Source organism: Peromyscus eremicus, chromosome 5 (genome assembly GCF_949786415.1).
Source record: "Peromyscus eremicus chromosome 5, PerEre_H2_v1, whole genome shotgun sequence".
NCBI classification, from domain to species: Eukaryota; Metazoa; Chordata; class Mammalia; order Rodentia; family Cricetidae; genus Peromyscus; species Peromyscus eremicus.
In genome coordinates this window covers 102,723,467-102,864,160 of record NC_081420.1, presented here as the reverse complement: position 1 = coordinate 102,864,160, position 140,694 = coordinate 102,723,467, and the positions used below count along the sequence as shown (strand labels likewise).

General features: G+C 47.4%; 6 protein-coding genes across 13 annotated transcripts in view; 2 read left to right on the top strand and 4 right to left on the bottom strand.

Moving 5' to 3' along the window:
• Positions 1 to 25,865, top strand: part of Lrrc36 (leucine rich repeat containing 36) — a 64,759-nt gene extending 38,894 nt beyond the window's left edge. The window contains exons 6-14 of one of the 2 annotated variants that reach the window (XM_059264155.1): positions 3,477 to 3,604; positions 5,531 to 5,579; positions 9,069 to 9,509; positions 13,562 to 13,848; positions 17,387 to 17,552; positions 18,504 to 18,652; positions 19,399 to 19,522; positions 22,530 to 22,644; positions 25,522 to 25,865. In XM_059264155.1, coding sequence (XP_059120138.1) covers positions 3,477 to 3,604; positions 5,531 to 5,579; positions 9,069 to 9,509; positions 13,562 to 13,848; positions 17,387 to 17,552; positions 18,504 to 18,652; positions 19,399 to 19,522; positions 22,530 to 22,644; positions 25,522 to 25,747 — 1,685 coding nt within the window. In that variant the 3' untranslated portion in view covers positions 25,748 to 25,865. Of the gene's footprint in view, positions 1 to 3,476; positions 3,605 to 5,530; positions 5,580 to 9,062; positions 9,510 to 13,561; positions 13,849 to 17,386; positions 17,553 to 18,503; positions 18,653 to 19,398; positions 19,523 to 22,529; positions 22,645 to 25,521 lie in introns of both variants that reach the window. The other variant, XM_059264154.1, reaches the window with a different exon arrangement.
• A 3,471-nt stretch (positions 25,866 to 29,336) lies between these two features.
• On the bottom strand, positions 29,337 to 33,128 carry Tppp3 (tubulin polymerization promoting protein family member 3). The gene is made up of 4 exons (XM_059264146.1): positions 32,945 to 33,128; positions 30,232 to 30,428; positions 29,963 to 30,116; positions 29,337 to 29,863 (listed from the first exon to the last, which is right to left on the bottom strand). The coding sequence occupies exons 2-4, from the start codon at positions 30,417 to 30,419 to the stop codon at positions 29,675 to 29,677; spliced, it is 531 nt and encodes a 176-aa protein (XP_059120129.1). The 5' UTR covers positions 30,420 to 30,428; positions 32,945 to 33,128; the 3' UTR covers positions 29,337 to 29,674.
• A 923-nt stretch (positions 33,129 to 34,051) lies between these two features.
• Positions 34,052 to 62,086, bottom strand: Zdhhc1 (zinc finger DHHC-type containing 1). Of its 7 annotated transcripts, XM_059264141.1 has the most exons (14): positions 61,823 to 62,084; positions 49,708 to 49,786; positions 47,533 to 47,579; positions 47,056 to 47,205; positions 45,643 to 45,885; positions 40,448 to 40,623; positions 38,579 to 38,680; positions 38,130 to 38,254; positions 37,888 to 38,046; positions 37,530 to 37,642; positions 35,127 to 35,209; positions 34,844 to 34,940; positions 34,632 to 34,710; positions 34,052 to 34,519 (listed from the first exon to the last, which is right to left on the bottom strand). In XM_059264141.1, exons 5-14 carry the CDS (start codon positions 45,883 to 45,885, stop codon positions 34,236 to 34,238), a joined length of 1,461 nt encoding a protein of 486 aa, XP_059120124.1. In that variant the 5' UTR covers positions 47,056 to 47,205; positions 47,533 to 47,579; positions 49,708 to 49,786; positions 61,823 to 62,084; the 3' UTR covers positions 34,052 to 34,235. The 7 variants fall into 7 exon arrangements, with proteins under 7 accessions (XP_059120124.1, XP_059120122.1, XP_059120125.1 ...); XM_059264139.1 differs by lacking the exon at positions 47,056 to 47,205 and having other exon boundaries at positions 61,823 to 62,083; XM_059264142.1 differs by lacking the exon at positions 47,056 to 47,205 and having other exon boundaries at positions 35,127 to 35,206; positions 61,823 to 62,083.
• Positions 62,087 to 82,018: 19,932 nt separating this feature from the next.
• Positions 82,019 to 87,317, top strand: Hsd11b2 (hydroxysteroid 11-beta dehydrogenase 2). The gene is made up of 5 exons (XM_059264136.1): positions 82,019 to 82,283; positions 85,275 to 85,487; positions 85,604 to 85,789; positions 85,897 to 86,034; positions 86,192 to 87,317. Exons 1-5 carry the CDS (start codon positions 82,019 to 82,021, stop codon positions 86,548 to 86,550), a joined length of 1,161 nt encoding a protein of 386 aa, XP_059120119.1. The 3' UTR covers positions 86,551 to 87,317.
• Positions 87,318 to 87,671: 354 nt separating this feature from the next.
• Atp6v0d1 (ATPase H+ transporting V0 subunit d1) lies at positions 87,672 to 127,657 on the bottom strand. Its single transcript, XM_059264137.1, has 8 exons — positions 127,407 to 127,657; positions 101,761 to 101,932; positions 94,036 to 94,214; positions 92,700 to 92,779; positions 88,957 to 89,034; positions 88,669 to 88,845; positions 88,496 to 88,573; positions 87,672 to 88,385 (listed from the first exon to the last, which is right to left on the bottom strand). The coding sequence occupies exons 1-8, from the start codon at positions 127,534 to 127,536 to the stop codon at positions 88,224 to 88,226; spliced, it is 1,056 nt and encodes a 351-aa protein (XP_059120120.1). The 5' UTR covers positions 127,537 to 127,657; the 3' UTR covers positions 87,672 to 88,223.
• A 698-nt stretch (positions 127,658 to 128,355) lies between these two features.
• Agrp (agouti related neuropeptide) lies at positions 128,356 to 129,085 on the bottom strand. The gene is made up of 3 exons (XM_059262582.1): positions 128,956 to 129,085; positions 128,722 to 128,804; positions 128,356 to 128,538 (listed from the first exon to the last, which is right to left on the bottom strand). The coding sequence occupies exons 1-3, from the start codon at positions 129,083 to 129,085 to the stop codon at positions 128,356 to 128,358; spliced, it is 396 nt and encodes a 131-aa protein (XP_059118565.1).
• Positions 129,086 to 140,694: the final 11,609 nt, after the last annotated feature.

The window sequence follows — 140,694 nt, the reverse complement described above, 5'->3', positions numbered from 1 at the left end:
AAATCAAATAAAATGGCTCAGTTGCATTTATTTTAGGGACTAGTGGCAGACAAGTAATTTCCTTTTTAAAAGAGTTATTTATTTGCTGAGTGGTGGTGGCGGCAGCAGCGGCAGTGCACGCCTTTAATCCCAGTACTCGGGAGGCAGAGCCAGGCGGATCTCTGTGAGTTTGAAGCCAGCCTGGTTTACAGACCGAGATCCAGGACAGGCACCAAAACTGCACAGAGAAACCCTGTCTCGAAAACAAACAAACAAACAAAAAGATTTATTTATTGGTTTTTCAAGACAGGGTTTCTCTGTGTAGTCTTATACTGGAACTTGCTCTGTAGACCAGGCTGGTCTCGAACTTACAGAGATCCACCTGCGTTTGCCTCCCAAGTGCTGGGATTAAAGGAGTGCACTGCCACAGCCCAGCTATTTATTTTAATTTTGTATGTATGACTGTTTTGCCTGCATGTGTGTGTATCACATGTGTGCAGTAGTACCCACAGTGGCCAAAAGAGGGCATCAGATCCCCTGAAACTGTAGTTACAGATGGTTATGGCCTTCCTTCATTTGCATGCTAGAAACTGAATCCAGGTTCTCTACAAGAGCAGCAAGTGCTATTAATCCCTGAACCATCTCTCCGGCCCAAGTTATTTCTGCTTTTAATTTTTTTTATTTGAAATTGGACAGCCAGGGCTGTTACACAGAGGAACCCTGCCTCGAAAAACCAAAAAAAAGTATTCAACCACGGAAGGAAGGAATTGCTGAGATGTGCACAGAGCTTCATGTTATTTTCAGAAAGGTAGTTTACCAAAGTCAGCAATAGAAGAGTTATCTTGGATTTACAGACATTTCAAACCCAGAAAGCAACTCAGAAATAGGATGCCTCTCAGAGTCCCAAATGAACTGTATTTTGAAACCATTACGCTAAATGAAGGTCATATGCAGACGACCGTATTTGTATGAGTCCATTTATTTGAAATATGTAGAAAAATAAGCTTATGCAGACTGAAAGTGAATTGATGGTTTTGAGGGGATAGCAGAAAAGGGAGAATTGGCCATGACAACTATGGGATTTCTTCATAGGGTAATGAAATGTTCTGGAATGAGATCATGATGATAGTCGCTCAACTTTGTGAATATACTAAGAACCACTGAGTGGTATTCTGTAAAAGGGTGAAAGCAGTGATACAGTAATTACATCTCAATTAAAATAAAACTCTCCTCTCACTCACCCCAAGAAGAGTGAGTCTGTACAATTTGATGACTGACTGAGATTTCAGTGTGAGAATCCAAGAACAAGTTTCTGTCTTGAGGGATTGTTGAGGAGGAATACTAATGCCCAGATTGGGGAGATGCAAGCAGGAGGAGTCTTCTAAGTGAAGATAGTAAGTTTAGCTTAAAAATACTGCTTATGTATGTTTGTGCTTTTATAGGGAACTTTATTCGGGAAATTCAGGGCTGGACATAAAAGGAGATCAGACTAAGCCAAGTATCACAGTGCACATCTGCAATCCCAAAACCTGGGAGGTGGAAACATTAGGGTCAGAAGTTCAAGGTCATTCTCAGCTACATAATGAGTTAGAGGCAAACCTGGGCTACATGACATCCTATCTTTAAAAAGAGAAAGGCCAATTGAGAGTGACAAAGATTAGAGTTAAGGTATTTTGATTTTGGATCATTTAGTCTTCAGTTATACCTGGAGCCCAGGAGGTATGCTAGCACTTGGCAAAGAGCTCAGACATTGGAGGATTTGCTTAAATCAAAAATTAGGTGTAGCTAGAGTTTTCCTGCCTGGCCCACCTCAGGACAAATCTCTGTCACCCGCCAGTCCAACAGCCATTCAGACCCAACCAAGTAAACACAGAGACTTATATTGGTTACAAACTGTATGGCCGTGGCAGGCTTCTTGCTAACTGTTCTTACAGCTTAAATTAATCCATTTCTATTAATCTATACCTTGCCACATGGCTCGTGGCTTACCGGCATCTTCACATGCGGCTTGTCATGGTGGCGGCTGGCAGTGTCTCCCTCTCAGCCTTCCACTTCCCAGAATTCTTCTCTTTGTCCCGCCTATACTTCCTGCCTAGCCAATGGCCAATCAGTGATTTATTTACTGACCAATCAGCAACACACTTGACATACAGACCATCCCACAGCAATTAGGTTGAAGAAAAGAAAAAGAACCTGTGAGTTTGGAAATCAGTGTTAAGTGCTACACAGAAAAAGGCATCTTGTGCAGGGTGAGGATGAGAGGAGTCTGAACCCAAATCAGTTTACTTTTCTCCAGTGATCAGATTGCAACCACCAGTCTGCTTCACCTTGGTTTGTCCACATTGCCACAGTGAAAGCTACCCAAGAGCACGAAGTTAGAGCTTCATGTTATTTTCAGAAAGGTAGTTTACCAAAGTCAGCAATAGAAGAGTTATCTTGGATTTACAGACATTTCAAACCCAGAAAGCAACTCAGAAATAGGATGCCTCTCAGAGTCCCAAATGAACTTAGGGGCTGCTGCTTAGGAGGCTGCCCTTGCCATTCTGTGTTTTCATTTGCACTGGCTCTTGGTAGTTTCCTTCTGCCAGAAACTTTCAGAACACATTGCTTGAAGAAGGCCCAAGATTTTGAAACTATCTTGATTCTTGCACAATCCTGCTAAAAAGAATTTCCTTAAACTAATGCAAAAAAAAAAAAAAAAAAAAAAAAAAAAAAAAAAAAAACCAACAACAACAACCAACTTATTTTCAAAAGTTCCTCCAGAAGGGAGGCTGCCCTAGAATTTGTAAAGACCATACTTGGGATCCTCTTGCTTCAGCCTTTCCTGTCCTGGGATAAGCACACATTTGTGTGCCAGTTCAAATTGTAACTTCCAGAGTCCCTACCATTAGGAGTTTTATATTTTCTTTTTTTTTTTTCATTTTTAAAGTTATTTCTCTAATCATATACTGGGAGACCTAAGCATTTAGTATTCTTTATACAGCAGGTCTGATTAGATATTCTCTTCTTACAAATGAGGAAATCAAGGCAAAAAGAGCCAGGCTTGCAACGATGAATCAGTGCAGTCTGCAGATTAGAGCCCTGGATATAGAGAGCCAGGCGTCTATTCTGGACATATGCTATAGAGGGAGATTGCTGAATTAATATCAGATGGCATTATTTACTCACATGGGAAGTGTGCAAACCACTATTTGCCTTCTGAATGTCTATAGAGCACTTGAAAATTCATGAGACCACTTAATATCCATGAGCTGGTTTTTGCCTCCCTTCAACACTGAAAGATATCATTATCACTGATATCATTATCACTGGTAAACTAGCAAAGTGAGAGAATTTAGAGCTGAAGCAGTTTGCCCAGGTTCACATGGTTTCTAAGTGATGATGCCATGAATTAATATCCAGTCTTGTGACTTCCCCTCTAGTATCTTTCTACAAGACACACTTGCTGCCTTTGAACTCTGTCAGAACTTCATTGTATTCCTTTTCTTTTAATATAGACTCAAACAAAGGACTTTTTATTCCCTTCCCCAATCGGGAAATAAAGGATTCTCTAACTAGTGCTTCTGCAACCCAGGGCAATGGCACACCAGCTCAGAAATTAGATGTTTTTCCACTGGGGACACAGGTAATGTATTCACTCTCCTGCTGATCTATTAATTAGCCAATGACTAATACTAATGATACAGTGTTATGTTTATTTATATATGTACTCTTAGCACAGTGTATGCTAGGTATTGGTCCTCAAACAGGGATGCATCTGTTAAAGGTTCAGAGTTGGTTATAAAAGTCCTTCTCTTTACCAAATGCTTCCAACTCTTATTCTCTGACCTCTTACATTCTCTGCCTCTACCTTCTAATTAAAGTCTTATGTATCAAAGTGGCTTTCCCAAAAGCTGCCTCTTCTGTGGAACAGACAGAAGGAAAAAGGTAATGTGGCACAGGAGTGACAGGCAATGAGAAATTAGAGATGATGCCAAATTTAGAAAAAAAACCTAGTTTTTGGAGAAAAAATGTTAGTAGAAGTCATGCAATCATTTTATTAAAGTTATCGTGTGTGAGCAAATATGACCTCAAACAGAACTGACAGCTTCTGCATTTGCATTTTCTTTGATTATCTTGTAAGCAACAGAACTATAGAAACAGCCAGAGGGAGGATTAATGGAGATGTGGGCGATCAGGACTGTTTTAGTGAAAAGATAGTGAGGATTTTTCAGTGTATATGTGTGTGTGTTATAATAGCCTTCTAATTTTAAATACAGGTTAGCATTTGTTTCTTTGTTTTCGGAGATCGTACTTAGGTGCTAAGAAACTATCTCTGTTACCTTTTTTTTAATCTTGCTATTGATTTAAGAAAACAGAGACAGTGTCTATTCCAATTTACAGTTAAATAACACTTCTCAGTTTTAAAAAAAAAACCTCTCTAGAATTCCTGAAACGAGGAGAGAGAGAGAGAGAGAGAGAGAGAGAGAGAGAGAGAGAGAGAGAATTGAATAACTTACTATAAACCTTAAATTTATTATAAAGAAGTGCAAATTCTTTTTCTGGCTACCTAAATTGTGTATGTGGGTGCCTGTGTGTGCTGGAGTAGTACCCAAGGCTTGGGCATGCTAGACTAGCACTATGCCACTGAGATAGATATATCCCTAGCCAAGACAACGAACATATTAAGATTTTTTTTAATACATATTAGATGGATTTTTTTTTTTTGCTTCAGTTCTTGCCTAGTTATGCCTCAGATTAATTTACAGTTTCTTAAAACTTTAGTAGTTGCTTGGCATGATGAGCACATACCTGTAATTCCAGCACTTAGGAGGCAGGAGCAGGACTGTAGCAAGTTTAAGGATATCCTGGTTATACAGGGAGCTCCAGGCCAGCCAGGGATATACAACAAGACCCTGTCTCAGGAGAAAAAGAAAAACTCGTTAATGAAATAAATAGAAAAGTCCTTTAAATAGAAAAGATAAAATTGGAGAAAATGATCTGGGCTGGGGAGACCTCATGCACAAACATGAGGACCCGAATTTGGATCCCCATTGTAAAAGCCACATAAGGTTGTGATTGGAACCCCAGTGCTGGTGGGTGAGCAGGTGGATCCTAGAAGCTCACTGGCCAGCCACACTAATCAAATAGATGAGCTACACGTTTAATGAGAAGCCCTGCCTCAAAAAACAAGGTGCAGACTAAGAGGATCGCTACTCACATGTGCACCGCCACCCCCTCTGACCCCCACATGGAAAAGAAAAAGTGGCCTTATCTAATTTGTATGCAGACAAAATACAGTAGTTCAGTGTTTGGTATGTCTTTTACCTTCTAAGGATAGTTTGTGTTTTCAAGAACTCTCCTTTCCTGCTCTAAAGCAACTCTGGAACCTCCTTGTGTTGTAACTGTTTTAAAATGGGCTCAGCCTTGGACCCCTGCTGGAAGGTCTAGTTCCCTCCCTCCAGGGATGAATGACCTTGATACCAGGAAAGTACTCAACTCCCAGGCCAGTAAGCTTACATCTGAACATACACAAATGCCTTTCTTCCTAAATTTTCAAACTTTGTTTTAGATGCAGGAAGCAACAAGAAGGGAGACAAGTGACACCCACAAGGAAGATGGTAAATATTTGGTCACTGGGTATTCAGAGGAAATCTGGATGGGCTGAGATTTGCGAGATGCCCATGCTGCAGCGCTGCACGTTCTGGTCGCTGAACCTTCTGCTCTCCCTCTCCACCTCGCCTTCTCCCTCTCCCTCTCCACCTCCCCTTCCCCCTCTCCCTCTCCCCCGTCCTCCTCTCCCTTTCCCTCTTCCTCTCTCCCATTTCCCTCCTCTTTCTCTCTACCAGATTTTAAGTTATACTGTTTAAGTATTTTTAGTATTATTCCCCAAATGACAATATGTTTTTTACTTACACAATTTAAAAATTGTCAGTATCTTAATTTTTCCTTCTTTTAAGTTTTCTCTTAGGTAATTTAAAAACCTTGAAAGACCTTTATTCTTTCAGTCCCCCACTCCCAGAAGATATTCCTACAGACCTTACTTCCTGCTTTCATGAACTGAACCTAAGACTTGCTGGTGTAATCCTCCACCCCTGAGCTACATTCCCAAGTAGAGTTCCTGTGGATTTTTATTCCTCATACTTTTTTAACCCCACAAGATATTTTTATACAATTTTCATTTAAATTTATCTTTGTTTTCATTTCTTTCTTTAGCCCAGGTATCCTATCCCTTGTGAGATCATTTCCTCCAGATCATAATACATCCTTCAGTGTGGGCCTGCTGGTGATGAACTCTCTCTTTTGTTGTTTGTTAATGATTCCAGTTCACCATTGTTCCTGAAGGGGATTTTTTAATGAGTGTAAGGCTCTAAATTGGCAGATACATCTTTCAGAAGAGTGCAGTTATTCCACTGTATCATTCTTGTAGCTGGGGATCTATTACTTTTTCTTCCCTGTGGCTGTTTTCTAGGACTTTCTGATGTCTTTGGTTTTATGTAGTTTCTTTGTGATGTCCATATTTATTGTTATTTGCCCTGTTTGGTGTTTATTATGCTGTTCTTATTCTTCTGGAACTCTTTTTTTTTTTTTTTTTTAAGTCTTTCGAGACAGGGTTTCTCTGTATAGTTTTGGAGCTGTCCTGGGTCTCACTCTGTAGCCCAGGCTGGCCTCGAACTCACAGAGATCTGCCTGGCTCTGCCTCCCAAGTGCTAAGATTAAAGGTGTTTGCTACTATGCCCAGCTTTTTTTTTTTTCTTTTGGTCTCTTATTCTTTTATATTTTTCATCTTTTTGTTTATTTGTTTGATAAACTTTCTGGATAATCCTTCTGGTCCACATTTCATTTTACTAATACTCTCTTTAGTTATGACTGAACCACGATTAAGTTTGTGTGCTGAATTCTTTTTGTTGTTGTTGTTTGTTTGTTTGTTTGTTTTTAGACAGGGTTTTACTCTGTAACAGCCTTGGCTACCTAGAACTCACTCTGTAGACCAGGCTGGTTCCAACTCACAGAGATCCACCTGCCTCTGCCTCCCAAGTGCTGGGATGAAAGACTGTGCCACCACCACCCAGCTCTGTGTGCTGAACTCTTAATTCCAATTTTTTTTCTCAGTTCCATATGTTTGATTTGGTATAGGTCTCTTTTTCTAAGAAAAAATATATGCTTTATATTTCCTTAACAGAATAAACGTAGGTGCTTTATAGCTATATGGTAGATATTATTTATAATATCTAAGATCTTTGTAGGTCTATATGTTTTTTCTACTGGTTTTCATTCATGTTAATATTTTGATTTTTGTTTGTTTATTTTTTGGTGTTTGCTCACTCTTATATTTGAATAATTATTTGAACAAATAATTATTAGTCATATATGTGTTGTCTTTTCCAGAACAAATTTCCATTTGCTTCTGCCAAGTACTTCGAATACTATCATACTGTCAGTCTGGGACTGCTTTAATCACAGCACAAGTCATTATCAGAAATGGCTTATTTTACCCTCAACACTGTATCCTGCCCACATTTTCTTCTTACAGTGTGTGTGAGCTATGGGGATGCAGTTGCCATGTCTCTTACCTTGGGCAGAACCTATACTTTTGTCCCTTTTCACCCTAAAATGACTTTGAGTAAAAGTGATTTTCTGTGCCGGGCGGTGGTGGCGCACGCCTTTAATCCCAGCACTCGGGAGGCAGAGGCCGGCGGATCTCTGTGAGTTCGAGGCCAGCCTGGGCTACCAAGTGAGTTCCAGGGAAGGCGCAAAGCTACACAGAGAAACCCTGTCTCAAAAAACCAAAAAAAAAAAAAAAAAGGTGATTTTCTGTAATAATATACCTTTAAAGTTTTGTTTTTATTTTTGTTTTTGTTTTGTTTGATTCCTAAGTTGGGCCTAGAAATTCCTCACTGTCTTCTTAGCTCTTTGTTGGATTTATACCATCCCAGGAAGATAATCTGAAGTATCTAGTTTCTCATTAATTAGAAAATCAATTCTTTTGGGGGGGCGGGGTTCGAGACAGGGTTTCTCTGTGTAGTTTTGCGCCTTTCCTGGAACTCACTCTGTAGTCCAGGCTGGCCTCGAACTCACAGAGATCTGCCTGGCTCTGCCTCCCAAGTGCTGGGATTAAAGGCGTGCACCACCACCGCTCGGCATAAAACCAATTCTTTCTGCCTTTTTGTTTTGTTTTCTTTTCTTTTTGTTACCTAAATAAAGATACTGTTTTATGGCCTTTACCATGATATAAGTTGACAATGGGTAAAACATTGCTGGTCTGTAGGTCCTTGGGAACATCAGGGTTAGAATAGTTAATGTGACCAATTCAGAATGTGTACCTATTCCTAAGGTTGCCCTTGGAGCATCAGAAATTCTGAATGTACCAAGGAGCACAGAGCCTGCTCCTTTGTCTACTGTTCTACTTGCTAAACTATGATACTTATTGAATAGCAAATATAACTGTCTGAGAGAAATTCTGTAGAATTGGGATAGCACCTAGGTCAGGGATTTTCATACATTTTGCATTCCCTACTATTTAACTAGCTTAGGTATCAGTTCCCAGTGAGTGAACTGGAACCTCTGGGTGTAGTTTAAGAGAAGGCAAGGAGTCTATAAAATCATAGACCAACTATTGTCTATAAACTTGAATGCATAAAGCTACAATTATTGTCATGTGGAGGCACGCCAACTTTTTATATGAAATTACTGTCTAGAAGCCATGGTAGCACACATCTGTATTCTCAGCACTTAGGAAATGGAGGATACAAGAGGGTTGTGAATTCCAGGACAGTCTGGACTACATAGTCAGACCTTGTCTCAAAGGACAAAAGAAAGCAAAAAACACTACATAGAAAGCTCTGAAACTACCATTTCTAGAGGACATTTTTAGGTTACTCTATTATTATGAAGTTTGTCTCCAGAATGATACAGATTCGTTATTGTTTACAAAATGTCCCACGTCTTGTTGTCTTTGTCCCTGTGGAAGTCCTCTCCTCATTTTGCTAGCATTTATTGGAATTAGAAACCACCTCTTTCTAACACCCTTTCCTAGTGAACAGAGGTACCCAGCTGGGCCAAGATGAATTCTCATCATGTTTTGTTTTGTTTTCTTTGGTGAGGATTAGAATTCAGACATTACTTGCCTCATCGGTCCACAGTCCGATCTCCAGAGAAGATGAATAGAGATGGATACCGAGTATCTTTTTTAGACACCAAGACTTCAGGTTCTTCTCCAGAAAAAGACTTGATACCAAAACCTGACACATATTCATGTACCAATGATGTCTCACTGGGTAAACGCCTGGATGTGGGTGATTCTAGCCAGATCCTTCCCTATCAATTACCTTCAGATGTTGGTCTGGACTATTATGATAATCATTATTCTCAAACTCTTTCCCTGCATGGAAGTCTCGTCAAAAAGCCTCAAAAAATCAAGAACTACCGAGAATATAGCATAAAGCCTTCAAATGACATAAAAGCCACCTCATCTCATTCCTGTGGAGACCTACTAACTTCTCTGTCAAACCCCGACTCCAGCACAGGAAGGCTTTTGAAGCTTAGCTCAGGTAATAGCTACCTGTCAGTTTGCAAGTCTTTTTTAAACTCATGAATTTTGGAATTATCATTTATTGAATTGAATTTGTGTTTCTTAAATTGTATATTAGGGTCATTAGTGGTTCATGGAACTTCCAGAAATCTAGAGGGTATGAGTGCAATATGATGGATAATTTAGAGAAAAAAATATAGAAATATGTGAGTCTCACATCTACATGTTATTTTAGTTAAGTGACATCTCAAGACCTATTCCCAGCTGCATCTGGTTCTCTCTGGTCACCATCATCAAACTCTGGCCTCCACATATATATGCTCACATGTGAACATGCACATGCATGCACATGTATGGTGGGGGACGACAAAAGAACAGGAACTACCCTGGTGCTGAGTTGAGAATGGAATGGTGCAAGTATGGGAATAGAAAAATTTACTCTCAGAAGAAGATAGTTTCAGGATAAGTTATAGAGACTGGTCTTCAGCTATTAATTTATTCAATAAAACTCACTGGATACCTACCATATGCAAGACACTATTCTACTTCTGAGAACAAAATCCAATTCCATGTGTACTTGATCATAAATCTTGTCTCTACTTTTATTCGAACAAGGTAAGATAGATAATAAGTTACCATAAATATGTCAGTTTATAAGTGCTATGATGGAAAATAACAAGTATATAAAAAGTAATAAGGAAGAAATGATGTTTCATAGTGAATGGTCAGGACAAACTTCTATGATGAAGCATCATAAACATGAGGCTTGAATAAAATGAAAGTATAAGGTATACAGATAACTTGGAGGAGAACTTTCTAAATGGTGGAAGTAGAAAGTGCAGCGTTCCTAAGGCCATATTTAAAGAACAAGGAACCTAGGATGGCTATAGCAGAGTAAGAGAATGAAGTGTATAGATGAGGTCAGAGTGATGGCCAAACATTTACTCTGGGTGAGATATGTAGTTGGAAGATTTGTAGTAGCAAAGGATTCTCACTTAAGAATTACTCTGAGCCGGGCGATGGTGGCGCACACCTTTAATCCCAGCACTTGGGAGGCAGAGGCAGGAGGATCTCTGTGAGTTGGAACCAGCCTGGTCTACAGAGTGAGATCCAGGACAGCCAGGGCTACATAGAGAAACCCTGACTTGAAAACAAAAAAGAAAAAGAAAAAGAAAAAAGAATTACTCTGAGGGGTTGAGGATCTGGTTAGGTTAGTAGAGCACTTGCTGCACAAACTTGGGATCTGAGTTTGGATCCCCTGTGAAGAAGCTGGGTGTGGTGATGTGCACCGGTATCCATCCCAGTGCTGGAAAGGCAGAGGCAGCAGGAGCTGTAGGGCTTTCTGACCAGCTGTGCTACCAGTTTGGTGAGCACTAGCTTCAGTGAGAAACCCCATCTCACTCAGCATCATCCTTTGGCCTCCACACATATATGTTCACATGTAAACATGTACCTACACATGTATGAGATCTGGATGAGAGAAAGAGACAGAAAGAACAAGAATTACTCTGGATACTGAATTGAGAATGAAATGGGGCAAGGATGGGAATAGGAAAAGCCATTTAAGAGGTTAAAATCCAGATAAAAATTGGTAGCTTCAACTAGAGAGAACAGTAGAGGTAGTGAGTAAATGACAGATTCTGACTATATTTTAGGAAAATTACCCTTGGATTTGTTTATGGACTGGGAATAAAGTGTAAGAGAAAGAGAGTCAGTGTCTCCGGGGTTTCAGGCCTAGCCTACTGGGAGAATGGAGTTATCATTTACTGAGATAAAGAAGAATAGAATAGGAGAAATGAGTTTTAAGATGAATATTGAGTCTGGTTTTATATCTTAAGTTTTAGATGCTATTAGAACTTCCCAGAGATGGCATCCTAATAATTGACATAATAGTGTGGATTTCAGGAGGAAATGTAGTTGGAAATATAAATTTGAGAATTATATGGGTACAGATGGCATTACAACTGTGAGTGGATGAGAATCTCATCTAGAAAGTAAACATAGATAGGAAAGAGATCTAAGGGTCAGACCTGAGTCTTGTGAAAATTTAAAGTTGAACAGATGAAGACAAAGTACCATGAAGGGAAAGCCGATTGTTACACTGGAGTCCTAGTGAAGAACACATGTTAAGAAGGAGGCAGTGATAGTTCTGTGTCGGAGGCGGAGGGGAGAGCTGGGACTGGCAGTTATTTGGAAATACAAAGGAATTAGTGAATGGCTTCAGGGCATACATTAAAATAAAAGCTCCATTGAGGTGAGTTTAAAAAAAACAACACCTTGGAAATGAAGCAATAGAGTACTAAGTAGATACAATCCCTCAAGGAGTTTTGCAACAAGAAGGAGCAGAGAAATGGAAGAGGGGATGGAATCCTATAAGACTGATAAAAATCATCAGTAGAGGGAGAATTAGTGATGTATTAGGAAACAGAACATCTACAAGGAAAAACTCCTTGTCTAGTCCACAAGAGATGAAATTTGGTCAACTGGTAAAGAAGCTGGCCTTAAGTGAAGCACCAACAGTTACAGGAAGGAGGCAGGGGATTTATTCCGATAGCTGATAAATGATAGGTCGGTTGATAAATTCAATGGTGAGATGGGATGGACATTTTCTTTGATTTTCTGTTTTCTTGGTGAGATAAAGGAGGGAGGAGATGATAAAGTTTGAAGAGAAAAGAGATGTGAAGTAATTCTCTCGGGGAAATAAAATGAATTGACTAGAGTAATATGTAAGGACAGCTGGGCAGTAATAAGGATCCAAATAGTCTAGGAGTCATGAATTAAAGTGAGAAAGGTCAGAACAGATGTGTGTTGTTCTCTAACCACTGCTCTGGTATAGGCTCCTGCATGTAGACATTTGCATTTAATCAGAATTTACGGAATTCCCCCCAAGTGCCTGCCTTGAGGAGATTTCTATCAGGGTCCGGAACAGATGCTACAAGCGGCTAAGGATACTAATCTGAGGGATATTCAATGAATCTAAGAACACTGAGTTATTTAGTCCATTCCTTTATTGTTCTAAGTAAAATTCTACAAGTGCTGTGGGGAAAACCAGTATATGTATACACAGTCATTCTTTTACAATGTATTGCGAGATTTAAAGTTTTCAGGGTCACAGAGAGAGGTGATAAGGATCCACACATAACTCAATAATTGTCAGCTAGATTAACAACCTAAAAGGGGTGTGACTAAAGGGGAGTTCTCTGGCAGGGTCAACTAAAGGCTAAGATCAATTAGGGAATCTAGGAATAGCACCTGACTGAGGAGGAATTAAAACTTAATTTGCACAAGAAAGAAGCTTGGCACCTATCCCCTGTCTGGCCTTGATGGCAATCTCCTTGGATCAGTGGGAAGTAACTGCCTTAACTCAGTAACTAGCAAGTGGCTAAAACATCATCCCAGGAATGTGAGCAGTAAATCTCTTAAATTAGGGTCTTGTATAAATAACCTGGGGTGAAGGTAAGGAGTTGAGGATATAATTGTTATGATTCTTTTGTCTGTGGGTGAGATGAGCTAATGTTTATCTATGTACAGTTTTGTCCGTGGAAAAAGGTATCTTTGCTGAAATACTTTTGTCTGGAGAATGGCCTTGGCCAGATATATGTTAATGAAAAATAAACACAGCTAGGGACAGTTATCCAATTACCCCAGATGTATAGGGAAAGTTGTGCCCAAGATTGAGATGCAATCATGAGATTACATGTAAACATGAAAATGCACGGTAAATGGGGAGAATCATAGCTGTTATTGCACAAGAAGTTTACAACAAGAAACAGCCAGTTCGTTCAAAAGGCAGTAATCCCATAACGCCTTGCGTGACGGTTTCCTCTAATAGAACCCTTACTTCTGATAGTTTGACCTTCTGAACTCTAGCTGTCACTGCTGTATACTGTCATGGACTTTTACCACCAGCGGCTCTCAATAAGAGTTGAGGTTTGATCAGATAGAGGAAGACAAAAAAAAGGAGTTAACAGAGTATGTTAAAGAGTAGTTATTCTAAACCTAAATACCAACAGATGTAAGGTTTGAGAGAGTTGAAAGACAGGCTCATTTCCCAGGCTGTTTCCTCCACAGATCTATATGCCACAACCCATTTCAACAGCGAGCCTGCCCTGCTGACCAGTGTAGAGCAACAGTTATCCAGCAGTCTCAGTGACTGTGCACCAGCACCTGGTTCTTTCCCAAGCAACCGGGTCCTAGGAAACTCTCTGCAGACACTGCTGTTGCCTCCTGGGACTCCAGAAAACAGAGAGATTCCAACTAAGAGGTCATTAAGCGGAGGAGTCAAGTGGAAGGACAATGTTCTTGCCAACCTGAATCTGAAGTGTGGTTTCCAAGAAGCTACAGGCAGCGAGGCGCAAGTATTGACTTGTTTGTGTGTGTACAAGAGACACAAAGGCTCAAGAACAGAATGTGCTGCTCTTGGGGTTTGGGGTGGTTCCACCAATATTGCTAGAAGTTCTAGGGGATTTTCAAAGACCTGTGGCCAATATTACCAGGCTATATGGCCTGTGACTCTTTTGCCCTTAGGAAAAGTTATCCCACCTTTCTATTTTTTCAACTTTCTATCACAAAGGAACTATTTACTTTAAGAGCATAAACATGGTACATGGTAGGAAAACACTTTAATAATTAATGTCCTGCAAGAGTTTGCTAACAGGACAGAGTAGAGACATTGTCACAAGTAACTAACTTACTTGAAATAGTTTTTATAAATTCTTCCTTTTTTAAAAAAAAAAAAAAAAAAAAAAAACAGGGTCTCACTACGTAGCCCTGGCTGTTCTGGAACTCACTTTATAGATCAGAATGACCTTGAAGTTGAAATCTGCCTGCCTCAGCCTCCTTAGTGCTGGGATTAAAGATGTACATCACCAATGCCCAGCTAAAATCATTAATTTGCTTTTCTGTACAGAAACTCAAATGATTCTAATTTTTTCCCAAAGTATCCAAAAGCAAATGAATTAGATTTCCCAAGGGATTTTTAGCTGAAAATGGCTAAGAGAATCAAGAACTGTCTTTTCTGAATGTTAATTTTTCTGCTGGTCTTATTGCCACCAGGGAGCCTTCAGTTTAGTTTGAGGAACCACAGTCCTGAGAGTCCGTGATCCCTTGTCCTGTAAATCGTGTCCGATATTTATTGCCTTGTACTGAAGCAGAGTATTTGATCAAAAACTATTTCTAGATATTTTAAGATTTTAGTTGTTGGGAGTCTTTTTACACATTAGGATGATTTCACAGAAATTGTCTGTTTCTTGACTCTTTGAATCTTTCTTACTCTGTTTTTAGAACTCTGGAGGTAAGAGCTGGGGATAGTTTGCCTAGTACGTATGAGGCCCTAGGCACACTCTCAGACACCACAAGTGAAGGAAGGAGACAGGAGAGCCTCTGGAGACAGTCATAGTTTTTGTTCACTAAAGGGGGCAGTCTTGTAATATTTTCTTTAGTTTCTGGCTTGTTTTACATTCTCAGCCACAAATGCCCATTGTATCAGACAAAAACACTAACTGTGATGATATATCTAGGGTAAAGTCCCAGGAATACGTAAGATATTAGGATGCTTTATTAACAGTCTGGGAAAAAATTTTCACTTCTATTTCATGTCATATTGTCAAAATCTCAACATTTTTGATCTATCTTTAATATTACAATTTTTTCCTGTTAGATATTTTTTTTTTTTACTATGGAGAGCTTTCAAAGTGCTGACTTACTATAAGCAGAAAGGCAGATAGACTGTTTTGCACTTAGCATGATGTAAAACCCAGGGCCTCACACATACTAGGTAGGTCCTTGGCTATAAATTATGTATATGCTGTTTGATTTCTGAACTCTGTAATTCTCAAATTTCTAAAATTAAACTGGGCATGGTGGAGTCTACCACCAGCACTTGGGAGTAAGAGGTAGAGTTCAAGGCCAGCCTGGGCCCCATGAGACTCTGCCTCAACCAACAAAGAAAAGAAAAAAAAAAAATTAAAGAAAACCAGTAACAGTAAATTTTATTTTTAATAAATTTCCATAAAGTAGCCTTTTGATATGAGTAGACTTTTCTATGCTTTATCCCCAAATCACGTTAACTTCTCAAATGATCCTATCTTGTGTCCTTCATACATCCACAGTCCTTAAGCTGTACTGATCAGGGCCAGATTTTCTGAAAATATGTTTATCCTAGTTGTAATGCTGTTCTCTACCAATCATAGGCCACTCGTGACTCAACTCATGTCACTGTTTTGAGTGTTGTGTTTCATTATCTAATAATCATCCTTAGTGGGGTTTTTTGTTTGTTTGTTTGTTTTTTTAGTTTTTCGAGACAGGGTTTCTCTGTGTAGCTTTGCGCCTTTCCTGGAACTCACTCTGTAGACCAGGCTGGCCTCAAACTCACAAAGACCCGCCTGCCTCTTCATCATTAGTTTTTTATATCAAAAAAGCCAAGCAAAAGTTGAGGAATAGGGCTGGAGAGATGGCTCAGTGGTTAAGAGCACTGACTGTTCTTCCAGAGGTCCTGAGTTCAGTTCCCAGCAACCACATGGTGGCTCACAACCATCTGTAATGAGGTCTGGTGCCCTCTTCTGGCTTGCAGGCATACATGCAAGAAAGGACACTGTACACATAATAAATAAATCTTAAAAAAAAAAAAAAAAAAAAAAAAAGTTGAGGAATAATAAGACTGTCTTTATGTCATACTGTGTGTGTTCATGTGTGTCTGTATGCATGTATGTCAGTGTGCATGTCTGTCTGTATGTGCCTGTGAGTGTGCGTGTCTGTGTGTGTGTGTGTGTGTGTGTGTGCATATTGTGTGTCTATGTAAGTGTGCATGTCTGTGTATGTGAGTATGCATGTCTGTGTGTATAAGTGTGCATATCTCTGTGTGTGTGTGTGTGTGTGTGTATGTGTGTGTGTGTGTGTGTGTGTGTGTGTGTGTGTGTGTGTGTGGTGCTGGGGATAGATCCCAGGGTTTTGTACATGTAGCTAATACAGGCTATATCTCTTGCCTATATTAGTTTTTTTGAAGTCCATAAGACTCTATAGGAAAGACTGGGAAATAGAAATATATAAAACACATAATAATATGCATGTCATGTTAGGATGAATAAAAGCAACTGTGAATGTTACTATATAGATCTATCTATGATTTCTTTGAATAAAAAATATCATTAGTACTCGACCTAACAATGACATTTAACTTACAATTTTTAAAATGTTAGAGGGCGAGCTGGGCGATGGTGGCACACACCTTTAATCCCAGCACTCGGGAGACAGAGCCAGGTGGATCTCTGTGAGTTGGAACCAGCCTGGTCTACAGAGTGAGATCCAGGACAGGCACCAAAGCTACACAGAGAAACCCTGTCTTGAAACCCCCACACACAAAATGTTAGAGAGCATTTATGTTTATTTAAAATAGCTTATTATGAATTTTAATTTCTTATTAAATTACTCTTAATTTTATCTTATCATATATGGTACTTTTTAAAAAAATGTCCTGCAGTTTTATCTTCTTTTTGTATTACATAATACATTGAACCACACATGTAAGTACTAAATATCACGTTTTTATTGAAAATTCTGAAAACCTACATAGAAAAATCATGACAGAGGATCTACTACTTTTGAAATCTCCTTTGAGGGCCTAGAGATGGGGCTCAGTGGTAGAGGACTTGCCTAGTGTGTACAGGGTTCTGGGTTTAATCCCCAACACCGCCAAAGAAAAAGAAAAAGAAACATGAAATTGCCTTGAATATCTCATATGCTTGCCTCAGACATAGTGATATGAGATTCATATCTAAACCAAAAGATGGAAGCTTTACTTTAAAAATTATGAGTGCTTTAAACTTCTGGACCCTTGTTCCCTATTGTGTGAGAGTGACACAAACGGTACTGGTTTCTGCTTTTGTTTTCCTTCTTGAGCCTCTCTCTAGTGACCTGGGCAGTTTGCGTGGTTTACCGGGCAACCATAGTCCCCCGATCTCTGCCAGAACCCCCCACGTGGCCACTGTCCTCAGACAGCTCCTGGAGCTGGTCGATAAGCACTGGAGTGGCTCTGGCTCCCTCCTCCTCAACAAGAAGTTTCTTGGTAAGTGCATGGTTAGTTCTCTGTGCAGTTGGGAGGACAGGACCTTGCTTCTGCTCTGTGGTTTTTAGCCATCTAGTTCCCTTAGCATGCAAGGAAAAGTGTACATCACTTACCAAAATTTCCCAGAAACACCATGCTTAACAAATCTGCATTTTTGTTACATTTCTCTCCCCCCCCCCCCTTTTTTTTTTTTTTTTTTTTTTTTGGTTTTCCAAGACAGGGCTTCTCTGTGTAGCTTTGATCTTGCTCTATAGCCCAAGCTGGCCTCAAACTCACAGAGATCCTGGCTCTGCCTTCCGAGTGCTAGGATTAAAAGCATGCACCACCACTGCCCAGCTAGCAAATATTCTTAACTGCTGAGCCATCTCTTCAACCCCCACACCAAATTTTTTAATTAAAAAATTATACGGGGGCCAGGCAGTGGTGGTGCACACCTTTAATCCCAGCACTCAGGAGACAGAGGCAAGTGTATCTCTGTGAGTTCAAGGCCAGCCTGGTCTACAAGGCGAGTTCCAGGATAGGCTCCAAAGCTACACAGAGAAACCCTGTCTTGGAAAACCAAAAGAAAATAAAATTATATGGGGAGAGGACAAGAGAGGGTAATATATGTATGAATATAATAAAATTATGTTGTGTACATATAGGAAACTGTCATGATAAAACCTATTATTATATATAGTTAACATAGTAAATTTTAATTCTAAAGGGACATAGAGGAGAAAGAGTCAGCCTTCCTTCCCATGTTGACCCATCATTGCCATTTTGTAGGAAATCATTCCCTGGAGCAGTATCTCTAGAATAGTCAGTTGTCCAGGAAGGGTATAACACTTCTTACAGTCACTAAATTCCTGTAAAAGGCGATGGTTAGATACAGAGCTGGCAGTTATTGACTTGGAATTCTGTGCTTTAGTTTTATGATTGGCCCATGTGCCCAACCTGAATTTTTGGCAGGTCCTGCCAGAGATTTGCTTCTGTCTTTGGTTGTGCCTGCACCTCCTCAGCAGTGGCATCGCTCACAGCTTGAAGACAAGGCAGGGAAAGCCTTCCGCTGGAGGGAGAGTGAACTAAAGGAAGCAGGACTGCTGGTCCCTAATGATGTGGTATGGCTCCCTCATCTTTCTCTCCTTCCCTTTCTTTACTAGAAAAGACATAACTTCATGATTAGAACAGCCCGGGACCCCAAGGAGCATCACTACTGTGGACATTTAGACACTCTGGAGCCAGAATATGAAAAAGTCAGGCAGAACAAATCAGGAATACAAAACTTGTTAGGACGGGAACAACATGCAGGTTCTTCAGGGATGACTCCTTTGTCCTAGCAAATCCACAAGTCCTAAAGAAATACTTGAAGGGACAAGGAGGGAAGCAGACAAGACTCTAGGTGAAAGTGTGTAGGATCACACTGCTGGAGGCCTTGGTGTGGCCCCAGTGATGGAAGGCAAATGCCATCTTTCTCCCTTCTGATGGAGTAGAGAGCCTGGCACCAGCAGCCATGTTTGAGTATCTGGCTGCTGGATTGGGGAGAGAATGAAGGAACTCATATCCCTAAGTTTCTCTTTTCTTAGCCTCAGTGGATTTTCAGATCACATTCAGCCCTAGAAACTTCTGATTGATGACTCAGAATGTCAGCTTGCAAAGCTACCAGTGTTCAGCAAGAGTTGTGGATTACCCACAAGAAAGACCGAGATAAGCACGTAATCAGTTGGAATGCTGCCCTTGAACTGTGTTTACCCATGAGTTAAATTTCTAGTGAGGTCACACAGCTGCACCCCTCCATTCAGTCTGTCATGAGAGGAAATGGAATTCAGATTCTTAACATGTTGGTGTATTGTTTTCTGGTCTAAAGGAAAATTTGAAGCAAAAATTGGTCAAAGTGCTGGAGGAAAACCTTATTTTGTCAGAAAAAATTCAGCAGTTGGAGGGAGGTGCTGCCACCTCAGTTGTGAGTGGGCACCCATCTCAAACACACGGTAAGTTAGGAAAGCCATGTGTGGGATTGGATTGCCAAAATAATGGTTGGTAAATGGCCTGCTTAGTGAGCTTCATCAACCAAAGCTCTCATGGCTGCCTTTGGTTTTCCTTGGCCATTATTTGTCCTTAGGAATTAATGGAAACTGTGATCTTACCTCAGAGAGTTATTATTTTTATTTATTTTTGTAGTACTGGAAATCCAACCCAGGCTAGGTCCCTAGCTTTTGCTTCAGAGAATTGTAATGCAGGCATCTTTGACTTAGCATGTGAAGCTCTGTGTCCATGTAAAATATATGTGAATGATGTTTTTTCAATGACACTGCTTTTTGTCATTACAGCAGGAGAAAATGTATAAGGGAATACAGAAATTCAGCTTCATTACCCAGCATTGACTATCATCAGTATTTCAGAATTCTTTCTTCCAGTTAACCTCCATATGATAAACATTCAACTCAAAATTTTAAACTATACCCTGATTTTTTTTTTTTTTTTGAGATAGGGTTTCTCTGTGTAACAGTCCTGACTGTCCTGGAACTCACTTTGTAGACCAGGCTGGACTTGAATTCACTCAGAGATCCACTTGCCTTTTCCTTCCCAAGTGCTGGGATTAAAGGCATACACCACCACTGCCCGACTGTACTCTGTTTTGTTTTTTTTTTTTTAAGATAATTTACATACAACAAAATATACTCATCTTAAGTTTGACTCTAATGAAATTCATAGAAATTCCCTTACAAACCTGTGTGGTCGTTTCCCCATGTGCCCCAGGCGACCGTAGACTGTTTCTATATCCTAACTGAATGGCACAGGCACTCCCACAATGCTGCATGAGGAGCCTTTATTTTTCTACCAAACTCTACATTGTTGTTTCTAATATTTGATAACCATGAAGTTGCCTTTGCTTATAATAGTGACTGTATAAGTATAATATGGAGAGGAAGTTGGTAATTCTAAAGAGATTCTGAATATCCCAAAGAAGGACCTAAAGTGGAGGAAAGCTTAGAATGAAGTCCTTCTCTGAGACCGCCTTCCTTCCCTGGTGATGGAGAATGGGTCCTGACATGTGTGCTATTAAATAACGCTGCTGTCAAAAGCTGCGTACAGAAAATGCACAAAGACTTGTGTACATTTCAGACTATTTTCCTAAACTCGAAAGGCATAGACACTTTTTGAGGGTTTCTTAGACATTGCTAAATCTCTCTTGAGAAATGTGGTTTTGAATAATCACATCAGTTGTGTACTTGTGTGTTCAAGCTCCCTTTTCACTCCATCTTTGCAAATGCTACTTTGTTTGCTTGTTTGTTTGCTGAGACAGGGTTTCTCTGTGTAGTCCTGGATGTCCTGGAACTTGCTCTGTAGACCAGGCTGGTCTTGAACTCAGAGATCCACCTGCCTCTGCCTCCCGAGCGCTGGGATGTAGCTAGAGCTTTCCTGCCTAGCCCACGGTCAGGGCAAGTCTCTCTCACCCGCCAGTCCCTCAGCCGCTCAGACCCGACCAAGTAAACACAGAGACTTATATTGCTTACAAACTGTATGGCCGTGGCAGGCTTCTTGCTAACTGTTCTTACAGCTTAAATTAATCCATTTCCATTCATCTATACCTTGCCACATGGCTCGTGGCTTACTGGCATCATCTTATGCTGCTTGTCCTCATGGCGGCTGGCAGTGTCTTCCTCACCCAGCTTCCTGTTCTCTCAATTCTCCTCTCTGTTAGTCCCGCCTATACTTCCTGCCTGGCCACTGGCCAATCAGTGATTTATCTATTGACCAATCAGCAACACATTTGACAGACAGACCATCCCACAGCACTGGGATTAAAGGCATGTGTCACTACACCCAGCTGCAACTGCTACTTTTTTTTTTCCTTAAAGTTTTCGGTTAGGCTGCGATGACGCATGCCTTTAATGTCAGTGCTCAAGGCAGAGGCAGGTAGATCTCTGAGTTCAAGGCCAACCTGGTCTACAGAGCAAGTTCCAGGACAGCCAGGACTACACAGAGAAACCTTATCTCAAACAAACAAAAAATAAATAAAATCTACCCTCAACTTCAAGCCTCTAGCTCAGCTTTGATAAGTAAATGTAGGGACTCAGATTGTTATGAGGAAACGATGTGGAAGCATTGAGCCTCCACTGTTAAAACTCAGCACAATCTGATATTCACAAAACCCAGATGAAATGGTCATCGGTCTCCTACCTATGAAAAGAATCCTTTCATTCAGTCATGGGGGCTGGTTCTGTGTGGTGGTTTACCGGCCGTTAGTGCACCTTTAGCAGTCGTTTTCCACCTTCCAGACCTTGCCACTCAAGACATGATCCATGGTAGCATCACCCGGGAGCTTGTTAGACAAGGGAGTAGTGGCCCTCTCCACGGGCCTACTGAATCAGAATCTATTTTTAAGAAGATCCCAGGGGATTGGGAAGCATATTAGCGTTTACAACGTGTTATTCTAGAAAACTGGCTCTTAAGGACCAGAGTTCCTATACTTTTATCTCCCTCAGGACTGCAGACAGTGGTAGGAATATTTGGAGAGGCAGGTGTAACTGTCTTGGCTATCATTGAGATATTACCGTTTATCAAATACCGTTTATTTTATAGATTGACACAGTTCTAGATATTCTCACAAACTAGGTAGGGAGAGAAGGACACAAGTTTCGAAACCAAAATGTAGACTGCAGGAGACTGAATACTTGTTTATGGGGTACAGCAGTGAGGGCAGTGTGTCACTGGTGTGTCACTGGTACTGTGGGCCGTGGTCATGAGCTCTAGTAAAACTCGAAAGTTGGTCCTGATATGTGCAGTTGTACATGGCTGAATTGTAATTCAGAGCAGTCACCAAATGCCATATTCTTGTCAAATAACTCCTGTCTCTAAGGGAGGGAATGGTGAATGGCATGTGGAGGTAAGTACTGGGAAGGGCGGGGGCTGGTTGACATGTCCCAAGCACTTAAGCGCTACTTAAAGGTGAGCCTCGAGTCCTGCTCAGTCCTGGCGGTTGTACCTTTGTAGATGATCTTCTGCGCAGAAACCAGCAGCTGACCCTACAGGTGGCCTGCCTGAGCCAGGAGCTGACTCAGCTGAAAAGGCTGGAGGAGACGGTTGCCCTTCTCCACGAAAGTCAGAGGTAGGAGCAGTCTGGCTGGCTCCGGAGCATGTGCTCACTTCTCTTTATCTTCTCTGCTTTTCTTGGAAACTAGACTCTACACCTGTGTAAATTAGTGTATGTAAATCTCCTACTAGGCCATGTTAGCTCAGGGATCAAAGGACAGCTTTTAGTACTGCTTTTATACACCAGGGACAATCCTTTGCTGGCATTGGTGGATTGCAACTACTCAGTAATTAGTATTTCAATGGCTATAATGGAACTCAGCCAATTGTTTTGGTCATTACATACCCCTCAGATCAGCCATCTGGCTCCTCTGGAAAGTGCCTGTTTGCTATCGGGCACAGAAGACTCACCAAGAGCACTCAGTAGGGAGTAATAGGGAAAGAATCCAAAGTAGCCACAGCATCAGCCTCTACAAAGAAAGCATCTCTGATGCAGACTGGAGATGTGTTGGGGGAGGGGGGCTGAAGGCAGCTGGCAGTTCCAGGGAAGCTCTTGAAACGTTGATTTGCCAATCTCCCTCTGCTTGAACTTTCACTGATGCTTAAATACAAAAATCAAACCCAGACCTCACCACTGATTTTCAGTACAGTAGCATTAAAACCAGAGGGTCAGATCCAGACCCTTTCTGGATAGCTTAAAACAAACAAACAACAATAACAACAAACCACCCCACAACTTTTCACCTGAGTATGTATGGTGGCACATGCCTATAATCCCAGTGCTTGTGGTAGGAGGAAGGTCAGCACTTCAAGGCCAGCCTCAGCTACATAGTGAGTTTAAGGCTAACCTGTACTACCTGAGACTCTATTTAAAACAAAAAACTCTTTATAGTTATTTCAAACTTTACAGAGTAAAGAGAAGTCATAAAGTCATGGTTCTGCATTGGAACTACAGGAAGGGTTTATTGAAATGCAGATTTCTGGGCTCCAGCCTAGAATTCTGATTGGCACTGTAGGCTGGGAGCTTGAGAATTTGTGTTTCTGCTATTTCCTGGCTGTGCTGTGGCTGCTGGTCTCAGACCCACATTAGAGCATCTCTCTTAAGGGATGAACACTCAAAATACCTACCTCAAATTAATTTGAAATGACTGTGTTTTCCTAAACCACTCACCTCATTTGTTTCATTTTTACTTTGATTCTTAGGAAATTTTTTTTTTGGTTTATCTTGTTTGTATAGTTTTTATAAAAACATTTTTATCATCCTAAAGTCAAATCCATACTAAATTCAGAAGTGTCTAGCTATTTCCTTTCCTCTCGGTAGCCTTCTACAATGGATGCTGCTGGTGCTGTTATCTATTATCTGTTCATCTTTTATGAGGAGTACAGGTGTTACTTTTTTATATTCTTTTTATTTTTAATTTTAAAAAAATGTCGTATTCTGTGTCTATGGGTGCTTTGCCTGCATTTATGTCTGTGTACCATGTACCCATGGGAGCAAAAAGAAGGTTCCAGGACCCTCTGGAACTGGAGTTAGGTGCTGGGAACTGAACTGCAATCCTCCGGAAAAGCAGCCAGTACTCTGTGAGCCACCTCTCCAGCCTGCTTTACTATTTAAATTATTTATTTATTTATTTATTTATTTATTTATTTATTTATTTATTTATTTATTTATTGGGTAAGGGAGGAAGAATTAAATATGCTAGACCATGTGTGGAAGTCAGTGTATAGGGTTGCTTCTTTTCTTCCACAATGAAGGTCCCAGGGATCAAATTCAGGTTGTCGAACATAACTACAAGCGTCTTTATCCACTAAGCCAGCTCACTGGCCCAACATTTTTACCTTAAAAAATCAGTTCACGCCGGGCGGTGGTGGCGCACGCCTTTAATCCCAGCACTCGGGAGGCAGAGCCAGGCGGATCTCTGTGAGTTCGAGGCCAGCCTGGTCTCCAAAGCGAGTTCCAGGAAAGGCACAAAACTACACAGAGAAACCCTGTCTCGAAAAACCAAAAAAAAAAAAAAAAAAAAAAAAAAAAAAATCAGTTCACAGTGGTCTGAGTTAGTTCTCAATCCTTTTTATACCTGCCTAGTACTCACTGTTTGTTTATACTTTTTTAAAATTTAGTCCTCTAATAATACCAGTTTAGATGAACAGTATTAGACTGCCCAAAATAGTATGAGCTGGGGTGTGTGTGTACCTAGCAAGTGTGAGGTACTCAGTTCAATTCCCACCTCCAACCCCCTCAAAACAAACAAAATAGTGCTGTAATTAATACTCTGTGTGTGTGTGTGTGTGTGTGTGTGTGTGTGTGTGTGTGTGTGTATATATATATATATATATGTATATACTTTTTTTTTTTTTTTTTTTTTTTTTTGAGACAGGGTCTCTCTACATAGCCCTGGCTGTCCTGAAACTTACTATGTAGACCAAACTGCACTCAAACTCACAGAGATCCACCTGCCTCTGCCTCCTGAGCTGGGATTAAAGGTGTGAGCCACCACGCCTGGCTGCATATGTCATGTTTTGTGCTGGTGTGTAGATGGCTTTTAGTGTTGTGTGGTAACCAGAGTTCAAGAGCGCAGTAGTGGCTTGTACCATTAATTAGTCACAGAGGCAGGCTGATAGAGAAGCAAGGCTTTGGGAGTGGGAACTGCAGGGCCTGATCAGAAGCCAATACCCTAGTGCTTCTACTTCCCTCATCAAGAAAGTGCTTTGGAAAGGAGAACCACTCCATAAAATGTGAAATAGATGATTGCTTCAGTCAGTCTGGAACACAATCAAATGAACTGTAACACAGGAACTGTAGGTCTGCTTTAAAATAGCCCACTCATAAATTGGACAGTTGTCTTGAAAGATGTTACTTCAGTGTATATTTGTCTTTAGTAGCCATTTCAGACCTGACTGGCATCTGCTTTGCTGTTGTGATTTCATGACTGCCTTTTCCCCTGGGCCTCAGATCCCTGGTGGTAACTAATGAGTATCTGCTGCAGCAGCTGAATAAAGAGCACAAAGGCTATTCTGGGAAATCGCTCCTGCCTCCCGAGAAAAGTCATCCTTTGGGGAGATCGTCACCCTTTGGGAAAGGCACGCTGTCTTCCTCCTCACCAATGGCACACGACACGGGTCAGTATCTAATACAGAGTGTCTCAGAAGCTGTCCCCGAGCCTAGTTTGTGGAACTAGCCCTGAAACCTTCACCACCAGCTCCCTTCCACCACCCATGGAGGGCTCTCGGTGCCATTGTCACGGTGTTGGGTAGTGGTGTTTACCCCAAAGATTAAGAAAAAAACTTTGATGATTATATTGTCCCTCTTTTATTTTTCTATTTGTTCCTCCCATTTGGTCATTCTTTCCTTCTGCCCACACAAATTGTTGGCACTTAGTCTTAGGCACCATTTCACACCGAAACATTTGATTGAAAATGTCAGGAAGGAAAAAATAGTGGACACTTTTCAGTGTCATTTGAGGCTGTGGCAGAAAGTTACAGAAGGACATCTATCAATGTCTTTTGTGTTAGATGAATTTCCAGAGACTCTGAAACATTTGGAGTCTCCTCCTTCATAGTGCAAAGGTGTCCACTCTGGAGGAGCCTATATCCTGAGAAGACTCCCATGATGGACCTCAGAAGTTGATCTAAAGAGAGCTTGGAAGAAGAGGGTGTGGGTGGATCTTGCAGATTAGGGTGGTCACAGGGAGCTAGTGCAGAGCCTCCTAGACTAGCAGTGCACAGTCTGGTGACCTCTGAGGGATCAGGACTGAGGGTCAGGGGCAGAGGCGGGATGTGGCACCATGAGTGTATGTGACTGGACATCAGTCCTAGCCTGGAGAATGCGATGTCAGGAAAATGTCCCCAGAGGACAGTCAACCAAGACCTGAGAACAAGCAGGTTACTAGGCGATGCACAGGAGCAAGGGCAAGAACAACAGGAAAGTAGCAGCTGTGCTGTGTCACAGAGAGAGTGCTGGTGGGGGGTGGGGTGGAGGAACTAGCTCCATACCTCCTTGCAGACTTTCCACCAAGGGGCAGAACAGTAGGGCTTGCGTTTCAAAGGCTTCCTGTGTAAGGAGAATGGGTTCCAGTGGAATAGAACAGGCCCAAGCACAAAGAAGCCGGACAGCAGGAGCAACAGGGGCAGGCCCACCTCACACAGCTTGTGAGCGTGCCCGGGTTCAGTGTCATTTCACACGGGAGGAGTATACAGTCTTTGATCCTGACTGATCAGGTGTCTCAAACCTCGGTGGGTCTACTTTATGTCAGCTTTCTCCAGAGCAGCTAATGTTGCCAGAAAACAGAAGTCCTCACATCTCTTCACCTGTAAGTCCATGTCAGGAAGGGAGGTGGGATAAGACGTTGATTCCTGTCCCTACTCAGATGCCATGCAGGGAAGGAATCCTGCTGCCACACTGTGGGCTGTGAATTAGAAATAAGTCCACAGACATCTGGGTTTACCTGGCTTTTCAAGAGAAGCCAAAGGTTTTTTGATCTGCATGCTCCACAAGAGCTACCTTCTCTATCTCCTTGTCCCGTGAAGAAATCTCCATAGAGCTTAAGCCTTGCATAGAAAGGGGAATGTCTGAGTTGTCATATTTCAGAAACGCAATTCAGGGTGCAAACCAACCTACTGTGCAGACTATCATGGGCAAACACCATAGTTCTTTGTACCTCACCCTCTCTGCCTCTAGTGTGAGCATCTAGTGGTGGCAGCCTGGTATCTGGTATCTCAGAGCGCCTCTGAAGAGGAGCAAAGGGCCTCCCAGACTAAGCCACCTTCACTGCCATTCCCCTTTGTCACAGAAAGTGGCTGGGCCTGCCTCAGGCCAGCAATTCTTTGGGCTGCTGGGCACTCCTGGGTAAGTTATCTCAGATTCTGATTTTTCCTAATGTGTCATGTAGTCCTGGGGACAAAAAGTAGGTATTTATAATGTCAAGGGAAAGGCCATAGTTGTCACCATGCAGGGCTAACTGGACCCATCTTGGAGGGCAGAAAACCTCTGAAGCAAAGGAAAGAGTAGAGAGGCTGTCACTGTAGGCCTGTGACACCGGGAAGAGAAGACAGCAAGCCTGGTGTGCAGGCAGTCCTCAGGGAGGTAGCTCCCTGCCCAGAGAGGGGCCTCGACTTCCCCACTGTAGACAGGTGTTTAACGGGGTGTCCTTGTCAGCCTAGCCTTGCTAGAGAAGGTCCCCACAGTTTTCAACCACAGGGGTCTCCCTGGCCCTAAGTGGACCTTGAGCTGCTTCTGGCTCTATGCGGCTTTTCAAGGAAAACAAGGGATTTTACTCCTACCAGGGAGAGTGTGGGGCCAAGCATCTCTCTCTCTCTCAGCATCTCTCTCTCTCTCTCTCTCTCTCTCTCTCTCTCTCTCTCTCTCTCTCTCTCTCTCTCTGTTCCTCCAAGCCATCCTACCAGTCACAGGAATGAACAGGTTGCCACTCCCTCCCCCTGCAGCTCTAGCTGAGAGTGAGGCTGGGTGTGGACACAGGTGGACCCATTTGCCATGAGGGTCTTTCAGTAAGTGGGAGCTAGAAGGATTTAGGTTTCCCATAATGCTCACTGAGGTTTTGAAAGCTTGCAATCCTGGGAAAACAGGGGAGGAGAAGACTGAAACCCCACCCAGGTAGCTTGAGAGGACAGGGACAGCCCAGTGAGGAGCCACCCTCTGGCACTAGGAGGCAGGGGCCAGCCTGTGCTCTCTGCTTTCCAGCCGACCTTTGTCCCTGTCCATCCCATACCATTTGTCTGCATCTCTCATCCCTACATGGTTGGCTTAAGCCCAGTTTGAGCAGCACATCCTGGGACAGCCTGTGGGATGAGGGGATACACAGTTACATTTCCTCACTTGTGCTCAGGTGAGAAAAGAAGTTACTGTTGAACAGGAGCTTCTGAAACTCTCTAGAACACCTCAGAAGCTGCCCTCTCACAGACAGGCCCTAAGTCTACCAGTCTCCTTGTTACCACGGCAAGGAAGGAGAGTTGGCAAGGAAGTCTGTGCTTGGGAACAGCTCTGACCAGACACCAGGGACTCAGGACTGATGATCTGGAAGGGCAGAGTGGCCCCACCTTCCCCCATCAGAGTGGTGAACAGACAGAAGGGAGTCAGTCAGAGTCCCTCACTGTGGGGCACCAGGCTCATCACTGGCTATGAGGAGCAGTGTTGGGGTTGCTGTACCAGAAGCAGGCTGGCGTGAAGACAAGACGTTTATCGTCCAGGACTCATCTGTAGAAGTCTTTTCTTCCCTAGGCCTCAGTTTCCTCACCTATAAAATCAGGGAATCAACTGTTTATTCTCTCAGGCTCCTTCTAGTCCTGAGTATTCTGAGATTCTGGGCTAGAGCCCAAAATGGCTTACCCCAATACCCCCCTGCTGGCAGCCATAGTACTAAGGCCTGGCGCTAAGCCTCTGCCAAGGCTTGGTTCAGGCCAAGTGTGCTGTTTCATCCTTCCTTCTGCTGTGAAAATGCTGAGTGCAGACTGAGGCCCTTATCGATAGGACAGCAGGCTGTGATGTCTACACTCGAGGGTCAGGGCCCAGTAAAATGCTTTGCATCTCCCTACAGTCATCTTGGACAGTCTGGCTCTGCTCTGCACTAATGGGAAGGACTCCCTAATGGAAGAGGATCTCATCCATTCTTCTGGGCAGGGCTGCCAGTGGGAAGGAAGAGCCCAGCGGGGTGTATATACAGGAGGGTGGGATACTGAGGGGGAACTGCAATGTGGATGCCGTGGCCCCATCGCTGTGACCCCATCACTGTATACCCAGCCAGTCCATATTGGTACAAAAGGTATCTTTATTGAGGTCTGGGTAAGAATTAGGCACTTGGCCAGAGCAGCAGCTTAAATATGAGGCAAGCAGGCAAGAGTCAGCCATGCCTGGGACCAGGCTGGGCGGTGAAGGTTTAGGTGCTGTCTCCCAGACAGAAGTCAGGGAGACAAGAAGAAGGAAGGGACATGGCAGTCTGGGTCAGAGGCCTGATGAGATGGCCCCTGGGGCTGGGCAGGAAGCTCTTGGTGGCAGATCCAGCAGGGAGGGAACCAAGCTTTCTTGCTCCATGTGACCCTTGACCCAGGCCTGAGCCTCCAGTGGAGCAGCCTCACTGGGGCCTTCCCAGGTCTCACTTCTTCACCTTGGCATCATAGGTGCCGGCATTCTTGTAGGCGCTCACATACCCGCTGTCGTCCAGGATGTCCTGCCGTCCAGCAATGCCCTTGCCCTTGCCGCTCTCGTCGAAGCGTTCTTTGTGGGAACCTGTATACTTACTGGTGTCAGTCAGCCGGTCCACAGCACCACCTGTTTTCGCTTTCTGTTTGGACAGAGTTCCCACAGGGTCACCTGAGAGGGAACCTGGCCCGTCTTACCCACCCCCACATCCTCTCAGCAGCAGGGCTAGCAAGGCACTTACAGTGACACCCAGATTGGCTGGTTCCTTGCCTGCTACTAGCTGGCAGATGGCGTCAAAGGCCTCTTCCTTGCTCTTCCCCTTGAACCGCTTGGTTGCCAGCTCTTCCAGGGCTTTCTTGAACTCCTCATAGTTGATTACTCTAGCCGACTTCGCCCTGCCGGACACCATGTGCACCGTAAGGATTCCCTCTTCTTGATACCCTCCCTGATTCCAGCCCCCAACTCCCTACTTTCTGGGAACAGGAGAAACGGGGGTTTCCCGGCACTCACTTGACTTTGGAGAAGACAATGTCAACATCTGTACCCGTTACAGCCTTTCCGTCAGCTACCTTACAGTCCTTGCACAGCTTGGCCCAGTTCTTGCCATTCATCTCTTGCCCACTGGCCTTGGGGTCGCCATGGATGGCAAACTTCCGGAAACTCTCCTCCAGCCCAGCTACATCAGTGCTCGCCGCCATGCCGCCACCCTGTGGGAACCCACGTCAGTTACCTCCCATCAAACTCTCCTCCCTCCTCTACCCAAAACATCCTACTGCTGTCTCAGAGCCTACAAGGTCTGATCCAGTCCCTCAGTCAGGCCTAGGTTGCCTGGGGAGAGGGGTTAGCACTTATGTCTTCTTGTGCCCCAGAGCTGAGGAAGAGCCATGGGCAGAAAGGTCCTGTCACACTCTGTACCAGTCCTGGTTCTCAGTGCGGCTCAGAAGATGAAGTCATGATGCCCACACAGCACTGAGAACAGAGTGGCACTGTCCAGAAGACTCTGAGGGTAGCAGCTAGGGCATGGCTTTGTCTGTCCCTGGCACAAAGCCTGCTTGGGTGGAACTGAGAGGGGGGCAGAAAAGCCCTCCCTCCCTGAAAGCTCCATGTTGAGTTGGGTCAGTGCCAGGCCAGGCTGGTGTATGGGCAGGTATTTAGTGAGGATGGTGTCTCCCTAATGGTCATGAAGACCTCGAGAGGCCCAGCCTAAGCCTGTCAAGGGAGCGGGAGCAAGGGCAGGGGTGCATGCCCTAGGCAGGGGTGCAGCTGGCCCAGCCCTGGCCTTGTTACTATTTGCTGTTAAACAAAAACATGAGGGGAGCAGGAACTCGGGTCTGGCCTGGCCACAGTTTGTGAAGCCTAGAGACAGTTGCTAAGGGAGGGTGGTGCTGCTTGGAGAGTGTTGCTAAGGGTAGGATGGTGTCAGGGCGGCTTCAGGGAGAAGCTCCCAGTGCTGCTGGGCTGGGCTGGGCTGGGGATCAGGGGCCCACGGGTGGGGCATGCCAGCACTCCCTAAGCCTAGGGCACAACCGTGGCTTCCTGGCCCCTTGCCACTGATTGAAGTTGTAGCTCCCAGTCTGTGGAGCTTAGGAGTGGGAAATTGGAAGCAACCTAAGTGGAGGCTTGTAAAGTAGCCCCTAAACTCCTCCATGCTGCTAGTGGGACTATGATCTTGGTGCTTCAATCCTTCACTGAAGCACACATCCCCTTGTCTACACTTCAGCCCTCCACTAAGGTCTTCTTACCACACCCTGAGCATGACCACACCAGTCCACCTTCCCACAGCTCATATGCACTGAACCCTGGCTCTCCACACCCTCAGCCATGTATCCCCTGACCATACCCAGGCCCTGCACTGAGGCCGCCTCCATCCACACCCAAAGCCCAGAATTTGACCCTTTTTCCCACTTCTATCCCCACACAGACACTAAGAGGCCTACATCGAACCCCCTCCCCAGCATACCCTCACTCCTGCACTAAAGCGCCTATTCATAGCCCGCTACTGCAGCCCCCTGACCACACCCTCACTCAGCTCTCTACTGCTGTCCTCTGACCACACCCTCAGCCCCACAGCGAAACTCCCTGTACAGCTCAAACCCTGTGCCCCACTTGCATCCCCATTTTGCATCCTTTTCATTCACATCCTGAAGACCCTAACCACACTCACTAACCTGACTCTGCACCCACGGCCCTTACAAAGGGCCCCCCACCATACCCTAGAGCATCCCCTTTCATTCATATACCTACAGCTTCTGACACAGCCCTGCCTTGAACCCCCACTGTGTCCAATTTATGCAATAACATTTCCATACTCTCATGCAAAATGTTAAACACCCACCATCACACTTTCATCCTGCAGCTTCCCGACCACACCCTTAGCTCTCCCATTTTATCCATCCATATACCTAGAGCTGTTGACACAGACTGGCCCGAAGCCCCTCAGAGTCTAACCAGCATTGGCATTTCCACACTCCTGCATCATGTTAGAACATACCACCATCACCACACCCACTGCAGCATCCTGACCACACCCTCATTCTCAGCCACCATCTTTACCTCTGCCTCTTAGAAAAAAAGTCACCAATGACCACAATCCCCCAACACACACACACACCCCTTCCTCTTCTTCCATTACTAGTCAGTAGACACTGGAAGCCTCCACCTGCTCATCCATAAGTTGCAGTTTTTAAGAAGGGGAAACCTTAAGATCCCACATTGTGGGAACCTCTGTGGGACTGTAACCCAGGTGGTACTGTGCTCCCTTTGCCTCTCCCAAGGTGCAAACCCCACCGGGAACCCAAAGCCCTGCACTTGGTTACCAAGGGTAAATATGTCCAGGGGAGCTTGGGTGCTACATGATGCTTGTCTTAAAGAAATGGGAGGATCCTGAGCCTATTGCTCATTTCTGTCTATGGGAAAATGGATTTGGGGGCTGTTCAGGTGGAACAAAATCACAGAGAGCTGCTCTGGGGTCTGTAGACCTTGGATGGGGTGACCACGCCTCTGAACTAAATCCGCCCGTCAGCTCCTGCTGGGACAGCTGCAGTCATCAATCAGCCTAGCAAGGAGGTGGGGGCAGGGGTGTGTGTGGAACGCTTGGGGCCAGGGCTGGGGTGCTCAGCTGGTGTCCTCAGGTCAGTACCATGCAAGGTTGGTACAGGCTGCTCCCACCCACCCTTCCTTGTGGAGGATATTAATTAGGGTGGTCGATGTTCAGTTCTCCTACCGGCTTCTGTCTCGTGGCTGCTCCTGAGTGTGCCTTCGGATAGACAAGACCCAGGAACTAATCGACAGATGCTGGAGACCAGGAGGCTCCACAGCTCCGCTCCCTGCCGGCTCCCGGACGGGACTGCAGCCCGGGCGGCTCCCTGGTATTATCCCTTGTTTCTCGGTCACCATAGAGACAGTGAGTCCCACCCCCTAGGCAGTCTCGGCGGGAGAGTGACCAAGGTCATGCTGGCTCCTCCCACCAGACCCCGCCCTGCGTGCTCTTTAGGCACTGGGCCCTTGAAGTTGCGGCGACAACCTTATCCTGCCCCTCCCCTTCAGCCGCGGTCCTCAAGCAGCCAGAGCTGCCCTCTGCAGTCCTGGATGTCCTAAGATAGGAACTTCCATAGCCAATGGGGAAACAGCCCCCCCCCCCCCAAGATCAAGCGGGGTCCCCAGCCCTCAAGGGATTTCTGAAAGAGTCAACCTGAGACTGTTTAAGATCTGAATTGAAGAAAAGAACGGGATCCCGTCCCTCAGTGACAAGGGTCTACAGCTAGCTCAAACACCACAGTTACTGCTAAATGTGACATTTGCCAGCTAACTCCCAGGTTCTGAGTGGGGTCCAGATTCTGGAGCATTGGGGGAAGACCGGGACAATCAGTGGATCACACGTGCCTAGCCCCAGAATGCTGGGTACTTTGATGGCGACCACTGTCAGGAAGCAATTCCCGGACCTCGAGAACGGCTGCCTCCTTCCATGCCACCTCTCCTCTCTCTCCTTGGTCTCACCGCCTCTGCTCCCGCTGCTGCCTCCCGAGCCTGCTTCCTCTTCAGTCTTCAGCTGCAAATACTACTTAACTAAATAACCTTGCGGGGCGTGGTGGCACACGCCAGCAATCTGGGTATTTAGGACACTGAAGCAGTACGTTCAAAATGCCGAGGCAAGCCTGGGCTACAAAGGAAATAGGAGGAGGAACGGAGGGGAGGGAACATGAACAAGATCCCATGTTTGATCCCCAACATTAAAAACAAAAATCCTTTCCTCGGAGCCTTCCACAACCTTTCCTAACCCACCCCAGAAGACCCACGGCTCTTTCCATAATGAAAGTAAGCACTAAGCCCGCAAAAGCATAAAAAAGTTTATTGGAGCATCAGGGCTGGTGGAGCGGATATTGCTGAGTCTTGGGCAAGGGAGGCCGATCCCGCCGGCCTTGAGGCCCCTAAAATGCACTCGGTGCGGCGAAGATGGGGTGTTGCATAGAGTCGGGCCGGCCGTTCCTACACGGCCCTCCTGCCTCTAGTTCGCACTAAGGCAGGCCATCTTCACCGCCGCCAGGTGTCCCGGGCTCGCCGCTGCTCGGGCTCACAAAAACGGCCGGCGAGCGTGCCTGTACTGCCAGCCCGGACTCTCGGCCCCTGGCTCCTGGGGCGCCCAGCGCAGCACTGCCCAGGCGTGTCTGGGCCACTGGAATCTCTTCCATGGACTCGGCTGATGCTGAGTAGTAAGCGCCTGCAGAGCCAGCCGCATGCACCGGACTGGCATTGGTGGAATCCGATGAAGAGCTGGAGTGGCGGCCAGGGGTCCCAGTCTCTGCACAATGAGAGGAATTTTGGTTGAGACAAGGGCTGCAGCCATGGCTTTAAAACTTTTCCCTCCCTCGAACTAACCCAATAGGATCCAAGCAGAGGTGTTTGGTGCTCACCCCGTAACCTGGGCAGCGGGAGCTCCTGGTCCAAGATCCCAGACCTCGGCAATCTATACACACGCCGCTTCCTCTTTTTCTGCAAAGACAGAGGGAATGTGGGCCACCTCCCCAGACCCACTTTGCCAAAAGCAGCAGAGGTACTCATCAGAGTGGAGGCTTCTTTTCCATCTCCCTCTTCTTGGGCGAGGTCCAAACCCAGTCCCTCCTACCTGGGGTTGGATCCGTGGAGGCAGAGCCAGTGTGTCTGAGGAGGAGGAGGGCAGTGGTGGTTCCACTTGGCCTTGGGTGGCAAGAAACTGGGAAGGACTGAGGTAAAAGCCAGAGAGCAAGCTCTAGATGCTGCCCCCAGAGTGCCTCCCTGCTAGAGGTTCCCTTCCTAGCAGGACAGAGAGACACTGACCCATCCAAGACTTTGCTGAGCTAGACCCAGACCCATGTTTTGACCTACCTCCCTTCTCCCACCTCCCATGGGGATAGCCAGGTGGCACTTACTTGGCATTTAATGCTGCTGGCCTGGCCTGGCCAGAGGGCTCTGGACGCACATGGCTGAAGGTCCTCATGTAAAACTCCATCTCCTCGGGAAAGAGGGGGTCAGGAATGCTGAGAGGCTATGTCTGAATCCACAGCCTCTTAAGCCCTGGACACACCTTGTCACTGACCTCTCTAGAAGCTTGGTGGCCTCATGTTCTAAGGGGTCTAGGGCTGTCTTCCTGGTTCTCAGATGTGCTGGGAAAGCCCTTCTGCAGGGCAAGGTTTCAAACACTCATTTCTAGATCTTACCTCACCACAAAGACTCACTTCATCTAGTCAGACTCCAGCTACTCTACTTGAGGAAGGCTGAAGGCCTTTAGGTCCAGTAGGCCCAGACTGGGGGAGCACAGCCAAGAGGTTCTTAGGGACACAACACTCAAGAATGGCCCTCACCTGCTCCCGGCTCCTTCTTAGGGCTGGCTCCAGCCACTAGCTAACTTGTTCAGTGGCCAGGAGACCACAAAGCTCTTCCCAGGCCAGCAGTTTGTGTGCTCCAGGCTGTGAACACTAAGGGGTCATTCTGGCTGCTGGGAAGGAGGATGTGGGTGCAATTCTTGTTGTCTCAATTCCCCAAAGGGAAGGGCACAGGTGAAGAAATAGTACTACAGCCCTGAATCTTGGTCCATATAAAGAGACATGTACATGGCAGTACAAGTAACCTTGAATCAAAGGGCTGGGAGTGGCTAGGCCGGCACCACGGCATGCCAGATGCCTCCCTCCGGCTTTGCAGAGAGAACTGCAGGTGAAGAAATAAAAGACCGGGAAAAGCTAGCTCAGGAAGGGCGTGGGGCAGAGGGCAAAGGGCGGGGCCAGTGAGCTGGAGGGAGCACCCAGACAGCTGTCGCCTACTAGGCAGTCGTTTCCATGGCGACAGAGGCGTCCTGACTAAGGCAAAGACGACACTGTAACAGAAAGCCGTCTCTAAAACAAGCCTATGTTTTGGGGGCAACGGCTCTAGAGAGGGGCCCCTCCCAAATTCCTGCTGGGTGGGGGTGGGGAGGCTGCCTGCTGGGTCCCTGAGAGTTTTAGGGACTAGCCACCACTGGCTGACTGCACAGCTGCAAAGGCTGAGGCTGCAGATGAGCCCCAGGCTCAAACTTTGCCCAGGATGACCCGTTGGGGAGGATATGGGGATACCTGCCCACACAGAGCACACAGGGGTCAGAAGCTAGTCCCAGGTACCAGAGCCTTAAGGTCATTTTCCTCACACCTTTCTCCTCCTTTAGTAGGAACTCAACACCCCACAGCACCCAGCAGAGGGGGACAAAGGCTGCTTTGGATCCCCTAGTCTCCAGGATAGGCTAGAAGTCAGGCCCCAACCAGCTAAAAGAAAGTCTGTGAATATCACCAGGAGGAGCCCACTCAGACCTCCCTCCTCTCCTCAGAACTGATCCTCAGGTTCCTTCCTCAGAAACCTTCAAACATTTGCACATTCCTGAACGGTACTTTGGAACCTCTCAGCCATAGTGTTCTCCCTTCTGTAAAAGGGAACAAGCACCTGGCTCCTACAGAGTAGGTTTGCCCTCAAGTTAGCTGTAGACAAACAGAATTGGATTAAACGTCTTTGCTGTTGCCACAACTGGACCCAAAAGGTACAGGCTCTGGAGTCTGGGCACCCCAGAGTAAGTCTTGCCCACTTACTCTACTGATACTCTAGGATGGCTGCCACTGTCTGCACAGTTCAGAGCCCAGCACCAGGGCAGGTAGGTGATAGATAGTGTGATGGGGTTCTCTACCAGTTGCCAGCACTCCTCAGCCTGGCCCACAGGCAGGGTTCAAGCCCTGGAGATGAGAAAAGGAGAGGCAGGGTCCTTTTCCAACCCGCCCACTAGCCTGTGTTTGTATCCAGTTGCCATGAGGATTTGGGATCCAGGGCTCAGCCTTCCCAGCAAAGCCTGCCTGGGCCCCCTGCCTTTACAGTCCCTAGGGGCTTTGAGGACTGGACCACCTCCATCCCCAGCTGCTGACCTCAGGAAACCAGGGGGCGTGGGAATGGAGATAGGCTGGTCAGCAGCTGGGCTGGCCAGGCCAGGCCAGAGCCTAGATTGCAGGGTTCCTGCTTTGTTCTCGGTGTGTGGAGACCTTAACTCTTCCCAGACCAGGCTTCTGTTTAACCTTTCTGGACTTTCATGTGCCCATCTCTAACACAGACTGTTAACAGTTGCCCCTGTTCTAAAACTAAAATAGGGTAGATCTAAGAAGTCAAGAGTATAGATGAAGGGAGATGATGATTACAGCCTAACTGCCGGTTAACCACCAGTGGTCGGCTTCCTCTACAGCCCACTCCCCACCACACACACACACACACACACACACACACACACACACACACACTCAGTCCAGGCCTCTGGACCACCTCTATACCTGTATGGGCCGCATCTTGCGGGGGCATGATTCAAGCTCCTTGTGGGTCTCCTTTGCTTCCTGAGCTGGACGGTGCTGTACGATGTACTCATAGGTGGTAAGCTTGTGCCACACTGGTGGGTGTGGGAAGAGAGGAGTCAGTAGTGGACAAATGACCCTGGAACTCAGGAAGGAGGGCTGCCAGCACTAGGTTCAAATCCCTATCCGCATATATACTAAGCAGTGGAGCAAAACCAGGCCTACCACAAAGAACCAACACTGGTAAGGTTCATGACTTCAAGGCTCTACAGCCCCAAAAGGCACCTCCCTGCAGTCAAGACTCTATCCCCTTCAATGCAAGCTCGGAGGAGGCACTTACTTAAATAAATGTGGAAGCAGAGCAGGTGGCCAAGCAGGGCTGTAGAAAGCAGGCCTAGAAGGATGAGTAGGGCAGCCAGGGCCAGGATGGCAGGAGCCTGGGTCTCCACAGGGGCAGCAGGCAAGAACACAAACCACACATCTGTGTGATTCTTCAAGACTGCAAGGCATAGGCAGTCTGTGCTTAGCCAGGGGTCGGGGTGCATTGATTAAAAGATGTCTGTGTCAAGAACCCACACCGACCTTCAAAGTGTTGGTTGGTACGAAGCCGCATGGGGTTGACAAAGAACTCCACGAAGACATATGTGGCCACCAGCACCAGGAGCAGAACACCCAATAAAGCAGATGCCACACTGTGTAGAAAGAGCCTGGCCCAGCCATGGGCACTGGTCAGCACTCAGGAGCTCCAGCCTGGTAAGGGCCAGAAGCCCAGAAGCCAGGCTCCTGACCTCAAAGCCCCAACTACTCAGAAGTCAAAGTCATAGAGCCTGAAGACAGGCAACCAGTTATCAGGCTCCCCATCTTTGTCTGGACCAATAGGATGGAAGACTCCAACCCACCCTCATCCAACCCAAATATCGCCTTCCCAGCATGCACACATCCCTACCCACAATGTGTACTGCGTTACAAGCAGTCTTCAGTAGAGCCCAGACTCTGACGACCTGAATCCCCAGACCCCAGATGACTCTCACCGGTAGTTCCTCTCGCCCACGCAGTTGTTGAGCCATTTGCAATGATGGTCGAAGCCGCATACGCACTTGTTACAGGCGCTGCAGTGTTTGGATCGCGCACTCCTGCGGAGGGTTAGGGGAGGCACCTCGCGGTCGGCCAGCCCATCCCACCTTGGCAGGTGTAGCGACCTGAGTCAGGCCTGGTTCCTAATTACCCACAAGCACCTCCGCCCCTCCGGGATCACTGAGTGAGGAGCACACGCGCCCTCTGGCGGAAACACGGGGTAGGACCCCTGGAGAAGGTTCTGAGAAGCAGACAGTACAGGGAAGGGGATGCTTTGTGGGGTCCTACTCTTAAACTACACACCTACGTAAAGTTCACATGAGAAGGAAAAAGAGGCGTTCTTTCCAAGCAAGGACCTCTGTGCCAGACCACACACAAGATGCAGGTGTGGGACCTGAGGCAGAATGCATAGCTGCCCAACTGGTGCCTTAATTGCACTTCTAACAGCTCCATTTTGGGGTCACTTTCCTTGCCATCCTACGGGAATTTTTCTGGCACTCTTCCAGAAGGCCTGTGTGGGCTAACTGTAAAGGAGCCAAAAGGAGAGGTGTTCACGGTCAACGAGGGGCACTAAGGAAGCTCATGGGCAAGGAACACGTGAGAGATGGCCACATTAGGCTACAAGTGGGGTCTCCCCCGAGGCATCACGGAAGACCCAAATGAGTATGGGAGAGGAGCACATGATCTCCCTCCATCACTCATGGAAATCAACTGCCAGAGCCACTCAGAACATGTGCTAGCTGCTGCTTAGGGAATGACATCAGGCCTCTGGTTCCTGCAGACAGACACTTCCACAACAGGCTACTGTAGGCCTCCAGATTCCAAGTGTGGAGCCACACTCTATCAGTCAAACCATGCCTGAGTCTGGAGATTTCGAAGCTCCAGTAATGTAGGGAAGAGTCCTAGAGAGGTACTGTGATTTGCCAAAGGAGGAGAATGGGTGTTCCACATTGTCTACTCTCCTCAACAGCAGTAGGACATGAAGCAAGCCACTTGGCCTCTCTGGCCTCAGACCCCTCATGGGTAACTGAGTAAAGGTGCTGGGGGTGGGGGTTAGGGGGGTGGGAGGGTTACACAGCTAATGTGGCCTTGACTCTGCTGCTCAGTATCTTAGTGACTTCAGGACACCTCCCAGCTTTCTGAGCAGAAGGTCCTGGCTCTTTTGTTAAAGAACATAGTACTTAGCACAGAACATAAAAGCCTTAACTCCCCTCTTGCCCCTATCTGGGTGCTTTTAAGAGACAAAGACGTCACTGGTAGAGTTAGTCGTTTAGAAATGATTGTGGTGCTGCCAAAGGCCTCCTGGTCTTGCTCTAGGAAATGCTCTTCCCCATCCTTTTTTCTAATCACGCGCAGATCACTCTGCCAAGACTTTCTGTTGTGTTTGTTTGTTTGTTTGTTTGTTTGAATCTATGACTTACTATGTAGTCCTGGCTACTCTCAAGCTCACTGAAATCCTCCTGCCTCAGCCTCCCAATTGCTGGGATTACAGGTATGCACCACCATGCCCAGCTCTACTAAGACTCTTTTTGTTTTGTTTTTTGAGACAGGGTCTCACTGTATAGCCCTGACTGTCCTGGAACTCACTATGTAGATCAGGCTGGCCTGAACTTACAGAGATCTGCCTGCCTCTTGCCTCCTTCTAAGTGCTGGGATTAAAAGTGTGCGCCATCATACCCACCCTCCACCACAACTCTTAACTATGGAAAGAACAAGTGTTCAGAGGCATAACCGTGAAGCCTAGCATGACCCTATTTACCCTGAAGGTAACTGGTGATCCTCCAGGCACAGGCATGGCCCACATTCACTCACACTCATGCACTCACACATCCACGTCGCACAGGTTGCAGTGCAGGTCTTCAATGACATGTGCATGCTGGCTGCGGTTGAAGATAGGCAGGGGCCCAGAATAGCTCTTGTCCCGCACATTGGCATCTGCTGGATCGATGGAGACAGCAGTCAGGTGCACCACAAGGTGGCCAGCAAAGATGGCACCCATGCACTAGCCCAGCAGGTTAAAGACTCAGTCCGTACTCTGCAAACCAAGAGCCCCACCCACTTTCTTGGACAGAGGACTCACCCTGTCCATGCAGGTTTCCTTTATACCGAGACTCTGCCTGTACTATGTTCTCCTGCCCCTTACCAAATTTCTTCATCAGACCCCTAAACCCTCAACCTAATAGGGTCATATGACAATGGAGCCCAAGGCCAGTACTACTTGCTACTGTCTCCAAGGGGTCTAGCCACAGGGCCTAGGCTTACCATTTCAGGCCTGGTACAAGCCAGTTTCAGAGGGTGAAAGAGACATCATCCCCTAAGGTCAGAGACCTAAGCTGAAATTCTGAGCTTGTTTTCCTTGCTTTCACAGGAAGCAACTTCCGAGATGGAAGCAGCTACCCCCTCTCAATAGCTAGGGCCAGATGGAGAACCACTTTCAGACAGGACTAATCTAATTGCTGCCTCCCCCACCTCAAGTCCTGGTACTTGGCACCCTAAGCTGAGTGTCTGGGATAGCTTTACGTGTTCAGTGCCAACCAGGACAGTGTAGCTAACTCCTGGAACTAAAATGAGGCTTTCCCATGACTTTGCTGAGCCAAATACAGGAAATGAGTATGCTGCCGACTGGCTGCGACGTCTACACACAAGCTCACCAATAGGTTCCGCCCAGGCAGATAGTTCTTTTCTTCCCTCTACCTACTCAACCATGAGCATTCTTTGTCCTCCTACTAGCCAGGCAGGTACCATCCCTCCATCACTCAGGATCTAACCATTATTCATCCTTTATGCAGCTGTCCAACAGCCCTCTTACTCTCACTCAGAATGTGCTATACCACAGCTGAAAGAGCCGAATCTGTGCTTAACACTGAGCTCTCTATCCTTATGGTCAATGCTATGAGTTAACTCTTCACCTCTTGCCTGGGTTACTGGAGAACCTCACACTCTTCTCCAGAACCTGCCTACCCTTCCTGTGTTCCAGGAGTGAGCTTTCAAAAGCCTACACCTAAGCTCTTCCCTGCATTAAGGCCTACAGTGGCTCCAAATGGCTCTCTAGTTGAATTTCATGCCTTAGCCCAGGGCCAAAGCTCGCCTTGATCTGGTTCCTCCCAACTCTAGAGGCTCACTGTGGGCAAACATTTAGCGTCCTGCCTTCTTCGAGCTTTCTCTACCATTTCATTCACTCAACATTTACACAGTTCTTCCCTTTGCCCCGGGCACGAAGGAATATGGGAAGAGTTGGTCCTGAGCCCTAAGAAGCTTCATGATGGAAAGCACAGATACTGATCAAATAACAGGTCAGTTCCATCAGTTTATAACTGACGACTTTATCTAGTCGGACAGATAGGGAGACTTCTCGGAAGAAGTGTCCTCGTAGCTGAGATGTGGAAAAGAATGTGTAACAGGGCCTTGGAAGGCAAGACAGAGGGGAAAAAAAGGACTAGGCTGATACCCGAACCATGCATGAGTGTCAACCATACAAGGGTGGCTGAAGTATTGTCCCAGCTCATGATTGCCATATAAGAATGGGGTTTAAATTCCTCCATGCTGCCAAATTCTGAGCTTTCAAAGGAATTAAAAAAAAAAAAAAAAAAAAAAAAAAAAACTAGGCTTGCCAGATGGTGGTGCACACCTTTGATCCCAGCACTCAGGAGGCAGAGGCAGACGGATCTCTGTGAGTTCAAGGCCAGCCTGGGCTACAGAGCGAGTTCCAAGACAGCCAGTGCTACACAGAGAAATCTGTCTCAGGGGAAAAATAAAATAAAAACAAAACTAATAATAATCTAGGCTTCCTGTGTTCCAGGGTGAGATCTCTCAGTGTTTAAACATTAAAAGAAATAAATAATTTTCAAAACATGTAGAAGACCTGTGCATTTTTGATATTCATCATCCTACAATTTTACACAGTTTGCCAACCAGACTTGCTCATTGGGCTGCCAGCTCTTGACCTCTGACTCAGTTGGTGAGGCAAGGGCTTCTAGGAAGAGATTACTGTTGTCAAAATAGGGAAAATAAAAGGAAGCTGAACAGGCAGACCTCACATTCAGAAAGCCATAGAAGACTAATGAGAATCTTGAGCCTCGTTTTTTTGGTTTTTGTTTTCAAGATTTATTTATTATGTATACAGTGTCCTGCCTGCATGTATCCCTGCAGGCCAGAAGAGGGCACCAGATCTCATTACAGATGGTGGTGAGTCACCATGTGGTTGCTGAGAATTGAACCCAGGACCTCTGGAAGAGGTCTGTGCTCTTAACCTCTGAGCCATCTCTCCAGCCCCCAAGCCTCATTTCTTAAAGGAGGAAGAAGCTGCTAGATTTTGAGCTGGTGAAACATTATCAGATAGTGTGTGTGTGTGTGTGTGTGTGTGTGTGTGTGTGTGTGTGTGTGTGTGTGTTTGTGTGTGTATGAGTGTGTGTGTGACATTATCAGATAGTGTGTGTGTGTGTGTGTGTGTGAGTGTGTGTGTGTGTGTGTGTGTGTGTGTGTGTGTGTGTGTGTGTGTAAGAGTACCCTGGCTGAAGGATAAAGATGGCCAGGAGAAAGGGAGGGAGGGAGGGAGGGAGGGAGGGAGGGAGGGAGGGAGGGAGGGAGGGAGAAGCAGAGGCAGTGTATGTATGTGTGAGAGAGTTCAGAGCACTCAGGCTGCAGCTGCAGGTAGCCAGGAGTAGGAATGCACAGGGAGACTGACTTGAACTTAAACAGCCATCTAGGTTAGAGAGGCAGGGAGCAGTGGGAAGGAAGGGTGGGAAAGAGGAAAGAGGTAAACTCCCCAGTCCTGATGACTAACTGCCTATCAGCAGTGGAGGAAAGGGGAGCCAGCTGAACGAGCGAGCAAGCATGTGAATGAGGCAGGGAGGAGTGGCTGAGCAGCAGATGTGCTGCTAGGTGTGGCCAGGCTGCTCTAGATGATGGCATTTTCTGCTCCCAGTCTGCCATCCGAGCCACTTCCCAACATTTACCTGGAGTGTGACCACTGTGTCCGACCTACCAATCTCCCCTCCCCCTGGCCCCTAAGCACCCAAAGCTCACCTCTGTATCCCTGGAGCTCAGGCCCATCGTGGGCCCACAGTGGGGACCTGGTACCCACTTCATTCCTCAGAGGCCCTGAGAGCTTGCGTTAATGGAAGCAGATTTTGATGACCATATAGCCTTGGTCAGGCTGCCAGACTAGGTGGCTCTGGGAGCTTCCATGTGGCTCAAAGAACATAGAGAGAATATGAAGTAATTCAAAGCCTCAAATCATTCCAGTTGCTGAGTCTGAGTAGCCTCACTGGGTACTAGCTGTGTGATCTGAAAAAGTCACTATCCTGTCCGAGCCTCTTCTTTAATATAATGGTCTTGAATGAGACATGTCCCCCATACATTCATGTATTTAAACACTTGGTCACCAACTGGTGGCACTGTTGCAGAGGTTATAGAACCTTTATGAGGTGCAGCCTTGCTGGAGAAGCACAACATTGGGGGGCAGGGTTTGAGAGTTCACAGCCTGGATCTGCTTCCTGCTCACTCTCTCTTCCTGTGTGCACTTGAGATGTGCTCAGCTAGCTTCCTGCCTCCTGCCACGCCTTTCCCACATTATGAACATTGTCAACCCTCTGGAACCGTAAGCTAGAACAGACTCTTTCTTCTATCACTTGCTTTTGGTCATAGTATTTCATCGCAGCAACAGAAACGTAACCAACACACTTCATTAGTGGGGAAATACCTTCCTTACAGGATCATCGTAAGGACCAGAGAAGAACATCCCTGCCAAGTGTGCAGCACATGTAAGTGCTTAATAAACGCCACTTTTGTTTACTGTTACTTGCTCTGATCCTCCTCACTCCGAGCCAGGTGCCTATAGGGTGCCTGGGTAACCCCGAGTCAGGGATGGAGCTATTTCAGACCGCAGGAGAATGTCCCATGAAGTACTCCACCTAACCACACCAAGGCCCATGGTCATCTTAAGAACGTCATTTCCTATTCACTCACCCAGCTGTTGATCTGGCCTTGGGCTCCTGTGAACCAGGAAGCCCCAGTGACACTGAGGATGTCAGTCTTCTCCAGACGTCCTCTACTCCACTGCCTTTGGCACTCAGCAGCCCAGGGCTCCAGGGTCCCCCAGGAAAGCACACTTCCATTAGTAGCCAGCGCCTTTATGTTCACACACTTCCTAGTAAGTCCTCACTCTCAAGCTAGCCCTCAGAAGCAAACAGAACCCCTCCTGTGGACCAGAGATCTGGAGCAGCTGCTCTGATGAGCACAGCCCAGAGGGGGCTGAGCTGAGACCAAGTCCTGCTGGCATGTGCTCTCCAGCTTATCCCTACCCCCCTCTCTCAGAAATCCTCTTCAGGAGGCTGGTGCCAGCAGACAGGAAGAGGAACTCTCTGAAGAGGGGCACACAGAGGCCTATGCACCCTACACCCAGCCCTGAAGCCATGTCTGCTGTCCTTGGGGGCTGTGACCAGGGCTAGGACAGCCAGACCATAAGGCTCAACCAAGTTAGTGTTTGTCACTGTTCCCAGGAGTTTGCAGGGCATTTCTATGTCACCTTTTGGCATAAACATCATCCTAATATCAGTAAGTCTGCAAATATTCCTAGGCATAGCAAAATAATGTCTATAAATAAAACCACATTTTAAATGTACCAAGCAACTTACTATGTGGGAAAACTATACCGTGACAAATTCCTTCACAAGGGAAATAATCGCTCCCTAACTTGCTGTTCCAAATGAAGATCGAACCCAGGACTTTGCACATGCCGGGCAAGCACCCTACCTACCGAGCTATATCCCCATCCCGATTTGCCCTTTCTTTAGCTCAGGCACAATCAGTCTGAAGATGCTTTAGGAATCTTTGTCAGATCTTCTCTGGCATTTATGGGTTCTGAAGAACTTTAGGGCTGTCCACTCACTTTTATCAGAGGAAGGGTCAACCCTACTCTACACCACCATGTGCTCCCTAAGACCCTGAGCCCAGCTTCAGGCTTCTGCCTTCTCTCTATCCATCTCCCAAACTTTTCCAGTCCCATATAGTCCAAGGATACAGCATAGCCAGCAGGCACCCAGGGGTGAGGCAGGAGGGGAACCAGAACCCCAAAGCCAATCACTGCGAAGAAGAGGTAGAGCAGCCAGGCCACGATCTGGAGTGGGTGAGGGGGCCAGCTCCATCCATTCCGTCGAGACCGCTGGCCCTGCAGTTCTGGGGAAGGGCCACTGTCCTGGGAAGGCGCTGTCCACACACTCTTCTCAGGGGCCGTCTTGTTGGAGGGTTTGTTACAGATGTTCATCTCCAGAGGGAAGAGTAGAGAGCATTAAGCCCAGAAAGGCCCAGTGGGAACACAGGGCCCTGGCTGGAGCCAGGATTGAGCAGGAGGGTAGGGACCAGCAGGGGCTGTACATTCTGCAGGGAACCCGGGGTCCTAGCCTAATAGACATATGCAGTTGGGGGTGGAGTGGTAATAAAGTACTGTCCTAAAACTCAAGAACAGACTCTGACCCCAGCCTGGCCAGGACAAGGGAGGAGGGTCCAGAGTTATTCGGGACACAGTGTGGCTGCCCATTACTCAAAGTGCTCTGTCTCCACAGCCATAAGAGTGAAACTCAATAAGACATGTTCTCATCTGGTAACAATATCAGGCTGGGGCCAGAACAATGAGAACACATGCTGATTCTGTTAGGATTAGTCACCTCCGTCCTGAGATCCAAATCAAGTGTCAGAGAGAGCCCCCCCCCCCCCGTCCTTTGCTGAGGGAAACAGGCAGTGGGGGTGTTCAGAAAGGAGATCTGGCCTCAGCTGCTTAGCAGACACATAATCTCTTTAGGATCAGGGACCAAGAACTTCTCCTCTGTGCTTCAGAGGGGTTCTCTATGGTTTCTTGGCTGAGGATGAACTCGCACACAAGAGAAGGGAGGATTCTTCTTTGATTCCTTCTAGCAGAATAAATGACCATGTTTCTCCCAGTCAACCTGGGCCTGGTGTATAGATTTCCCAGAAGGGTAAAGGTTACTGAGAGAACTCCAAGAAAGGTCAAGCCTTGGCCAGAGCCAGACCACCAGATGGCAGCAACCCCCTACACTGGCCTACTTGCTACAGCCCAGTTGCTGACCAGGGCAGTAAGGACAGTAGGACCAGCTTGTGCTTACAGAAGGAAGAGCCCTGCCCATCAGTATCTGCTGGGCTGACAACCCAAGCAGACAACGTCACACCTGGGGAAACAGGCCAGTTCTGAGCTCTTGGTGGGAAGGCCAGGAGCTAGCACAGAACCCAGGCACACACCTTTCAGGAGCCCATACCACAGGGCAGCAATCTCCAATGTGGTTTGAATCTGCAGTTTCCCTCACATTGACTCCTAGCTAGAGGTGCTGTTTTGGGGAAGCTTCTGGAAACTCTGGGAGGTAGGACCTAATTAAGGGAAATGGGTCACTGGGGATGGGTTTAGGGATGTACCCCTGCCTACCTCCTTCCTTGCTCTCTACTGCCTGGTCTGCTATGATGTAAACAGCTTCCATGAAAAGAACTACTCTACCACGGTGGGCTGGAACCCTCGGAAACAATGAGACAGAAGTCTGCTTCCTTGGGTACTTTCTGTCAGGTACTGTCATTGCAGCTGTGCACAAGTAGAGAATAAACTGACTGAGCCAAAGAAGGCACCTCAGCACCTCAGCACATCTACCTGGAGCAACTGACTTCATGGACCACCAATGTAACTGGATCATCCCCGCCCACCACAAGCATCCCGATACAGCAAGATTTCCATGGGGTCCAAGCAGAGTCAGAGGCCCTGTGCTGAGTCCTGACTGGGACTAGGACCGCAATTTGGAGTACTCTGCCATCCCCACTTTGCTACACTAGCACCCCTCAAAAACAGTGAACATGCTGTAATTCATTCACCTCTGGTCCCCATGTCCCCTCCCGCAAGGACCAGGCGTTATACCTTGTATATAGGAGATGCTCAGTGACTGCTCGAGGACTTGAAAACATCTGAAATCAAAGCAAATATGTGTAAGGTAAATGATGTATGATCCTGGCCAACCAAGGCTGCAGTGACTACGGTAACACCATTTTGTCTGACTCCATTTTGTGGCTGCTTAGACAGTTCTCAGCCGTCTACCCCCAACAGTCACATCTGCCTTGGCAATACACTTGGGGTTTCCATGACCCTGGCCACAGTCCAGATGTATTAACCAAAATAACTAATGTTTATACAAACTTAAACTAAAATAATCAAAAGTATAAGTCAAATTAATTGTTGTGTTGTGTCTGAAGAAACCACTGTGTTCTGCCTAAACAAATGTTGCAAGGTTACTCTGACCCCTACCTAACATTGTGGGTTTTGCCTTTAAAATCACTGCACCCTGAGCTTCAGCACCAAGAGACTTTGAAGCGTGAACCACTCTTGGTTGCTGGCCAAAGGAAAGGGCTCTTCCACTCTTAATCGACTCAATCAGCGTGGTTTTCTGTGACTTTCTCGAACTGAACTATTACAAGGCCAGGTGGCCCACTCTACTCTGCCTTCAGTCCTCTCTCACCCCTTCCGCATGGCCATGGCGTGACTCAGTGACAGATCCTCTACCCCACGTCCTCTGACGACTAGCTGTCACCCTGACTACTGGACATTCACTCAAAGCCATTTTCTCTCAGCCCTCCTAAGGCCAAGCTTGGCGGTGTGTGAAGTCATCTCTGGATGTTCTCATCTCAAAGCTAAATGGAGTGACCTCAGTTTTCTTCAGACTTGGGTCAAATCTTTGGTAAGAAGTACATGGGATAGGAGATCCCTGGCTTTGGAAGAAACAGGCCTAGGTTTGGCTTTTGGCTTTGCACTTACTAGCTGAGAGGACTAGATTTCCTCCTCTGAAAAGTGGGGATGCCCACTAAGATACATAGCTCAGTGATACTATAGGCAAATCCTACAAGTAAACGCTCACTACATGGCAAATGTAATTACCTCAAATAGATCTCTGGTTTGTTCCTATCTCCTATCCCTAGCTGCAGCTACTGTGTCTGATCCTACAAGGTCTATGTCCAAATTGACAGGACTGGTTGAGGTTGCCACAGGAACAAGAAAACAGACATAATAAAACACAGACTTGCAGGCTGCAGGTGTAGTTCAGTGATAAAGGACTTGTCTAGCATATGTGAAGCCCTAGATTTAGTCCCCAGATGCACACATGCATGCACATGCACACACACAGACACAATGCACACACACACACACACACACACACACACACACAGGAAAACTCAGAAAAGTACAGTGATTGTAATCCACCATATGATAAAAATGATAGGAAAACCATTTAGTTGCCCTCAGAAAAAAAATCTGTATTTTTAATTCTAAACACTATTACCCAGAATTTAGTAGGTTTATCCATAATTGTTATAAAGCTGAACTGCCAAAATGTGTTAACCAGAATATTTTGACTTGCATTAATACTTTATATCTTTGTATATTCAATATACATATACATGAGAGGTGTGGTGCACACCTTTAATCCCAGCACTGGGGAGGCAGAGGCAGATGGACCTCTGTGAGTTCAAGGCCAGTCTGGCCTACCTGGTGAGTTCCAGGGTAGCCAGGGATATACAGTGAGACCATGTCTCACAAAAAGAAATTCACACATGCAATGGAGAAATGGCCAATATCTGATTTCTCACTCTTAATTATTTACTTATTTTTTTACTCACAATCATACCTTTATTTAATTTTTTATAAGACAAGGTCTCTCTATGTAGTTCTGGCTGTTCTGAAACTTGCTGTGTAGATTAGGCTGGCTTTGAAGCTTTGAACTCACAAAGATTTGCCTACTTCTGCCCCTCCCAAACCCTGAGATTTAAGGTGTGTGCCACTATGCCTGGCCAACAGTTTCTCTGTAGCTTTGGAGCCTGTCCTAGAACTCACTCTGTAGCCCAGGCTGGCCTTGAACTCACAGAGATCCACCTGCCTCTGCCTCCCGAGTGCTGGGATTAAAGGTGTGTGCCACCACTGCCTGGCCATAGACATATATTTTGATACCTTTTGATCCTTTAAGGGAGAAAAAAAATCCAACATTCAGAACTATCAATAATAAGAAAAGAGAAAAACGTTGTTTTGAGGCAAGCTCTTACTTACTATGTAGCCATAGCTGGTCTCGACTACCTGCCTCTTCCTTCTGAGTATTGGGATTACAGGCATGTGCCACCACACCCAGCTGCAAAGGAAAAACTGAGCATGAAATACTCCACATCATAATAGACTCTTCTGTATGTATACATATCCATATGTATTACGTGTTCGTGTCTATGTGAGTGCACATGTGAGTGGGTGTGCCTGGGTATGAGTGTGGAGGCAGGAGGATAGCCTTGGTATCACTGCTTAGTCATCCTCCCTTGGATGCTTACTTGCTTGTTTATTTACAGCATGTGTGTGTGTGCACATGCACAGGAGTACAGGTTCCCAGAGTCCAGGAGAGGTCATCAGATCCCCTGGAACTGGAGTTGCAGGCAGTTAGGAGACATTTGGTGTGGGTGCTGGGAACCAAAGCACCCAAGTGCTCTTCGCCACTGAACCATCTCTCCTGCCACAGTCCACCCTTTCAAACGGGGGAACTAGAGCCATACGAGTCACCCTGTGCAAATGGGGGAACTAGAGCCATACGAGTCACCTTGTGGATGCTGCCAACTGAGCCTGGATCCTCTAGAAGAGCAGCTAGTGAGCCATATCGCCACTTCCAGGGGATCTGACACCCTCTTCTGGACTCCAGGGGCACCAGGCATGCACATGGTACACAGACATGCATGTAAGCAAAACACCTATACACAGAAAAAGCAAAATAATAATTTAAAAAGCATTTATTGGGCTGGAGAGATGGCTCAGAGGTTAAGAGCACCGACTGCTCTTCCAGAGGTCCTGAGTTCAATTCCCAGCACCCACACGGTGACTCACATCCATCTGTAATGAGATTTGGCACCCTCTTCTGTATACATAATAAATAAATCTTTTTTAAAAAAAGCATTTATTTTATATTTATGAGCATTCTGCCTACATATATGTCCATGGAGGCCAAACGAAGACATGGGTTATCTGGAATTAAGTTACAGGTGTAAGCCACCATGTAGGTGCTGGGAATTGAACTCAGGTCCTTTGGAAGAGTAGCCAATGCTCTTAACCACTGAGCCATCTCTCCAGCCACAGTCTATCTTCCCCGCCCTGCTTGAGATAGGATCTCTCATTGGCCCGGAGTTCAACAAGTAGATGAAGCTGGCTAGCCAGTGAGTCCTGGCTCTCCCTTCCCAGTGCTGGGATTATAATCACAAGCCACCATGCCTGGGGTTCTGGGGATCCAACTCAGGCCTCATGCTCACAAGACAAGCATTTTACCAACTCCAGTCCCATATGGATTCTTAAGCATGTTCTCCACATATACTTAAATGTTTGCATGGGTAGCATACAGCCAGTATCTTCAAAATCCCAACTAGATAACCCTCCCCTGCCTCCTGTAAAGCTGCACTCTGAAAGCACAGATCTGTTTTGAAGTCTTTTTTCTTTTAAACGTTTTCGTGCGTGCGTGCGTGCGTGCGTGCGTGTGTACTACTTGGAGGAGTGAAAAGGCCAATTCTGTGATTACACACCTCTTAGACATTACGGCCATCATTGGAATACCTGTACAAATTAAGACTGACAATGCTCCAGCATATGTCTCAAATAAAATGAGGCAGTTTTTGCTTATTACAATATAAAGCATGTTACAGGTATACCACACAATCCCACAGGCCAAGCAGTCATAGAAAGATCTAATCAAACTTTAAAGGATATGCTAAATAAGCACCTAGATGTCTACCACATAAAGGAAGGACATATTGGTACCAATATACTTTACAAGGTAATTTCTCACTGCCTAACATCAATATCTCTTCAACTCTAGAATAGTTGTGGTCCTGATTCATTATAAATCAAGCTGGCTTTGGAGCTGGAATGTGGCTCTCTCCTTCTCTAAACCCAAGCATATTGCTAAAAGAAAAATTAGAAGATTCTGTCTCATATCGCAAGAGCCAACTGGTGTGAGACAGAGGAAAACCAATAATCTATGAACCATTGTTGTCAAGATTCTATTTCTTTCCACGCTTGTCCTTGTTTTCTGGGAATCCCTTCTCCATCCAACGTAAATCCATTTTGATATTAATAATGTTCAAGTTTTCCACAGCGAAAATAAGTCTTTCCAATAGCAATCTCTGAAGTCTCTAGAAGGAAGATGGGGCCCCACAACAATGACTCTACTCATCCAGAAAGATGTCATTGTACCTAACAACATTACTCAATGGTCAACTTTGGACTGAAAACTCTTCACAACAGTTGTAAGATGAGATGGTCCATCATACTACACTTCTAGCCAGAATCTCAGACAATCTTATCCACTACTCTGAGACTGGCTGCAGACTCTAGAGCTAACCCTATTGAGATCTAACTATTTAAGCTTTCTTACAGGACCCCACAGAGATATCGTCACCCCTAAACAGCAGGAAGCAGTTCTAAGAAAACGTCGCCCCTCTCCTAAAGGTTTCATTCTTCTCAGGGTTATGGATGGATGGTTACAGGGTTGGGGTGGAACAATAAAATTTAGACTCATTATTCTCCTTTAGAAAAAGAAAAATGGAAATGGATAGGTATAGTATATTAAGGTAGATTATTGTATCTACTAGCAAACTGATTTAGCAAACTATCAGTCTTGGATAATTTACACTGATATTGATTCTTGTATATTGATACAAATGTAAACTATTCTTATATTCCTATTTAAGATAATTTGTATATTGATATAAATACAAAACTATATTTGTTGTATTGTACACATATTTCTACTCCTGTTTGAAATATTTTGTATATTGATACAAATGTAATATTATACTTGTCATACTGTATGTATGTTCTACCTCTGTTTAGGATATTTTGTATATTGATACATATTAAGGACATTGTTGTCATATTGCACTGACATTTCTACCTCTGTTTAAGATATTTTGTGTACTAGCCAGGCGGTGGTGGCGCACGCCTTTAGTCCCAGCACTCAGGAGGCAGAGGCAGGCGGATCTTTGTGAGTTCGGCCAGCCTGGTCTACAAAGCGAGATCCAGGAAAGGCGCAAAGCTACACAGAGAAACCCTGTCTCGAAAAAACAAAAAACAAAAAAACAAACAAAAAAAAAAGATATTTTGTGTACTGCCACAATTTTGAGGTCATTGTCCTTATACAGTACATCTGCTTACAGACTGTTTATCTTGTTCATGTGAAGTCTTAGTCCTTAGGTTATTTAGGTAGAGAAGACCTACAGAGCTATAGTCACCCATGCTTGTCATTTCTATAGTTATGTTAGTTAAGTTGTCCAGATTTACAGAAACATATGTCAGATGGATAGGTAATCTTCAAACACTTCATAGACCTAGAGAATATGGCATTTAAAAGTTTTGATAACTTAGAATTCTGTTGACGTGAGACACAATTGCTCCTGGCAGCACCTAACTGATCCTGAGAGAATGTTGGGCCTCTAGACATTTCTGTTTGGAAGTTTGTCTTCTTCTTGGCCCATAATGGCCTGCTGGGCAAAGAACTGCCCTTGCCTCAACTGCTGACAGTATGAACTCTGTCCTTTCTGGACAAGCAGGACACAGGGAAAAGTGACTACTGAACTCTGCCAAGACAGGGTAAGATGGTCTTTCAGAATTCCTGCTTCTGAAAATGGTCTGTCAGATATTCTAGGTCTGTAGCCAAATTGGATGCCCCAGCGATGCTGGGAAACTTTAGGTGACTGTCCAGGCTGCCAGCTGTTTTTGTCTGTTCTCGAAAGAATTTCAGAAATTGCTTGCTTGCATTTTCCATTTTCTCAGGTATTATTATTTTCCTTCTCAGGTCTTTGATGGAGTTGAAGACTAGATAGTTACAGTTACAATCTTCTCGTATCTTAGCTAGAACACATTAGTACTAGAGTCAGAATTTTCAGGATAGGACAGCTATTGGAGTAATCTCGGTAATATGCCATTTACCTCTGATCTGGACATTTCTGGATATTTAGCATGTCTTTCTTGTTTGATGTTGTTCTTGTTGGTTGTAGTTCTATTTTTGTTTATGTTATTACTCTTTGTTTTTCCTTGACAATACTTGATAATCATTCTTACTGTATATAGTTTGTATTAAGTTTAGAACCTTCTTATTTAGACAAAAAGGGGAAATGTAGTGGTATTTGCTCTGCCCATGACTTTGAGCTGTAGGGTCCAAAGGAGGTGGTGCTTCCTGCCATTGTACATGACCTCTTAAAAGGAGAGGGAGAAGGGTCACATGCCCCTTCTCCCTGCTCCTGCCTGTGAGGTAGATTCGCTCATGGTCAGATCAGGACAAGTTCAACTGTCTACTCCGTTCTGTATTTGTGAATGTATTTCCTCAATTTATATCTTAATAAATCCCTATTACCTATTAAATAGACTCATGTGAATTGATCTTAATAGAGGAGTATGTTCTCTCCTTTCACCATGTGGGTCTTGGAGTTCAAACTCAGATTGTCAGGCTTGGCAGCAAGTGCCTTTACCCACTGAGCAGTCTTTCTGGCCCATTTTAAAGTCTTTAGCAATTTCTCATAACAGATGCTGGAAGGGGACTCTGAAAAAAAATAAGTGAATAATTCAGTGACAGCATCGAACTTCACTAACTACTCCAGTGACAGGCCTGTGACACTAACTACTCCAGTGACAGACCTGTGACACTAACTACTCCAGTGACAGACCTGTGACACTAACTACTCAGTGACAGACCCATGACAATGAGTTTTCTTTACCCCCCAAGTAGAGGTTGCATTCTCCCAAGTGGCTTTTGTAGCCAAAGTTTCCTGGGTGCTTTGCTTCCAAAGGCTTTTGATTTGCACGCAGTCTGCCTAGCTCAGGTCATGGCATAGACTGTATGTGCTTCTCCTTCAGTTGGACACTGGAGAGCTAGGCACTGGAGAGTAGCTACAGCCTGACTGTGGACACAGTTATGAAATTGTTTTCCTAAGTGGGTGGCCCCAAGGAAAAAACATACTGCCATTCAAAAAAATAAATAGCTGGGCGGTGGTGGCGCACGCCTTTAATCGCAGCACTCGGGAGGCAGAGGCAGGTGGATCTCTGTGAGTTCCAAACCAACCTGGGCTACAGAGTGAGTTCCAGGAAAGGCGCAAAGCTACACAGAGAAACCCTGCCTCGAAAAACCATAGTTAGATAGATAGATAGATAGATAGATAGATAGATAGATAGATAGATAGATGGATAGGTAGGTAGGTAGATAAGACAAAGTCTCATTGTAGCAGTGACCACCCTAAATCTCATTATGTAGCACAGGTTAGCTCAAACTCTTGGCAATCCTCCTGTTTCATGCCCTTGAGAGGTTGCAAGTTGAGCCAACATGTGCAGCTCAAGTATTTTGACATACAGTTTTCTAGCTCTATTTTCCCTTTTAATTTAGTTTAAGAGACTAGATAATCTGATTAATGGATTTTCCATGTATCTCAACTTGCTGTATAGACCAGGATAGCCTTTAGATTTCAAGACCATGCCACCACACTGTCTTGGATTGACATTCTGATCTTGTCACTATGCCTATGGCCTCTACCAGAAATAGGGAATTATCAGCCATATGTCTCTGTTTCTTTCTCTGGAAACTGCCTCAAGGTACAGGGCTGTTCAGTTGTGGTGACAGAGAAAGGGTTCAAATTTAAATCAAAGGTGACAAAGAAAAAAAAGGACATGATTTTCTTTGGATCATCCCCAGGTGAGCGAATCTTTGTCCCTGGTTTGTGGAAATACCCAAGGTCATCAGGTCAAGCCCCGTGAATACAGCTGAGCTCATAGTTTTCTGAGGCAGATCTCTGTGGACTGTACACAGGCTCACCAGAAACACCACCATCAGAACAGATATTGTGCAGTACTGGGGATTGAACCCAGGGCCTTGCGTATGTTACAGAAGCACCCTCTCCTTGGGCTATGCTCCATCTAAGTAAGCAAGCACTCTGATGGGGGATGTATGAATTTGATCCCAAAGCCTAGTCTTGTCTTGTCAACCTCACAACTGAAAAGCCCTGGACCTTGAAGGAGTCTGTTTCTCAAGAGAGAAACACGAGCATGTGGCTGATATGTTCCTAGCACCTGACTGGCCACAGGCATCCCAAGTGTTAACTTATCCCAGAGTCCTGAGGGAGGAGGATCGTCATCCCAAGACAGGGACTTGCTGCAAACAGTCCTGGGGGTAGCTTTGACTCCAAATTAAGATACTGTTGGTCTAGAGAAGTGCCACCTGCCTAAGACTCCAGATGCAGGGAGGAACCTCTTCGAAGAAGCAGCAACCCTCAGGACAGACACAAAGGACAGCCAGGAGGACACTGCCTGCCCCCAAACCCTAAGAGAGCTAACTTGAACTTGATGATACTTTCTATCATTGAATTGAAGGCCACAAATTCCTTTTGGCCCAAAAAACTTCATTACAAGGACTGGGAGGTTGGACCAAATCCAAAATGGGGCCCACAGATGAGACCAAGTAGTCATCAGGCTTGAGGACTTTCTCTGGCTGTCCCTTCCCTCTCAACAGCCCTCTAGGAGTCCAAAATGAAAGATACGTGGCTCTGCTCCCCCAAAACATGACCAGATGGTGCACGCAGCCCTTGGCCAGGGAAGGCTTACTGGGCCCAGGCCTGTGGGCACTAAAGGTATAAAAACAGATGAGACTAGGTACCTGCCCTCTCCAACTTCCCTTTCTGGGGCCCAGAGAGACACAGCAGCATCAAGGCATTGAGTACTTGGAGTATTTGGGCAGTGCTTTGCAAGGGCAAGCCGCTCAGATGGAACATGCCAGGGAGCAATGAGAGATTAAACACAGAGAGGCTGCAGGCTGAGATCACTGAGGCCTGGTGGGATGCTCTGGGCACTGCTGAAGGAGCCAGAGGGAGTCACAGGAATTGTAAAGCAGAGTATGACACACAGCTTTGAGTTCTAGTCTCAGCAGAGAAGAGGGCACAAATGAGACCAGAAAGGACATGGGATGAGGTAACACTAGGAGGCTGGCCCAGGAGGGCAGCCCAGGAGGGCAGTGGCTCTGCAACCCTGTTCTTTAGAAGGAGTTGGCTGGAGGGTCAAGGTCAGGCGTACAGCTCCTCCTTACCCACACAGTACCCCCAGCTGCATGTTTAGTGGGCTGAGTAGTATAGAACCCTTGGTAAAATATTCCTCGTGTGCCTTCTGCTTAAAAAGGGCGAAACATATAGATGCTGCAAGACTGGAAGGGAGAAAGGGCAAGGAAGGAAATGCACAGACTGTTGGAGGCACAAGTATCTGCTGCCCAAATCATGGACTTGCTTGACATCTGCAGAGACTGAAGGGGCTATGCGGCCCTTCCCTTGTCCCTACAATAATATTCCCTATTTAACATTCATTTGCTAAGATCTTTAAATAACATTTTCAAAATACAATAGGCTACCGTAATATATATGCTTAAATTCAATGAAGAGAATCCTAGCAGGAGCGGTGACAAGCGACTGTGATCCCAGCACTCTGGAGGCAGAAGCTGGCCAGTCTCCGAGCTGAGGCCAATCTTGTACAGACTGAATTACAGGCCAACCAACGTTAGCTAGTGAGACCCTGTCTCAAAACAACCAAGAAAAGAAAAAAAGAAAATCCTAATATTTTGAGTTCTCATAATGAATGGTGTAATAGCTGTATGACTGATCTACTTCCTGCCCACTACTGCTCCAATTAAAAAAAAAAAAAACAAATCTAGGCAGCCAAGAAGCTAAGGCAGGAAGATCACTTGGCCTGGGAGTTCAAAGCCAACTTGGGCAACATAGCAAGACGCTGAGATCCTAGCTCAAATAATAATAACAATATTAATAGTAGCAATAAACTCAGAATGTTGTTCTGAAATTCATGCGTGAGATAGCTAAAGCAACCAGACTGAAGTGCAAAGTCCTGGCCCTGGAGAACCTGTGGGCAGCCCTGGATTCCTGAGAGATGTCTGAGGACTTCAGGATCAACTCAACTAATAAAGAGGTATATCAGAAGAGGCCACAAAACTGGGAAGGTAGCCGGGCGGTGGTGGCGCACGCCTTTAATCCCAGCACTTGGGAGGCAGAGCCAGGCGGATCTCTGTGAGTTCGAGGCGAGCCTGGGATACCAAGTGAGTCCCAGGAAAGGTGCAAAGCTACACAGAGAAACCCTGTCTCAAAAAAACAAACAAAAAAAACTAGGAAGGTAAGTTGCTTGGGTCAGACAAAAAAACTAACATCTTTAATCCCAGCACTCAGGAGGCAGATCTCTGTAAATTCAAGGCTAGCCTGGTCTCCATAGTGAGTTCCAGGACAGCCAGGGCTATGTAGCCAGGCCCTGTCTCAAAACCACAAAAAAAAAAAAAAAAAAAAAAAAAAAAGTAGGCTTAGAGGGCCCAGAGATCTAAGCTATGAATGGAAAGAGGCAGTTGGAAACAGGAACCAGGGCTGTCTGGAGACATTGCCTTCTTCTGGCTCTTGCACTACTGTTCATAGTTCAAGGGAGCTGGGGGCGAATTTCACAAATCCCACTTATTTGGGTGTCTTCTTCACTCATGTTTCAAAAGTTAGCCAGAAGGCAATTTGGCAATGTCTACCAAACCTGAGAACACATTTAACTTGTGGCCCAGACATTCCATTTCTGTATTTATCTTACACTCTCCTAACACACAACAGCTCCCTGCACTGTCCCTTGTAATAATAAAGGACAAAAACAAATACAAACATATGCTATGGTATATGCATACAAGGAATGCTATAAAGCATCAAAAGCAAGGGATGACATTGTTCTTGAGATAAAGTTATGTGAACAAGCAAGAAACACAATGTAGAGTGAGCTACCAAATAAATAAAAACCAAGGTGGAGGTTGGGGGGCTAGAGATGGCGCGGCAGCACAGCATCTGCTGCTCTTACAAGGACCAAGGTTCCAACCCTAGCATCCACTACATGGTGGCTCAAAACCATCTTTAACCCCAGTTCTAAGGGATCAGACCCCTCTTCTGACCTCCAAGGGTACCAGGTATGCTTATGGTACACAGACACACATGCAGGTAAAACACTCTCAAACATAAAATAAAAATAAATCTTAAAAAAAAAAAAAAAAGAGCAGCCATTGCTCTTCCAGAAGACTAGAGTTCAGTTCCCAGAACCCAAACCAGGAGGCTCACAGCCCCCTGGAGCTTCAGCTCCACGTGATCCAATCACTGCCCTCCACATATGTGACAGACACATACACAAATGCACATAGGAAAAAAAAAACTATTAAAAAAAAAGACCAAGCCGGGTGGTGGTGGCGCACGCCTTTAATCCCAGCACTCGGGAGGCAGAGCCAGGCGGATCTCTGTGAGTTCGAGGCCAGCCTGGGCTACCAAGTGAGTGCCAGGAAAGGTGCAAAGCTACACAGAGAAACCCTGTCTCGAAAAACCAAAAAAAAAAAAAAAAAAAAAAAAAAGACCATTGCCATTGGGAGGCTATGGTTGGAGAGTTGCCAGTCCCAGGCCCAGCCTGGGTTATCTAGCAAGACTGTCAAAACAAACAAAAACCCAGAAGGGATAGACAGACAGATATCTGTGTTTCTATAGGCACAGATTACTCTGGGAAGGAAGTGGCAGAACTCAAATGAGGGCAGTTTCCATGGAGATCTAGTACCAGGGGCTGGGGGTGAGACACACTGGATTCTACTGTGTGTTTGTTGGTATTACTCAATTTTTTTTAAAAAATCATGGGTATTTACTGTTTTTAAAAAAATTAGCTGGTCATGGTGGTGCACACCTTTAATCCCAGCACTCAGAGGTGGGGAGATCTCTGTGAGTTCCAGGGCAGCCTGGTCTACATAGTAAGTTTTAAGACAACCAGAGTTACAGAGTGAGACCCTATCTAAAAAAAATAAAAGCAAGGAAGTAGCAACAACACACACACATCAAGTAAGACACAGTTGAGAGGGTGTCCCCCCCCCACTGTGCTGCCATGTGAACCAAATGAACTTGTGTGCACTAGAGGTTTATACCAGGCCTGAAAAACCAGCAATTCCTGCCTAACAACTGTTGGACAAGACTGCTTCTTCAGTGCTTTCTTACCCTTGAAGGCAATTCTCAGCCACTCGGGGCTGTGAGGAAGAGCCAAGGAACTTTCTAGCACTGTTAGGGGTCTTGTCAACGTTGGAAACAGACATCAGGCAAAGCAACAAAGATACTGGGCAAGACACTGGTCTAGGTCTTGACCAAGAGCTGGTCAGTGCCCTGTGGCCCCAGAACAAGGCAGAGCCGCACCCCACAGGGAAGGTGCACCCCACAGGGAAGATCACCCCACAGGGAAGGTGCACCCCACAGAGAAGGTCACCCCACAGGGAAGGTCACCCCACAGGAAAGGTCACCCCACAGGGAAGGTGCACTCCTACACAGCTTTCCTTTATTCTAGAGGTTTTACTGCTTCCTTGCGAGATTCCTCTGAGGAATTCGAAATCATTTTTCAGCCTTTCCCAAAGATCTGCTTCTAAAATAATTTCCACTGAGATCTAACACGCCTCAATTGAGACCACATAAAGGGGAGCTGGAGAGGAAACGCTTCACAGCGCACACTGGTTTACAGTGCAGTCATTTGTAAAAGACTTCTAGGGGCAAATACGGTGTTTATTAAAACTCCCACAGGTGCCAGAAAAAAATCTGTGGTCTTAAACATTCTGAGAAGTGGCTATAGTTCAGCTAAGGGATGCGTATCACATCATTTCCAGAAAATAAGCTTGAACTTAAAGCTATTCTCAAAGGCCTCTCTGGCCTTTGGTCTCAAATAATGTGGCTGGGCCTTTATTTTCTCTCATAAACAATATGCCGAGATCAGTTGCTATGGCAAGAAAAACTTGAACTCATTCCTGAGTTGACATGGTGTGCAAACATTTCTGTGTCATTCTCCTCCTGCAGCTGCCACCACAAACTCTGGGATACAAGTTCAGGAGAAGGAATAAGAAACAGAGCAACAGGGAACAGAAACAAAACCAAGGGAAGGAGGCAACCTTGATGTTGATTTTGATCCAGGAAGTCAACTAGAGATTGTAGGAGCCAGCCTTGGGGAACACCCACCAAGAAAGTCATTAAGAACAAAGTTGTGACAGACCAAAAAAAAAAAAAAAAGGGAAAAAAAATCAGGCTAATTAAATACCACCATTGCTTTTATTGCATCTCAGGGTGATTATCTGTATACAGTTGGTCTCCCACAGCAAAACATCAATTCCACAAAAAGAGTGAACACCCCTCATCCAGCCTAGCTCTCCCTTGGTAAAGAAGGTGAAGCCACTTCTTAGGCTCTGCTCCCCTAACCATCATTGCTCCCTTACAGTGTTTCCATCATAATAGGAGCCATCATTGCCATTTAGAAGGCACGTACTCTAGGCCAGGCGCTGCCGGAAGGGCTTCCACGGATTCACTTAATTCAACACTCCGGGGTAGCCCTGTTATCGCAAACGGTTCCCACAGATCTCGCTAACCCTTGGTCTCAGATGTGGCCCCCCTTATTTTGTTTAATAAACGACAACTGCATCCCCTGTGCACAGAGGAAGGCGCGGAGAAACTTCTGGGTTCTAGGAGGCTCAGCTACACCAGCAGAACCAGAGTAATCTTCAGCAGCCAGAATATAAAGCCCCTTTCAAAACCTGGAGCTCACCGAACTCTCCAGTACTGGACTCCCTTCACTTTCTGGGATAAAAGTTGAAACCCCTCACCATGAACTTTAGGAACTCTCCCCGCGTTTTCTGTTCCGCACTCTCTGCTGCCCGGACTTATGTGTTCGCTTTTCCCTCTTTCAGAAATACCCTTCCCCGACTCACAATTCTGGCCCCCTTCCCAACTTCCATGTCTTCGCTTAAAAGCCACCTTTAGGGCCCATCAGTGCACTTAACGCGACCTGAACTTGCTCTAGTCACGTGTCTGGCGCCTGCTCCCCAACCCCTCCTTAATTCTCTGTGGGCTCTGGAGACTGAAGGCGGCTGTTCTTAGGCCCGACGCCTGGCACACAGCCTGGCCCTCTGTGAGCGCGCGGTGCAGACCTATAACCCTGGTTGGTGCTGAAACAAAGTCCCGCGCTCCACTGGGTCAGGGAAACCCAGCGGGCCCAGACCGGCCCAGAGTCCTGCCAGGCACCCGCGCCGCGCGACCCGGTGGCTCGGGCCAGGCTCGAGGTGAGAAACGCCGCTGCCGCTCCTCACCTGCGCCAGATGCGGCCTGCCAAGGTCAGCCAGCGGCTCGGCCCCGTCCTGCCCGTCCACCCTCCCCAGGGCGGCGGCACTTCAGACCGTCCGGGCAGAGGCAGTCCCCCGGACCCGGAGGAGACGCGTCCCGGAGCCTGGCTCCATCCCGGACCGAGGTTGGGCCTCCGAGCCTTAGTTCGGACCGGCTGGCTGGAAAGCCGTGCCAGGCCAAGGCAGGCTGGGCCTCACCCGGCGCGGGGCCCGTTCCCCTGGCAACAGCGCGGGCTACGGCGCCCCACAGCGGCCAAACCGCGCTGCGTCACTTCGTTGGGGCATCCTGGCACTGGGCGGAGTTTGCCAGTGCCCCCTGGCTCCGCAGCATGCCCATTCCTCGTTATTTTCCTCACCTTTCGTGGAGAAAAATCCACCCCCTTCCACCACCGCTTCCCCCATCCACAATGTCTTCCACGAATCCTACTCTCTCCCTAAAACGCGTCCATATCTAGTTTCTCCCCTGAAATCACTCAGTAAGATCCCAATGAATCTAGGCTCTTTGTTCATTTTCTTTTATTTTGGTGTGTGTGTGTGTGTAAGTGTGTGTGTGTTCCTCCCACCTCTGCCTTCTGAATGCTGATTATAGCACAGGAGGCATGGGCGTCTGCACTCTTAAAATATATGCTAGATGGTAGAGTCTGTCTCAAAAGTAAAATTATTATTATTAATTATAAGTGTTTGTGCCGGGTAGTGGTGGCACATGCCTTTAATCCCAGCACTCAGGAGGCAGAGGCAGGCGGATCTCTGTGAATTCAAGGCCAGCTTGATCTACAAAGAATCCCAGGACAATTAGGGCTGTTACCCAGAGAAACTCTGTCTTGAAAAACAAACAAACAAACACAAATTATGTGTTTGTGTCTGTGCTCCAGGAGGCCAAAGATATCAGATCCCTTTGGAGTTGGAATTTCAGGTGCTTGTGAGCCCCCAGACATGGGTGCTGGGAACCAAACTCAGGTCCTCTACAAAAGAAGTACTGCTGTTGACCTCTGAACTATTGCTCCAGCCCCCAAATATCTAATTTCTTTATTGCCCTTAAACCAAGCATAACTGCTTCTGAGAGCTCCCATCTTCAGGAAATTCAATAGGTCTCCTCCATTAGATTCTTCCTTCCCAGATTGTTCCAAAGGACTTGGGAACACACACACACACACACACACACACACACACCTCCTGCCGCAGTTCTTCTTTACTACTGAGGCCACAGCTATTGGCCCAGGACACAAAAAATTTCAAATTAGGGCTTTGCGGGCTCCTTCTGGGACTTCCAGGGACAGAACCTTTTGCCTTTCCTCTCTTTCCTTTGAAGGACCTCATTGTTAAGTTGGATTCCTTAGAAATCCCCTCTCCTTGCTGAATGTGATGGCACACGTCTTTACTCCCAGAACTGGGAGGTAAAGGCAGGCCTATCTCTATGAGTTTGAGGCCAGCCTGGTCTACACAGTGAGTTCCAAGACAGCCTCCAAGGCCCTAAATGGTAAGTTGCTGGCTGCCTTTCAGACTGGGCAGATAGGAACAGAAAGCATGATTATCACTAAAAATGTGTAAGTCACGTGTGTGCAATCAATGCGACGTAACTGCTCGGTCACATGCCAGTTTGGGTCCTTATGCAAGTTAGCCTCTCTATAATTTAAATTCTTGCTTTCAGGACTAACTGATAAAGCTCAAATTTGAAGATAATATCAGTGCTACTCTAGCTTCAGAGACACATATGACTCGTCGGTTGTTATCTGGAAATGGAGAACCCCAGGTCAAATAGAAATAGTAACACAGAAAGGAAGGTAGAAGGTGGGTGGATGAATGTCCACAGCAAGGAAAGGGACCCAAGAGTCGAAGCCTTCTAGACCCCAGACTCTCCTGCCTCCAGGGTACCTCCCCTGCACGTCTAGAGTGTCCTACATGCCACAGATCCCTATATTCACTCTTAGTCCTTGCCCAAAAGCCTGCTTCTGCACTTGCACCTCCTGGAGAGCACTGCCATCCACCCACCAGCCCATCTGTACCTGGAGGCATCTTCTCGTATGTACTAGAGACTTTCTGTTGTGTGCTAAAACACCAGGACCAAAGGCAAATAGATTATGGTGCGTTTATTTGGACTTATGGTTGCAGAGGGACGAATCCACCATGGCGGGGAAGCGTGGCAGCAGGCAGCAGGCATGGTAGCGCCAGCAGGAGAGCTGAGAGATCACATCGTTGACTGCCAACTGCGTTCCAATGCTTGAGCACATGGGGGATATTTCTCACTGACACCAGTACATTTCACTTTCTGGCCCCCGTAGCCCAGTTGCCTTATTATATTGCAAAATGCATTTAGTCCGACTTCAGAAGTCCCCGTGGCCTTTCACAGTCTCAACACTGTTTAAAGTCCAGAGTCTCTTCTGAGACTCAAGACAACGTTTGTTTTATTGTTCTATTTTGTTTGTTTTATTTCTGAGACTGTTTCCCTGGCTGGTCTGGAACTCACTATTTAGGCCAGACTCGTTTCAAATTTACAGAGATCCACCTGTCTCTGCCTCCCAAGTGCTGGGATTAAAGGTATGTACCACCACACCCAACCTTCAAGGCAATCTCTTAACTGTAACCCTCTGTAAAATAAAAAAGCCAATTACACACTCCCAACATATACTAGCACAGAACATACATTGTCATTTCAAGGGGGAGGGATGGAAACAGAAGAAATACTGGACCAACGCAAGACTGGAACCCAGCAATGGGAACACCAAATCCATAGCTCCACGTCTGGTATCTTACATAGCTCTGCCCCTCAAGCTTTGCTGCTCGCAGCGTACGTCTGTCTCTCTCAGGCTGGTTCCTCTACCCGTCTGCAGCTCGGCTTGGCAGATGTCACAGCTCTGGCATCACCAGCATCTTGGAGTCTCCCCTTCAACCCAGGCTTCATTTTCACAGCCTCATGCAATGGCATGGCATGCCCTTCTGCCTTCTGGAAGGGCCTTTACACAGGGACCCCCCTCCCCTGCCACATGCTGCCTGGCCTCAGTGGCTCTCTGAAATTGCAGAGGAAGAATTGTAACCCCTTCACCCTTGCATCCTTCGTGTCTCTAAAGCCAGGATGGTCCTCCCCCGCCTCGAACATGCTAGCAGCAACTTTCCTTGGCAGCTTATTTCGAGGGGCAGAAACTTACAAGTTGGAAGGTTAGCTTGGCGGGGTCTTGCCCTGAGGGCACCTTCCCCTTTGTTCTAGTGCAGATAAGGCCTCTCCTTAATGCTGTTCAACTCTTAACAATGACAGTCTCTCTTCCAGCACATGCCATGGCTGTAACATTAGTCTTACTGCTCTTCTCCTCTCCAAACGGTACAGATCTAATTTCTTTCTGCCCCGCTCTCTCTTTTCCATTGCAGACCCACCTAAGCGTTATCGAAAATAGTCGTACTACAGGCTCAACATGATTCAGTATTGAAATTTCTCCAATAAAGAAATTAGTCTATTGCTTTCCAGTTTAGCCTCAGCCAAGGGTGGAAGGCAGCTAGATTCTTTGTCAAAACATCACAGGAATGTCCTTCAGCCCCATTGCTGTTAAAGCCATTGCTTCCCTCTGACACCTCGGGCCACCGCAGTCCGTCCACTTTGCTCTCAGTACTACGGTCTTGCAGGCTCCTGCTAGGATGGCCCATTAAGTTTCCAGTCCGAATTTCAAAGTCTTCCATATTCATCCACAGAAGAACATGGTCAGGTTCTCCACAGCAACACTGCCGGCATCAACCCCTGTATTAGTTTCTTCCTGTTGCTATGCTAACGCATGACCAAAGGCAGCTTATAGACACGAGTTTATTTGGGCTTTTGGTTGCAGAGGGAAAACGCAACCCTTCGCTTTCCCATCACGGCAGGGAAGCATGGCATCAAGTGGCAGGCCCAGCAGCAGGAGCAGAGAGCTGAGAGATCAGATCTTTTACCACAGATAATGTAGCAGGGAGAGCAAACTGGAAATACAGTGTGGCTGTAATCTGTCAAAGCCTGCTCCCAGTGATATGCTTCCTCCAGCAAGGCTGTACCTCCTAAACCTCCCCAAACAGCGCTGCCAACCGGGGACCAAGTGTTCAAATGCCTGAGCCTATGAGGGACACCTCCTGCTCAAACCACCACTACCTGGTTCCTCTTCACTGAACCTCGACGGACCTAAGGCCAGGCTGTTCTCCCTCTAAATCATGTCCTACATCCATTTCCGCCTGCAACCGGGCCTGATCCTCAGCATCTTTCTTGCTGACTTCACAGCAGCTTCCTGTCTAGTCTCCCTAAAATCAGCCTGCCTACTGCCAGTTCATGCTTCTCCCAGCTGCCAGGCTTATCTTTATTTATTAAAGTAAATGGGAGTCGGAATAAAAGCTCCAAAGGATGTCCGGATCCTAATCCCTAGACCTGGTAAATACGTTTACCTTTCGCATTTAAAGGGATTTTGCAAATGAAATGAAGTTAAGGGTCTCAGAAAGGGAGACTCAAGATAATCACAAGAGTCATATGCTGGGAGGCAGAAGGCCAGAGTGAGAGAGAGAAGGATGCGAATCAAGGAAAGAAGATTAGGGGTTGGGGATTTAGCTCAGTGGTAGAGCGCTTGCCTAGCAAGCACAAGGCCCTGGGTTCAGTCCTCAGCTCCAGAACATTAAAAAATAAAAATAAATAAATAAAAAAGGAAAGAAGATTCTAGAAGCCAAAGAAGTCAGGGAAACAGATTCACCCCCTACAGCCTCCAGGGGAACCAGCCTGCTGTTACCTTGTCTTTAGCCCAGTGAAAGACATTTCAAACTTCTAACCTCCATAACTTCAGGATAATAAATCTGTGTGGTAGTAAGCCACTAAATCTGTGGTAATTTGTCATGGCAGCAATAGGAAACAAATACAGTGAGTTTCAAATAAGAGTGAGTGTACATATATACAACCAACTATATGCTTTTATATCACCGACAGCTGTTTTTATTTAAAAAGAAAACCCTAGTAACAACTCAGATTCTCCCGGTGTCCCCATAAAGGGGACTCTCGGAGAAGAGGATAGCTCCCACCCAAAACTTTTTTCCAAAGGCACCAGCATTTCCATCATGTTCTTTCTGAATTGTCCTCAGCCTCCGGTCCCCAGTCTGGTCCCCAGGACTTCACTGTCTGCCCTGGAGAGATGGTTCAGCAGGTAAAGGTACTTGGAGCCAAGCCCTGATGACATGAGTTCAATCCCCGGGCCCCATGTGGTAGAGAAGGCAAACCAATTCCTGCAAGTAGTTCTCTGACCTCCATATGTGGACACACACACTATAAATAAATAAATAAATAGTAATATGTGTGTGTGTGTGTGTGTAAAAATAAACAAATAAGCAGCTTCCCCATCAGTCTTGTTTAATATCCTCAGGGGAACACCCAGTTTGGTGGTGTAGGCCTATAATCCAGCACTCAGAAGGTAGATCAGGAGGAGGACTGTGACTTTAAGAGAAGCCTGGGCCACATAGGGAGACCATGTCTCAAAAAGCAAAACAAAACCAAAACGCCAAGCTCCTCCAGGAGTCCCTTTTTGGGATCAATGGAAACCCCAAAGCATGGCCGCCAAGGCTGTCCTCAGCCAGCTTCTGTCTACCTCCCTGGCGTGTGAGGCCATTCTTGTCCCAGGAGATGAGAACAGATCCTGGAGCCAGAAGCACTGGCTCCCCCTCCTCAGGCCTCTTCTAATGTGTTACCCTTCACTGGGATGGTTGACTTCATCCTCCCCTTCCCCCTAGGGCCATTTTCCGTGAAAACACGAGACCTGCATGCTTCTGGGGCAGAAGTCAGCCCCTCAAGGCTTCTTCCTGCTCAAAGTTGCCGCCTCTAACCCATAGGGCTGGTCTTCCCACCATGGAGGGAAAAGGCCAACTATGTGTCCAAACTGTTTTAAAGCCTGGAACGTATGTGAGTGAGGTGACCATGAGCCGGCTACTGGGATTCCTGGGAACTGTAAGAGGGCACACTATGGATATGGGGTGGGTTCCTTCTACCCTGAGTCAGAAGGAGGGCCTCAGTCAGGGCCACGTGCTCTCAGGCTTCTTGGAACTTGACTCCTGTCTCAGGGCAAATCAGTGGTCACCTGTTTGCACCTGAGCTCTGCCAGTCACCAGCTAGTGACAAAACTTCTCTAAGTCTCCATTTGCTGTTACGTGAACTGGGGCTACTGATAGTGACTGCAGAGGACTGTAATGAGGCCTGAAAGCTTATCCTGCAGACGAAGCACAGCGAGCGTCTGAGGGGTTATGGTTGTTGGTGTGTACAGTGCAGACCCCCCTTTTCATTCTACCAGGAAATAACGCTGTTCATTTTATCAGTGACGCAATTCAATTTAATTATCAAATTATCCTGGGTGGGAGGTGGCCAGCCAGAGTTCTTCCTGTCTGGAACCACTTTATCTGGGTCACAGTACCCTCTTCAGTGGATCTGGGGGAGTAAGCCCATCCACTATGGTGGTATTTTATTTGTACTGAAATGTGATTTTAATTGTATGTTAATAAATAAAGTTGCCTGCGGGTCAGAGCTATTAGAACCATAGCAAAAGCTGGGTGGTGGTGGTGCACGCCTTTAATCCCAGCACTTGGTAGGCAGAGCTAGGTAGATCTCTGTGTGTTCAAGGATACAGCCAGCATTGGAGACGCACGCCTTTAATCTCAATACCAACCATAGAAGACCTGGAAGTCTATACAGACAGGCAGTGACGAGGCAGTCATGTGGTTGGTTTTACAACCAATGAGAAGGCAGAACAGAAAGTCTATATAAAGACAAACAGACAGGAAGTAGGTCTCTTTCGGAGAGGTCTCTTGGTTGAAGAGGCTAGCTGCAGCAGGCAGAAAAGGCTCTTAGCTCTGATCTCTTGGCTTTCGTCTTTGCATTGGCTCTGTGTTTCTTATTTAATAAGACGGTTGGTTACATCTACAATCCACTTGGCTAGTCCCAACGCCATCTCCTCCCTGATCGGCACCACTGCCTACTAATTGGTCTTATTGCCTCCACTGGGAACCCATTCCACTCCCATCTCCTCACAACCTGTGCAGACCTTAAGGAGGAGGAGGAGGAAGAGCTGAGGGGATGGTTTAGTTGACAAGGAGCCAAAGCAGTTCTATCCTCAGCATCCATGGAAAAACTAGCAAGGCAGTGGGCTCTGGGGAGAAAGGGACAGGAGAAGCCCTGGAGCTCCTGGGCCAGCCTAGGGGAATCAACAAGCTCCAGATTCATGGAGACCCTCCCTATCTCATAAATAACAACTGGGCTGGCAAGACAGCTCAGTAGAGTTAGCGTTTGCCATGATGACCTGAGTTTGATTCCCAGAATCCACATAAAGGCAGGAAAGAACACATGATCTGTGTGCCCCCACATCATACACATACACCACCAAATAATTTTTTTTTTTCAAAACAAAGTTTCTCTGTGTAACAGCCCTGGCTGTCCTGGAACTCAGTTTGTAGACCAGGATGGCCTCGAACTCATAGATATCCACCTTCCTCTGCCTTCTGAGTGCTGGGATTAAAGGCACTATTTCCTTCTCCCAAAGAAGTTGTGTTTCCCGTACTGTGAAATTAGAATCGAAGCCATCAGTCTCCAAGACCCTGCCCTGCCTGATAGCTGCAGCTGACCTCTGTGGCTTCGCTGACTGCCCTTCCCTTCCTGGAAAGACTTGGTTCCTTCCACCCGGCAGGCTCTCCTGGTTCTAAGAGCTGCCAGAGGAGCCTCCTGGGTCGGGGGAGCTCATCCTACCTGGCCTTAGCCAGCAGAACCCATGGTTAGTCCTCATACCACCTGGAGCAGCACGTCCAGAAAATCTTTCTCTGGGCCTCAGAGAAGAAGGAGGCCTCAATCCCAGGGCACCATGGGGCTCTGCTTTCTAGTTCCTTCTGTCAGGGGCTCTGCCACTGTGTAGTGATCTGATTCAGGCTTGTTCCTCTAGCCAGCTCGTAGGACGGGGACCACCGACAAGGAATCACACTCCTCTTGCTCACCACTGCTTCCCTAACAAATGACAGACCACAGTAAACGCATGCTGAGCTGGACACAGCGACACACGCCTGTCATCTCAACATGCAGAAGGCGTGTAAGGACAGTAACGCACAAAAGTACATTTGAAGCCATCTTGGGATACATATCGAGACCCTGTCTCAAACAAATAACAATAAATGATTATATTAGAAAGAGGAAAAGAGGGAGGGAGAAGAGAAAGATCGTGTTACTCTTTTGTTTTGTTTGTTTGTTTGTTTGTTTGTATTTTGAGACAGGGTTTTTCTGTGTAGCCCTGGCTGTCCTGGATCTTGCTCTGTAGACTAGGCTGGCCTCAAACTCACAGAGATCTGCCTGCCTCCGCCTCCCGAGTACTAGGATTAAAGGTGAATGTCAGGGCTGGAGAGATGGCTCAGAGGTTAAGAGCACTGACTGCTCTTCCAGAGGTCCTGAGTTCAATTCCCAGCAACCACATGGTGGCTCACAATCATCTATAATGGGATCTGATGCCCTTTTCAGGCATTCAGGCATACATGCAGACAGAGCACTCATACCAAAAAACAGAAACAAAAAAAGTATATTCTCTTAAAAATTATAGGAGGCCAAAGGTGTGCTCCAACACCATCCGTCGATGGTGTTACTCTTATGTGAAGCTTGCTATAAAGTAAAACTGTGAAAGTTTTATGCAGTCTCAAGCGGAACCAGGAAATTGCCTTTTATAAAGTAACCACTCATTGAATAACTTTTACATAAAATTTGGTTTTCCACCAGGCGGTGGTGGCGCACGCCTTTAATCCCAGCACTCGGGAGGCAGAGGCAGGCAGATCTCTGTGAGTTCGAGGCCAGCCTGGGCTACAGAGTGAGTTCCAGGAAAGGCACAAAGCTACACAGAGAAACTCTGTCTCGAAAACAAACAAACAAACAAACAAACAAACAGTTGGTTCCCCTGGACTAGGGATGTAGCTCAATGGCTTGCCCGGCATGGATGAGGTGCTGTGTTGGGCTCCCAGACCTGGAAGTGGAGGAAAGGTTTACCTCCAGTATTACTCTCCCTTCAACACAGTGAATCTATTTTCCCACATGCCTTGTGAAACTGGGGGTGCTTCTTTGTTTGGGTTTGGTTTTTATTTGCTACATTGAAGACATTTTGCACCCATTAGTTTTTCCTTGTTAAGTGGTTTTTATGAGTGTTCTGTGCTTTAAGCAAGAAGTACCAGCATCCAGTATTTAAAATAGTCTCTTAGCATCCTTGGTGAGAGTCCGGCATCTCTCCTTCTGTTGACTACAGCTAGTGAGACTTGGAACACAATGTTATCCCTTCCAGAGCTCTCCTCAGAGCTAGATAAAATTTACTCCGTGTCTCTAGTTGGGGACAAGGTGTTTGGAACCAGCCCCTTACACAACAGAACTGCTGGAGGGCTGCTCCTAGGAGGCAAATGAAATAAAAATCATGGTGTGTGAAAAATGTGCCCACAGAGTCCTAGGAACTAAAGATTTTAAGGCTTTGGCTGCCCATAATTCACTTTTTATTTAATGTTTCTTGGAAAACTGACGACTTGTATTTACTGTGTGTGTGTTACCTAAGATGTAGAAAGGAAAGCAGAGGTGGAGGAGTGGAGAGAGGATGGGGAGGGCAAGGAGGAGGAGGGAGGGGGAGGAGAAGGGGGAGGGGAGGAGAAACCATGGATCCTGAGTGCTGAGATTTCCAAGTCTGTGCCAGGCCTGTTCCAGCTGCTGGCTCTGCAGCTGACCTCCACTGGCCCTCCAGGGCTCCAGGGAGGAGATTTCCTTTCAGTCTGAAATCCATCTCTCTGCTTGCTTATTTCTATGGGGAATGGTACACGCATGCTAAACCGTTGGCTGCTCTTGCTTACTTTATTTCAGAATTGTGCATGGCTGAGACACCTGAATTTCTCCTCAAATACTTTAAAGCAAATTCTGTGCTGGGACCTTTCAGACCTGCTCCTGGCAGATTTTTCTTTGAGTGTTCGTATCTCAAAACCTTGTGTAACCCGACACAACTATCTGAAAAAGCTCAGAGTCCAAAAGAACTACATTCTGAGCAAGGAATGAAGGTCAGCACTGGGAAAGACGTGCTCTCTCCCCTGCCTGGGGACTGCATCCTACCTCACTATGACAATACTCAATTCATGTTCCAAAGGAAAAAATGCTAACCCCCACGCGGGGACCAGTGGGCACACTTGCCTGTTCGCTCTGAACAAGGAATAGCTTAATGATCACATTACAAAGCTTTGGACCTGGCTGGCAGTTAAAAATACTTCAATAGGGCTGGGGAAATGGCTCAGTGGATAAAAGATCTGCACAAGCATGAGGACCTAAGTTTGAATCCCCAGAACCTACATAAAAGTTGAACACACAGCACAAGCACATGGAATCCGAGTCCTGTGGAGAGACAGGAGGTGGAGGCTGAAGACAGCCTGTAAGCTGGCTAGCCTGCTAGTGTGTGACATGTACAGGGGGGGAGGGAGCAAAAGGGACCCTGTCTTAAACCAGACGGAAGTGGAGGACCAACACCCAAGGTTGCCCTCTGACTGTCACACACACACACACACACACACACACACACACCCCTTCAACTGCACTCCCAAGCACTAAGAAGGCAGAGGCAGGAGAATCACAGATTTGAAGCCAGTCTGATTTACATAGTGAGTTTCAGGCTAACTGGGATGATATTTTGAGACCCTGTCTCAAAAATAAACAAACAAACAAACTTTTAATAATCACCTTGATGCCTGGCCTTCTTGGGACTAGAAGCGAGAGTGGTTTTGAACTCAATTAGGGGTCCCAAGCTACAAAAATCAACCCATCCAGGGAGTTAGGGTTTGAGGCTAAACAGGAGTTCATGCTATCTGGAGTTCATGGAGTTTTGTTTTGTTTTGTTTTTGCTTTTCAAGACAGGGTTCCTCTGTATAGCCCTGGCTGTCCTAGAACTCTCTCTGTAGACCAGGCTGTCTCAAAGTCACAGAGATCTGCCTGCTTCTGCCTCCTAATGCTGGGATTAAAGGCGTGAGCCATCAAGGCCTGGCTGAGTTCATGTTTTTAGCAAATGTTTGGCTGGCACCATTCTAACTCAAACTTAGCCCCACACTTCCTCCCTCAAATGATCCCAAGCTCAAGGGAAGGGAATAGGAGGGAGGGCCCAGAAGGTGAGATTAGAGTACAGTTGGGACTCCAGCAGCTGACCTTGCATTCCAGAAAACCCGGGGCCCCAGAGCACCCCCACCCCTGTTTTTGCGTTTAGAAACCCCAGTCCCACTCATTATTTGCATACCAGTGGCGAGAGACCTCCAGAGAGAACGGCACCGCTCACAGGTGGTTGGTTGCCTTCTCGTGGAATTCGCTGGAGAGAATTAGAGGCAAGACTGTGAACAAACCCCCCTCCATCTGGTTTCAGTTTGTTTAAAAAAAAAAAAAAACACAAAAAAGCACATACAGGGCTCCCCACCAGCAGTTAGAAGACAGCCCGTGCTTCCCCAGGGTCTATTAGCCATCAAGGGTGGGGCGGAATTATGTATATGCAAATAAATGACACCAGCCACAAGCAACGAGTTTTGTATTTCCCAGCAGTTGTTCTACCAAGAAAAGGCCTAACTAAGGGGCCATGGCAGCTGCGGAGAAGCAAGGCTTTGGAATTAGTGTAAACATCCAGTGGCCTTAATTCTGCCTTGGGGAGGCTTGTTCCTGATCCAGAAGGGAAAAAAAGTTGATAGCCTTTCTCCTGGGGACTGCTCCCTGAGCATGCCCACCTCCTTTAACTAAAGGCCAGGGCAGTGTGGTCTCCTGGTTAAGGGCACAGAGTCTAGACGACTGTATGACCTAGGGTCCAGCGTCTTTTTTTTTTTTCTTTTTTTTTAAACTATTTTAAAATTTTATTTATTTTTATTTTGTAAGCATTAGTGTTTTGCCTGCATGTATGTCTGTGTTAGGGTGTTGGGTCCCCTGGAACTGGAGTTACAGACAGTTATGAGCTGCCATGTGTGTGGGAATTGAACCCAGGTCCTAAACCCCATTATACCTGACCGTCCCTTGCTAATTCAGCCTATAAACCGCCATCTTCAGCAAACCCTAAAAAGGAGCAACAGTAAGCAAAAGAATAACTATAAAAACACTAGGTCAAGGTGCAGCCTAGGAGAGGGGAAGCAGTGGGCTGCATTTCCTTAACAAGAACACCCACGTTACCCTTTATGAAACTTAAGGGAAGAGCAGTCGGTGCTCTAACCACTGAGCCATCTCTTCAGCCCTAGGGCCCAGCTTCTTAAACTATAGGTCGAAACCCCATATAGGTTCGCTGAATGGAAGGGCTGAGAAAAATCTGACAATAGTAAAATTTTTTTTTGCGGGGGGTGGGGTGGGGTGGGGGGTTGGGGGGGTGTTTCGAGACAGGGTTTCTCTGTAGTTTTGGAGCCTGTCCTGGACTAGCTCTGTAGACCAGGCTGGCCTCGAACTCACAGAGATCCACCTGCCTCTGCCTCCTGAGTGCTAGGATTACAGGCGTGCGCCACCACCAACCGGCATAAAATGTTTTTTAATACACACACACACACACACACACACACACACACACAATTAGTTCAAAATCAACCACGTAATGAATCTGAGGTGTTTCTGGCAGCCCTTGCCTGTGTTATAACCTGCTTATTTACCACAGACTTGCTTCTGAACACTTGACATGCAGACCTGTACTGTGTACATCATCATGCCATGCAACTGTACTTGGAAGTTTCTCTCCCGCCTGCCAGTTCCCAAATAACTAACTATTCAGAGACTTAATATTAGTTATAAATGCAACAGCAACAAAAGATGCCTGAAATGCCTCTCTTCAGATTTAAGACTTTGTGTATTAGAGATTGGGGTGTTTTTCTATCCATACAGGGTTTGTTGTTCTTATGGAAACAAAATGGTTTGGTTTTAGGAAAGAAAAGACTTTTAATGTTTTTACTGACATTCCTCAGCGTGTTTCAAATTCATAGATTTTTGGATTGTATTACATTAGAGTGTCTTATTTTTTAAAATGCTATTTTAGTTGTTTAATCCCAGACTTGGGAGGCAGAGCCAGGCGGATCTCTGTGAGTTCGAGGCCAGCCTGGTCTACAGAGTGAGATACAGGACAGGCACCAAAACTACACAGAGCAACCCTGTCTTGAAAAACCAAAAAGCAAAAAAAAAGTCATTAAATGAACATTGGGCAGGGTGACACATGTCTATAATTCCAGTATTTCAGAAACTGAGACAGGAGGATTGAGAGTTTGAAGCCAGGTTGGTCTATGTGAGACCTTATCTCAAGAAAAAACATAACAAGGCCGAGTGTGTTGGCACACACCTTTAATTCCAGTACTTGAGAGGTAGAGACAGGTGGATCTCTGTGAGTTTGAGGCCAGCCTGGTCTACATAGAAAGCTCCAGGCCTGCCAGGAAAACATAGTGAAACCCTGTCTCAAAAAAACTAAAAAAAAAAAAAAAAAAGAACAACAGCAAAATCATTAAATGAACTTTGCTTTGGGATTAGTACAGAATTTCCAATAATTTCTGAAACATACATAGTTATGCAGAACAGTTTTCTCGGCATTGACACATAAAATTAAAATGCTTATCAACTCTGAGGCTCACAGCGGATGTTCTACATCATACAGTATCAAACATTTAACCGACATGAGCATGGTGGCCCACACCTGTAATCCTAGGACTTGGAAGCTGAAGAAAGAGGATTGCCATAAAAACAAGGCCAGCGTGAGCTGCTATACAGTAAGATCCTATCTCAAAAAACACAAAAACAGGGGCTGGAAAGATGGCTCAGGGGTTAGGAGCACTGGCTGCTCTTCCAGAGGACCTGGGTTCAATTCCCAGCACCCATGATGGCAGCTCACAACTGTCTGTAACTCCAGTTCCAAAGGATCTGACACACTCACCAATGCACATACAATGAAAAAAAAAACAACAACAAAAAAAACAGAGCAGGCACAATGGCTCAGATGCACAAGTCTGGTGTCTTGAGTTTGATCTTCAGAACCCACATAAAGGGTTAAAACTGAGTCCTCAAAAATGTCCTCTGACTCACACACTTCCAGATATCACGCATGCGCACACACACAAAGATAAAATTTTTAAAATCAGAAAAATTCAGCTGGAAGTGGTGGCGCACACCTCTGATTCCAGCACTCAGGAGGTAGAGGCAGATCTCTGTGAATTTGAGGCCAGCCTGGTCTACAAATTGAGTTCCAGGATAGACAGAGCTATTACACAGAGAAAATCTGTCCTGAAAAACCAAAATAATAATTAATAATAATAATTCAACCAAGATTTAATTCTTTATGTAAAAATTAACAAGTATTTATACTTCATTAGCATACAAATTTTCACTTCTCTTTAATAATGATAAAATTATTATATATACCAAATAATTATTCTAAGGTTAATTTTAATGACTTATTATCAGTAAATGTTTGATTTGTATACCTGTTTTACTTATTATTTTCTTGTCTTTTTTTCCAAGACAAAGAGTTTCTCTGTGTAGCCCTGGCTGTCCTGGAACTAGCTCTGTAGACCAGGCTGGCCTCAAACTCAAGAGATCCACCTGCCTCTGCCTCCTAAGTGCTGGCATTAAAGGTGTGTGCCACCACACCTGGCAAGTACACTTATTTTATATAACTATAGCTGGGATCACATAAAAATTGTTAAGCAGCTGGGCATGGTGGTCCACACCTTTAATCCCAGCACTTGTGAAGCTGAGACTGGTGAATTTCTGAGTCCTAGGCCAGCCTGGTCTACGTAACAAGCTGCAGACCAACCCAGGCTACGTAGTGTGACATTGTACCCTCCGCCTCCCCCACACACACACACAAAAAAAGACTTTTTTGTCCTTGGGTAAAGGGGGCTGTCAGTGGGAAAGATTAAGAACCCTGGTGAGGGCATAGCACTTAACTCCTGAGTCCACGTCCTTATGTATATCAAGAGGCCAATGACAGTGTCTGCTTCAGAGAGAAGCTGGGAGAACAGTGAAGTCCAGCAGAACACAGGCATGTAGAAAACACAAAGTAAGTGTGAAAAGATTACGACTCTCAGTCACATTTGAGGACCCAGAAAGGGATTGGACTCAGAGTCTGCTGGTAGTCTCTCTGCAGACCTCTCAGCTGGACCTTGCTTCCCCCCTGGGGCTGATCCAGAAAATTCTGCAGAGCACAAAATGTTTCCCACCTTCTGGTACCCTACTCCCTAAACATCTGCCTTCAATCTTGGAGGCCATAAAATTACTCAAGAGAGAGCCACAGAAACAGCCTGGGAATCTAGGTGACGCTCATGGTATCCTGGATCTCACTGCCCCTCCCCCCAGGTAACCAAGGGGCAAAACCTCCAGGTGCTCATACCAAATAGGGCACCTCTGAAAGATGAGAGGGTTTTTGGCTCACATGCAGGGTATTTAGAAGTGAGTTAGTAATCTCCAGGGCCCTATGCCACATTACCCACAAGTATCCAACTGCCTCTGGCCTCAGCCCTTTGCGTATCTACAGATACCCTAGGCTCGGTTTGTTGGCATAAGACCTCTGTTCCCTTACCTGGCTGTAGCAACAAGACTCCAGACCTACATCTTCTTCCTAAATCTACTTCCTGGCCAGCTGGGACAGAGGTCTTATTTGCTCAAGACCCACACCATGTTCTCTTTTGCCCATAAAATTAAGTCCACGAGGCCACGTGCGGTAAACGCAGCTCTGGATTGACACTGTTCTCCAAAGCACTGATTTTGCATTTAAGCCTGAGTTTAAGTGTTGAGGCTGGGCCTGAGAAGACTCTTAGTCCCCGTTCCCTTGAAGGTTAAATGGTAATAATCAGACCTACTAAAAGGAGTTGTCACGAGGCTTCTGCACCCAACTCAGAGCTCAGAACACAGGAAGTCTGGAGGCCAGTGCGTGGAGTGAAGAACATTCTGGGAAGAAGATGTCTGCCAGGACTTAGGAAGATGATGAGACCAACTTTGGACATGTTGAGTGCAAGTGGCTTATGGTGTCCAAGGGAGGCATCCAGGGCAGCTGGATGCGTGGGCCTGGAGTCAAGAGGGAGGCCTTGGCTGGAGAGCCAGAGTGTGGGTGTCGCCAGCATGTGAGTAGGAGATGAGCTCATGGGTGGAGGAGGTAAGTGTGAGGCCTCCACAACCAGACGCTCATGCACACGGAAGACAAGTTTATGAAGAAGGCTGAAGGGCAGAGAGCTGGGAGGAAAACCAGGATCAAAGAGAGACAGAGCTGGGTAGTCAAGAGAGGCCAGAAGAACCGAGACAGCAGAAGGCAGATTCTTAGGTGGTCTGATGAGGTCAGGAGTGGAAACTGACCCTGGGCTAACCCGGGGGAATGGAAAGGAACAGTGGCAACTAAAATAACTTCAGCTAAGAGTGGCTGAGAAGAGAGGAGGGCACATGAGAACAACGCCCGAGTAAAGGATGCAGGACTGAGGCTGCCAGTCAGAGAGGCTTCTGGGAAGTGACCACTGGTCATGGGTCGGTCTGTGGTCCAAGCACAGGACCTGGCACCCAGTAGGAAGCCAATACAAAATTGCTATAGGGTTGGGGATTTAGCTCAGTGGTAGAGCGCAAGGCCCCGAGTTCGGTCCTCAGCTCTAGAAAAAAAAGAAAAGAAAAGAAAAGAAAAAAGAAAAAAATGCTATATTGGGGTTGGGGAGATGGCTCTGTGGGTAAAGTGTTCACTGTGCAAGCAAGAAGACCCAAGTTTAGTTTTCGAGAACCCACACAAAGGCTAGGATTGGTAGTGCCATCTGGAACTCCAGTGCTCAGAGTGGTAGAAACATAGTGGTGGGTCCCAGGGGCTTTCTGACCAGCCAGTCTAGCTGAATTGGTGCACTCCAGGTTCAGTGAGAGACCCTGTCTGGGAGAATAAAGTGGAGAGACATAGAGGATGACATCTAGTGTTGACCTCTGGCCTCCACATGTACACACAAGGGACCGAGAATGTTGCTCAGTATTAGAGTGCATGCGTCGTATGCACAAGGCTCAGAATGGAAATACCCCCTGTGGAAAGAAACTTGCTGTCTTTGACAATAGTGTGAGGTGAGGTCTAGAACATGATAAAAGAACTAGTCATTGGCAGGAAATGGAGTACTCTGCCACTGTGCCAGAGAAGAGAAAGAATGCATGAGTGTCTTATAGGGTAGGGCTCCCTAGGACTGGGCTGCTTCTGAGTCAGACCGCAGAGGAAAAATAAGTTCTAAGTGAATGTCTGACTCCAGGAGTATCGCTTTTACAGCTGCACCCTCCCAGAAAGCCAGCAGATGGTGCTAGTGAGTCACTGGTCACCAAAGCAGAGAGCAGCCTGCCTTCTAGTTACAGACCCTTGGTCGTCCAGAGCCCAGGGCATGCAATGCTTGGCTAACCAGGTTTCTGATCAAAGGGGTGAGATTGGGGCTGGGAGATGGGACAAAAGATTAAGACTGTGGCCTGAGTGCGTGGGACCCGATGGCTCTGGTAGTCCACTCCTGGTTACCCTCCACTAACCTGCCCTTCTGGGTCCTGCCTTATCTACCAGGGTTCCTGCCCTCTGCCCATTCCACCCACCCCCACTCCTCTCCCATGGAGGCCCCTAGCAGGCCAGATTCCTGATCCTGGCACCAGGTTGGTTTTCTACCCCAAGACAGGCTTGACCTGGCACCAGGCCTCAGACAGGGCTGGGCCGGCCCCTCCCAGTTTATGACTCTCTGAAACACTTGCCACTTCTGCAGTACCTCCACCTGACGAGGGGAAAGGGTCAGCGGCTGAGGAGGCCACAGCGAGTTAGAGTACAGATCCTAGGAGGGAGGTGCTGTGGTCTCTTGACCTAGGAAATGGGATGTTTGGGCTGGGGGGGGGGGGGTGGCGGGGGTATCAGGTGTCAAATAAATAGGGCAGGTAGTCCAATCTCATCAAGACTCAGAATAGTTCCCCCTGAAGTGGTACACTGACGAGAAGCAGCTTAGCCGTCCTGTACGCCACAGCCAAAGGCAATTTCCTCTACCCCATCCTCTCAGGCCAGTCTCTCTCCCACCCAGGCCTGGGCTTCCCGTGTGCTTTACAGGACCAGGGTAGAGCCGGCTTCCCGGTCTCCTCTTCATCTTGCTGTCTTGCTTCTCTTTCTGTTCTCTTTCTCCCCTTGTTCTAGGTGCTGGTTCTGTGAGAAGCTGGACAGTCCCCCAGGACTTCCCTTCCCAGGGGAGGTACTTAGAGGGCCTGAGACTGGAGACACTGTAGCTGGAGTCTAAGGAGGGTAGCCAGATCTGGGAGAGCTGAGGAGCGCAACTTTCACAGTTAAAGTAAGGGACAACTCTCTTCCGGCCCTGGACAATTGACTCGGGACAACACAAGTCCGTGGTTTTGGAAAAGGATTGTCTCTCTGAATTTCTAGAAGCAAGGTGACCCAGACAGAAGGAGAGTTATAGGAAACACGCATACCACATGCACACCTACACACGTGAACATATAAGGTCATGACACAGGGCACAGAACCCCACGGACACAAGTGCATCGAAACCAAAACAAACAACAACAACAACTACAACCACACAAGGCCACATACCCAAGGTCAGGCACACACACCTTACTCAGGCAAATCCTGCCACCCAGGCCAGGGTTGGACCATCATCTATATTTACAGAGGGAAGAGTACATGGAAGCGTATGAATGGCTGAGTGGAGATGGGGTCTCCACCCAGAGTTCCTCTCCGCAAGGGGGTCTGGACTCCAGCTCCTTCTCGGAGATTTTTCTGACCCATCAGGAACCCATGCCTGGATGGAAGAGTGGCTTTGGAAAGGGTGTTTTCATGAAACTTTGGGACAGAGTCCAGATACAGGAGAGAGAATGAGCCACAGGACAGAGAACTGTGATAAGGAGTCCATGGCCTCTCAGGACCCAGAAAAGACAGAGATGAGGTATTGGGCAAGGTCTGGAGATTCACAGAAGCAGGGATCTCCACTACCATGATTTGTGCCTACTCTCCGCATAGGGCCTGGCACCCAGCTATTGGCACTAACCCCCAATGCCTGCCAGAGCCCTGGCATGCATGTTAGGCACAGAGTGCCAGACACGGGGGTGGCAGGGGGTGCCAGGCCACACACAAACAAGGACCTTCACACACACAGGGAGGGAAGTGCACCCACACACTACTTATTTCATGCCCTGGGGACTCAGGGTAGCAGGTCAGGGACCACCCTGTCCTGACGTTTCTTCCAGGTGTTCCCATTAGCTTGGTTCTTGGGGAGGGGGTGGGTGAAGTAAAAGTAGAAGAAGACTTTGATGTTCCTTTGACGTCTCATTCGTACCCACACACATACACTTGTGTGGCTTCCCCAGTTCTGGACTCTGGAAGAAAGTGGGGGCAGAATGGGGGATGAAACAGAAAGCTCCCAAGAATCCCGGCCTGGCGGTCACCCCTCTCCCCTAGCTATGGCTGCGAACTGCCCAGATGTGAGTGCACATTTGGGTGTGTGCACCAGGAACCTAAGGCCATGGCACCGCAGGTGTGGCCCGGAGCAGACTCTGGCTGGTTCCCTGCGATGTTCTGGAAGTCGTGGCGATATCAATGTGGAATACTTGAATGAAAGTTGGTGTTGGTGCATGTGTGTGTGCGCGCGCGTGCGTGCGTGTTTCTGTGTGTGTGTGCGTGTGCGTGTTTCTGTGTGTGTGTGTGTGTGTGTGCGCGCGCGCGTGCGTGCGTGTTTCTGTGTGTGTGTGTGTGTAGGTAGGTATTCTGAGGAAGCGTGAGCAGAGTGTGCACACCTGAGCGCGGAGGCTCAGAGCCGTTGGCGTGCCAGCAGGCGCGCAGGAGTGAATGAGATGCAGGGCACAGGGTTGGGCAGCCTGGCCCTTTCCCCTGGCGAAGCCGGCGGCTGACGGCTCCGCCTCGTGCAACAACTTGGGACTTTGTTCCGGCTTCTTCGAAAGCGGATCTAGCCGAGGGGGCGGGGCGGGGGGGGGCACCTGCCTGGCGGGGGGTGCCGAGATAGAAGTGCAGGAAAGCCCACCCCAGCCCCGCCTCCGCCCCGCCCCCACCCCGCCCTCGGGGAGCTTTATAAGCTGGGTCCGAGGGCCCGCAAAGAAAGCGAGCATCCCTCCCACCCCAGGCCGTGATTTCTCTGCACTCCGTGTCCTGGCCCTGAGTCCCTCTCCGCGCTCCCCAACCCGGACCCCGCCCCGCCCCAGCCCCGGCCCGGCCCGCAGTCATGGAGCGCTGGCCTTGGCCGTCGGGCGGCGCCTGGCTGCTAGTGGCGGCCCGCGCGCTGCTGCAGCTGCTGCGCTCAGACCTGCATCTGGGCCGCCCGTTGTTGGCGGCTCTGGCGCTGCTGGCCGCGCTGGACTGGCTGTGCCAGCGCCTGCTGCCCCCGCCGGCGGCACTCGTGGTGCTAGCTGCTGCCGGCTGGATCGCGTTGTCCCGCCTGGCGCGCCCTCCTCGCCTGCCCGTGGCCACTCGCGCGGTGCTCATCACCGGTGAGTGCGCGGAGCGCAGGGACTCCAGGCTGGAGGGCGGGACCGCACACCTAGAGGGTTTCCCTTGGGCACCATCAAGGCGGACTCCGCAGCTCAGAAGTGAGAGTCCTTCTCTCCGAGATGCAAGAGAGAGAGCCAAGTAGGAAGCTCTGGGCACCTCACCAAGTCCGGGTTAACTACCTGCGGCCGCGGGGTTGTGTTGAAGGGAAAGTTAGGTAGAGAGTGGGCAGGTGCTCAAAGAAAACTAGTGACTAAGGAGGAGAGACGGAGTGTATCCTGTGCTCTTCCCTAAGAGACCAGGTGTGGAGCAGAGAGAGGACAGTACTTTTACAGGAGACCTGAGAAGGGAGAATGCCATCCCTTGAACTCTGCCTGGCATCTCCACATCACCGGAATACACTGTCTGCTGTTCTGTGGAGACAGAGCTTAGATGTGAGTTCTGCAACCCCTGACCTCCACTGGCCGGAATCCCTGGAGTTCAGAACCGCCTGAGGTCACAGCAGCTGGATAGTAGCTGCTGCTTAGATCCAGCTACCCATTGCCAAAACTGCAGCATTCTGCTCCCAGTACTTCATCCTGCCTAGTCCTGGGTGCCCGGGAAAGAGCGTTGGAGATCTGGACTCAGGTGTCTCTGGTGCCTGGCTGAGCTCTCTTTGTCTGGAGCAGGGAATAAATCTGTCATCAGAGGGAGGGGAGGGGGGAGGGGGGCTGCAGACCCAGCAGGAAATGGGGAGGGGGAGGAAGGCCAGGGGGCATTGGTCCATTACATGGGAGGAGGGGCAGGCTTGTTTTTCCCCCAACTACCATGGCTTCTCAGAGATCTTGGTCCTTTATGGGTGGTCTGTGTGATCGGATGGGGCTGGAGAATTTAGGAGGAAATCCTTGGAGAGAGCTGGGTGGAGACAGGTGGAATATGGAAGATGTCTTGGATCACAGAAAGGGTGTGGGACAAAGGCTTAAGACAGGAATAAGCACATGATTTGGGAAGGGGATAGTCAATAACCAGTCTGGCTGTGGGGGTGTGGTGGGATGTGAAGTTTCCTCCGGAGGAAACCTGAATGTCAGGTGAGAAACCAGATTGTACTAAGGTAGAGGAGGGTGGCATAGAGGCATCTGGCTTCAACAGAGGGGGTGGGGATCAAGCAAGATGGAAGAGATTTCCAGGGTGAGTGTGAAGCCTCAGGGAACCCCAGTTTCAGGAGGTTCAGGAAGGAAAGCTACCAAACTCTCTTGGAATGAAACCGGGACTAGGTTATAGGGCAGAACAGATCCCTTCCGGCCCTCTGCTCTGTGAGCTACTTCACCAGGTCCTAGGCCATTTCCGGTTCTATTGGCCCAGTTGGGCAGTGGTTCCTAAGATCTCACCTCAGGTCTTTGGTACTGCTGTTACTTCTAGTCTTGAGCCTGAGCAAGAGGTGACCTGAGCTTCCTTTATCTCCTTAGAGCTCCGAGTTTGGGAGTGAGGATTGCCCAGCCTACTCCTGTCTAAGGCCGGAAGTTGGCTTCTAGCTTCCCAATGCCTGCAAATTTTGGGGTTTTCCCAGGCAGCAAGGCACTTAAGTAACCGGGTCCTGCCCCACCTGCCAACACCACCTCACCTTACACCTGCAGAGCTGTCACTCATTCCTCCCCAAGAATGCCCAAGAGCCGTTTGTCAAATCTACTCCACAAGCTCAGCCCTGGAGTCGAGTCTGGGCCGCGTATCATGGTACCTTGTGTGCATGCACGTGTATATCTTTGTGCTGATTGGTGACAGGAGTCAAGCTCACGTGTGAACATCCAGGCAGGTTAGGGATGTTTGCAGGTGAGCAAGAGGGTCAGATGTGGGTGACTGTGGGGACCCCAGAGCTGAAGCTCTGGCAGGCTTTAGTGGAGTGCTCTCTGCTGCAGAAGGGAGCAGAGGCAAGTGTGTGTATTTGTGCACACACGTTCCCCTCCCCCAGTCAGAGTTGCCTGAGAAGGACCCTCAACTCTGGCTGGCAGGCCCCAGCCACACAAAGCCCCGTTTGCAGCCCCCTGCCCAGCTTTGTTCTCTTTCAGCATAGGGGGCGGGGCTGAGACAGGAGGGGTGCTGTTTGTCCAGGAGAGGGGAAGGCGAGCTGCAAAGCAGCTTTTCTGCTTAGCAGGACCTCAGGGCTGGCGGGCTCCACAGCACCTCCTCCTTCACTGGCCCTCCTCCTCCTTCACTGGCCACCCACAGAGCCAGGATCAGAATGGAAACCATCAAGGAAGCAAGGGCTTATCAGTACCAGGGACCCCCACACTGGGGCCTTGCCTGGTGGTTCTTATCTCTGCATACCAAGGACAAGAAAATGAAGCCTCCACGAGTGGTAGCTGACCTCAGGTCACACTTGGTGGTGGGAAGGGATTCCAGCGCAGGTCTGTTTTCTTCACTTACCATGCATGGCTCCTGTCCTGAGAAGGAAATGGTCTGGGGCTCAGCAAACATATATGCCCCAAAGTCAGTGATTGGAATTCCAAGAGCAGATTTCAAGGGGAAGTTGGGAATGGAGCTCCAATTGCACCTGGAAAAATAGTAGGGGGTGTTGAGGCTGAGAGGAGTGCCCAGGATGATATCATCAGAGATCGTGGCTTTATTCTAAGGCCCACAGGATCCTAAGGAAGACAACGCCTCTGGGAATTAGCAGCAGCAGAGTGATAGTGCCATTTTTTTTAAAATATCCCTCTGGCTTAGGAAGTAGATTCATGAGATAAGATGGGACCAGACTAGGTCTCTGATTCTCCTATAAAGTAAGGTTTATCACTCACATTTGATGGGTTATAGGAAATCAGGGAGAAGACAGCTGTCACAGAATTGATGCTCACAGCTCAGCCAAGAGGACAAACTTATAACATACATTTATTTGTAAGGAAGGAGGGAGGGCTGGGTGTTCAAGACCCTAGATTCTACCCAGATACTGGTGATCCTTGGCTTGTCTTAGGCTGGGCTGGGCCATTGTGGGAATTCATTGGCTATCTTACCCTGGTTAGGTTGTGACACTGGTTTTGGCAAGGAGACAGCTAAGAAACTGGATGCCATGGGCTTCACGGTGCTGGCCACTGTGTTGGATTTGGATAGCCCTGGTGCCCTAGAACTGCGTGCCTGCTGTTCCCCTCGCTTAAAGCTGCTGGAGTTGGACCTGACCAAGCCAGAGGACATCAATCGAGTGCTGGAATTCACCAAGGCTCACACCACAGGCACTGGTCAGCAGACGTGGCTCCATTAGGGCTGGGCACGGCTGGGCGAGTGTGAGGGAGGCAGGGATTGCATGTCTGCGGTCAGCTGAACTGGACCTTCCCTCCTGCCTTTGTGCCCTCAGGCCTGTGGGGTCTGGTTAACAATGCTGGCCTCAACGGCATAGTGGCCGATGTGGAGCTGTCTCCAGTGGCAACTTTCCGAAACTGCATGGAGGTGAACTTCTTTGGTGCACTTGAGCTGACCAAGGGCCTCCTGCCACTCCTGCGTCACTCAAGGGGACGTATTGTGACCATTGGCAGCCCAGCAGGTAAGTGCTCTGAGGCAGAGTAGTAAAGGAGAAGCTATGAGGTGAGGAATGATCTGGGGAACTCCTGGCCAAGGCTGACAGCAGCCTCTTCCCCTTCCTATCCCCAGGAGACATGCCGTATCCCTGCTTGGCAGCCTATGGAACCTCTAAGGCAGCTGTGGCACTGCTTATGGACACATTTGGCTGTGAACTGCTTCCCTGGGGTATCAAGGTCAGCATTATCCAGCCTGGCTGCTTCAAGACAGGTGAGGGTTCAGGTTTGGGGTGGGGCATGCATGTGGCCTGGGTGTGTGGTCTGAGGATCTAGTATGACTTGGGTTATAGACGTAGTTCACATTAAATAGATCAGTAGCCTCTGGCTCCTCCAGCTGCTGCCTGCTGACCTTGCCGTCCCTTCTTCAGAGTCGGTGACCAATTTGAACCTCTGGGAGAAGCGCAAGCAACTGCTGCTGGCCAACCTGCCTGGAGAGCTGCTGCAGGCCTATGGCGAAGACTACATCGAGCACTTGCATGGGCAGTTCCTGCATTCGCTCAGAATGGCAGTGTCTGACCTCAGCCCAGTTGTAGACGCCATCATTGATGCACTGCTAGCAGCTCAGCCACGCCGCCGCTATTACCCAGGCCGTGGCCTGATGCTCATGTATTTCATCCACCACTACCTGCCGGAGAGCCTACGACGCCGCTTCCTGCAGAACTTCTTCATCAGTCACCGTCTGCCCCGAGCACTGAGGTCTGGCCAACCTGGCCCTGCTCCTGCTTAGGACACACCCCAGGACCCAAACCCTTCCCTAGTGGCAGCTCGGTGAGCCACAAATGGCCTAAGTGCTCCAGCAAAAGAGGCTCCATGAGCCCTTGGCCCTTTTTCCTAGTTATTATAAACCCCTCAACCTTGCCCTAGAACAACAGTTTTTAACCTGTGGGTCATGACCCCTTTGACAAATTTCTATCTCCAAAAATATTTACATTATAATTCATAACAGTAGCAAAATTCGTTATGAAGTAGCAACAAAAATAATTTTATGATCTGGTTCCGTATCATGAGGAACTGTATTAAAGGGTCACAGCATTAGGAAGGTTGAGAACCACTGCCCTAGAGTCTATGTTAAGAAAAGCCCAGACTCTACTGCTGATGCCTAGTCCAGGCCTGGGAAGCTGAAGGTTGCTAGTGAACCTCTGGACCTCTCCACTGCTTCATGAACCCACACATACCCTACCAGATACAATGCTCCACACTGCAGCCTGGAGAACCCAGCTGGATGGAGAGTTTGGTGAGAGATGATCTGTAGCCTTTGATAGATTCTACAGATCATTTCTCTGCAAACTGAAGAGTGATTAGGCAGGTGGGCACCTCCTCAGGATTCTCTCGGCACCAGTGCCTAAGGGCTGCAAGTCCAGAGTAAATCCCAATTGCCTCTTGACCGGCTCAAGAATTAGGTCCCCAACTACCTGCTCCCAAACCACAGGGAAGCTGCACATTGCACTTGTCTGGTTGTTGGCATTTTAAAATAAAGACACATTTTTATTTCTCCTAGAATGGGGGAGATCAGTGTTTCAAGGAGGTGACCGCCTGGTTGCCTGGGTGACAGGGTGTGATTACATGATACTGCCAGGGATATCCTGGGACCAGCAGAGGGGCTGACTGGGCATCCCAGGCACTCTGTGGTTCACATTCTCTTCTACTGACCTCAGGCAAATACTAGAACTGGGTTTCTACCCAGTGAGATGAAGACAATGGCTGTTTTGGAGAGTTACGGGGCATGTGAGCAGTTAGTGAGGTCTGGGGCCCCCAGACCCAAGACCCACCTCTCCAACAACCCCCGTCTCAGCCTGTCTTTGTGCCTGAGCTCCAGCAGAAAGAGCCTCCTCCTTGTGGTTGCCCACCACAGCAGAGGCTGTCAATCAAGGGTGCAGTGTTGAAGAGAGCGGGGAGTCAAGGAGAGGTACTAGGTCCCAAAGGAGGTAGCAGACAGTAGACTTTTTAAAGAGGGGTATTTTATTGTCTCAGAGGGGCAGAGCTGAGTTAGAGAGGGGGGCTGCAAAGCTACTTCCCCCATACCCCCGAGACACACACTCTAATCTTCCATGGGCCATGGCTCTGGGGATGACCCACAGAAGGAGAAGGCTCACACTGCCCCAGGGGTTCTTAGGTTAGGGAGGGGCATGAAAGTGACACAAGTTTCTTAGACATGTCAGCGGCTGTAAACATAGGGCTGGGGGGCTCTTTGCTCTGGAGGGGATCTTGGTCCATTCTTTATCAGGGGAGAGGTCCCTAACCCCTTTTTAGGCCTAAGAGTAGTCCCAGAGGGGGTCATGGGAGCTGGGCAACCCCAGGACAACGTGCTACACCTCACCAGGTCAGACACTTAGTGAGCCATGGGCTTCACACAGCATACAAAGACACACACAGTGCATTTGGGAACCTTGGGTTGGAATGCTAGAAGATGGGGATATAGTTGTCGATCTTGGCGCGATGGCGCTGGGCGATACACTCAGCAATCCACACAATGTTGCGACACTCCTGTTCCTTAAGCTTCACAAAGGCATAAAAGACACCAAAGTGGAACTGGTTCAGGAAGGCCAACTTGTTCAGCTTCACCTGTGGACAGAGGCAGGTGTGATGCACAGGTGGTTGTGGCCAGCAGTCATTAAGTCCTAAGTCACAACCCTCCCCATACTGGGCAAGTTCCACAAGGGCCCTGTACTCACCTCATGTTCAAAGAATCGGTCCTCCAGGGTCTTGTCTCCAGGATTGCTACCTGCACCCTCAAAAAGCAGTTTGTATTCCTGGCCAGGAAATGGGGAGAAGTACAAGTATGAGTACTGCTGGGTGCTGGGGGTGCCAACATGGTCACCTAAATCTTATCAGTCAGAGCACTCACCGGGTAGTAATCAGCAACATTCTTGACCTGTTCATAGTCATCAGCCCGAGCCAGCTGAGCCAAGCCCTCAGGGTAGAGTCGGCCACAGTGTGGAAAGAGCTTGGCACGGTCCTCCTTGGACAGCTCTGTGCCGAAAGAGTTGATGGTGATGATGAAGGCGCGGCGGTCGGCTTCAAACTGCAGGGCCAGTGCACAGGTGAGGAGAGAGGGAAGACAGACAGGGAGACCACAGCCAGTCAGTGGCAGGATCAGTGGGAACAAAAGGCAGAGAGGTAGGCAGGCACTCACCTCTAGGATAGGACACATGGCATCAGCTGTGGTCCCACCCAACAGAGTGCAGAACTTGTAGAAGGACTCCAGATAGGCCTGGGGAGAGGACAGTGTTTGCTTAGAGCAAGGAGAGCAATATTGGGAGACTTATTGGAAACCTAGTCAGGGGCTGGAGAATGGCTCAGAGGTTACAAGCACTGACTGCTCTTCCAGAAGACCGGGGTTCAATTCCCAGCACCCATACGGTGGCTCACACTGTCTGTGACTATATTTCCAGGAGACCTGACACCCTTACACAGGCAAAACACCAATGCACATTAAAAAACAAACAAAAACCCACAAACATTAAAGAAAAAGAAAAAAACAAAGAGAAACCTAGTCAGTTTACTTCTTCATCTAAGCCTTTTATGGTAGGGATGGGCCAGCTCATGCTATGACAATTTCCCTGTACCAAAACATCTACCAATGTCAACAATTAATCACCCAAACAGTAGTAGCTTGCTGTCTTCTAACTAGGGGTGACAGAACAGTTTCTGACCCACTGTCTGCTTCAGGGTACATGTTCCCACCCCTTTCTCTTGGATAGCCAACCTTACAGGAGCTCTGCCTTCCTTTTCTCCTAGTCTCCAGAAACCTCCCCTTCCCTAGCCTCATAAAACCAGGTATCCAAGGGCTAGTGAGGGAAAGTTGTCCTCAGAATTCACAAATGGTCTGGACTGAATCCCTCCCTTGCAAGAAGCCACCTTGCAGAACACTACTCCTCCCAGCCCCAGGCAGCCCCTTGGCATCAGCAAACAGCAGGAACCAAATTATCAGGTCAGTTCCTGGTGAAGGATGGTTATCGCCTATGTGAATGTAGGTCTCACCGTCAATAACTAGGTACATGGGCTGCCGGCGGAAATAAGTACTTTTTGTCCAGGCAAATTGGATCTGCTGGGCATGAGGAGAGGACAGGTCACCCCAGATACAAGGTCTTTCCTGACTCTAATTCATAAAGTCACACAGGTTTCTTTCCAATACCTTCCCCCTCATCATGATCTGGCAGACTCCTTGGGTAACAATCTTTCATGAAACTTCACTTAGATATCACCTAAGGTTCCATACGTAACAGGGTCAGAGACTCTGGATCCACATATTAAGGATGATTCTGAGTTGGGGTTGGGGGGCTTGTAAGGAATGAAAAACTTTCCACATTCAGGTGTGCCTTCTGAGCCGGCTTGGACCCACAGGACCTGCTATTCCAAGAGAGACGAGATGAGCCCCAGAGCCCCATAAGCACAGTGATACTATGCTCAGTGCAAAACCTGCAGGTGACCACCGAGATCACAGGAAATAAAAAGCCAGTGTAGGTCAGCAGTAAGAAAAAGCCTGGAGGCCGGGCAGTGGTGGAGCATGCCTTTAATCCCAGCACTTGAGAGGCAGAGGCAGCCGGATCTCTGAGTTTCAGACCAGCCTAGTTTACAAAGCAGATGTCAGGACAGCCAGGACTACATAGAGAAACCCTGTCTCAAGAAACCACAAAACAAACAAACAAACAAAAAACTTAAAAAAAAAAAAAAAAGGAAGGAAAGAACAAACAGAGCCCAACACAGAGGATCTCAGAGAATCAAAAGCCTGCAGCAGAAATGGTTCCCAGCTCCCACCAGGGCTTGGTGGTACTTCTCAATCCCTCCAGGAGTCAGTGCTCCATAGCCTTCCTTATGGCCAGCCAAGCTGGTTATGCTGAAATCTTAGGACCTACCCTGGTGGAGCCTGCAGTTCCTATCTGTAGGGGAAACCACTAGCCAGACTTTAGGTTCCATGCCCTGTTACCTAACCTGTTTGCTTAGCCAAGCTGTACTGATCCCCAGAGAAGCTGACCCTTGGGTTAAGGTCTATACTTTCCTCCAGAGGCTACAGCAGCAAAGAAACTGGCAAGAACCAGGTACCAAGGTCACCTCCCCAGCCCCACCCTGTACCCTGGAGCCTGCCAGCCCATGGTTCTGCACCAGCTGACTACAGTTTACCTGCCAGACACTGAGGGTCCACCTAATCTCCCATCTGGGGCCACTGGGCTGGGACATTCACTGCCTGACAGGCAGGCAGTTCTGGCATGGGGTCCATAGAGCTGGGTTGGTGTTTATGAGCTGGTTCCTGGGCAGTCCTTGCCAGTGACTCCAGCTAAAACCAGTCAGGCCCAGTGAGGGTGTGGGTAAGGCTGGGGGGACAGCCACACCCCTCATCCTGTCTAGGGCAGGGAATTTGTCAATAAGCCAGGTGAGTGTGTGGGACAATATAAAATTTTGTATGTATATGTGTATTTGTGTGTGTGCGCACATGTGTGTATGTTTGCATGTACCCCTGACCTCTACACTGCCTTCCACCCTGCAGTCATAGAGGGCCTTCTAAGAATACTTTGCTCTGTTAGACTTAGGGCTCACACCTAAAGTTGTTGCTGTTGTTTTTTTCCACATTTTACTTATTTTGTGTACATGTACACGTGAAGGTCAGAAGACAATTAGTGGGAGTCATCTCTCTCCTTCCACCATGTGGGTCCCAGGGATTAAACTCAGGCTGTCTAGCTTGGCAGTAAGCATCTTCATTTCCTGAGCCATCTTGTCAGCCCAAACTTCAAACTTACCTTTTTTTGCTTATTGTTGTAGTTTATTTGTTTTGTGACAGGGTCTCACTATATAGCCCTGGCTGTTCTGAAACTTAATACATGGACTCAAACTCACAGAGATTTGCCTGCCTCTGCTCCTGAGTATTAGGATTGAAGGCATGTGTCACTATGACTGGCTTACTTTTTTTTCTTGAGACTTTTTTTTCTTACTATGGAGACCTGACTGACCTGGAATTCACGACATATATAAGGTAATCTTGAACTTAGTAAAAATTCTCCTGCTTGAGCTTTCTGAGCATTTTGAGGTATGCAACACCACTCCCAACTAAATTCAAACTTTTGATCTGGCATTCAAGACTCAGACCTCCTCCCCGCTCTCCATGGAAAAGCTGCACTTTCACAGTACAGCCCTTGCCGTCTGGCCTGGCCCTGCTCCTGGCTTCCTTTTTGTTTATACCACCCTCTGCCTGCATTATCATAGCTTCTACCATCTACCACCAGATCATTGCTGTACGTTGGCCCCGGCTCCACAGAAAGACCAGAAGATCTGATAGCTACCTCTTAATCTCTGCCATGACTGCGGGAACCCAGGAATCCCAAGCTCACCCTATCCCCAGAGGCTAGCCAGTCTATGCCACAGCCTAGTGGAAGCAAAAGGCGAGTAGAAGCTGAAGACAGTGAGATATAAGGAACTGGCTCAGAGTCTGGGAACCTGAAACGGTCATAATGACCTGGCTGTGCTTGGCTGGATCCCTCTCCCACATAACTAAGCATATAGTATTGCCTTGTCCTAAGTGCCTGTCCTGGCTGGCAAAAGCTCATATGGTGTAAATCTGAGGGCTGTGGCCCGGGTGGTGGCCCATGACCCTCATGGATGCTACAGGAGCGGCTGTCCAGAAGCCAGGTCTGACAGGCCAAGTGACAGAGCACCAGCCGCTCCTGCTGATGTTATCTGAGCCCACTGCAGACACCACAGAACGGATAACCTGTTCCATGCAACTTTGTAACCAACACAGGAGCCTGAGAGTGAGAGGCTAGGCCCCCAGGACAGGAGCCTGATGCACATGAATCCTGGCCCAGCATCTCACCCACTATCAGGCCCACAGACCCACCCACTGACAAGTCAACCCCCAGCCCCCATGCTTCTAAAGAACACTACCTTGTAAAGCGTATTTCGGATTATCTCGATGTTCATCTCATCAAGGTCCTGCTCTGAGATGCAATCCTGGAAAAAAGCCGCTGGGGAGGGAAGACAAGGATGTGAAGAGTGGGTAAGCAGCCTAAGTGAGAGGGCCACGTTACAAGGCCCATTAGGCTAGGTACTGGGGACCCCCAGTACAGCCTGGGATGTGGCCTTGGAAGTGGGAGAAGCAATTCTCTGGGCCATGTGCACTGACCTGAGCTTTTCCTGCCTCCTTGCTCCTAAAATTGATTTATAAAGGAGGCGGCCAGCCATAACATGATCTAATCGCTGCTGGGGCAGACCCAAGATCAGACCATGCCAAAGACAGGCTTGCATAATCGGCCATGAGATTCTCTTTCTCCAGGGGCAGCTATGGATTTGGGGGCTGAAATCCATGGGATTCTAGCCTCCTCCTTTAGGTAAGACTGAGGAGCTAGACATGGACTAATGATCTACTGCAGGACTAAGAGGAGAGGCCAGGGCAGGATCAAGAAACCTCACTCCCAAGGAGGGCCTGAAGACTTACCTGATGTCTCTCCTTTAAAGATGAAGAAACTGCAGAAGCCACAAAACATCCCAGAGCTAGCTCAGAGATAATGGGAGACTCAAAGGCAAACTAGGTGGACAGACAGGGTTTTTCAACCTAGAACCTTCTGACTCAACTCTCATGGCTTCCTGGAATAGTTCCCCAGGGCTTAGACTTCGGCTATGAGAGTACTAACTAGTCATGAACCTCATGTCTTGTCTCCAGCATTCAGGCAGACAGGAGCCAACACCAGTGAGGCAGAGCTAACAGGAAGCTTCCCTGACTCCACCCCCTTCCTTGGCCTCTGACATGAACCCTGCGTCCTACTGGACACTGTCTGACCTGACCTCTAGGACCTGCTCAGTGGAGTCAAATGAAGCTGTTTGCTTCTCTTTCCCACCTCATAAGGAGCCAGCCTGAGCATCTCTGCTTAGGGTCACAGTCTGCCAGACCTCTCAGGACTCCAAGGGACACAAGCACCCCTTACTCTTCCATAAGTTCATTCAGCCCTCCTCTGAATTCTGAAAAACTAGACTATTTCCAAAGTCAGACAGTCTCAGTCTGCCCTGTGGGTTGCCTGTCTGACCTAGAAAAACCAAAGGGAAAGGAGAAGAAGTGGGCTGGGAAATAATGAGAATGGGAAGTTGAGGGAAGGGCAAGGTCAGCAGCAGCAGGCAGATTCTCACTTTCTGCTTTGGGGTTGCCCCACCTCTACAATCTACAACCACACTGAGGCTCCAGTGCTAAGACCACTGTCCAGCAGCTGTTTCCACCACAGTGGCTCACCCAGGGGCGTGTCCACCAGAATGGCATTGTAGAGCTCTGCAGGTGTCTGTGCGATGTTCACGGCCTCCATCTGCTCAAAGCTGCCTAGTGGGTGGCACTTGGGCACAAGTTCAGCGATTGAACGCTGGTGCAATGTGCCAGTGATGAGCAGGATCACGTTGTCAATCATGTAGCTATAACTGTGAGAAGCAGACAACAACAGGGCAGACTATTAGGGTAAAAGGCCTGGCCCAATACCCTTGCCCACACAACGCATGGGTCAGCACCTCCTAAGCATAAGTGCTGGCTCATGGATGCTATGATAGGCTCCAGAGGCATTGTCCTTTGGTATCTCTTCACCCAGGTTCCTGTCACCATGACCACCACTACCTCCCTACCCCCAGGAACAGGAACATAGGGTAAAGGCAGCCTCTCCTTTGAAAGGATGGTAGGTTTATGCCTCACAAAAGATGGGAACACAAGTAGCTCTCCTACAGTGTGAACAGTGTTCCAACAGTACACAAGAACCACAGGAATATGCAGGTGAGGTACACAACCCATCCTAGAGGCAGGGTGGTCGGGAGCTTGACAGGTAAAAAGACTTGGAGATGAAAGTGTGTTCTGGAAAGACAGACTAGTATCCGAAGGCCTAGTGGCACACACTGAGTGAGAGTGGACTTAGGGACCAAGTACTGTCGAGACTGGCCAAGGGAAAGGGAGGCAGAGCTGCTGGTGAGGCAGGGCTGTCAGCAGAGGGCTGCCTGGAGACTGAGCCCAGGCCAGGCAGAGGGTTTCCACTTCACCTCAAACACTAGGGCTGAAAACAGGATACCACAGTACAGTTAGGGCTACTCTGGCTCCTTTAAGTTGAGGGGGACAGAAGAGAGAGAGGGGAAAGGCTAAGGAATGGGCTGGGTTGGGGAGAGGCTTCTCCAAGAAAGGCCAGAGAAGAGTTATAGAGGCCCCATGTAAGAACGAAGGACTAGGTCAGGCGGACTGCACAGCCCCACCTTGAAGACAGAAAAAATGCCTCCTTACAGCCAGATGCCAGTTTAAGCAACTACTCAGGAGGGCCTGTATGAGATCCAGAGGCTAGTCTGACTCAAGTCAGTTCTAGGCTTCGTCTCTTAGGCTGGCCCTGCAAGAGGACAGCTCTGTTTGCCACGGGCAGCAGAGGGAGCTGTGGAGCTGTGGAGGGTGGGGCTGCCTAGTTAAGACTTGGCAAGGGACAACCAAGACAACTTGTCTCCAACTGAAAAACATAGCCACAGAGGAGCTGGGGCAGAGTTTTGTGTAACCACCTATGGGAAGGAGAGACAGGAAAGAAGGGGAGAGAGAAGACCCAGTTACAGTCAGGCTGCAGCAGGCCCAAGTGGAACCCATCCTGTTACAAGTAATAAACTTGGAGTATAAAGGAGCTGGATTAGGCCTCAGGAGAATGTCCTTAAAGGCCAGTCTGGGCCATGAAAGGGTAAGGATTAAGATGGAGGCTACTGTGAATTGGGCCCTGAGCACAGGTCTTGTTCTGTTTCTAGGTGGGCTAGAGCTGGGCTCCATCCCTGTGACAAATCTTGAGTACCTAATGCTGAGACTCTTTAGGGAAGGCTTTGGTAGGAGGTAGTACCCAGTACCAAGGGAATAAAGGGAAAAGGTGGCGGCCTAGAGCCCATACCTCAGCTTAAAGAGACAGCCACTGGGTGTTCCTCTAAGGCCCTCAAGGAAGGTGCAGGAAAATGTCCCAGCTCCTGTCTCAGCCCAACCCATACTCCTTGGCTTGCTGAACACTCGCCCAGTTCCCACCCAGTTCAGTACCATTACAAACTCTGGTCTCCTGGGCCTGGGGCCAGGCAGCAGCCCTCTTTCCATACCCAATCTGGCTGGGTCATTATAGCATATGCACTGAGAAGAGACAGGGTTCCCCTTCCAAAACCAAGGGCCTCAGGCAAGGCCCATTTGTAGTTGCAAGCCAAGAGGCCCATATGGCCAGCCTCCCATCCCTGACCCCACAGAACTGGCAGAGTGGGGGTACAGCAGAGAGAGTGAGCCTGCCAGAGCTTTGTGCTTTGGCCTCAACCTGTATCTCCTCCACTCTAGATATCTCCTGCCTCTAACATCTTCTATATCTCATATATCCCAGGACACACATACCACCCTTCATTATTTAACCTGCACCCAATCCAGCCTCACTAAAATCTATGTACCTCTAGAGACAGCCACAAAGACCCCACTCTAGAGCTTAAGAATGTCCTTTTTCCTCTTATACCCTTTAGGTAAGCTAAAGAACAGCACATCCTTGGACTTACATTATTCAAATGATCCCATGTGGCCTTAGCACCATGGCAGATAAACCCAGAGTGGGCTATTACCAGGCCCTAACTCAGCATAAGGCAGAGGAGCTCTATTCCTACAGCCACTGTCCACACACAACCCACCTACCTACCTACCGCCGGCACCTGATGTTCTAGTCCTAAACGCCCACCTCCGTCTTCTCAGAGCGACCCCACACCAGTTTCCTCACTCTAAACTTACCCCCTCCTGGTGCCCACAATCCAGGGTCTCTTTTATCCATTTAGGCTAGGAGCAAGGCTGGAAAAGAGCCCAGAGAAGGTGTCTGAGTATTTCTGAGGGTCCTGGCCCATCCTCAGAAGAAAACCCTGTGGGCCCTGTAGGGAGACACTGTCACCTGACTTCACGTCCAGCTAGGACAGTGAATGGAGAAGCTAGTAGTGGCTCTCCCTCCTTTCTAGCTTTCCCAAGCCTCTCTTTGCTACAAGCTTTAGCTGAGCACAGAGGAGAATGCTGGGCCAAGTCAGGGCCACTCAAATCGTAGCACTCAGCCCCTTCCACTCCTCCTCCTCCTCCACAGGCCAGGCCATCTCCGTCCTGTGCCAGGCTGAGCACTCCCCTCCCCCTGGGCCAACTGTAAGGAGGCTTCAGTGGAGGCCCCTGCTTTCCCTTGCTGCACAGGAAGGTTCAGAATCCTCTTTCCTGGGAGATGGAAGGCAGGACAGGCCTGGCAGAGATGATAAGATCCAGCCATACGCCTTCCTACCTTCAGCAAGTAGGGAACCTTCCTCCTCTCTGCCTGGCGCTTCAGCAGTGGCTCCCTGCCCCCAGAGAGCTGCTCTGCCATGTCTCCCCTCATTTGGCCTCAAAAGAGAGAATGAAGTTCCAGCTGGTCAGCATCTCCCTCCAGAGGAAGACAGCTGGGGAGTGGATGGCCCGTTGCCCGCCAGGCCAAAGAGGCCCTTTTGGGGTGGGGGTAGGGCAGTCTATAATTCCCTGCCCTGAGGCCCTCCCCTGCTTGCCCTGTGCCTCCAAATAGCTTGGTCTGGGAGAAGTCTCAGGCTGGAGTTTAGGAAGCTACTTCCTTCAAAGAAGCCTTTGGAGTCCCTAGCCGACCCTGTCCCTCCACTGTGCCCTTTAGTGCCACCTGCTGGAGCAACATAGCTTCTCAGCACTTCTGCCAACTTGCCACCTGCAGGTCCCCACCAAGGGTCCTCATTTGCTGCTAGTGACAGTATCTGTATTCAATTACATCTAGGTCCTGAAGAGGCCCACCCAGGATTGAAAATGAACAGAAGTTTCTGCTATGGCCTCAGCACATCTCCTCTTAAACCTCAAGTTCCCCTCTGCAACCAGAATGAATGAGATGTGGTCCACAGAAGAGTTAGTGGCTCTGACCATCTCTTCATTAAAATCCTGACCCTCCTCCAAGGCCCAGTTGGATTACCTCATCTGATTTGAGCCTTAGGGGCCCTGAAGAGCCCCTCACAGTGGTGCTTTCCCCCAAGTCAGAAGAACAGGGTCAGTACTGGCTCTCTTTCCATGACAGGGAGAGACAAGGAAACAGAACCCACAGCAGCCCCAAAGCCTCAGTTAGCAGAGACCTGTGGTCCACCCACACACTCAGCTTACTGGGAACAGTCAGGATAAAAAGTCCTGGGAAACCCTGACGACTGCCCTATGACCAAGCAGGGCCAAGGTGGGGGCAACATGTCCTGAAGAGGATAACAGATGCTTTGGTGGGCCTAGTGGATGCTTGGGGCCATTGTCCTGGGGCAAAGCTTCCTTCCAGGTGCTCACTTCAGCAGATGCAATTCTCCCAGGTGGTACAGGTTAACCACAGTTTCTGCCAGTGGGCATGTAGGCTACAGGCAGGTGTTATACACTGGGGATGGCCCCTGCTAGAGGCTCACTCATTTAAAAACAAGGGCATTAGGGTCTACCTGAAGATGTCCCAGAGACCAAGCTTACTCTCCCAAAACAACTTTCCCAACTTCTCTTCCAGGACTGGCTCTCCTATGGGAAAACACTATGGAACAGGCCAGATAAAGGTCTCCTTCGGTGCACAAACAAACAAACAAACAAAACCCCAAACCCTGAATACAACAAGCTCTATCCCAAGTCACACGGCAAGTTAATGGCCAGGCCTGGCAAGAGCCCGTTGTATAAGGCACACCAAGTGTGTTAGCACTATAACATTGCGCTGGGTCACTTAAGACACAGCGTGCAGTCTACTTCACTCTGACTGTCTGCAGGATGCCAGACAGCCACATCTACTGTCACCTCTGTCCCCTCAGCACCCTATCGCTCTGCATCCACCTTGCTTCCTCCTGGCACTGGCTCTGGACTCAGCCAGAGTCCTTCAGCCTGGATTCCTACCCCTAGTTCTTCCCTCAAACACCTTTCTCCTCAGCCAAGTAGCCATTCCTTGGGGGAAACCAGTCATGAGTCCCCAGTCTGGGGGAGCCCTACCCCACCCCCAGCGTAGAGCCCAAAGGAAAGTTTCACTCATCTCTTTCCAAAATTGTATTCACACTTGAATGATCTGCTACGGCAGTGGAAGAGAAAGAGCAGCTAAGGAAACACGAGTTCAGTTAGTCAGACGGGAGAAAAGAAACGGCGGGAGGCCGGACACCATCAGTGGCCAGTCCTGGAGACCTGGGTCACATTAAAGCCAAGAGTGACCACAGCCAGGGCTTTGTTGTGGAGTGACAGAACTTCTGGGAAATGACTGCAGGCATGAGTGATAGGGGAGGTGAAGGAAAAGATAAGGCACCATGAATTGAGTTCTTAAGGGTGGTTAATTATAATAAAGATTCAGGTACGGTGCTAGAAGTACATGGGAGGGATCTGAAAGGGAAGGTGGTAACACATAAGTAAAGAGGAGTGGCCATTCAGGTCCAGGAAAGGGTGAAGGGATTCTGAAAGGTGGTAGAGGGATCTCAAGGAAAGGAGGGTTGGAATGGACTTAGGGAGCGGGATGCAGATGCAGTGTTGGAAGGTGTACTGGCTTCTGATTACATTGTAGAGGAGTACGTGGGCCATCTGCCCAGAGATGAGGAGGCTGGAGGTAGGAGAGGAAAGATGTTTGGGATGGGTAGGGGTCATCCTACTCTTGATGGGAACTGCAGGGTGCTGAGTAGGGACAGCAAAAAGTTGCTGGGCAGAAACAAGCTGAGGCTAGCTGAGTAGGTAAGCATGTATGTGTTAGTAGGAATGACACTCCCCACACCCCACCATATAGCGGGCTTCCCCAGCTTTGCTCCCAGCAGTGGAGGTGGAGAGAGGACAGCTCCAGGCTGGAGGCTCTGGGATTCCTCCAGGGCTGGGGGGCTGCCAGTCGGGTGGGACCATGAGTTGGGCAGCCAAGAGCATTGCAGATGTTGGCAGAAGACAGCTCAAATGATAGGCCAGGGAACCTCAGCTAGGGAGGTGGGGAAATGAAGACAGAGGGATAGCAGGGAAGGAAGCAAGGCCTGGTGTCTTGTTGAATCCAGAACCCATGACCTGCAAGGGACTAAAAGTGGGCTGGAAAGCCTGAAGGCTGTGGGTGGAGGCTGGCTGCCTGACTCAGCGATTTCAGGAGTGTAGTAGTTCCAGGTGGTGACACAGCAGTCATCAGTGAGGGGTGGCTGATGTGGAGAGCCGAGGAGCAGGCATTGGAAATGAAAGGGTCAAAGACAAGCAGCCACAGGCTCAGACTAGCCAACACGTGGCTGCTGAGCTGTTCCTTAGTGGGGGTAGATGGGAAGACTATAAGCCACAATCACCCATGAATGGAAGAGGCGCGGAAGTGGTGGATTCAGACAGCTTGCCACAGGACAGCACTTGGCTGCTTTAAGCACACTTGGTGCTTGGAGCCAATCTCCAGCAAAGAGCTGGCGGCTGCTCTGTCTCAATCACACTCAGAGCCCTCTCCAGTTTCACAGCCTGGCAGGCTGACACCCAAACAGGCCAGGGTAGATGCACAGGCAGGTGGGCAAGTTGGCAGCAATATGGATAACATCTACTCTCTGACCACTGGCATGGGGTCAGTCTTCCTCCAGCCAGCCTAGCTGGCAAGACCAGAACATTCACTAAGAAGCTGAAAGAGCCTTGTGCAAACAAGTTGAAGGTGAAGGCTGAGCTCTGGCAATAAATTTAGTTTCCTGGTATGTCCCTGGCTCTGGCCTTGGGGGAGGGGATACAGGCCCAGGCTAGGGGTTAGGTAACATGGTAGAGTGATGTGTGACACACACATACCCAAAGTGGCAGCATGTGATACACTCCATCTGCCCTGTCCCACAAGGTCCACATTGGCATACCTTGACGAGGAGAAAGGTGGTTTGAGCATGAGCCCATTTTGAACTCCCTAGCAAAGAGGCACCTAGGGGAGGAGATCTATAGGCAGGAAAAGGCTTGCTTTCCAGCTTACAGGAGTACCCTGCACCTTTCAGGTGCCCCCGCCTATTAGCTTTACCTGAGGATGGAGCCCTCTGCCTAAAAACTCCATTTGAGTAGACGGATTCTGTGCAGCTGGCTGCTCTTGGCTAAGAAGGGGAGTCAGGCTAGGCAGCCAGCACAAAACCCTGTCTCAGAAGAAACAAGTGGAGTAATGTGTCTGGTCCCAAGCAAGAGGGTGGGAATGGGAAAAACAAGACACTCAGAAGAACATGGGGATACATTTCCTAACAACATACACTGCACAGCACACTCAGAGGCTGGCCAGTGATCACACTTCAGCTCACCACTTGCAGGAGGGAGCCATCTGGGCTAGAGCCATAGCCCTGGCTCACGACTCCTAGGTCATTCCTTCAGAGGCGATCTCTCTACCTTTCAGGGTCCCAGGTACATAGGACTAGCCCAAGTAGCCTCTTCTAGTCCTGAAGTCCAGGGTCTTCTCTGTTTAGCTTCTCTAAAAGCTTGGTATAGGCAAGAGTCCCACAATAAAGAAGGCTGGTACAACCAAGGGTTATTATAAACATGGGGAACCTACCCACTTTAGCTCCTGTGAAGGAGGGCAAGGCATTCAGCCTCCTCCAACTCAAACCCATTCCCAGTCTCTCTGACCTGTCAGAGAAGATGGAAAACAGGCCTCAGACTAAGTCGGGGCAGAAGGACTGTATGGCCCATCCCAGGCTCTTCAGAGCTCTGTCTACACCTGGGCCTTTGACTCTAGCATGAGGGGAGTAGGAGGAAACCTAATGAGTGTTTGATGTGGGTGCTACAGAATAAGGGAAGAGGGGAACTCCAATTTTCCCAGCTTCTGCGACGTTAACACCTCCACAACAATGACGGGACAGGGAAAGAGACTGGTAACAAAACTTTATGACCTGAAGTCCAGAGTTGTTGAACAACCAGTCTAGTTATACCACTTGAGAAGACTTTAAAGACATTCTTTAACGACAGCTGGCCTAGGCCACTCTGGTGCCAACTTCTGCAGGTCTATAGCTCCCTGCCCAGCACTATGGGTCCACTCACGTAATGAAGTCCAGGAAGCTGGCAAGCGGCTCATAGGCATGGTTTCTCATGTGGCGGAACTCTACCACCATCTTCTCCTTGAGCTTGTCATCGATGACTGACACTGTCAGAGGTGACGCTTCATTGGCCAGGAAGTTGCCATAGTCTGTACTCTGCAGGTGCAGCTTCAAGTCTGAAATCCAAGGGGAGATGGAAAGGGCTAGGCTTTCTGAACCTTACCCAGTGCCCTAAGTTTCCAGCCCTAACCAATTCTGGGCCCAGCTCCTCCCATGAAATTGTATTCTGCTGCCACCCTGACGTCTACCTCCTTATTGGTTCCGTGCCAATGTACAAAGCAGCCAGGCTAAGGGTCCAGATGCTCCAAACCCTAGGACCAGAAGCCAGCATGCTGAGCCCCAGAGTACAAATATAAATAGAATAAATTGTACAACAAGATGATAAGGCTGGGAAGATGTCAACACAAGATGTCATTTACAATCTGTAGCCTGTGAGACTCTGACTCAGAAGAGAATATAACATGGGCCCTGCTCTCTAGGGCATGAGGATTGGAGGGGCAAAAACATTCAGACATGAGGCACATTAAAAAAAGAAATACCTAAAGCTTTGGGGGGGTAGAGGGGAGAAACGGCACAAAAATATGGCTGAGCAGAGAAGGCCATGCTACGTTGGGCTACAGCAAAGGGTAGGACTAGGAAGCATGAAGACATAACCAGGACACAGAGAGAGTGAAAAGGGGTGAGGGGTGAAGGTGTGGCTTGGGGATGGGCTTCCCTTAGCAGTGGCTGGAGGCAGACAGGCGAATAGTAAGAGCTCTCTTGAGCTTTTAGAGACACGGGTGACAGACTATGACTTGCCCCTGTCCCTGTCTATTCCTCACACAGCAGCCAGTGATTATGCTATCTCTGCAGTGCTAGGAACTGAACTTGGGGCTTCATTCATGCTAGGCAAGTATTCAATCATAAGGTATATTCCCAGTCTGTTTTATTATTTTACTTTACTCTTTTATATGTATGTATGTGTGTACATGGCTGTAGAGATCAGAGGAAAATCTTGAATATCATTTTTCAGGCTCTATCTTTTGTTTTAGACAGGACTGTTCTCTAGCCTGGACCCTGACAAAGTAGGCTAGAATAGCCAGCCAGTGAGCTTATAGGTATCCACCTGTCCTGCCTTCCATCTCACCCATTACCGGTATAAAAGCACATGCTGCCACACCCAGCTTTTACATGGATTCTAGGCATCTGAGGTCAGGTTGTCAATGCTTGTGAAGCAAGTGCTTCACCAACTGAGCCATCTGCCCAGTCCCTTATTTCATTGTTTGTTTGTTTGAGACAGAGTCTCACTATGCAGCTTGGCTGGGCTGGTTACTAGGTGGACCAGGCTGGCCTTGAACTCATAGATATCCCCCTGCCCCTGCCTCTCAAGTGCTGGGATTAAAAGCATGTGCCACTACGATGGCCACTTTAAAACATGATCTTGTTATGTAGCACAGTCGGCCTGGAACTCACTACGTAGACCAGGCTGGCCTCAAACTTTTCAGTCCTCCTACCTCAGCCTTTCAAGTACTAGTGCTGAGACCACCACATGAGCCACCACAATCAGCTCTGAGTGATCTGTTTTCAAAATTACATTTATATGTGTGTGAGGATGTGGGTGAGTGTGCATGTGCCTACAGGTTCCCCAGCATGCAGTGTCACTGTGTGCCTACGGAGATCAGAGGACTCCTGCAGAAGTTGGTTCCTTCTTTCTACCACATGAGTTCCAGGTATTGAACTCAGGCTGTCAAGCTTGGTGGCAAGTGCCTTTGCCTGCTGAGAATGATCTTCTTAAAGCACAAAGCACTCACCTGCCTCAATCCTCTCAGGTGGCACTTAATTTAAGTGGGCGTCTCTGCTGAAATGAGGCTCCATAGAGCTGCCCACAATCACCTCCTTGCTTCTCTCCTCCTCTCGACCCCAGTCACATCCTCCTGTCAGGGTCCCTTCTCTGTTCCCCAGCCTGAAAGAAGACAGTCCACTCCACCCCTTCCTTCAGACTACTCCTTAAACACCCCCTCTTCTAAAGGCTCTTCTGCAATCTGGTAACTATTCCTGTGTCATTTTTCTTTGTAGCACTTGATCTTACCCAGTTCAGGGCACATAAACTCTAGGAGGATAGAGACTTTGGCCCAATGTGGTACTCTAGAGCCTAGTACAGAGTTGTAACTGGTGTGTGTTTATTTATGCTATGAAAATTCTGCAGTAAGAATGAAAAACTGCGAGAAGTTGGGTGAAGATGGCAAGAAAATTACTCCTGGGTATATGGGGGTCACTGTGGTCACAACAGAAGTACTAAGGCTAGTGGCTGAGAAAAAGATCCATCCATTCAGTGGGGATGAGGCCAAGGACTCCCCAGGTGCTCTTGAGCACCATACGGAGCTGCTCGGAGAGAATGACAGGCGGAACAGATAACTCCTCCATGGTCTTCAGCGCCTCTCTGATGCCCCTCCTACTTTATCACTTCAAAAAAGCCTCACTGAGTGGTGGTGGCACACATCTTTAATCTCAGCACTTGGGAGGCAGAGGCAGGCAGACCTCTGAGTTCGGGGCCAGCCTGGTCTACAAAGTGAGTTCCAGGACAGCCTGGGCTGTTACACAGAGAAACCTTATCTCAAAAAAAAAAAAAGACAAAACAAAAGAATGCCTCAATGGTGTTTGGCATTGTGGCACACACCTTTAATCCCAGTACTCAGGAGACAGAAGCGGGAGGATCTCTGTGAGTTTGAGACCAGCCAGGTCTACATAGTCAGTTCCAGGCTAGCCAGAGCTCCACAGTTAGACTCTGTCTCAAAACAAACAAATGAACAACAACAAAGAATGTCCAACTTGCAGTTAAGCATGCAAAAGGAGATGGAAGAGCAAAGTGTGGCAGAATGTGGAGAGGGGGTATGAACGTGCTGGAATGAATACCTTCCACCTATATGCCTGGGGGCAGGTGACAAACAGAACTTACGTTTCTGTGGTTCTTAAGCATTAACAAGAGTGGACCTTAACCTCTAAAAGCCTACAGGAGGATCCACTGCCTTCATCTCAACTCCCCCACTTACATCTACTTTTCTCCCATGGTCACCCTAAAGATGATAAAAGAGAACCCAGCTAGCTACCTTCTAGTGATGTGTGCATATGCTCCAATGTCTCTGCCCCAGGGCATGTGCAATCACTCTGTTAAGGGGTTCTGTTCTTCCCTATTCTCTCAATCTGGCTACTTTGAGAATAAGGTATAGGTAACAGAAAGTATTCAAGTCAGAAATGCTTGGATTGTTGTAGTATTTCAGTTGGGTCTTGCAGAAAAAGTCTACTTCTATTGATGGCTACTGTCGTAACAGTATATTGCCTGCATTTCTATCTCCACATTGTAATAACCTTGAGACTGGGCAAGTACATAATGAAGTCCCAGGTTCAATCCCCAGTACTGTACAAAACCAGGTGTGATGGCACGTCTATAACACCAGCATTTGGGGGCAGAAGTAGGAGGATCAGTTGTTCAACGCCAGCCTATGAGACCCTGTCTTTTTTAAAAAAAAAAAAGAAGTAGGGGGAGGGGGGACAGGGATGGTGATGATAGCAACAGACATAACAACACTTATATCTCAGAACACGTATCTAGTAGTTTCTTACAGTGCACAGCCACGCTGTTTCATAAGTCTGCCAGCTTTCTGAAGTTCTCTGAGAAGCATAACTTTCCCTTTTCTTCTTTCTTACGTAAGCGCATCTTCATTACTATTTTGGGTTTTATTCTTCTAATGCCCCATTTCCTACCATGGAGCTGTACGCTGCCACATGGCTGACCCACACTGGCCTAACTCAAATGAACACAGCTGTTTTTCCTTTTCTAGTCTCCTCCTCCAGGCAGCTACTGAGATTTACAACTCGCTTGCTCTGGAGTTTTTCTCCAGATACTCTAATAAAATTGACCTCTTAAACTTTGGCTTGGACAGTGGTGGTACATGCCTTTAATCCCATCATTTGGGAGGCAGAGGCAGGCAGATTTTTATGAGTTCAAGGCCAGTCTGGTCTACAGAGCAAGTTCCAGGACAGCCAGAGCTATTACACAGAGAAACCCTGTCTTGAAAAAGAACAACAATAATAATAACAAACTTTGGTTTTGCTTGACTTTCCAAAAAAAAAAGGTTATTAATGCCTCTGAAATGGTTTTTGTGGGTATGAAACAAATGGTTAAAAATATAAGCAATCCCACCTTATCCACCTTATAAGTACTGAAATGAAGTGGACTTGTTCATGCCCTGATTTACATATTTATATCTACCAATAAACACATTGCTACTGGGGGGTGGGGGGTGGGGGAGACAGGACGGACAAGGGGTTCTGGTCCAGGCCCAAAATTCTAAGAGAAGCTCCAGAGCTGACAGCAGCTAGAACTGGTATTCTGGTTCAGAGCATCAGCGAAGCCAAACTATCCGTTTATTCATGCAGCCACTGTAGCTGGCCTAAAGCTCTCTTCAGACAAAAGACTTTCTCTTCAGCTCATAGCTTGGGTCTAGAGACCAAGACAGAGGCACAGGAAGGCCCCAGGGCATAACTCAATCCTCTGGAGTGGAGTGCCTCCTGGTCAGTGGCCCCATTGGTTCCTAGGGTAGCAGGCCTAGTCTGGAACCACAGTCAATCCTCTTGATCCCTCAAGCTCAAAGCATTAAGGATCCAGGCCTCTGCACATTCTGCCCTTCTGTGCCCTGGCATATGCTCTGGGAGGATTCCCTAGGCAAGCTGTCACCTCCCACTGGGGATCCTGAGAAGCTCTCCAGGAGCATGAAACTTCCTGTCCCAGACTGCCTTGCATCACATGGCTTCTCTCTGGGAAGGCTGGCTCAGCAAGTTCCCCATTGCCAAACGCTTTCTTCTCTTAAACAACCAGTGACTCTCCATCAAATACCTGGTACTCTGGTGAGAGTTTTCTCCTCAGAAGACCTGGAAACACACAGGCCATGCAATGGTCTCATTCCTACGCCAGGAGCAATCTCTGTGCTGGACTTTCCAGCCATGCCCATTTCATAAGCTTATCAATAAAAAGTCTCATGGAGCCAGAACCTTGTCCAGAGTCTCATAGAGTATACAGTGGCTAGGATATCATGCAGGCCTAGTTGACTCTGTCAGTCCCCACCTCAGGGCCTCTTTTGTTCTTCTCTGAGCCTCCTTGACCACATTCTCCATATTCCATGTCTAGGGCAGGCCTTTCAGGTATGGAACCAGATGCCCAAATAGCCTTTAGACGCAGATGAGTCGGCCAGTGGCCAAGAAGCTGGCTTGCAGGCCCCCTAGACACTCAGTGCCCACCTGTCAATAGCAGGCATGGGTCTACACTCTCATGACTCATTAACAAATCCCTCTAGCATCACTTTTGACACCAACTATCACTACAGAAGCTAGACATGTATGCTTGTGATTGAGCAGGGCAACGCTGGGGTTCTCTCCTTAGTACAGCCCCACCCCTGGGACTTCACAGAGGCTGCAGAGCAAACACCCCTGATTCTCCATTGCTGCATTCTGCTGACGCTGCATCTGGGGAAGCCATGGCTCTGAGCGCTGCTGGAATGCTGGCAGCTGGGTGGTTTCTGCTGGAGTTTGTCAGAACAGAGCAAACCCAGGAGACTACTGAGAATCCTGCCCAAGGCTGGAAGAGTCTGCCTTACCAGGAAACTCATTTTTAAAAGCCCCCAGAGACAATGTCAAAGGGCTGTTCCAGACCACTTTCTCTGGCTAAGACCCACATTTCCCTGTGACCCAGGGAAAAGGGACAGCCTGCCAGCCAAGAAGGCAACTTGGAGGGAGGCAGGCAGGCTGATCTCTCAGCTCGCCCACGAGGGGACCACACAGGGCTTTTAAACCAGTTCTGACCCTGCTGGAGAAACCTGGCACCCAGACACAGTGGCTGGCAGCCCCAAGCCCTTCAGACAGGCCTGGCCAGGGCTAGGACAAGCTGGGTTAGGACGCTCTCTCCTCAGCTTCCTGCTCTCTCTGAAGGCTATGGAGGAGGGAATGTGACTGGGGATAGGATCCAAACACAGAAGAGGCCTGGAACTTATAGATGCTTTGTGGGAGACCCAGCCACCGGGCCCTAGCCCAGCCCCTCAAGGGCACCCGAGGACAACAGGGGCTAGCTCTGCTGTGAGACCTGCCTGGGCACAGCAGCCTAACAGCATCAGTAATGGCCCTTAAGAGGACCACACATGCCTCATCTGAGGTATGAGCTATATTCTAGTTATCGCAGATTGAGGACAACTCTGGTCTACCCACAAGCCCAGCTGTCTACCCTAAGTCCTATCAGGCCCAGCAGTAGTGTCGGGCCAGTTTGGGATCTCTCACAGTAAAAGAACTCCTCAGCGGCTGATTCTCAAGTTCAAAAAGATGCTGTTGCTATCAGGAAGTTCTTGCTTTAGTGTGACCTAGCTTAGAGGAAACAGACTAAGTCAGCTTCTCTATGTTCCTGGTCTCCACTCAGAACCCCGGGCTTGCTCCTCCACACCCCACTCCAGGCCCACCCCAGATCTCCTATGCCTCCTAAGTCCTTGACTCAGCTGTTCTGGCAACTGTCCCCCACCAGCACCATCTCCAAGCGCCATGCAGGCTTCCTGCTCCACTCCTGAGCCCTGACTTCCCAAGTCCACTCTCCACACCAACCCCAGAGTGAAGTTATCCATCTCCATATGTCACTGTCACCTTTACTCAAGAGGCTGTGTGGCCCTAGAGCTTCAGCTGTTTTCCAATGGCCCAAAGTCTCAACCTTACACTCCTTTTGCCCTTGACTCTGACTTAGCAATGCTACTATTCTGACAAGAGTCCCTTCCTATTATTTAAGCTCCCAGCGAATTCTCTAGGGAAGTCCATAGGCGGAAGTCCTTGAAGTGGAGGAAATGGAGCTGTTTCCTCAAGCCCAGCAGGAAGACTGAAAAAGGAAGATACACCCCAAGCCTAGAAACCAAGAGCCTCCCCCTCCCTCCTCCACAGGGCAGCTTCTGTCATCTCAAGGCTGTGTGTCAAAGGCTACTGTTCCAGCTTAGCAGAGCTCTTTGGAGGTACCAGGGAAGACCACAGACCAACAACCACCTGGCATGGCATTTTAGCTTATAAGCCTGTACCAGCTTCAGGCTAGCCTCATAGCTTACACCTTCCTGAAAACCCCCTTGCTTATCCCTAATCTCCAGTCTCCTCTGGTCATGACCTTTCAGTAGGAAGGCTCTGGTCCCTGCTGCCACTACTGACCTTACTGACTGACCCCAGGCTCCTAAATAGTACAGTGGCATGCCCCCCTGCCCCTCACCAACCTGACTAGTGCTCTCTGCTCTGTTTGATAAAGTATTGGTTTGGTAGTGACTCACTCAGCCAGGCTGTGTGAGGTGGAGCTAAGCAACCCTGCCCCCACTCTCTTCCTGAAAGCATTCCCTAAGCCTGCCAACCCTGAAGGGGATCTTTCAGGCCATTCAGCTGGCCCCCAGGGGCAGGTAGCACATGGCCTCTCCAGCCCTCTAGCCCCTACAGCAGCTCTCCAAGGACCTAGGCAGGCAGAAAAAGAGGGTCATGGCCTATGCCAAGGAGTTGGTCCCACATGCCCTAGGGGAGCAACACACTAAGCAGGGTGGCCCAGTCTACACTTATCCATGGCCTCATGGTCCACAGAGGGGTCCTGCTGGCCAGCTGGCCAGAGCAACGTGTAAGAGGACAGTGTGTTCCCAGACTTCACTTCTGCCTTTCCAGAGTTTACTCAACGATGCTCTCCTGGGGAGCTCAGGAGTTTTCAGGAATTGTATGAAACCAGATGCTAGAACATGTTTCATAGAGCCTAATGTACCAACCCTGCAAGGGTGGCGAGGCCATGAGCCTATTCTACCTTGGTTCTTCTACCTTAGATCCAGGTGAGGGGTCTGCTTTGAAGGAACAAGGATCCCCTTCCAATGCTATTACTTCTAGAGGTTCAAAATGAGAAAACACAGGATGGACAGATGGCCAGTCTGGTGGTGCAATAGAGTTTGTGCCCCCTTGACACTTCTGGGTGAATATGCTGTACCAAAACCTCCTCCCTAGGCTCAGGGGAGTGTCTCAGGCTCATGTCAGCTCTAAAGCAGATGTGTGCACTGGCTGGCTGGATCTGCAGGGTCAGAGTGCCACAGCTGGAACACAAGCGTGGGAGCTGTGCATGGGAACCATTAACCCTGGGCTTACCTAAAGCCTCAGCACAGACTGAGTATCCTCTTCACTGCAATCTTTAAGCCTCCACTGTGGCCTATTGAAGTCACTCTGAAAACCCCGTGTTCCAACTCTTCCTATCAAATGCTAGCTGTCTCCCTCCCCACATATTGCCTGCTCTTCCTTACCACCCCTGCAGTGGCAAAGCCCCTTCTCCTGGCCAGTGAAGGCATACCCTTCCTCCACCAGCTGGTCTATGCTATAGTTTCCGTTCCTCTACAGACCCACTCTGCCAAACCATTGGAAGAGAAAGAGGAAATACTGTGGATGTGTGCATGTGTTTAATACAGGGCTCTCTGTGTAACTCAGGATGGCTTCAAACTTAAAATCCCTCTGCCTCTGTCTCTAAGGGCTAGGATTACAGGCATGTACCTACCACCATGCCTGGCTCAAGATGAGAGAAAAATCTGAGCTATGGAGCCATAAAATATGAGTTCAAATCTTGTCCTGTAACTTGGTCCTGAGTATTTTATAGTACATCTCTATATCCAGGCTCCTGGCTGGCTGCCCAGCACTTGCACTGGGTGTCCAGCCCTACCCCCAGGGCACCTGTACTGACATTAAATTGAAGTAATGGTATAAAGAGAAACATCAACACAGTACACTATAGACCATCTTTTCTAGCAGACAGAACACACAAAGCATCCTAACAAACATTCTCAGCCCAATAGTCTCCACTCCAGCTGCCCTATTCAGCCCCACCAAGAATTCCCCTGATCCTCCTTTTCATGGTCTAAAGCATCTTTCTATATATACATGGACTCTAGCATGTCCTCATGTCCCTGCCTGTGGAGATCCCTATACCCCATAAGCATGCAAACACACCAGCACAACTCTACTATCTACTAGAGATGGAAGAATAGAGCTGGCTCAAGATTTAGGATGCCTGTCCCAAAGTCCATGTGTTACTTCACCTACCAACAAGACTATACAGAGCTCTGAGCAGCCCAGAGATCTAGACAGAGGTTATGACCCAACTCTGCCCCATATACTACACCCTGGGCTGCCCTGAACTACAGCCCCAGAGTCTTTGGAGCAAACAGGAGGTAGAGTAGTCAAGTGCAGCTCCTGCTGCATGGGAAGCCATGGGACCTGGCAGGCCAGCAGAACCTGGAGTCTATACAGTTATTGGTTTCAGGTGGTGGGAGGCAGGGCTCCTGCGGGGAAAGGACAGGGAGTTCTCGCTCCTTGGTTTCTGGATCCAAATTGTATTTCATGCTGGAGGCTTTTAAGTTAAGGTAAGGCACTCACAGCAGGGGGTGGGACTGACTCGCAGAGGTGGTTGAGCTGATACTGGTGGCACCACCCACCAACATCAAACATTGGTGGGAAGATCATGTCCAAGAGTCATCAGGATGTCTGCCCCAGGTTAGCCACCCCACTCCCAGCTCTGGGACAGGTGGCAGGTGGCAGCAGAGTAACATTTAATTACCCACGTGATCTTAGGAACATCCCGTCCCTGTAGCTGGGACAATGAAAGCATCTCTCATAACGCACGAGGAAGTCAGCTCATCCATGAGGAAGGGTGCAGTCAGGCAATGGCTCCATGTGCCAAAGGGAGGGGCAGAGCTGGTTTACTGCTGCACCCAGGGCAAGTTCCAAGCAGCCCTCCACTACCTGAGAGGTAATCCAACTGGACAGCCTTCACAAGGCTGTTCCCTCCTTGGTCCTAAGGCTTCAAAGGACTGGTATGATCAAAAGGACACAAGACTTCCAGGGTAGTTTCCTTGTGTTCCCCAACCACAGCCTAGCCTGACAATCAAGGGACCTTATCCGGGGAGTTGGGAACTACACCTCTTCTGCTGCTACCATGCACTTTGGCCTTATGCAAACTGGGGCTGTAAGGAAAACCGTTTTTGCATTCCCAAAGATGTGAATCTGTCTGGGTGTGAATAAGAGAGGTAAAGAGGTCTCACTTGGCTAGGTGCCAGGCAGCCAAATGAAGGTCATCAGTAGCAGTGAGCTGTGCTCAAACGCTGGCTCATGTCCATGTCTAGGTCCTGGGTTTGCTGGACCATAGCACCTGAGTGATCCAGTCAGTTCTTGATGCTGGCTCCTGTTCCACATACAGACCTCTGGAAGAAGGACATGAAGGAAAGCTAAGGCTTGCTCAGATGGAGAAGTGTAGTTTCAGAGGCTCTGATCTCTGTGAGACTATATACCAAGATCCTGGCAGGAGCAGCCTGCCAAGTCCATGGTGCTCAGAGACAGTCCAAGAGAGAGAGACATAAGAAAAGATTTATTTTGCTTTGGCTTCAACATTATGGACAGGCTCAAAGGATCAAGCCTCATTCATATATGTGAAGACTTGATACCTTCATACCTTCAGTATGAAACTCCATTCCCTAGAGCTCATGGAAACTGCACAGAGCAGCCCAGGCCAAGGGCATATCATATTTATGTCTTGCAGAACCAAAACACTTGGACCAGGTAAGAAGGTGGCAGCATCCAGCAGTATCCAGACTGGTCTTGTTCAGTAACCTTCATTCACCTTTAGGTTATCCCCAGTAACTCTACTCAAGGACACAATGGACATGTTGGGGGGGGGGGCAGTAATAAAAAACTAGACTGGATGTCATCAGCACTGTGGTCCTGGACTAGCCTCTGACAGGGTGGTGGTTCCACGCTTGGAGAGCTTCTTAGTTTAAAAGATAGATCTAATGGTTCAGCAGTTAAATGCACTTGTTGCTCTTGTAAAAAACCAGAGTTTGGTTCCCAGCATCCAAATCAGGTGGTTAATAATTGCCTATAGCTCTAGTTGCTTAGGGTCTTGTCTCCTTTGGACGCTAGCACAGACACCCCTACACACAGAGTCATATTCATTCTCTCTCTTTCTCTCTCTCTCTCTCTCTCTCTCTCTCTCTCTCTCTCTCTCTCTCTCTCTCACACACACACACACACACACACACACTCATTCATTCTCTCTCTCTCAAATAAAAAATATTTTAAATGAAACAAAAGCTAGATCCAAATATTGGAAGCTACTGGAGGATGTGGGAAGCATACAGTCTTAGCAAGGATTGAAAGATCCTCCAAGACTCTCTGTTCCCCCAGACCTGGCTATGTGCAATACAGTTTGAAACTTAGTAGGTGGAGAAAATGAATAAGCTGCCACATGTGACCTGGAAGCCTCAGGGACCTGTGCAGCAGATCATGGGTTGCATCTCACCTAAATTCCTCAACTCCCAACTCATTAACTCTAATCTAGATTCCTTGTAGCAAGGCCTGAGGGATTGGCAAGGGTCCCAGAAGCAGGGATTCTTTCCACTAACCACCCCTTACTGAGTGAGTCAGGAGCTAGATATACACAGGTATAGCCCAGGGAGCCTTGAATAAACAAATTAAATAGTAAATGAAGGGAAAAAGTGAGAATCTACAGTGACTGGACCTGGAGAGCCAAAAGAGATGTTAGGAGACCATGATTAAGTCCATGGGTTTTATCTGGGACCTAATTTCCCAGATAAAATAAGAAGGTTGGATAAGTTATCCCCAGGAGCCTTCCCTTGCTAAAGTATGCCTGTCTGTCCTTAGATGTCAGACCAGGCCAGGCCCCTGAGCATATCTTCACAGTCCATCAGGGGAGCTGCAGGATGCTGGGTATGGAGAGGTGGAAAAGGCATCCAGGTTATGAAATAGTAGTCTAGCTAAAGTGATCTTTCATTTTTCTGTCTCTTAAAGGGAGTGAGGAGATGAAGGAAGTCAGTCTTGGAATACTGGCTGAGGCAGAAGTAGTGACCTCAATGGAAAGGCACTCAAATCAGAGCAGATGGTGAGGAAGAAGAGCTGTCAGTCACCTGTTAACAGCCCCATTCTTGGCAGAATTAGTGTGCCAACATTGCTTACTTGGAGTTTGGTACCATGCTTAGTTCTCTCTCAGAGCTGCTTACACATATGTATCTGTATGTGCCACACATGCCTAAATGTCCTTCTTAGAGTCCCAGAGGAAAATACTATGGATGAATTCTGGGTGGAACCAAGGTGGAAAGCTGGTGAAAGATATATTTCTGGGAGCCTGAAAGACAAGGTGTTGACCCCTGGAGAGCCTCAAGCTCCTACTTGAAACCCTGACTGCAGTGGCTGCTACCCCAGCTCTGAGAGCTGCCAGAATGACCTAAATGCAAGTAAATGAAGACAGTGTATTAGTCAAGGTTAGAGCATCCTGTACTAGACATCAGGACAGAGAATATTAGAGAATGTCCTCTGGTCTTCTTCCTATCCTTGGAAGATGGGACACAGGAAGAAAAGAACAGAAAGAATCAAACAAATAGGAGACAATGAGCCATGAGCCCTACATCTAATCTGAGAGGCTAATTAAGTACTTGAGTGACAGAAGTAGAGCCCAACAGAGAATCCTAAAGGACAGCAGCCATGGAGAGGTGCTGTGTACAGCAGAAGCACAGGCCGAGGCATGCTGCCTCTCCCAGCAGCAGAGTGATCCTAGTGCACCCTCTAGTGGCGGAAGGGAGGATGGGTCTATGGACAACCATGAGGGGATTGGTTCTTGGCGAGAAGAGGGTGCTCCAGCTCCAGTTCCCTCTCAACACATCCTTCCAATTTCATCATGCCTCAGACTCTTGGTCTCCATCTCCCCCAGCCATCAGCCCCTGCAGGCATGAGATTGCTGACACCTGCAAAGAGGTGCAGAAATGTGTCATGAAGAATGGGAATTTAAGGGGCTGGAGAGCAGCTTAAAGCATCTGCACTTGCAAAGGTTAAAATTCCAGCACACACATGGTGGCTTATAACCATCCATAACTCCAGTTCCAGGGGATCCAATACTCTCGACGAAGAGTGCACATGGGCACATATGTACATACATACACGAAGGTAAAACATTCATACACATTTAAAAAAAAATGAATAAAGATGGGCTGGAGAGATGGCTCAGAGGTTAAGAGCACTGACTGCTCTTCCAGAGGTCCTGAGTTCAATTCCCAGCACCCACATGCTGGCTCACAACCATCTGTAATGAGATCTGGTGTCCTCTTCTTACCTTCAGCAGACATGCAGGCAGAACACTGTATACAAATAATAAATAAATAAATAAAATGAATAAAGAGAGGCTTGAGAGATGACTCAGCAGTTAAGAGATCTGGATGCTCTTCCAGAGGAGTTGTATTTCCAGCACCCACATCGGGGTTCACAACCACCTGCAACTCCAGTTCCAGGAGATCGCATGCCCTTTTCTAGTCTCCTGAAGAACTAAGCAAACATGTGGTGGTGCACAGACTGACATGCAAGCAAAACATCGATACACATAAAAATAAATAATTTAATTAATTAAAACACAATGAAAATTTAACTCAGAAGTAAACATGTGTCTGGAAAAGCCAGAATACATACCAGGGTGGTATCAGTCTGGCATGAGAAACTGGTCTCCACTGACACAGTTTCCTGAGAGACAAGGCTAACATAACAGGATGTGGAGGGAAGCTTGGGCACCCTCAGCCTGCCATACTTGTTTTCTAGCTCAGCTAGACCCTTCCAAATCTCTAATTCCCTTTAACTCTCCAAACTGTTTTGTCTCTACTGACACTTACTACTCAGAAATAAGATAATCTGTGTCACAGTGACCCCCCCCTTCAGCATGTAGCCTTAGCTTTCTCTCTCAAAATCCTAGGACTCTGCTAGTACCATTATGGGCCTATCATTCATCTAGTCAGTCCCTCTCTCTCTCTCTCTCTCTCTCTCTCTCTCTCTCTCACACACACACACACACACACACACAATGTAAAATTGAGCCAGATGGTGGTGGCGAACGCCTTTAATCCCAGCACTCAGGAGGCAGAGGCAGGCAGATCTCTGTGAGTTCAAGGCCAGCCTAGGCTACATAGTGAGTTCCAGGAAAGGCGCAAAGCTACACAGAGAAAGCCTGTCTCAAAAAACCAAAAATAAATAAATAAATAAATAAATAAATAAATAAATAAATAAATAAATAAATAATGTAGAATTGAGCATCCATTTTAGTTAAGAGTTGCACTGCTGGATTTTGTTGTTGTTGTTGTTTGAGACAGGGTTTCTCTGTATAATAGCGATGCCTATCCTGGATCTCACTCTGTAGACCAAGCTGGCCTGGAACTCAGAGATCTGCCTGCCTCTGCCTCTCAAGTGCTGGGATTAGAGGCATGTACCACCGTACCACCACGCCCAGCTGATCAGAGGTCTTATAGCCCTGAACCTAACTAAGCAGGCACAGATGACTTACCAGACTATTACAGCATTTCCTTGCACCTATCTATCCTTAATGTAGGCCCTTATATGAACTGGATTATATTTTGTTGTTTGAGCTATAAGCTGAGAAGGGGCCAGGATGCTGCAGCAGGCACCCTGCAACCACAGAAGTGACTAGGGGACCAGAGACAAAACCATTAGAGGCAGACCTAGGCTAGGCCCTCAGGGATTGTGGTTCTGGTTATTTCACACCTACTTGCTCTTATGCAAGAAACACTCTGCTGTTTCATATGACTACCTAAGAAAGCAGAGTCTGGGTAGCATAGCGCATATTTAGTACTTGGGAGGCTGAAGTAGGAAGATGCTAATTTCAAGGCTAATCTGAACTACATAATGAGACCCTGTCTGAAAATAAATACAAAATAAGGAAACCAGGAAAGGTAAACTATTGTTATCAGATGAGTTTTATGCAAAAACATTTAAAATAAGGTATTAATAGGGCTTAGTGGTGTATGCCTGTAAACCCAGTGTTTAGGAGAATGAGTCAGGAGGATCACTACCACTCTGAGTCCAGCCCAGTCTACAAAGTGAGGCCTTGTTTCAAAAACCAACAAAAATTTCCCTCTCTGCCACTGAGAAGCCTTAGTCTACAGGGTCCTCAACAGCTGACATTTGCCTATTTTAAGTGGCTACCTTAAATCTCCCAGAAAAGACTTTAGACACTAGTTCTACCTCACAAACCAGGCCCAAGAAACTGCTGAGTAAATCCAAGAAAAAGTATATTATCACTCACTATCAAAAGTTCTAATGGTCCATGCTGGAGCACAGCTTGTGTTCCATGGCAGACTCTTACTGGCTTGACCATAAATAGCTTCCCAGATAAAAGCAGGTGAAAGTATATACTAGTGCAAGATGTAATATGAAGAGAGATCAGGAATGGGGATGGAGAATGAGAGGCAGAGGAAAGAAAAAAAAATGGCCAGGCAAGACAGAACTTGCCCAGGGCAGCTATATTTGGTCAGGGACCCTGGGGCTCTAGCCTGGGATATGTGAGGAGTCTAGGCCTGGTGGGGGGGCTTCAAATATTCCCTAGATTCTAAGGTTTCAAAGAAAAAGGGCTTGACAGAACCTCCTTATCCCTCAAATTAGCCCTATAATGCTGTGAACGAAAACCTAGAACGCATATGTTCCAAGCTCACCAGCACAAGTCTTGACTTGGATGACTATTGAGTGTTGGTTCCTGTATGTCCTAATTTTTCTTACTCTTCACCAGATGCTGTAACTTTTTTCAATATTTACTTATTTTACATATAAGGGTGTTTTGTCCATCTGTGCATCATGCATCTGCCTTGTGCTTGTGGGGTGGGGGAATCCCCGGGGACTGGAGTTAAAGATCATTATGAGCTGCCATGTGGATGCTGGGAATCAAACCTGGGTCCTGGAGAAGAGGAGCTAGTGCTCTTAACCATTGATCCGTCTTCCTATGCCTGTTCTAAGTTTTTAAAGTATTATCTGTTCATTCTGTTTATATCCAAACAGTGGAAGAAAACATAAATTAGGCATTCAAAAATGTTCTCCCTCCCAGCGTCTCCAATCTACTACAGTGGGATTATGTTATATGAAATGCTTTCCAACCTCCCCCTAACAGTATATTTCTAACTCAGCACTTAGAAAACTTACTGCTAGTGCCCCACTGTAAGGGCACTGCATGGTTTATCTAACCACTGCAGCCACACTAGTGAATATGTCACTGGTTCTAATAGTCTGCTCTTACTAACAAGGCTGCCATGAATACCTCTGTGCCTACTACCCTATGCTCATCTATAGGATATAATCCTACAAATGGAGTTACAGAGTCATACAGCACACATACAGGCAGTGTTTTGACAAGAAGGTGACAATTTTGCCTACCAGACTGGTGATGCACATCTGTAATCCAAGCACCTGAAGATGGAGGCAGGAGGATCAGAAGTTCAAGGTCAACCTAGTCTACATAGCAAACTCAAGGCCAGTCTGGACTACATAGAGACCAGACCATCTCAAAATCCAAAAGAGACCAACAATAAAAACTGTGTGTGTAGATATAGATGTGTGTCCACGTGTATGTCTTAGAAAACAAGAAACAAACCCAACCACATCCCATAATCACACAGAGAGATGTCAGCAACTGAGGAAATGGAAATTCCAGTATTTTTCTCACTCTGCCCTGTTTCGAAGTTAGGCTCCATGCCAGACGTCCTTGTTAGGCCAAACTTACCTACATTTAGCCCACAATTACGACTCTTCTCTAGTCACCTGGCAGAACTCAGGAGCAGGACTGGGCTTCTAAGGCAGGCTGCCCGGGCTGCAAGCCTAGAAATAGCTGAGCTGTCGGGCTCCTACCAGCCAGTGTACTGATGATTTCCAGATTGGTATCTTAATTGAGTGCTACTTTCCCACATGCCTACTGGACTCCTTCCTCTGGCATCTAAGAGGCAACACCTCCTCTCCTACCATTCTATCCACACTCATGCCATTTTTTTCCTCAGGGGGTCCCCACCTCACAAACAGCTTCAGGGTTTATCCAAGTCTTTCCTGAAGTCAGAAACCTGACTTCTAATACCTCTCACCTGATATCTAACAAAAGTATATTTCATTCCCCCCGTCTTTTTAAAAAATCTCTAAGCCAGTCCTTCATCCCCTTAGTTCATTCTGTCACCCAAAGCCACCAGCCTCTAGTTTGATTTCTGAGAATCCAGAGCAGGTTTCTGTTTATATCCTACAACCAATCCCTACCTCCTCCACAACTCCCCTCTGCTTCATCCAGAAAAGGATCAAGATCCAGATAGCTCACAACAGCTTCTGCCTCTCCCTAGTCTCTATCCCCAATTTAGAGGTCCATTCTCTTGAGAAGCAGAAACAGCAGCAAGTTAGAAAAAAGCAATCAAGGCATCAGGCACAGTCATCAATGATCCATACCAGCTCCTTGATCCATGGGCAAGGGGGTCTCTTCATACAATGACGTCACTGCCCAAAGTAATTGGAACAATGCAGATCCTCAAATACTGAGGGAAAAACTTCAGGCATATGTGAGGCTCAGTCTCACTGACTCATATTTATTCCCTTCCTTCCACAGTATAAACTGTCCTTGGGTTATTGCCTTCTGCAGACATTTCTCCAATGCCCCCTGAACACCTCTCTTGTTGTCACTAGATTGTTAGGACTGTGACATCCCTTCCTTTGGATCAGATCTGACTCTGATGGATTAGGACTGACCTAGCTAATCTTGGGTCTAAGCTGTGCTCATCTCATTTTGGAAACCCTGTTAAGTCTCCTTTGGCAAACAAAATGAAACACGTAAGCATTTTCACACAAAATAAGTAAGTAAAGAAATTGCAGGATATGGTGGCCTACACCTTTAACCCCAGCATTTGGAAGATAGAGGTAGGTGAATTTTTTGAGTTTAAGGCCAACCTGGTCTACAGAGAGAGTTCCAGGATAGCCAAGGATAAACCTTGTCTCAAAACAAAAAAAAAACAAAAAAAAAAAGAAAGAAATTGTTTTGTTTTTGTGGTTTTGTTGTCTGAGACAAGGTGTGTCTATGAGCCAAGGCTGGCCTTGAACTCATTATCTTCCTTCCTATCTCAGCATCCCAAGTGCTAGGCTGAAATAAAAAGTATGTGCTACCACGCCTGACCTCAGGACCTCTCCACACACATTTATATTTATGGTGTCTGCACAACCCACCAGCATGTGTGGAGATCAGAGGAGAGTAGTGGGAGTCAGTTCTTTTCTTCCACCATATGAGTCCTGGAGAGCGAACACAGGCAGGCAGAGTTGCAGCCATCAAATTGGCCAGCAACTGTTTACAAACCTTTTGTTTGTTTGTTTGTTTTCAAGACAGGGTTTCTCTGTGTAACAGTCCTGGCTGTCCTGGAACCTGCTTTGTAGACTAGGCTGGCCTCGAACTCACTGAGATCCACCTGCCTCTGCCTCTCAAAGGATCAAAGGTGTGTACCACCACCACCACCCAGGTAACAAAATTTTGTAAAGATTTATTTTTATTTTATGCGTGTGTTTTGTCTGCATGTATGTGTGCATCAGGTGCATGCCTGTGCCTTCAGAAGCCAGAAGGTGACACTGGATTCCCTGGAACTAGAGTGACTAGAGTACTGTTGGACCCTGGTCCCCCACAAGAGCAACAGTGCTCTTAACTGTTAAGACATCTCTCTAGCTCCCAGCCAGCAACATTTTTTAAAAAGATTTATTTATTTATGTATATGAGTGCTCAATCTGCATGTACACCTTTATGCCAGAAGAGGGCATGAGAACCCATAGATGGTTGTGAGTCACCATGTGGTAACTGGGAATTGAACTCAGGACCTATGAAAGATCAGCTAGTGCTCTTAACCGCTCAGCCATCTCTCCATCCAAGCCATCAACTCTTAAGACATTTCCTACACACTGACTTTAACCAAAGCTAGTCATCTTTCTCAAAAAATCTTAACTCTCATTCCCTTTGACCGTATGTACTTCTGAAGTCACCAGCAGGACGTCTATCTAGACACAGGCCCCGCACACACTTCATGTGTTCTACCCCCAGTTGCAAAGCTTCTCTGATACTCTGTAGTTTTGTTCTGATAAGTCTAATGTCACTAATTCTCCCAAAGATGTTCTTCCCACTTCCTTGCCTTTTTTTTTTTTTCTTTTTTTTTTTTTTGGTAATGGCTTTATTGAGATTAACTCATTTACCATATAACATGCCCATTTAAAGTGTAAAGTATGCCGGGTGGTGGTGGCGCATGCCTTTAATCCCAGCACTCGGGAGGCAGAGCCAGGCGAATCTCTGTGAGTTCAAGGCCAGCCTGGGCTACAGAGTGAGTGCCAGGAAAGGCGCAAAGCTACACAGAGAAACCCTATCTCAAAAAGCCAAAAAAACAAAACAAAAAACCAAGTACACAGTTTTCAGTATATTCACTCATCACAATTTCAGAACATTTTTATCATCCTAAAAAGAAACCCACATATTCTCCCCAAGTACTCTGTGCCTACTGGGCATTCAATGCTGTTTTGAATGCTCAGCATCTTCAGCACACATGCACTAAGTGAAGCCTGCGTGGTATTTTTGCATCATCCACTTAAGACCTCACTATGACACCTACTTCCTAGTAACTAAAAGAAGAATAACCAATGGGAACAGCCAGCTTGACTGTTCACTCAGCAACAAGCTCCATTTTAGCACTTCTCAAACATCCGAAAGACTCATGCTCACCCCCCTTTTTAAAGATGGTATCACTATGTTCCCCAGGTTGGCCTCAAACTCTCAAGCTCCCAAGTGATCTTCCTACCTCAGCCTTGTGAGAACAGATATGAACCACTGGGGCCAATCACCAGCTAAGGGATCCTACTTCCACTTTCCAGTTAAGGATAAATTACTTGCTCAAAGTCACAAAGTCAGTGAGTGGTTAAGCTGGGATTTGTTCATCAACAAGGTCTATTGTATCTATTTAGCATCTCTGCAAATCCACTTTTATTAGCTTCTTTCCACTTCCTTCCTCTGTTCTCATTAAGGTCACTCATGACTTCTGAATGGTAAAATCAAATGAAAGTTCTTCCTATAAAGCTCCTGGCCATGTTTGAAACTCACCATCCCCTTCACTTCCAGGTCCTTTGGCCATTTAACAGTGTTCTTTCTTCACCCCACTCCCAACTTTGCTTAATTGAAGCACTTTCTGGAGAAGGATCCAATCTCTGGTCTCTATTCTGATTCTATACTCTTTCGGGGACTTTGGTCACAACTCTACTGTAGTCCCCAAAGCTGTCTTTCAAGCTTTCAAGGTAGGAGCCTTCATTCAGAGGGCTCACGGATGCTCAGTCTCATCTCACTTTTTCCCTACCTGTTCTTTCTCTTACACGCTTACCTAACCCACACCAACCTTAATTCCTTATTTGCTTCTTTTCTTTCTTTTTTATTTTGTTAGACAAAGTCTCATATAATCCAAGTTGGTTTCAAAATTGTTATATAGCTGAAGATGACTTTGAATTCCTTATACCCCTGCTTTCCGAATCCCAAGTGCTATCCCAAGTGCTGGGATTACAGGTGAGCACTACACACACTTAGTTTTTTTTTCCTCCATCACTCTTTCTTGCTCAGCCTCCTTATCTTATGCTCGCCCTAAAATTCCCCTACAATACTCGCAACCAATGTCTGAGCCTCTTCCTTTCCTCTCTTTGCTTCCGGACCACCATGAGACAAACAGCACTAGTTCTCTCTGTCCTTAATGCTCTTCCTTACCACAGGCCAGAAACAATGGAACCAGCAGAACATGTACTGAAGCTTCTGAAACCAGGAGCCAAAATGCCTTCCTTATTTCAATTCTCAGACTGTGTGTGTGTGTGTGTTTATGTATGAGTGCAGTTGCACACTTGCTATAGCATGCCCACAGGAGTCAGTGGACAACCTTAGGTGTCAGTACTCATGTTCCACTGTTTGAGTCAGATTCTTGTTGCTTGTTACTAAGTACAACAGGCTAAGTAGCCTGCAAACTCCTGGAGATTCTCCTGTCTCTGTCTCCTATCTCCCCATAGGAGCACTGAGATTACAGACATACACTACTATGCCTGGCTTTACGTGGGTTCTAGGGAACAGAACTCAAGCCCTCACACCTGCTTGAAAAGAATACAATCTAACACAAGCACCATTTTGCTTTTTTGTTTTGAGTTTTTGTTTGTTTGTTTTGAGACAGAGTTTCTCTGTGTAGCCCTGGCTGTCCTGGAACTTGTTCAGTAGACCAAGCTGGCCTTGAACTCAGAGACCTGCCTGGCTCTGCCTCCCAAGTGCTGGGGTTAAAGGTGTGCACTACCACCACCTGGCAGGAATGGTTCTTTTTCATACTCCTGAAGAGACAGATAGGATGTATAATATGGAATAAATGGTTATTGGAAGTCTTAAAGAGACAGTTCTATCAGAAGGGGAATCAGCGGGGGAAGATACCCTGCTGGAGTGGAATCCAGGAAGGCTTGGGTACTATACTTGCCATTTATTTTCTGTTCTGTTCTGTTCTTTTTTTTTTTTTTTTTTTTTTTTTTTTTGAGACAGGATCTCAAGCCTGTCTTGAACTCATGATTCTCCAACCTTCTTGAGTGTGGGATTACAGAACCACACCATTGCACCTGTGTCTTTTACTTACAAACTGTCTTGCAAAGCAAACAAACACCTTTAGTCCTGCCCTCTGCCTTCTGGGAACTGCCCAATACCTGAAATATTCTCTTTAAAATCTGTATCACCCCCAGAGCATGCCTAAAGCTCCTACTGGGGAGCTGGTGTAGTGGCCCACACCTTTAATCCCAGCACTTGGGAGGCAGAGGCAGGTGGATCTCTGTGAGTTCCAGGACAGCCAGAGCTACACAGTGAGACCCTCCCTGTCTTGAACTCCCACCGCCGCGCCCCCCCCCCCCCCAAGAAAAGATCTTACTGGGACTCACAAGTTTCTTCGGTTTCTTCACTTCTCATCTTTTTCCCTCTTCCCCTTGAAGATGGGGAAGGCAATAACATCTATTATGAATGATGTCTGTATGAATGTTTGTCTGAATGTATGCTTGTACACCATGTAGGTACAGTACCCATGAAGGCCAGAAGAAGGATCCCCTGGGACTAGAGTCACAAATTCCAGTGAGTCATGAGGGTACTAGGAATTGAACCTGGGTCCTCTGGAAGAGCACCCAATGCTTTTAACTGCTGAAGCATATCTCCAGCTCCTCCTGATTTTTAAAAGCACCACTCTGAGCCTGGCAGTGGTAACTATGCCTTTAATCCTAGCACTTCAGAGGCAAACAGATCTGAGTCAGAGGACAGCCTGGTCTACATAGTGAGCTCTGGGACAGCTGGGGGGCTACACAGAGAAACCCTGTCTCAAAACAAACAAACAGTACCACTCTGTGGAGGTCAGAAGACAAGCTGTGAGAGTCGGGTTTTCAGTATGTGGGTCCTCAGAATTGAACTCAGATCAACTGGCTTGGCAGCAAGTGCCTTTACCTGCTGAACTCCCACTGGCCTCTTTGCTGCTTCCGATTATGTACTGCCCTTAAAAGCCCTGGGCATGTCCAGCATACAAAGTCCCTGGGATTCCAAATATAAGTCAGGAAACTTCTAGAAAAGTATCATTGACAAATACCACAGAAGTTATGATTGAATGGAGAAGACAACATTCTAGTCAACCATGACCAGAGTTTCAAAGATGAGGTTGGCAGCCAGGTGTGGTAACTCATACCTGTAAACCCAGCACTTGGGAGGATTACTGCTAATTCCTGTCAAGCCTGTACTGTATGGTAAGTTCTAAGCCAGCCTGGGCTACAGAGTGAGTTCCTTTCCCAAAAAATAAACAAACAAACAAATAAGGGACTGAAGAGCACTTCCACTCAATTCCCAGTACCCACATGGCTCACAGCCATCTGTAACTCCAGCTCCAGGGAACGCAACTCCTCCTCTATGACCCCCAACGGTCCCCAAACTCACATGAACATATCCACACGTACATATACACATCATATTTAAAAATAAGCACAAAAATACAAGAACAATTCCAGCTATTTGGAAGGCTACGGAGGAGGATCACAATATCAAAGCCAGCCTAGGCTATAGAGTACAAGCCAGCCAGTGTAACTTAGAGAGACTCTATCTCAAAATAAAACATTAAAAAGAGGGCTGGAAGCAAGCAATGGTGGTACACGCCTTTAATCCCAGCACTGGGAAGGCGGAGGCAGGTGGATCGCTGAGTTTGAGGTCAGCCTGGTCTACAGAATAAGTTCCTGGACAGCCAGGGCTACCCTGTCTCAAAAACAAAACAACAACAACAACAAAGAGGGCTGGGGCTATAGTTCAGTGCTTAGACCACTTTCCAAGTATCTACAGGGCTCAAATCATAGTACTGGAAAAAAAAAAAAAAAGAAAAGAAAAGAAGAAAGTGGCAGTGGGACAGTGCTTATGGGTGGAGAAGGAAGCAGAGAGACCAGCAAGTTAAGTAACAGACAATACAAGCTAACATTTACTGAATTCAGACTTTGTCTTTAGCCCTTACTGGATTCTTGGTGCTGGGCTAAGTGTTTTACACAAAGTAGCACTGTGGTCATCTTCACAGTCTTTATGAGATAGGTGCTGCTTACATGCCAGATGAAGACTTCTATGTCCAGAGATATTAAACAATATGTCTACAGGAATCCAGTAACTGGCAGACTGAGATTCAAAACTATGTTTGCTTGACTCTGAAGTCCTATCGCCTCTGTGCACCGAGTGCTGGGGTATACTCTATGCAAAGGAGAAGGGTATGTGTGAAAGAGCAAGGGTCTCTAAATACTGCCCTAAAGGTCTGGATGATGCTCCACAAGGGGGCCCATTGCTAAACAGCAGGAAGAATGTCCTAATATGTTTATTGTAGATGATGTAGTGTCTGCTGCAAAGACAGGAACACGTTTTCCCGGAAATTCTACAGGGGAGCAGGCAGCAGCTAGAGTAAGGAAATCCAGAAGAGAAGCCAAAAAAAGGCAATAGTGTTCACCTTTACATTTACCCAAATAAGAATCTTCCGAAAAGAAAAAACTAAACATCTTTTAAGGGGGGGGGGATCTTCAAGTTCCAATCAATCCACCGAACTCACATTAAGTGCCAACTAGGTGTTAGGCCATGCCCAAGGCAGCCTCTCTATTTCTCCTCTTCCAACAGTGAAGTCAAACTAAGGTTTGTGGCTAGTTCCCACAACCCAGCATCTTGAAGTATCCTCTCCTCCCCATTTCTTTTTTTTAAGTTTTTTGAGACAGGGTTTCTCTGTGTAGCTTTGGTGCCTGTCCTGGATCTCGCTCTGTAGACCAGGCTGGCCTCAAACTCACAGAGATCCGCCTGCCTCTGCCTCCCGAGTGCTGGGATTAAAAGCGTGTACCACCACTGCCCAGCTTCTCCTCCCCATTTCTACTCCTATAATGAAGGTAAACAAATTTCCTTGCAGGTTAACATAAAAATCATAAAATCTGCTACTGCACTTAACTTCAGTAAGTTTCCTATTTGAAACACTCTTTTTCACTTGACAGGTCTAGTTTTCAAGGTAAACAATAACTGAATGAGCTCAGTTTAACTCCAGAAGTATTTGATGAGAAGTTTCTAAATTGGGTGAACCACCAAGCCTTCTCCTCCAGCTAATAAGTACCTTTCTTCAAATGAATCATTTAGGACTAAGAGATGGGAACTCACATCCCCATCCTTCACTACCACTAGGTTGGAAGGTCTGGAATTAAGAGACATCTCTAACTTAGTACTTTTGCTACAGATGGGCCTGAAAGTCATCTTACTTTAGAGTAGTGGTTCTCAACCTTCCTAATGCCTGCGACCCTTTAATACAGCTCCTTATGTGGTGGTGACCCCCAACCATAAAATTATTTTCGTTGCTACTTCATAACAGTAATTTTGCTACTGTTACAAATCGTTAACATAGATATCTGTGCTTTCCGATGGTCTTAGGCAACCCTTGTGACCCCAAAGGGGGTCACGACCCACATGTTGAGAACCACTGCTCTGCATCTAGTGTTATGAAAGGGGAACTGAGCTTCTGTCACTCTTGTGTAAGACACTGCTGTCCCAAAAGGCATCGTTTCTCACTGGGGTGGGATGGGGGGGGGGGGTTAAGGTCAAATACTTGTGCACGAACTTCAGATTTACAGGGCTACCTCTTGCTTTCCCAAACATTCAGTCTGGAAGACACTGCATAGCCAGCGGTTCGGAGCTGGGAGGAACCTCTCACCAAACTGTCTTAGCAATTCCCCTGGAAGGCTCAACCCTCAGACCAACACCAAAACACAAGGATTCCAAAGACCTTGGGGGAAGGGAGAGCTTTTCCAACCCAACTTCCCTATGCATTGCCACCCGACCGGCCCCGGCTTGGGCCAGGGTGAAGAGGCTTGTAGGTGGACACTTCGCGCCGACTAATCAATCCTCAGGAGCTCGGCCTTCTACATTACAGGACTAGCTCAACGAGGTTAGAGGCAACCCAAGCAGAGGCAAACCACTGCGGTTTTTAAAGTCTTGTTTATGTCTGGGCCCCTCACAGAGCCGCAACTACAGGTAGACTCCCTCCTGACATGCCCGCCATCCGCTCGCGGATTCCCAGAGGCCTCGCAGGCCCTTCAAGACCCTCCGTTTCCGGCTTCCCGGCTCAGGGCGGCCTCCATTCTGGCCTTCCAAGGCCCCTCAGACAGCCCAGACCCGCGGCTCACCCTCCAGAGTCTCGCACTGCACCAGGTTGAGGTAGTCCGCCTGGCTGAGCACCCCGGCCTTCAGGCCGCGCACTAATCCCTCCAAATAGCCATTGTCCACATTGAAATAAAGCTCCGGGAAGAACGACATGGCTGCGGCGGGGGCGGCGGGGGCGGCGGGACCAGAGAGCCCTGATGGGGCTCACGCAACCCGACTCCGAGATCAGCTGACTCGGCGCCCGCAGAGGGCTGTCAAGTGCGTCAGATGACGCAAAGCGTCCCACGTGACCACCGCGGGGCCGGCTCTTCGAGGGATCCAGCTTCCGGGTCGCCTGGCGCGCAAGCGTTGCTCAGGAGGGAGCCGCCCTCTGGGCGCCTGCGCACTAAGGCAAGGCGGGCCTTGGGCGCCCAGCGGAGAGCAAAGCAACAGCGATGTTGGAAGTCGGCCGCGTGGTGGTGCTAATACCCGCAGGATTCGAGCGGGGCCCTCAATTTAGTTTTCCCGAGTTAGGCGCTTCCGTCTGGCTCCGTTGGGGCCAACCAGGTCAAGGGGAGCCTGTGTGCTGTTCCTTACGCTGCGGCGACCGTCTCCTAACCAGACGGAAACCGAGGTCCAGAGAAGGGAGGGTTTTGAAACCAATGTTTAGCCACTAGCTAGACTTTACGCCCCATAAGCTAAGCTGCGTCCGCCTTCCCTGCATTTGTTGCACTAGATTCTCTGGGGCTGGCGTGTGGCCCCCTGCTTTCCCCCCAACAGTGGCCTGGTGCCGTTAAAATCGCCGGGATCCGTGACCCAGAAGATGGAGTAACCTAGACCCTGAGGTTATAGTGTATGCAGTTCCGGCATAGCGACGCCCCCTACCCTTCGGTGAGCCCAACGACCCTTCGACAGCCACATTGAAAATAACCACAGCTTTAGGATTGGTCCCATCCTTTATTCGCGTCCCTGCCTTTGCCCAACATCCATTGGTTAGGTGCGGCTGCAGAGATTCGTAGTAGTACCCAGCTTGCGGCAGTAGCAAAAGGCGTTGAAGAAGCGGCAGTAGCACGTGGCGCACGGGTCGCAGCAAGATACTTGCTGTCCCAGGCAGGACTCGTGCAGCCTTACACAGCGACGCGGAGAACGAGACTCGCGATTCTGAGGATCTAGCACCTGCATTCATAGGGGAACAAGAACGTCAGGAAACTCTGCCACCCCGATCCCAGTAGGATGGCAGTGGAGCGTGGGGCAGGGATGGTCTACAGTTCTGCCAGTTTTGATGGTCCGGAAGCGGGGAGCCAGGATGGTATCTGATGCTCCCTACCTGCTACTTTATCCCTTTCCCTGAGGAGTTACCTCCGCCAGAGCTTCTGCCTTCCTGAGCAGAGCCTCTTCCGTCCGGTCTGCAGTTGTCGTCTTCGGGCCTTTCAGACTTAGACCTGGAGCAGACGATGTGAGGGCCACACCCACCATGCACTAAGTACCATGCACCATGCACCAGGGTTGGGATTGAGATTCGAGCCCCATACAGGCACATTTGTGACCAGCAGTTGCCCTTGCCCCACACATCACCAACCTGCCCATACTCACCTGGGAACTCTGGGAACAGGGCCTGGTCAGGCCTTCTGATGCCTTCCAGGGGTGCCAAGCCCATCTGGACCCCCAGCGTGGGAGGCAGTGCCAGCAGCAGGGCAGAACTCAGCAGCATTACAGTCAGCATGGCCTGGCTCGGCAGGAAAACCCCCCATTTAGTCTCTTCTCATCCTCAGAATACCCTACAAATGCCGAGAGAACTAACCCCAGAAAGTTAGCATTCCTGTCTAGCCTTTGCACTTACCTTTGCTTGCTGATCCTTGCCTAGAGAGCTCCTGGCCACTGGTGTCCTGAGCTTATATGGCAGGGTCTAATAAAGGGCCCGCACGTGACTGCTTCCTGCAGCCAGGCATGAGGGGCCCTCCCTGGAAAACGGGGACACAGTTGGGCTTTCTCCCTCAAACCTGAACCATTGGGAGAAGTGACTATCCAATTTGGCATAAGCCTCCAGGAACCAATTAGACTTTGGGAACAAGATAGGGTGTCCAGACCCCAAAATTTCCATAAGACCAGAAACTAGGGGTGGGTCAGGCTAGAACCATTAGCAATAATGAGGCAGGCGGCCGGTGATCTTAATTTAATTTCTGGCCCCACAGATGTTCACTTAGCCTCTTCATGGCATGTTGTTTCCTTCGCTTCCAGGAACTTTGGTCAAGGGCACCAAAGGGCCAGTGAGTGTCGCCAGGCAGGAGTAGAGTAAAAAACTAGACCCCAGGTTTCTTTGGAAGACAGGTCAAAAAAGCTCTCCCAGCTAAAACCAAGCCCTCCAGCTCTACCTCCTCTTTCCCTTCTTTAAGACCCCCCACTCTTGTTCCTGTCCCCAAGTCCCTTTCCACTTAGGGTTCCTGTAAACCAAGGGAACAGTGCGTTCTGTTCCCTGGGTGGGCACACAGCTTCAGAGTAAAAAGCTTTCAGCCCGCCTGCTTCATTAGTGTTAATGGCAGCTCCCTTCCGCCCTGTGTTGTCAGGTCTCTGCCCACGCCTGGTCTCATCAGCTTGAGGACATGGTGAGGGCTGCCCATTTGTGGATGTAGCAGGACCCATGGGACCCTTTGTTTGTTTGTTTGGTTGGTTTGGTTTGGGTTTGAGACAGGGCTGGCCTCCAATTTACGGAAAAACACCTGCCTCTACCTCTTAAGTGTTGAGATTAAAGGCATTCGCCACCACACTTGGTGGGGTTTTTGATGTTGTTGTTTTTGCCTGTATGTATGTATGTATGTATGTATGTATGTATGTATGTATGTGCACCACATGCATGCCTGGTGCCCAAGGAGGTCAGAAGAGGGTTTTTGGATCCCCTGGACCTAGAGTTGAGGATAGTTGTGAACCACCATGTAGGTAATAGGAACTGAATCTGGGTACTCTGCAAAAGCATCAAATGTTCTTAACGTCTGAGACAACTCTCTAGCCCCTTGATGGGCTTTTTAAAAAAAATCATCCACATGCCCATTTGGAAAAGGAATACAGGTTAAATCATCTTGGAGACCCCAGTGCACAAGGCAATGAGAAAAGATGGAAGAACTGTCAGGGTATATAGCCCAGTCCATATGCACTCTCCTGATCAGGTGGTTGCCTGAGGAAATCTTCCCAGCAGGAGTGAAAACAACAGACTGCCCTCTGGCCGCCTTCATCCAGAGTCCACATCAATTAGTGTTTGGGTTCATGGGAAGGAGGTGCTCTGCCTATAGCAAGCCTGTTCACAGACAGACACTGGTGTCTGGGGTCTGGCATTGTGTTCTCCTGCAGGTGACTTGGTACCGTCCTCAGAGCTGAGTCTACTTTCTCCTTCCCAGGTTGGGGGCATGAGGAGCTGGGAAAAGCCCCTTGAGGAATAGTCCCTGAACTCACCCTTTAGGGCACGAGGGTCAACCCTTTCTTCTCCCCTGAGAGTAGTGTAAGCAGTCACTGGGTAGGCAGTCGATGAGGCTGTCGCTGAGTAGGCCTGGCATTGAGACCTGTTTGGAAGCTGATCTGGAAGTTTGGTGCCCCACTTCAGGACTTTGTCTTCTCTGGAGTGACAGGGAGAAGAAAGCAGGCTATAATCCTAGCTGCATCACTTGGAGCCCAAGAGCAGCACTGCATGAAGTGTCCATGAGGTGCTTTCCCAGGTCTTATGGATTTACTGGGTTTTTTTGAGACAAGGCTTTTCTGTGTAGCCCTAGCTGTCCTGGAACTTGCTCTGTAGACCAGGCTGGCCTCGAACTCAGAAAGATCCATCTGCCTCTGCCTCCAGAGTGCTGGGATTAAAGGGGTGTGCCACCACTGCCCAGCTCCCAGATCTTTTCGTCAGCCTCTGTTACTGGAGATTTTGCCTGAAAAAGGTTAAACAGGTGCAGCTTGTAAGTTGAGAAGGTGCCCTAATGAGCTGAAACACATAATCACAATGCTCAGGAGACTGAAGCAGGAGGATTGCTGAGACAGGGGTGCTGGAGAACTGGCCACACCTATTACCACCTATCCTCAAGACAGCTCTTCATGTCTCCAGTAGGGCCTCTTCCCGCTCTGAAGGTCAGCTGTCTTTACCTGGTAGTATGTGTACAAGTGTATCAGCCCACTAGGCAGTGGCAGACAAGGGCCATGGTGCTTATGGGGCAATCCATGATCCTGGTCAGGTTCAGTGGAAGAGATAGTCAAGAAACCCAGCCATCAAAATACAGTAACATAGGCAATAGGCAGCAAGATGGTGTCCACCAGCAGGGACATTCAGGTAATAAAGCCACATGCTACATTAATAAGGTTCTCTGGCAGGAGACAATCCTAAACTTGGAGCCTCAGAAGCTTTGGGATCAGCAGAACTATCGAACTCTTCCCTGACTTCATAGCATTCTAAAGGAAGTAGACATCAGGTCTGCTGATGAATCAGAATCCCACAGACACTGCAGGAGTATTAGGACATTACCCCAGAAATACAGAAGGAATTGTCTCATGAAATAGAATTCATCCAATTTGGAGATCCAGAATAATTATTGTAGCTGTTGTTTACCATTAGACAAAAAAATTGTTTTTACAATAAAGAACTTCCTAAATAACAATGAAAACTGTATATTGAACATAAATAGCTTGAAAAATGAAATACAGAAAATTTAGATGAACTTTTTTGTCGTTGTTGTTGTTTTGAGACAGGGTTTCTCTGTGTAGCCCTGGCTGTCCTGGAAATCACTGTGTAGACCAGGCTGACCTTGAATTTACAAGCCTGCCTCTGCCTCCTGAGTGCTGGGATTAAAGGCATGAACCACCACTGCCCAGCTAGATGGATACTTTTATCTCCTAATTTATGTGTCTTGATCAACCTCTCCATAAGCTTACCTAATTGTTTATGTACTTTATACTTACATTTAAAAATTTTTTTTTTTTTTTTTGGTTTTTCGAGACAGGGTTTCTCTGTGTAGCTTTGCGCCTTTCCTGGGCTCACTTGGTAGCCCAGGCTGGCCTCGGATTCACAGAGATCCACCTGGCTCTGCCTCCCGAGTGCTGGGATTAAAGGCGTCCACCACCACCGCCCGGCACTTTTAAAGATTTTTATATTTTTACTATATGTATATGTTTGCCTTATCTTGTTGAAAACCTGTCTAAACTTTTAAAAAAATTAAAAAGACTAGGAAGATAATACAAAAAATTATACCTATATTCAGAAAAAGAGGCAGTGTATAGAATGGACAATGAGAGACCAGCATAGATAGAGCACAGAAATCTTTCACTACAAATGCCAATTTTAAAAAATAGTGACATAAAAGTCATGTGCAGTGGCACATGCCTATAATCCTGCAAGTGGGAGAGGGGTCATGACTTAGAGGCCAGCATAGGCTGCATTATGAAATAATGCTGTTTTTTAAAAAAGCTAGCCGGGCGGTGGTGGCGCACGCCTTTAATCCCAGCACTTGGGAGGCAGAGCCAGGCGGATCTCTGTGAGTTCGAGGCCAGCCTGGGCTACCAAGTGAGTTCCAGGAAAGGCGTAAAGCTACACAGAGAAACCCTGTCTCAAAAAACCAAAAAAAAAAAAAAAAAAAAAAAAAAGCTAAGTGTCTAGGTGTGCCTTTAACCACAGTACTCAGGAGGCAGAGGCAGGCAGATCTCTGTGAGTTCCAGGCCAACCTGGTCTACATGAGTTCACAGACAGTGAGGATGGCATAGAGAGACCCTGTCTCCAGACAAACTTCAGCATGCTAAGTACTTTGATTCAAGAATGTCCAAGGACCTGTTGGGCCAGTTTGGGCACTCACTTCAGGGAAGGCTTCCTGGGGGAGGAGACCTTTCTTTGGTCATGAAACTTGAGTAGGAGTTGAAGGGTGCTGGGGCAGTATAAGTTCCTTGGATTCATGACTGACATAGAGTTTACTACTCAGTCTGGTTAACACTGCTTAACACATACTCTGTATCAAACATGGTTCCTTCCCAAAGGCCCATCCCGATAAATAGTCGGTTGACTTTTTCTCTTTCAATTGGAACTGGGAAGCCAGCCATCCTCCAAGGTTCAGCTAGTGAGTCATCAGCAAACATCTGTAGTCATCACCACATTGTACAATTTCTGTGAGTGTGCATGGGCTCAGACAACCTGCCACAGAACCCAATATCATCCATAAGCACAAGTAGAATCCAGAGGAGGAAATATGTTTACACCCTTCCCCATTCCAATCCCCTTTGCCCTACAGTGTTGCCCTAAACATGGCCTGAGTTTCTTGTCATAACACTCTATGTATACATCTATCTATATCTATCTATATCTCTATATCTATCTATCTATCTATCTATCTATCTATCTATCTATCTATCATAGATATCATATCCTGAGTTCTAGAATTACAGGCATGTACCATACCTGGCTCTATTTTATTTATTTTTAAGATTTATTTATTTGTTATGTATACAGTGTTCTGTCCACATGTATGCCTGCAGGCCAGAAGAGGGCACCAGATCTCATTACAGATGGTTGTGAGCCACCATGTGGTTGCTGAGAATTGAACTCAAGACCTCTGGAAGAGCAGTCAGTGCTCTTAACTGGCTAAGCTATCTCTCCAGCCCCTTATTTTATTGTTTGAGACAGAGTCTTACTATATATATCTGGTTAGCCTTGAACTCACAGAAATCTGCCTGCCTCTCTGCCCCCAAGACCTGTGATAAAAGGTATATGCCACCACACCCAGCCTCAATTCAGTTTTTTGATTCAATTTTTGTTACAATTAGAAACCTTTTGAGTGGCCGGGCGGCAGTGGTGCACACCTTTAATCCCAGCACTCGGGAGGCAGAGGCAGGCAGATCTCTGTGAGTTCAAGACCAGCCTGGTCTACAGAGCAAGACCCAGGACAGGCACCAAAACTACATAAAGAAACCCTGTCTCTAAAAAACCAAAAAACCAAAAAAAAAAAAAAAAAAAGAAAGAAAGAAAAGAAAAGAAACCTTTCGAATGTGTCCTGCTTTCCTTAGTGCTAGGGTTTGAGTATAGTTTGTGTCTCTCCCACACCCAGACTCTTATGATTAAAGTCTAGAGGGCAGTGAGAGAGGGAGTAGAACCTTTAAGAAGGGCCTAGTTGGAGGCCCTTAGGTCACTGAAGAACTATCTTCCAAGACAGAGTAAGTTCCTGCCGTAGGGTTCTTATAAAAGGAGCGAGCCTGGCTCCGCTCAGCCTGCCTGTCGCAGGTCACCCCGTGGCCCGGGCTGCACTCCAGCCATCCGGCACTGGACTCTTGCCAGGTCTGCGATTTGCCACATCGCCTCCTCAGCTTTAAAACTGTGAGCTAAATAAGCCAGTTGGCTTTTAATAGAATTTTTATTTATTCCTTTAGAACTTCATACGTTTTATGCAACATGTTTTGATCATATCCATCCTCTTATTCCCCTTGGAACCCCACTGGAGCTTCCCTAACTAGTCCCCCTCAAAATTTTTTTATTTTTTTATTTTTATTTTTTTATTTTTTATTTTTTTGGTTTTTCGAGACAGGGTTTCTCTGTGTAGCTTTGCGCCTTTCCTGGGACTCACTTGGTAGCCCAGGCTGGCCTTGAACTCACAGAGATCCGCCTGGCTCTGCCTCCCGAGTGCTGGGATTAAAGGCATGCGCCACCACCGCCCGGCTCAAAATTTTTTTTAAATAATCCAGAATCTAATTACTGCTGCCTGAGTGCATGTGAAGAAAAACCTCTCTCTCTGTCTCTCTCTGTCTCTCTCTGTGTCTCTCTGTCTCTCTGTCTCTCTGTCTCTGTCTCTCTCTCTCTCTCTCTCTCTCTCTCCAGCAGCCATCAACTACCACATCTCATCTAGCCACTACTGTCTTGAACTCCTGCTCCTCCGGCCTCCACTTCCCAAATACTGAGATTATAGCTACACCATTATGCCCAACTAAACATTCCCCCCCCCCCATAAGTGTCTTGCTTCAGGTATTTTATTATAGTGGTGAAAAGCACTTCTATACTACTAGTTCTCTGAGGTTCTTGTTAATGTTTGATACAGGGTCTTACACTGTAGTTTAGGCTGACCTAGAACTCATATGTCACCTCAAACTTGTGGCATCTTCCTGCCACAGCCTCCTTAGTGCAGGAATTCTAGGTATGTGCCACCATACTCAGCTTTTGGTTTTGTCTTTTAAGTGTTTTATTAGAGCTGGAGACAAGGCTCAGCAGTTAAGAGCAATTGTTGTCTTGCAGAAAACCTAGGTTCCAGCCCACAACCATCTGTGACTCCACTTCCAAAGGATCTAACACAAATGCTACACAGACATACATTCAGACAAAACACTCATACACATAAAATAAAAAATAAACCTAAAATAATTTTAATATTTTATTACATTTATTTACTTACTTGTGCTGGTTGGAAAGCAGTATGTATTGTGCCATGGTGCACATAAGGGGGTCAGAACACAACTTTTTCCCCCTTTTTATTGAAAACAGATTTTTGAGCTGGGCGTGGTAGCACATGCCTTTGATCCCAGCACTCAGGAGGCAGAGGCAGGCGGATCTCTGTGAGTTCGAGGCCAGCCTGCTCTACAAAGCAAGTTCCAGAACGGCCAGGGCTGTTACATAGAGAAACCCTGTCTCAAAAAAAACAAAAAGAAAGAAAGAAAATAGATTCTTTTCTCATCCAATATATCCTGATTACAGTTTCCCCTTCCTCTACTCCTCCCGGTTCCTCCTACTTCCCCTCCAGGTACACTCCCTTTCTGTCTCTTATTAAAAAAAGAACAGGCAGGGTTAGGGATTTAGCTCAGTGGCAGAGTGCTTGCCTAGCAAGCACAAGGCCCTGGGTTCGGTCCTCAGCTCCAAAAAATAAAAATAAAATAATAATTTAAAAAAAAAGAACAGGCTTCTAAGAGATAACAACCAAACATGACACAATAGAATATAATGAAATAAAACAAAACCATCACATCAGGCTGAACAAGGCAACCCCAAAGAAGGAAAAGAGCCCATGAGAAGGCACGAGAATCAGAGAGCCACTGGTTCACACATTCAGGAGACCCATAAAAACAGTAAGCTGAACGCTATTACTCTATGCACAGAGGACCTGTGCAGACCCTTGTTGGCTCTGCCTTGCTGTCAGAGGACAACTTTTAAGAGTCAGTTCTCTCCTTCTACCATGTGGGTCCAGGAGAACAAACTCGGGTCGTCAGACTTGACAGAGAGTGTCCTTACTGCCTGAGCCATATTGTTGGCCTCTAGCCTTTTTTTTTTTTAATGACATGGTCTTACTGTGTAACCTACTGGCCTGGAACTCATAATCCACCTGTCTCAACCTTCTGGATGCTGGGATTACAGCCCATTACACATAGCTGATACTTGGAATTTTTGCCTTTACCTTTTCTGGCAGCTCAAGGTGCAATGGCCAATCCTCCTCACATTTATCTTTCTTACGGAACACAGTTGCCCTACATTTTGTAACCTGTGAAAGGACCTGTTGGAGCCCATTTCCTCTGTGAATGAACATAAACACTTTGTGGCTGATTTTTTTTTTTTTTAAGGCAGGGTCTCACTATGTATGGCCTGAAACTCACTATGTCAATCGGGCTAGTCTTGAACTCACAAAGATCCACTTACCTCTGCCTTTTGAGTGCTGGGATTAGATTAAAAGCATGTGCCACCATGCCCAGCCTTGATTTTGTTTTTGAGACGAGTCTCACTACATGACCAGACTCCCTGGACTCACAGTCCCCAGCACCAACCTCGAGAGGGCAGGCATGACAGAAATACACCTAGCTGTGGAGATAATTTTACCAGTCAAGAACTAGCCTGATGTTCTCAGGAATATTTGGCATGTTCTGTGTGCAGGATTTGAGATCTGGGGGCTACAGAGCATTTTTTTTTGTTGTTTAATTAGAGGCTCATAAAACAATACCAAGTCTAAATAACAAGTGTCTCTTAGAATCTGTGATCAAGTACTTTATCCCCCAAAGGCACTCTTACTTTGCCCATTAGGAGAATGTCGAGGCTGTTCTTCCTCAATGGATTTTAAGAGAAGACCTTCTAGAATGATCAAAGACTGTTGCTATCCCTCCACTGAAAAGAGAAACCTGGGACCAGCAAGATGGCTCAGTGGGTAAAAGCACTGGCTGCACCAGATAGACCTGAGTTTGATCCCTGGAACTCACAAAGCCTGGACAGGTGGGTTGCAAATTCAAGGTCAATTTAGTGAAGCCCTGTCTCAAAAAAGCAAAAAGGGCTGGGTGGGGTGGTACATGCCCTTAATCCTAGCAGTGGGGAGGCAGAGGCAGATGGAGCTCTATGAGTTCAACACCAGCCTGGTCTCTACATAGCAAGTTCCAGGCCAGCCATGGCTACACAGTGAGACCCTGTCTTAAAACAAACAAAAAGCAAAAACATGGGTGGAAAGTGTAATTTATGCAGTTTAGTGGTAGAGCCCTTGTCTAGCATCCAGGAAATCCTAGATTCAGTCTCCAGTACTGAAAAAACCTGTTAGAAAAACAGAACCAATAAGTTAACATCAGCTGCAATAAGCTAAAAGCTTAATTCAAATCATCTTAAACTATAAAAATATTGTCTCGGCCGGGCGGTAGTGGCGCATGCCTTTAATCCCAGCATTCGGGAGGCAGAGCCAGGCGGATCTCTGTGAGTTCGAGGCCAGCCTGGGCTACAGAGCGAGATCCAGGACAGGAGCAAAGCTACACAGAGAAACCCTGTCTCGAAAAACCAATAAATAAATAAATATTGTCTCATATACCTCGAAAAGTACAGAGGTACAGGTTTCAGTTGAGGGTGGATAGACTACCTCGTGAATTTATAAGCACTTAGCAGGACAGACACAGTTGGTTGCTCTCCCAGTTCCTGTTCCCAGTTTTGTTTGCAACAATGCCCAAATATACCAACTTTCTTAGATTCTCTAAGGCATTGCTGTGTCAGTGGGAACATTTGTGATGCATGAGATTCTATGATGAAGCCTTTGAGAAAGCTTGAGTTCCCTGGCAAAGTTTTAAAGTGGGGTTCCTAAAGATGAGGGGAACCTTTCAAAAGGAGGAAGAGACTTCTAGACTCACTTTTGCACAGTTGTTTACAACGGAAGCCTAGTGGTCCAACCTCTGTGTCATACACTTTCAGCATCCTGGTTTCAGGATCAAAATGGGATTCAGACCATTTTGACCCTCCCTGAAACCAAGTAACAGCTGAAGTAGTCCCGGGATTCTTCTTAAGCAACCCAAACTGAGACTGAGGCCTGCTCCCTAGGACTGACAAAAAGTACTCAAAGCTCCCTTAACCTTCTTTGAGGATGTAGCCTCTTACTGCTTCAATAAAGAGAAAAGAGGTAGCTGGACAGGAGGCGGGGCATGCCTTTAATCCCAGAGGCAGAGGCAGGCAGATTTCTGAGTTTGAGGACAGCCAGGATGACACAGAGAAACCCTGCCTTGAAGAGAGAGGAGGAGAGAGCTGAGTGCCTACACCTTAAGAGTTATTCTCCCCAGAGAGGGCAGATTATCAAGAGCACTTGTTTCAGTGTGTCCAAGCATGTGGATCTCTGAGTGGTGCCCACACCAGCAGCAATAGCCTAAGAAATTGTGAGGATGCCAATCTAACCTTGTACAGACTCTAAGAAATCATATTCTCCCAGGGCTAGGCTCAGCTTCCACTGTGTGTGTCTATGTGTGCACATGTATGTCAAAGCTGGAAATCAACATCAGATGTCTTTCCTTAGGAGCCAAGCTGTATAACTTGGTTTTCGAGACAGTCTGTTACTAGAATGCTGGGCTCATCAATTAGGCTAGGCTAACTGACCAGTGAGGTCTAGGGATTATAGACATATGTCACTGTGCCCGGCTTTTTATGTGGGGGCTGAGGATCAGACTCAGGTCCTCACTGGAGTAGAACAAACACTATCAACTGAGCTATCTCCCAGCCCCCACCAGCCGCCCCAGCTTTAACAGACATTCTAGGAGACTTGGATGCAGCAGAGCTTTAAGAACCCTTGCCCCACTTTATAACTGCAACGCCTGACAACTTCCTCACACGTCAGTGAGCGAGGGGTATCGCAGGAATGTCTGCTGCAGGTGTCACAGGTAAAGGAATACCTTCAAACATGAAGGATTCATTGAGTGTACCGTGGACCATGCCTGACTGAGGTGGCACAGATCCTTAGGACTGACGAGAGCCTGCAGGTAAAGGAAACAATTGGAGAGCTGAGGCTGGAATACAAGAAATTTGAGTCTCTTTGGGCCTCCTTAGAGATGCTCAGTGGGGCATAACTCAGCCTTGACAGTCCAGAAAGGCCCCTGCTTCTTTCTCTAAGGGCATCCACTTGAGTATGCATGAGGACAGGTTCTGTGCACTCTCAGTGGAACACGCCGAAAGCATATGGTCCTGAGACCATGTGACCACAAGCCAGCCCACGTTCAAACTTGAAGACTTGAACCTCTGTCAAAGAGAAGCCCACAGAAGCTAGATCCCACACCTTTTAGGGTCTGAATGTCATCTACCAGCTGCCTGTGTTGGGGTTAATAACCCAGGGATTCCTGTGTAAGAATACTCCTACCTCTTTCAACCCATCACCTCTTCTGAAATACCTCTTATAAAAAGTCAGTGACAGAAAATGAAGGTGTAAAGACCCCACTCTACCTCAGAATGGCAAGAGCAGAGCTTTTTTGGTCTGAGAGGCTGGCGTCACTAAACCTCAAGCAGCTCCGTATCCGAGGGGTACAAGAGAACAGCCCATCAAGCAAGGCCTGAGAATCAGCTTTTGTAGCTGTTGAGTAGGGAGGTGGAGGGCTTGGTGAAGCCAGGCCCATGGACTGCTTTTTGTGTAAACTGTTTTTTAAAACTCTGGGGTAGGAAATAATTCATACCATCTGTTTTCTGCAACCTCTGTGCTCCGGGGTGGCTGACAGGTCGGCTGCTTTCTGGAATTCCATGGTCAGCAAATTTCTTGAAGCCTTGAACCTGTTTTATGAACCTTTTTTTGTGTGTAGGGAGTCTTTTATTCCTTTTTTCTACAACTTCCCACACCCTCATATCACTAGCTCCCCTTGCCTTCTATTTTTGTTATTTTGTTGTCCCCCTCTCCCCCCGGAGCTGAGGACCGAACCCAGGGCCTTGCACTTGCAAGGCAAGCACTCCACCACTGAGCTAAACCCCAACCCCACCTAGCCTTCTATTTGTAGCCTCCATCTGCAGCCTGGATCCTAGGACTCAACTCTCCAAACTCCTTTAGTGTCACCCAAGGACAACATATGCCACTCTTGCTATTAATAGCCCTTTAAAAAGTAGAATTCAAGGGCATTTGCTCTGACATCTTTGCCAGGCTC

Excerpts from the sequence above, each read along its gene's own strand:
- Agrp (XM_059262582.1), bottom strand. The coding sequence starts at position 129,085 with ATGCTGACTGTAATGCTGCTGAGTTCTGCCCTGCTGCTGGCACTGCCT. Across the intron at positions 128,805-128,955 it reads CCTGTTCCCAGAGTTCCCAG|GTCTAAGTCTGAAAGGCCCG; the intron begins GTGAGTATGGGC and ends CGTCTGCTCCAG. Across the intron at positions 128,539-128,721 it reads AGGCAGAAGCTCTGGCGGAG|GTGCTAGATCCTCAGAATCG; the intron begins GTAACTCCTCAG and ends CTATGAATGCAG.
- Zdhhc1 (XM_059264141.1), bottom strand. The coding sequence starts at position 45,885 with ATGAACATCTGTAACAAACCCTCCAACAAGACGGCCCCTGAGAAGAGT. Across the intron at positions 40,624-45,642 it reads GGGTGCCTGCTGGCTATGCT|TGCATGGGTGCCATCTTTGC; the intron begins GTATCCTTGGAC and ends CTGCTGGGCTAG. Across the intron at positions 38,681-40,447 it reads AACCTGTGCGACGTGGATGT|GAGTGCGCGATCCAAACACT; the intron begins GTGAGTGCATGA and ends AACCCTCCGCAG.
- Tppp3 (XM_059264146.1), bottom strand. The coding sequence starts at position 30,419 with ATGGCGGCGAGCACTGATGTAGCTGGGCTGGAGGAGAGTTTCCGGAAG. Across the intron at positions 30,117-30,231 it reads ATTGTCTTCTCCAAAGTCAA|GGCGAAGTCGGCTAGAGTAA; the intron begins GTGAGTGCCGGG and ends GGTGTCCGGCAG. Across the intron at positions 29,864-29,962 it reads CAGCCAATCTGGGTGTCACT|AAAGCGAAAACAGGTGGTGC; the intron begins GTAAGTGCCTTG and ends CTGTCCAAACAG.
- Atp6v0d1 (XM_059264137.1), bottom strand. The coding sequence starts at position 127,536 with ATGTCGTTCTTCCCGGAGCTTTATTTCAATGTGGACAATGGCTATTTG. Across the intron at positions 94,215-101,760 it reads AGCTTCCTGGACTTCATTAC|TTATAGCTACATGATTGACA; the intron begins GTGAGTGGACCC and ends TGCTTCTCACAG. Across the intron at positions 88,386-88,495 it reads ACCGATTCTTTGAACATGAG|GTGAAGCTGAACAAGTTGGC; the intron begins GTGAGTACAGGG and ends CTCTGTCCACAG.
- Hsd11b2 (XM_059264136.1), top strand. The coding sequence starts at position 82,019 with ATGGAGCGCTGGCCTTGGCCGTCGGGCGGCGCCTGGCTGCTAGTGGCG. Across the intron at positions 85,488-85,603 it reads GGCTCACACCACAGGCACTG|GCCTGTGGGGTCTGGTTAAC; the intron begins GTCAGCAGACGT and ends TTGTGCCCTCAG. Across the intron at positions 86,035-86,191 it reads GCCTGGCTGCTTCAAGACAG|AGTCGGTGACCAATTTGAAC; the intron begins GTGAGGGTTCAG and ends TCCCTTCTTCAG.